The sequence below is a fragment of the Melospiza georgiana genome, chromosome 33, assembly GCF_028018845.1.
Source record: "Melospiza georgiana isolate bMelGeo1 chromosome 33, bMelGeo1.pri, whole genome shotgun sequence".
NCBI lineage: Eukaryota > Metazoa > Chordata > Aves > Passeriformes > Passerellidae > Melospiza > Melospiza georgiana.
The window spans coordinates 3,311,418-3,420,374 of NC_080462.1; the positions used below are offsets into that span (position 1 = coordinate 3,311,418).

Here is a 108,957-nt window from a genome sequence, read left to right on the forward strand (position 1 = left end):
CCATAAAATCTGACTGAACCCGCTCCTGCTCCCGGATCCACTGTGGGGAGGGAAATACAGTGAAAATCCACAAAAATCCTGATAAAATCCCGATAAAATCACAATAAAATCCCATAAAATCTGAGAGAAATGGGGCCAGCACCCGCTCCTGCTCCCAGATCCACCGTAGGGAGAGAAATCCAGTGAAAATCCCATAAAATCCCCACATAATCCCATAAAATAAAAAAAAATTCCCATTGAAATCGCAAAATATAACCCCCCCCCCCCAATAATTAAAATTCCACAAAATGCCATTAAAACCCTGTGCAAATCACAAATCCCACACGGATGTGTGTGGGGGTTCTTGAGAATTCCCTGGGAATGCTTCAGGAGTTGCCTCACCTGGAGCTGCTTGAGCACCTGGAAGGCCAGCAGCTCCTGCCGCAGGTCGTCGCCGCACTTGACGATGACGGAGAGGAGGCGCCACGAGGGCAGGTGCCCGTAGGGAGAGGCCTCCCGGATCCTCCTGGGGGCAAAAACGGGAAAAACGGGAAAAAACGGATGGGAGAGACTCCGGGAATTCCCGGGAATTGTCCTCATGCCATCCCATCCCAGTAAAATCTCACTAAATCCCATTAAATTCCATTAAAATCCCATCAAAACCACATAAAAAAAAAACCAAATCCCATTCAAATCCCATGAAATGCCATTAAAATCATAAAATTCCATGCAATTCCGTTAAAATCCATCAGAATCCCATTAAAATATCGAATCCCATTAAAATCACATAAATGCCATTAAAATCGCATAAAATTCCATGCAATTCCATTAAAATCACATAAAATGCCATTAAAATTGCATAAAATTCCATGCAATTCCATTAAAATCCCATCAGAATCCCATAAAATATCGAATCCCATTAAAATCACATAAAATGCCATTAAAATCTCCATAAAAGTCCATGAAATCCCATTAAAACTATCAAATCTCATTAAAATCCCATTACAACTATCAGACCCCATTAAAATAACATAAAATGCCATTGAAATCATAAATTTGCATTAAATTCCATTAAAATCCCATCAAAACCACATTAAAACTACCAAATCCCATTAAAATCTCGTGGAAGCCCATGAAATTCCATTAAAATCACATTTAAAAATATCAAACAGCAATAAAGTCCCATCAAATCCCATTAAAATCATAAAATCCCATGAAATTCCTTTAAAATCCCATCAAAATACCATCAAAACCATCAAATCCCATTAAAATCCCATAAAATGCCACTAAAATCCCATTAAAACTATCAAATCCCATAAAACGCCATTAAAATCTCACAGAATTCCGCGAAATTCCATTAAAACGCCATCAAAAATCCCACGAAAAAATACCAAACCCCATTAAAATGCCATAAAATTCCACTAAAGCCCCATAAAAATATCAAATCCCATTTAAAAATCCCATCAAAATCTCATTAAAATATCGAGTCCCTTTAAAATCGCATCAAATACTATCGTATCAAAACTATCAAATCCCGTTAAAATCCCATAAAATGCCACTAAAATCCCCATTAAAACTATCAAATCCCATAAAACGCCATAAAAAATCTCATTAAAAGTCCATGAAATTCCATGAAAATCCCATGAAAATCCCCGTAAAAATACCAAATCCCATTAAAATCCCGTTAGAAGCCCATCAGGACACGGACGGCAGATCCCGGCGCTCCCACGGGGGCTCCCGGGCGCGGTTTTCCCCCGGAACAATTCCCGGAACAATTCCAATTCCCCACCTGACTTTCTCCTGCCAGGGCTCCTTGAGGGCCACGGCCGAGGGGTCCTCGGGGTCCCTGCGGAAGGCGGTGGGCGTGTGCGCCAGCTGCTCCGACAGACGCCGCCTGCGGAACGACGGGGAAAATGGAAAATCCCTGCTTTTCTGCTCTGGGCAGTGCTGGAATTCTGGGCTTTCATCAGGAAAAATCCCTGCTTTTCTGCTCTGGGCAGTGCCGGAATCCCGGGGTCTCATCAGGGAAAATTCCTCCGTTTTGGCTCTGGGCAGTGCTGGAATCCCGGGGTCTCATCAGGGAAAATCCCTGCTTTTCTGCTCTGGGGAGTGCCGGAATTCCGGGGTTTCACCAGGGAAAATTCCTCAGTTTTGGCTCTGGGGAGTGCTGGAATTCTGGGCTTTCATCATGGAAAATCCCTGCTTTTCTGCTCTGGGGAGAGCCGGAATTCCGGGGTTTCATCAGGGAAAATTCCTCGGTTTTGGCTCTGGGGAGTGCCAGAATTCCGGGGTTTCATCAGGGAAATTCCTGGAGTTTGGCTCTGGGGAGTGCCGGAATTCCGGGGTTTCATCAGGAAAAATCCCTGCTTTTCTGCTCTGGGGAGTGCCGGAATCCCGGGGTCTCATCAGGGAAAATCCCTGCTTTTCTTCTCTGGGGAGTGCTGGAATTCCAGGGTTTCATCAGGGAAAATCCCTGCTTTTCTGCTCTGGGGAGTGCTGGAATTCCAGGGTTGCATTAGGGAAAATCCTGGAGTTTGGCTCTGGGCAATGTCAGAATTCCAGGGTTTTTATGAGGGGAAAGTTCCTGCATTTTTTGCTCTGGGGAATGTCAGAATTCCAGGTTTTTTATCGGGGAAAAATGCCTGCAGTTCTGCTCTGGGGAATGTCAGAACTCTGGGGTTTGATCCCGGAAAAGTCATGGATTTTTGTTTTGGGGAATGCCAGAATCCCAGGATTTTTATGAGGGAAAATGCCTGCATTATTGCTCCGGGGAGTGTAAGAATTCCAGGATTTTCATGAGGGAAAATTCCTGCGTTTTTGCTCGGGGGAATGCCAGAATGCCAGGGTTTGTATCGGGGGAAAATCCTGGATTTTTGTTTTCGAGAATGTTGGAATTCCGGGATTTTTATGAAGGAAAATTCCTGGATTTTTGCTTTGGGAGTATCAGAATTCCAGGATTTTTATGAGGAAAAACGCCTGGATTTTTGCTCTGGGGACTGTCAGAATCACAGGATTTTTATGAGGGAAAATTTCTGGAGTTTTGCTCTGGGGAATGTCAGAGTTCCGGGATTTTTATGAGGGAAAATTCCTGCATATTTTTTCTTTGGGGATGTTAGAATTCTAGTATTTTTATGAGGAAAAATGCCTGGATTTTTGCTCTGAGGACTGTCAGAATTCCAGGATTTTTACGAGGGAAAACTCCAGATTTTTGCTTTGGGGAATGTCAGAACCACAGGATTCTTATGATGGAAAATTCCTGCATTTTTGCCCTGGGGAGTCCCAGAATTCCAGAATTTTTATGAGGGAAATCTCCTGGAGTTTTGCTCTGGGCGTTGTCAGAACTCGGGGGGTTTTTTATGAGGGGAAATTCCTGCATTTTTGCTCTGGGGAGTGTCAGAGTTCCAGGGTTTTTTTTTGCGGGAGAATTCCCGTTTTTCCCGGAGCTCACCGGATGTCCCCGGCCGCGATGAAGACGGGCTCCCGGCTCTCCTGGCTGGTGATGGAATCCACGGAGAACTGGGAGATGTTGTCGCAGCTGTTGGTGTGCATCTCGGGGAGCTGCGGGAGGAACCCCGGGAAAACCCCACAGAATCCCATGAAACCCCACAGAACTCCATGAAACCCCACAGAATCCATCAAACCCCACAGAATCACGGGAAAACCCCACAGAATGCCATCAAACCCCACAGAATCCCATCAAACCCCACAGAATCCCATCAAACCCCACAGAATCCCATCAAACCCCACAGAATCCCGAGAAAACCCCACAGAATCCCATCAAACCCCACAGAATCCCATGAAACCCCACAGAACTCCATGAAACCCCACAGAATCCAATCAAACCCCACAGAATCCCATGAAACCCCACAGAACTCCATGAAACCCCACAGAATCCCATCAAACCCCACAGAATCCCAGGAAAACCCCACAGAATGCCATCAAACCCCACAGAATCCCATCAAACCCCACAGAATCCCATCAAACCCCACAGAATCCCATCAAACCCCACAGAATCCCGAGAAAACCCCACAGAATCCCATCAAACCCCACAGAATCCCATCAAACCCCACAGAATCCAATCAAACCCCACAGAATCCCATCAAACCCCACAGAATGCCATCAAACCCCACAGAATGCCATCAAACCCCACAGAATCCCATCAAACCCCACAGAATCCCAGGAAAACCCCACCAGAATCCCATGAAACCCCACAGAACTCCATGAAACCCCACAGAATCCCATGAAACCCCACAGAATCCCATGAAACCCCACAGAATCCCATCAAACCCACAGAATTCCATGAAACCCCATCAAATCCCATTAAAACCCCATCACATCCCAGTGAAACCCCATCAAATCCCACTGAGATCCCATCAAATCCCATTAAAACCCTATAAAACCCATTGAAACCCCATCAAATCCACAATGAAATCCCATAAAAATCCTATTAAAACCCTGTAACATCCCTTAAAGCCCCACTGAATTCCATAAATGCCATAAAAACCCAAAGGATCCCATAAAGTCGCAAAAACTCCCATAAAATGCCGCTAAATGCCATTAAAATCCTATCAAATCAACTGAAATCCCATAAAATCCCACAATATCTCATAAAACCCACAGAACCCCATTCAAACTCCACAAAACTCTATATAAAACCCCATGAAATCCCATTTTTAGGGGGGCCCAGAATGACAGTCCCACATGGAACCCCAGGGACACCCTGGGGACACCCTGGGGGACACCACGGTGTCCAGAACCTTCCGGAAACCCCCATTCCTGGCATTCCCACCATCCCGGTGCCACCACGGTGAGCAGAACCTTCTGGAAACCCCCATTCCCCAGCATTCCCACCACCCTGGTGCCCAGAACCTTCCGGAAAGCGCCGTTGCCGGCGCTCGCACCTCGACCTGCAGCTCGCCGATGTCGTCCACGGACCAGGCCTCGTCGTCGTTGTCGTAGTTGGGCACGGTGCTGAAGCTGCCGGCGCGGTGCTCGGGGCCCATGCCGCACTCGGGGAGGGTTCTCGGCCGAGCGCGTGCTGCGGATGCGGTTCTCGGGGATGCGCGCGGGGACGCTGGCCGTGTCGAAGTTGTCGCACTCCAGGACCTCCACGTAGATCAGGTAGGGAGCCTGGGGACAGCGGGGATGGCGGTGAGGGACGGCCCGGGGCGCTCCGCGGCTGCTCTGGGGGAAGATCCCTGGGGTTTGGTGGCAAGGGAGGAAATGGGGAGCCCTGCGCAGGTCCCAGAGGAACACGGAGGCTCTCGGGGCTTTGGGCCCAATTCCAATTCCACTGCCAGTACTGCAAGTGACAGCCCCAGTTCTTCCACCATTCCCAGGCCATCCCACAACACAATTCCCATCCACATCCCAATTCCCATCCCAAATCCCCTTTCCCACCCCAAATCCCAATTCCCATCCCAAATCCCATTTCCCACCCCAAATCTCAATTTCCATCCCAAATCCCCTTTCCTATCCCAAATCCCCTTTCCCACCCCAAATCCCCTTTCCCATCCCAAATCCCCAATTTTCCCCACCCCAAATCCCATCCCGAATCCCCAGTTTCCCACTCCCACGTCCCAGACCTTGTCCTTGGAGTTGAGCACCACGGCCTGGGAGTGCGGGCACGCGCACCACGTGGTGCTCGAAGGCGGCCGTGGGCAGCCAGGCGCGCGCGGGGCAGCTTGTGGTTGAGCAGCGACAGCTCCGAGATGAGGCGCTGCGTCTTCTGCTCCTTGGTGGGCAGCGTGGCCAGGCGCTTCCCGATGGCCATCAGGGACTTGATGAACTCCCGCTCCGGAGCCAGCCGGGCCGGCTGCGGGATCCGGGGGGAAAACGGGGGAAAAAAGGGGGGAAAAGGGGGAAAAAAAGGGGGGAAAAGGGAGGCGGTGTCACCTTCTCCACTGGGAAACGCCTCCATCCCATCCCATCCCATCCCTTTCTTTTCCTTTCCCCACAGTGAAACGCCTTCATCCCTTTCCTTTCCTTTCCTTTCCTTCCCTTCCCTTCCCTTTCCTTTCCTTTCCTTTCCTTTCCTTTCCTTTCCTTTCCTTTCCTTTCCTTTCCTTTCCTTTCCTTTCCTTTCCTTTCCTTTCCTTTCCTTTCCTTTCCTTTCCTTTCCTTTCCTTTCCTTTCCCTTTCCCTTTCCTTTCCTTTCCATGGGATCTTCCCACCCCTCTCTTTTCCCTGCTGTTCGCATCCTGGACTGGCTGGACAAGGCTTGGGATGAAAAATTAAAAGTTGGGGAAAACAGGAGGAAAATGGAGGGTGATGGCTTGTGGTGGTTTTCCAGGGAGGAAAAGGGAGGCGGTGTCACCCACTCCACAGGGAAACGCCTTCATCCCATCCCATCCCATCCCATCCCATCCCACGGGATCTTCCCACCCCTCACTTCTCCCTGTTCTTCCCATCCCAGACTGGCTGGACAAGGCTTGGGATGAAAAACCAGAAGTTGAGGAAAACAGGAGGAAATAGTGGCGGTTTTCCAGTGGGATCCTTTTCCTGCTTTTCCCTTTTCCTTCCTCCCTGCCCTTCCCTTTTCCCGCTCCAGAGCCAGCCCCGCTGGCTGAAAAAGGATCTGGATAAAAATAAAAACTTTGGGGAAAAAGGAGGAAAATGGAAGCGATGTCGGCGATGTTTCACTGGGACCAAATCCCTGCCCTTCCCTTTTCCCTCCTCCTCCCTCTTCCCGGATCCTGGAAATCTGGGAATCCCGTCCTTCCCGCAGCAGAGCAGCATCCCGGGGCCTCTTCCTTCCCCCCGGAATTCCAGAGCCAACGTTCCCAGCGGGATCTCCCAGTCCCACTGGATTCCCGGGATCTGGGAGGAATGCCCAAACTGCCCCTCCCAATCCAACAATCCCCAAGGGATTTGGGATTTCCCTCGGGATGCAGCAGCCCCCCCGCTCCCCGCATCGATCCCAAACTCCCACTCCACATTCCCACGCTCGGGAATAACCCAGGGATGATTTTCGGGATGCCCCGACCATGCTGGAAACGGCGCATGCAGAAAGCCACGGGAGCGGGGGAGCAACGGAGAACACCGGGGAAACTGGGAATTCCGCAGAGCGAGAGGGAAGGGCGGGGGAAATCAGGGAGAGGAGGACGGGGAGGGGCATTCCCGGCTGGGAACCCGCTGGGGTTGTAGTCCACGTCCAAAAATTCCCTCGGGAACTCCGGGATAACGCTCGGCCGCCCTGCCCCAACCCGGGATATCCAGGCACGGGATAAATATTCCGGAGGATCCCGAAATTCCTTCAGCTCTGCACGGAGCGAATCCCGCCCCTGCAAACCCGGGATATCCCGTGGATTCCCGCGGAATTCCGGCGGCTCTGACATTCCTGCTCCTCCCATCCCGGCTTTCCGTGGGCGCCGTCCCCTCGGAACGCCAGGAAATGCTTCACCCAGCGGAACGTCCCAAGGAATTCGGGAATCTGGGATCGGCCCGGGATCCCTGAGGATCAGCCCCACCCCGGCCCAGAGCAGCTCCTGGATTTTCCAGGACTTTCCAGGGATCCCAAAACGCTCCCCAAGGATCCCCTCCCAGCCTCAGGAACATTCCGGCCGTGCCGGATCCGTTCGGAGCCTCTGGAATTCTGGCTCCGGTGGGAACCTTGGAGATCCTGGATCTTACACACCCACGGGGGCTGGGAAATTCCATCCCATTCCAGAGGGAAAATTCCTCCTCATCCCATTCCAAAGGAGAATTTTCCTCTTCATCCCATCCCGTTCCAGAGTGGAATTCTCCTCATCCCATTCCAAAGGGAAATTCCATAGGGAATCTTCCTCATCCCATTCCAGATGGGAATTCTCCTCTTCTTCCCATTCCAAAGGGAAATCCCAGAGGGAATTTTCCTCCTCATCCCATTCCTCATCCCAGCATTCCCAAGGATCCTTCCCACTCCAGCAGAACATTCCATAGGGAAGGAGGAATTATCCCTGTTTCCCGTTGATTCCCAAAAAAACACCCTGGAGGGGAGGAGCCGATGGCAGGGCTGGGAGGAGCAGGAATGGGTGGAAATCAAGGAATTCCTGGAATTTTGGGCGGGAATTTGGGGCTTGGAGCTCATCCCAAGCATTGTGTTATCCCTAAAAACAGTGGGATTTAGGATGAGCCTGAAATTTGGGATCAAATCCCGACAGAATTCCCAAATCCAGGCGTGGGAATGATCCCTGGGAATCCCCAGCAGGATCAGAGCTGAGTTGGAATACAGGAATTCCCAGAAAAGGCCCCCCCCCCCCACCAAAAAAAATCATGGAATTCTTCCCAAACTCCCCGTGCTGGAGGAAATCATGGACTACACATTCCCACCGGGAATCCTGGTGGGAAAAGAGGGAAAGATTCCAAAAAAAAAAACAATGGAAAAAAAAAACGGGAAAAGGGTTCATTCGGGAGAGAAAAATCAGGGAAAACGCCAGGATTCGATTGGAATTTTCATGGGGAAAAAAAAAGGAATTGAGAGAATGGAATCGAGGAATGATTGGTGGGGGAAAAAAACATGGGAAAAAAAAAGCAAATCAATTCAATCCCATCCGGCCGAGAATTTTGGGAGCCAAATTCCAAGGGAAAACAAAAACAGCATTTCCTCTTCCACCTGCAGCAGAAAAGCAGGAAAAGCGGGAATTCCCTCATTCCCAGATGGATTTTGGTGGAAAAATGGGATTTCCCTGGATTTTATCCGACCAGAAGGGATTTTCCTGGAATTCCCACTCCGAGGAAACGATGCCGGGATTTTTTGGGGGTTTTTTTTTTTTGTTTTGGGAATATCTGGGCAATGCTGGGAAATTCCAGAGGGGTGGAATGGAGGAAATGCTGCGGCGGGAAGAGGGAGCCTCCGGAAAACGGGATCGGAACTTACGGGAGCCAGGGATTTATCCAGGCTTTCCGTACTCGAGGAGAATTCCTGGGAAAAGCAGGAAAAGGGGATTTGGGGCAGTTTTTTGGGGGGGAATGTTTTCCAAAGGGAAGAGGGGAAGGAGCAGGGAAAAGGGGGGAGAAAAAGCAGAGTTTAGCTCCAGGTGCACCTCCAGCGACTCCCAGGTTGTTTTGGTCCCATCCTCTCGGAATCACCAGGAGAATTCCGGGAAGGAAAGCCCCTCGGGTCTCAAGGGGGATGGGATCAAAGCGGAGCAGACCCGAGCGCTGGATTCCCGGGATTCTCCCGGATTTCCTCCTCTCCGGGAGCCCAGAAGGACCAGGACGGATCCAGCTCCGAATTCCCGGCATTTCTGATCCCTTTTCCACCACCAAATCCACGGATTTTTCCTTCCCTGGATTGCGGGTTATCCCGAATTTCAGCACATCAAACGAATCCCACGGAAACGATCCCGAAAGTTCCCAAAATCCCAATTTCTGAGGCCCTTTTTACCATGGAGAAATTCCTGATTTAACCCAAGTTTTCCTGCCATTCCCACATCTCCCTCCAAGCTCCATCCCAAGCGATTCCCATCCCAAATATCCCGAGACTCCAGCGCTTGGAGTCCCTCAATTCATGATTTTCTCCCTGAAAGGGGTCCTATGGAGCTTCATCCCGTAAAAACCAGGAATTCTGGGGCTAAAATTCCCAAAAATTCCAAAAAAAATGGACACAACCAGGTCTGGATCCCACCTGGAGGGAAAACTGGTGGGAAATGACCCCAAAGTTCACCAGGGGAGGAAAAATTTGGGATGATTTCCCGTCAACTTTCCCTTCCCTGATGAATTTCGGGACCATTTCCCATCAATTTTCCATGGAATTCCTGGATTCCAAGGGCTCTGGGATTTTTGAGGGACAGTCGGGATCCAGGGCTGGAGCCTCCCTGGGTTTGTGCCTTCCCAGCCTTTTCGGGATCGTTTCCAGGAGTTTCCTCATCCATAATTTATGGAAAGGCTCCGGTTCCCGCCTCCTCCTTTTCCATATTAAAAATTCATCCCGGCGGGAACGGCCCCGGATTTTTCCGGGGTGTTTTGATCCCGAATCCGGCCTGGAAAATTCCTTCCCCGTCCTTCCTTCCACCCTCATCCCAATTCCCAGAGCCTGGAACAATCCTTGGCTCCTTCCACGGCTTCCCAGCGGAATTCCCAGCGGAATCAAACCTTGGATTTCTGACCCATTTCCCGGGAATTCCAGGGAATTCCCAGCCATTCCCAGCTTCCCTGGGGTGCGTTCCACCCCCCGGAGGATTCGTTTTTCCCGGATTTGGGAAGCGCCGCTCCCAAAATCTGCTTCCAGCACCAGCTCGGGGGCTCCTTTCCCGTCTGGAATTCCCAGCTCATCCTGGGATCAGCCCCAGAGCACAACCCCAATCCCAGAGGAACTGTGGGATGAATCCCAAGACACAGCCACGGGATCTTCCCAACACACCAATCCTTGGAGCAGAGCCCCACAGAATTCCCTCAGGAACATCCCAGACTTTACCTCCTATTCCTCGCTCTCCACCTTGGGATGGCTGGCTGAGCCTTGCAGCTCAGTCCCAACCCCAAAGGAGCTCTGGGATGAATCCCAAGGCACTTCCACCTCCCTGGATCAGCTCTGGGATGAATCCAGGACCACGGGATTTTCTGAACAAGCTCAATCCTTGGAGCTCAACCCACCAGAATCCCCTCGGGAACATCCCAGACTTTACCTCTTATTCCTCACTCTCCACCTTGGGATGGCTGGCTGAGCCTTGCAGCTCGATCCCAACCCCACAGTGGCTCTTCCCTCAGAATTCCCTGAGGAACACCCCAGGGCTCACCTCTGACCTTGGGATGGCTGGCTGAGCCCTGCAGCTCAGTCCCAGCCCCTCAGAGTTCCCTGAGGAACACCCCAGGGCTCACCTCCTCCTCGCTCTCCACCTTGGGGTTGCTGGCCGTGCGCTTCAGGTTGCTGCTGAGGCTGATGGACACCGTGGCGTCCGACTTGGACCTCTGGTGAGTCCGTTTGGAGGGGGACAGCCCCGTGTCGGCGCCGGCCAGGGCGGCGCCCAGCTCCCTCCTCCGGCCCGCCGGCTTCAGCTCGTCGGAGAGGATGAGCCTGCGCAGCTTGGTGCCGCGCGAGTGGCGCTGCGTGGAGATGTGCATGTCCGACGAGTAGGCGCCCAGCAGCAGCGCGCACTGCAGCGAGAAGTCGATGCTCTGGCGGCAGCGGTGCACGATGTAGGGCTTGATGGCGTCGCCCACGTCCTCGTCCATGTGGATGTACATGTTGAGCAGCTGCGGCAGGTAGAAGTCCACCTCCTCGTGGCGGAAGCAGAAGAGGCGGTTGCCGATGTAGGCCTGCACGCCGGGCTCCTTGGAGTTGTACAGGTAGGAGATGGCCATGGAGATGTCGAAGAGCTTGGACTCGAAGAGGCGCAGCAGCCACGACTGCTTGGCCTGGTTCTGGTGGCGCCGCCGCGCCGTCCTGGCCGCGGCCGAGCCCTCCTCGTCCTCCTCCTCCTGGATGCGCGGCGCCTCGTCCAGGCAGCGCACGGGGCAGCTCTGCCCGTTGGGCACGGGCTGGCAGCCGTGCAGCCGCTGCACCTTCTGCAGCACCTCCTCGCACGCCCGCTGCGCCACCTCGGCGTCGATGAGCGCCAGCTCGCCCACGCCCTCCGTGATGACGCCCAGGGGGGAAGCGCCCGGCTCCGGGGGGCTCCGCGCGGCCGCCGGGTCGCCCATGGCGGAGCAGGGGCTGCGCGGCTCAGAGCTGGGGAGACACGGGGGGAAATGGGGGTTAAATCAGGGGAAAATGGGATTGGGGATGGGATTCAACAGGAGGAACGGAGCAGGGGCTGCGCGGCTCAGAGCTGGGGAGAAACGGGGGGAAAATGGGGTTAAATCGGGGGAAAAGGGGGTTAAATCGGGGGAAAAGGGGGTTAAATCGGGGGAAAATGGGATTTGGGATGGGATTGAACAGGAGGAACGGAGCAGGGGCTGCGCGGCTCAGAGCTGGGGAGACACGGGGGGAAATGGGGTTAAATCGGGGGAAAATGGGGTTAAATCGGGGGAAAAGGGGGTTAAATCGGGGGAAAAGGGGGTTAAATTGGGGAAAATGGGGTTAAATCGGGGGAAAATGGGATTGGGGATGGGATTGAACAGGAGGAACGGAGCAGGGGCTGCGCGGCTCAGAGCTGGGGAGAAACGGGGGGAAAATGGGGTTAAACTGGGAAAAATTGGGATCAGGGGTGGGATTTGGGGTGGGATTCAACAGGAGGAACGGAGCAGGGGCTGCGCGGCTCAGAGCTGGGGAAACACGGGGGGAAAAGGGGGTTAAATCGGGGGAAAATGGGGTTAAATCGGGGGAAAATGGGATTTTGGATGGGATTGAACAGGAGGAATGGAGCAGGGGCTGCGCGGCTCAGAGCTGGGGAGAAACGGGGGGAAAATGGGGTTAAACTGGGAAAAATTGGGATCAGGGGTGGGATTTGGGGTGGGATTCAACAGGAAGAGTAGTGGGGCGGCTGCAGGACTCGTGTTGGGGAAAAACAGGAAAAAAATTGGATTAAATTAGGAAAAAATTTGGATTAAGGATGGAAATCAAGAGGAGGAGCAGCAGAGGGCTCAAAATTGGGGGAAATTGGGAAAAAATGGGAAAAATTGGGGTTGGGGTGGGATTTGGGATGGAACTCAAGAGGACAAGCAGTGGAGGGGCTGCAGGACTCAATGAGGGGGAAAAACAGGGAAAAATTTGGATTAGGGATGGGATTCAAGGGGAGAAACCCAGGATACACTTGAAGGGAAGATGGACATTAATTTTTTCCCTGTTAAATAAAGGATTTTTCCCTGTTAATTTCAGATTTTTCCCTGCTATTTTAAGGATTAGTTTTATCCCTTTATTTTTCCACCTCCCAAAGAAAGGAGGGAAAAAGCCCTCAGGAATTTTCCTTAAGTATTCCAAGTGAGTCAAACCAAGGTCACCTGCCAGATACCACTTCTCTTTTTTTTTTTCCCTCTTCTTTTCCTCTTTTTTTCTCACTTCTTCTCCAAGAAATCCCAGATGCCCAAATCCTGATCAAAGCCTGAGAGTTTGGCTCTGTTCCCCCATTGCGGCACTCCAAATCCCACATTCCTGACATTTTTGAGGCTGTTAGATCCCAAAAACCCCATGAGAGACAGAAAAAATCCCTGCCGCTCCCATTTCTCAACGAATCCCAAAAAAATGGGGGTGGAAATTCGGGATTCCACACTTCCCCACAGTTCCCACCCCTGGTTTTCCTCAAATCCCAGATTTTCCTCCTCTATCCCACTCCCAAATCCTGACATCACTCCAACCCAGAAATTCCAGGGATCCCAACCCAAAAATTCCAGGGATCCCCTCCCTTCCCAACGCGCTGGGCTCATCCCAAAACAACACAACCAAAGCGTTTCCCTCTTCCCAGAAACGCCTCAGGATTCCAAAGCCTGGAGCAATCCCACAGTCCTGGAACTGCCTCCTCCCATGGATCACACTCCGTACACAAACCCCCACTTTTTGAGGTTTTCCAAGTTTTTGTTTTTCCCAAAGGTTGGGAAATAAACTGGAAAAAGGCAGGGGGCAAAAAAAGGCAGGATAAAAAAAATCAGGAATCTACATCCCCACCTGGATGCCAAGGGCGGCTCCCGGGCTGATCCCAGCATGGACCCTGAACCGTGGGACCATAAATTACCCAGGAAATCTGGAGCAGGGATGGCCCAGGAAACCGGGAACAGAAATCTGGCAGGAAATTCAGGAGCACAGCCCTGAAATCCCACTCAGAATTCCAAGGAAGAAATCCGGGACTGATTTCAGCAGATCCACGGGATCCACACCAGGAACGACTCCAAAACCTCAAAAAATTCTTCCAGCACCATGAAAATAAAAGCTGGAAAATCCCCTTTTCCACCCAGTTATTCCCTCCCGAATTCCAGGGAAGTGAAGGGAATAAAAAAAGGAGGGATTAAACGCAATTATTTCTCATTATTCAACTTCCCACCAACTCCAGCCGAAGTTTTCCAGGGACAACATTCCCGAGGGGATGAGCGACCCCCGCCAATCCAAATTTTACGCAACCCATGGAACTTCAGAGGGGATTTTGGGCAGTTCCAACGCTCCCAGCGGCCCCAGATGGCCCCGGGAGGGATGAGGGGGGAAAGGCTGGCGAATCCCCCCGAGGAACAGCGGCTGGAAACGGCTCTGGAAGGGGAATTGCGCCACTTCCCCCGCGGGGAGCGGGGCCCCGGCAGCGACTCCCGGGAAAAGGGCCGGGAAAGGGCTTCGGGAGAGGTACCTGGAGCGATCCCATCCCGCGAGGCTCCGCTCGGCCGGCCCGGCCCTGCGACCGGCGCGGGCGGCTCATCCCGGGCACCGGCGGCGGCTGCTGCGGGGAGAGAGAGGCGGAAAAGCACCGGGGATCAGCACCGAGCCGGGAAAAGGCCAAACCCGGCCCCGCTCCTGCGCCACGGAGCCGGCCGAGCAGCAGCAGCAGCAGGAGGCGGAGGAGGAGGAGGCGAGGCCGGACGCGGCCGCGGAACCGCCGGGGGGACCGGGCTGAGGGGGCGGAGGAGGCCGCGGCGGGGCCGGCGGGGCCAGACTCACCTCGGCGGAGCGGGGAGGAGCGGCGCGGCGGGGAGAGGCGCGGAGGGGCCGGCAGGGGCCGGTGGAGCGGCCGGAGCGGGGCCGGGAGCGGGGCCGGCCGGAGTGGAGCGGGGCCGGTGCAGCCTCGCCAGGCCCGGCCCGGCGCCGCCTCACGGGGCTGAGCGCCCACAGCGCCCCCTGGCGGGCCGGAGGCGCGGGAAAGGGGCGGGGGCCTGCCGCCGGGGGCGTGGTTTGGGTATTTATATGAGCGTGGGGGCGTGGTCTAAGCGCTAACATGAACAGTGGGGCGGGATCTGCCTAAGGAATAGGGGCGTGGCTTACAGCGCCAGGGGGCGTGGTCTACACGTCGGATGCGGAAGAGAGCGCGGTTTGTGTACATATATGGTTAAAGAGGCGTGGTCTCACTGTGTTTGGGGGCGTGGTCTCGGTAGGGAAGCAGCCCAAGGCGCCCCGCGGGTTCCGCGTTAACCAAAATCGGCGATTTCGGGGCAAAATCGCCTCGGATGTCGCTGTCACCACCCGGGGCGGGTGGGACGGGTTGTCCCCCCTCTTGTCAGTGTCCTTTTCCACTGCGCCGTGTCCCCTTCCTGCTCCCAGTGTCCCCTCCCCATTGCCAATGTCCCCTCCCAGTGCCAATGTCCCCTCCTCGCTCTCAATGTCCCCTCCCCACTCCCTGTGTCCCCTCCCCGCCCCCAGTGTCCCCTCCCCGTGCCAATGTCCCCTCCCGGTGCCCGGGCTCACAGACACACAGCCGCACGGCAGTGACTGGTTTTTACTGTTTTTTACTGGTTTTTACTGGTGTGACGCAGGGGACCCCGTCCCTGTGCCCGCCCCCGTGTGTCCCTGCGTGTCCCCGAGGGGGGACCCGGCCCGGCTGTGACCGCACTGTGCCAGGGCCGCCGGTGCCACCCTGGTGCCCGTCCTGCCATCCCTGATGACACTGACACGGACGGGAGGGACAGGCCTGTCCCCAGGGGTGGCACCGCCCCTGGACGGGCAGTCCCTGACAGGGATGGTGGCACTGCCACTGACCAGTGTGTCCGTGACAGGGGGACTGCCAGTGACGTGCCTGCTGTCCCCAGGGGTGGCAGTGCCCCTGGATGGGCACTCCCTGACAGGGATGGTGGCACTGCCACCCACTGACCCGGCCCCAACAGGCAGGGTGGCACTGTCACGGGATGGGCACTCCCTGATGGGGACAGTGGCACCGTCCCTGGACGGGCACTCCCTGACAGGGACGGTGGCACTGCCACAGGCCAGCGTGTCCCCGAGGGGGAGGATGGCATGGCCGGGCACCCTGGACTCCACGATGGTGGCGGTGACCCTGGGGATGGAGTCCCCAACGAGGACGGTGGCACTGACGAACACGGGCGTGTCCACGATGGTGGCAGTGCCCCGGGACAGGCTGGCCCTGACGGGGACGGTGACACTGCCCAGGATCCTCCTGTCCACCACGGTGCCACTCAGGGTCACCAGCGCGTCCACGATGGCGGCGGTGCCCCGCGACGGGCAGTCCCTGACGGGGAAGGTGGCACTGCCAGCGCCCGCGCTGTCCCCAGCGGTGCCCCAGGCCCAGAAGGGGCTGTCACCCACAGGGACGGTGGCACTGCCGGTGACAGGCGTGTCCACGATGGTGGCAGTGCCCCTGGATAGGCTGTCCCTGACGGGGACAGTGGCACTGCCAGGGACCGGCCTGTCCCCAGGAGTGCCACTGCCCCTGGAGGGACAGTCCCTGCCAGGAGGAGTGCCACTGTCACTGAGCAGCCTGTCCCCAACGGTGCCACTGTCACTGACCACCCTGTCCCCAACGGTGCCACTGTCAGTGAGCAGCCTGTCCCCAGCAGTGCCACTGTCACTGACCACCCTGTCCCCAACGGTGCCACTGTCACTGACCGGCCTGTCCCCAATGGTGCCACTGTCACTGAGCAGCCTGTCCCCAACGGTGCCACTGTCACTGACCGACCTGTCCCCGACGGTGCCACTGTCACTGAGCAGCCTGTCCCCGACGGTGCCACTGTCACTGACCACCCTGTCCCCGACGGTGCCATTGGCAGTGAGCAGCCTGTCCCCAGCAGTGCCACTGTCACTGACCACCCTGTCCCCAACGGTGCCACTGTCAGTGAGCAGCCTGTCCCCGACGGTGCCACTGTCACTGACCACCCTGTCCCCAACGCTGCCACTGGCAGTGAGCAGCCTGTCCCCAGCAGTGCCACCACCACTGACCGGCCTGTCCCCAACAGGGACAGTGGCAGTGGCAGCGACCAGCCTGTCCCCAACAGGGACAGTGGCAGTGCCCTTGGATGGGCTGTCCCTGTCCCTGTCCCTGATGGGGACAGTGGCACTGCCAGAGACTGGCATGTCCCTGACCGTGCCACTGCCCCCAGCTGGGCTGTCCCTGGCAGGGACAGTGGCACTGCTCCTGCCCGGCCTGTCCCCAGGGTCAGGGGCCCTGGGTGACCTGTCCCTCATGGGAATGGTGGCACTGTCCCTCATGGGCATGGTGGCACTGTCCCTGACCAGCCTGAGCCCGCTGCCACTGGCCCTGGGTGACCTGTCCCTGATGGGGGCACTGCCCCTGCCCGGCCTGTCCCCGCTGCCATTGTCTCTGGGTGACCTGTCACTGATGAGGACAGTGGCACTGCCCCTGCCCGGCCTGTCCCCGCTGCCACTGTCTCTGGGTGACCTGTCCCTGACAGGGATGGTGGCACTGCTCCTCACTGACCTGTCCCCAGGGGTGGCACTGCCCCTCACTGACCTGTCCCCAGTGGTGGCACTGTCCCTCACTGACCTGTCCCCAGTGGTGGCACTGCTTCTCACTGGCCTGTCCCCAGGGATGGCACTGTCCCTGCCCAGCCTGTCCCCAGGGATGGCACTGCCCCTGACTGACCTGTCCCCAGTGGTGGCACTGTCCCTGCCCAGCCTGTCCCCAGGGATGGCACTGCCCCTGACTGACCTGTCCCCAGTGGTGGCACTGTCACTGCCCAGCCTGTCCCCAGGGGTGGCACTGCTCCTCACTGACCTGTCCCCAGGGGTGGCACTGTCCCTGCCCAGCCTGTCCCCAATGGTGACACTGCCCCTGACTGACCTGTCCCCAGTGGTGGCACTGCCCCTCACTGACCTGTCCCCAGTGGTGGCACTGTCCCTCACTGACCCGTCCCCAATGGTGACACTGCCCCTGACTGACCTGTCCCCAGTGGTGGCACTGCTCCTCACTGACCTGTCCCCAGGGGTGGCACTGTCCCTGCCCAGCCTGTCCCCAATGGTGACACTGCCCCTGACTGACCTGTCCCCAGTCGTGGCACTGCTTCTCACTGGCCTGTCCCCAGGGATGGCACTGTCCCTGCCCAGCCTGTCCCCAGGGGTGGCACTGTCCCTGCCCAGCCTGTCCCCAGGGGTGGCACTGCTCCTCGCTGGCTTGTCCCCAACAGCAGTGGCCCTTGGTGAGCTGTCCCTGACAGCGATGGTGGCACTGCCAGACACTGGCTTGTCCCTGATAGGGACAGTGGCACTGCCCCTGGCTGTGCTGTCCCCAGTGGTGGCACTGCCCCTGCCCAGCCTGTCCCCAGGGGTGGCAGTGCCAGGGACTGGCCTGTCCCCAGGGCTGGCAGTGCCCCTGGCTGCGCTGTCCCTGACAGGGATGATGGCCCTGCCACTAACTGGCCTGTCCCCAATGTCACTGGTCCTGGATGAGCTGTCCTTAGCGGGGATGGTGGCACTGCCCCTGGCAGCGCTGTCCCTGACAGGGACAGTGGCACTGCTCCTGACTGACCTGTCCCCGGTGGTGCCACTGGCTCTAGCTGACCTGTCCTTGACAGGGACAGTGGCACTGCCACTGTCTGAGCTGTCCCTGATGGGGACAGTGGCACTGCCCCTGACCAGCCTGTCCCTGACGGTGCCACTGCCCCTGCCTGGCCTGTCCTCGACAGGGACGGTGGCACTGCTCCTGCCTGGCCTGTCCCCAGTGGTGGCACTGCCAGGGCCTGGCCTGTCCCCAGTGGTGGCACTGTCTCTGGGTGACCTGTCCCTGCCGGGGACACTGCCACTGCCACTGCCCCTGCCTGGCCTGTCCCTGACAGGGACGGTGCCACTGCCCCTGCCCGGCCTGTCCCCGCTGCCATTGTCTCTGGGTGACCTGTCCCTGATGGGGACAGTGGCACTGCCCCTGCCCGGCCTGTCCCCACTGCCACTGTCTCTGGGTGACCTGTCCCTGACAGGGATGGTGGCACTGCCCCTCACTGACCTGTCCCCAGTGGTGGCACTGTCCCTGCTCAGCCTGTCCCCTGCGGTGGCACTGCTCCTGGAGCTGTCCCTGACAGGGACGGTGGCACTGCCAGTCACCGGTTTGACCCCATTGCCACTGCCCCTTGGTGAGCTGTCCCTCCTAGGGACAGTGGCACTGCCACTGACTGACCTGTCCCCAGTGGTGGCACTGCTCCTCACTGGCCTGTCCCCAGTGGTGGCACTGGCCCTGGATGAGCTGTCCCTGACAGGGACGGTGGCACTGCCACCAGCTGGGCTGTCCCTGCTGGGAATGGTGGCACTCCTGGTGACCGGTCTGTCCCCAGCACTGCCACTGGCTCTGGGTGAGCTGTCCCTGACAGGGACGGTGGCACTGTCCCGGGATGAGCTGTCCCCAGTGGTGGCACTGCCCCTGGCCCGATTGTCCTTGACTGGTGTGGTGCCACTGCCACCAGCTGGGCTGTCCCTGACAGGGACGGTGGCACTCCTGGTGACCGGCCTGTCCCCAGTGGTGGCACTGGCCCTGGGTGAGCCGTCCTTGACAGGAACGGTGGCACTGCCACCAGCTGTGGGGACAGTGGCACTTCTAGTAACCGGCCTGTCCCCACTGGCACTGGCCCTGGGTGAGCTGTCCCTCCTAGGGACAGTGGCACTGCCAGGGACTGGCTTGTCCCTGACAGGGACAGTGTCACCACTGACCGGCCTGTCCCCACTGGTGGCACGGCCCCTGGCTGGGCTGTCCCTGACAGGGACGGTGGCACTGCTGGTGACAGGCCTGTCCTCCGTGGTGGCACTGACAGTGACCGGCCTGTCCCTGACAGGGCTGGTGGCACTGCCAGTGTCTGGCCCATCCCTAATAGGGACAGTGGCACTGCCAGTGACCGGCCTGTCCCCAGTGTCATCAACCCCGGCTGGGCTGTCCCTGACAGGGCTGGTGGCACTGCCAGTGACCAGCCTGTCCCCAGTGTCACTCACCCTGGCTGGGCTGTCCTCAGCAGGGCTGGTGGCACTGCCAGTGACTGGCCTGTCCTCTGTGGTGGCACTGGCAATGACCAGCCTGTCCCCACTGTCACCAACCCTGGCCGGGCTGTTCTCAGTGGGGATGGTGGCACTGCCAGTGTCTGGCCCATCCCTAATAGGGACAGTGGCACTGGCAGTGACCGGCCTGTCCCCAGTGTCACTGCCCTTGAGTGAGCTGTCCCTGACAGGGCTGGTGGCCCTGACAGTGACAGGCCTGTCCCCAGTGTCACTGGACATGGCTGGGCTGTCCTTGACAGGGACAGTGGCACTGCCAGTGACTGGCTTGTCGCTGACAGGGACAGTGGCACTGCCACCACCAGGAGAGCCACAACTGGGGGAGCTGGCACTGCCACTGAGCGGGCTGTGCCCAAGGGGGACAGTGGCACTGACTGAGCTGTCCCCAAGGGGGACGCTGGCACTGCCACTGAGCGGGCTGTCCCCAAGGTGGGTGCTAGCACTTCCCCCAGCTGGGCTGTCACTAAGGGGGACGGTGGCACTGCCACCAGCAGCAGAGCCATCACCAGGGATGCTGCCACTCACTGGGCTGTCCCCAAGGGGAGTGGTGGCACTGCCACTGACTGCGCTGTCCCCAGGGGGGACAGTGTCATTGCCACTGACCAGGATGTCACTAAGGGGGACACTGGCACTGCCATTTTCCCCAAGGGGGACAGTGGCACTGCCATTGACCGAGTTGTCCCCAAGGGGGATGGTGCCACTGACACTGAGCAGGCTGTCCCCAGGGGGTACAGTGGCACTGCCATTGACTGAGCTGTCACTAATGGGGACACTGGCACTGACACTGACTGAGCTGTCACTAACGGGGACAGTGGCACTGCCATTGACTGCGCTGTCACCAAGGGGAACAGTGTCAGTGCCATTGACCGGGCTGTCCCCATTAGGGACAGTGGCACTGCCATTGACTGCGCTGTCCCCAGGGGGGACAGTGGCACTGACACTGACCAGGCTGTCACTAACGGGGACAGTGGCACTGTCATTGACTGAGCTGTCACTAACAGGGACAGTGGCACTGCCCCCAGCCAAGCTGTCACTAACAGGGACAGTGGCACTGCCATTGACTGCGCTGTCACTAACAGGGACAGTGGCACTGCCATTGACTGAGCTGTCACTAATGGGGACACTGGCACTGACACTGACTGAGCTGTCCCCAAGGGGAACAGTGTCAGTGCCATTGACCGGGCTGTCCCCATTAGGGACAGTGGCACTGCCATTGACTGCGCTGTCCCCAGGGGTGACAGTGGCACTGACACTGACCAGGCTGCCACTAACGGGGACAGTGGCACTGTCATTGACTGAGCTGTCACTAACAGGGACAATGGCACTGCCATTGACTGCACTGTCACTGAGTAGGACGCTGGCACTGACTGAGCTGTCACTAAGGGGGACAGTGGCACTGCCATTGACTGAGCTGTCACTAAGGGGGACAGTGGCACTGCCATTGACTGAGCTGTCACTAACAGGGACAGTGGCACTGCCATTGACCAGGCTGTCACTAACAGGGACAGTGGCACTGCCATTGACTGAGCTGTCACTAAGGGGGACAGTGGCACTGCCCCCAGCCAGGCTGTCACTAACAGGGACAGTGGCACTGCCATTGACCAGGCTGTCACTAACGGGGACAGTGGCACTGCCATTGACCAGGCTGTCACTAAGGGTGGCAGTGGCACTGCCATTGTCCCCAAGGGGGACGGTGGCACTGCCACTGCCCGGGCTGTCCCCACCAGCCACCGTGTCACTGTCCACCTCCATGCTGTCCCCGGCATCCTCAGCAGCCCCGCCGGCCACGCCCCTATCCCCGCCGGGCACGGCGGCCCCGCCAGCCCCGGGTGACGCCCCCGGGGCCGAGTCCCCTCCGTCCTCGCCGCGGGCCGCCTCGGGCTCCTCGGGGGACGCGGCGCTGTCCCCCGGCCTCTTGCGGGGCCTGCCGCGCCGCCGCTTGCGCGCGTTCCCGTCCGCGGCCGCGCCCTCGGGGGCGCGCTTGGCGGCGCGGCCGCGCGGCGGCTGCTGCCCCTCGGGGTCCCGGGGCGCCTCGGCCGCGGGCACGCCCACGCCGGGCAGCAGCACGTTGAGCACGGGGATGGCGGCGGCGCCCACGGGCAGCGGCAGCGCCACCTTCACGGTGCCCGCGGGCCGCGGCACCAGCACGGGCGGCGCGGGCGCCGCGCTGGGCACGGGCGGGCGCTGCGGGGCCGGGATGCGGGGCAGCAGCAGCGGCAGCCGCGCCACCAGCGCGCTCACCTGCGGGCTGCTGCCCGCCCGCGCCGCCTCCGGCTTCTTCTTCTCGGGCCGCGGCTGCGCGGGGACCTTGGCGACAGCGTCCTTCTTGGCCTGCGGAGGGGACAGGGTGGCACCGGGCTGCGGGAGCCTCCAGCGCCCGGCCCGGCCCGGCCCGGGGAGGGCTCCCGGGGGTCTCACCTGCTCCTGGCTGCTGTCCGCGGGGTCCGGGCCGTTCTTCTTGGGGGCTGAGGGTGGCCGGGGCTCCTGGGGGGGCTTGTCCGTGTTTTCTGTGGGAGGAGGGGACGTGAGCAGGGTGGCACTGGGGATGGTGGCACTGGGGAGGGGACACGGGCAGTGGGGAGGGGACATTGGGAATGGAAGGGGACACTGACAAGGTGGAGGACAACCCATGCCACCCCCCACGGTGTCTGTCCCCAGCGGTGACACTGTTCTAGGAGACTGACTGTGTCCCCAGGGGTGACACTGTCTGTCCCCAGGGGTGGTGGCAGCCCCGGCGTCCCCGGGCTGACCTGAGAGCACCATGGCCATGAGCAGGTCGGCGTGGGCCGAGCGGGGGCTGATGATGTGCTGCTGCAGCAGGAACTGCGCCACCTCCACGATGTTGTTGAAGGAGCGCCGCAGGATCTTCTCGGCCCAGTCACACGTCAGGGCACACGCGGCCTCCGTCACCTCGGCGCTGTACGAGTGCGCCAGCTCGGCCAGCTCCGCCTGCTGGGGACGGGGACAGGGACAGGGACATCAGACAGGGACAGGGACACTGCCACTGTCACCTCAGTGCTGCTGTAGGAGTGAGCCAGCTCGGCCGGCTCCGCCTGCTGGGGACAGGGACAGGGACAGGGACATCACTGAGGGGACAGGGACACTGCCACTGTCACCCACCCCATCCCACTATCCCACCCAAACTCACCGTCTCGGTCACTTTGAGGTCCAGGCTGGGCAGGGGAGGAAGGCTGACCACGGTCTTCCTCCGGATCCCCCCGTAGCAGTATGTTGGGAAGAGTCAAGGATTTTTCCCAAGCCCAAAAAACCGGGAACCAACCCCTGAGGAACCCTCAGGAATGGGAAAAACTGGGGGAAAACCAGGAAAAAGAATAGGAAAAAATGGGGAAAAAAAGGGAAAAAAAACCAGGGAAAAAAGGGAAAAAAGAGCAGCTGGCACAGGAATTCCAGGCCAGGGAAGGATATTTGGACTGGCCGCGGCCCCCCAGGCGCCGGGCTTTGATGTTCGGGAAGATCTCGCGGATGATCTTGCCGAAGTTGGCCGTGCTCAGAGGGCGGCAGCCCAGGTTGTCACAGTAACGCCTGCGGGGACACCGGGGGTGACACGGAGCACACTGGGGACAGGGCAGGGGGACACGGGGGCACCGGGGGTGACACGGAGCAGGGACAGAGCAGGGGGACACAGAGCACATCGGGGACACCGGGGGTGACACGGAGCACATCAGGGACAGGGAAGGGGGACATGGGGACACCAGGGGTGACACGGAGCAGGGACAGGGAAGGGGGACACAGAGCACATCGGGGACACCGAGGGTGACACGGAGCACATTGGGGACAGGGCAGGGGGACACGGGGACAGAGGAGGTGACACAGAGCACATCGGGGACACCGGGGGTGACACAGAGCACATTGGGGACAGGGCAGGGAACGGCGGGGCATGGGGACACGGTGACACGGTGACGCGGTGACGCGGTGACGCGGGACAGCCCGGCTCACTTGTAGGCGTCGTAGACGTCCTGCTTGGGCAGGCAGGTGTCCGTGTGCTCCTCCAGGTGGTTGCGGATCCAGCTGCAGGCGTGCATGTGCTCGGCCGTGCCCAGCGTGCTCAGCTCCAGCGAGGAGGAGCTGCTGCTGCTGCTGCTCCAGGGGCGGACAGGCAGGGAGGGGAGCCCATCAGTCAGCACCTCCGTGCCAGCGCCTCCGGGTGAGGGACCCGCCCTGGGGCACCCCTGTGCCCGCCCTGGGTGAGGGACCCGCACTGGGGCACCCCTGTGCCAGCTCCAGCCCCATCCCACCCCATGGATCCCACCCCAAGGATCCCACCCCATGGACCCCATCCCATCCCATCCCATCCCACCCCACGGATCCCACCCCAAGGATCCCACCCCATGGATCCCATCCCATCCCACCCCAAGGATCCCACCCCACGGATCCCACCCCAAGGATCCCACCCCACGGATCCCACCCCCCAGACCCACCCCCAGGTCCCCCCTGACCTCTTCTCGCCCAGGCTGGGCCCCGAGGGCAGCTGCAGGTACAGGTAGAGTTTGTCGCTGTCCGAGAACTTCTGCACGTCCTGCTGCGCTCCGGGACGGGGACAGGGAGAGGAGGAGATGGAGATGGATCCCGTGGGGCGAGCCCCAGGACAGCCCTGCCCTGCCCCAGCATCCCCACAACACTCACCAGGATGGAGTCCACCTTGCTCTGCACGGATTTGCTGCGGGGAGAGAGGCCACGAGTGAGGAACGATCCCAAAATCCCCGGGACCACAATTCCAGCTCTGCCCAGGGCTCCCCAGGAACCCCCAGAGCCCGAGTGGGATCCAGGATGGACCCAGGAACCCAGGATGGACCCAGGATGGATCTGGGATGGATCCAGGATGGACCCAGGAGCCCTGGATGGACCCAGGATGGATCTGGGATGGATCCAGGATGGATCCCAGGATGGACCCCAGGGCTCAGGGATCCAGGATGCATCCAGGAGGGACACAGGATGGATCCGAGGTGGAATTCCCAATCCCCCACCCGTGAGCCCCCTTGGGGTGCCCTGGCAGAATTCCCAGATTTTGGGGTGCCCAATTCCCAATCCCCCACCCCGTGAGCCCCCTTGGGTTGGGGGATTGCAGGAATTCCCAGATTCTGGGGCGCTGCCCTCACGAGATGTTGCCGCGGAGCTCCTGCAGCAGCGTGCTGGACTCGGTGGCACCGCCCCGGGCACTGCCAGCTGACAGAGGGCCCCTCCGGGTGGCCCTGGTGCCCAGCTCCTCCTCCTCAGCCATGGCAGCCCTGTGTGTGTCCTGCAGGGAACAGGAAAACGGGAATTTGGGGTAAAAATGGGAATAAATCCCATTCTGGGTGCCCCTCCGGGTGGCCCTGGTGCCCAGCTCCTCCTCCTCGGCCATGGCAGCCCCGTCCTGCAGGGAACAGGGACAATTTGGGGTCAAAAGGGGAGTAAATCCCATTCTGGGCTCTAATGGGGATCGTGGGCACGGACAGGGGCCACGGAAATGCGACAGGGAGACCGGCAGTGGCCCCGGCAGGGCTGGGGACAGGGGGACAGCAGGGACAGGGGGACACCAGGAGACCAGGACAGGGGGACTGCAGGGACAGGGGGACACCAGGACATGGGGACAGAGGGACACCAGGACATGGGGTCCCAGGGACAGAGGGACACCAGGACATGGGGACAGAGGGACACCAGGACGGGGGGGGTCCCAGGGACAGAGGGACACCAGGACATGGGGACAGAGGGACACCAGGACATGGGAACACCAGGACGGGGGGGTCCCAGGGACAGAGGGACACCAGGACAGGGGGACACCAGGAAGGGACCCACAGCGCCACCGGAAGAGACGCTCAGGGACGCGGGGCCATGAGGCCACCGGAAGCGACCCCCGGGGCCGCCGCCGCCCTCCGCGCCCTCCCCGATGCACCGGGGCGCTCCCGGCGGCCCCGGCCCAGCGCGACCGCGGCGCTCCGACCGGACCGGTACCGGGGGCCGGTACCCCCCTGCCGGGGCCGAGCCCGGGGGTGTTCCGGGCTGTCCCGAGGCTGTCCGGGGTGTACCCGGGGGTGTCCGGGGGGGTCCTGGAGTGTTCCGGGGCTGTTCCGAGGGTGTCTCGGGGGTGTCCCCGCGGTGTCCCCGGGGGTGTCCCCAGGCCTGCCCCCCCTCCCCAGCCCCGCACCCACCTGGTCCCGTCCGGCTCGGGGGGCCCCGGGAGGGGGGGGGGGAGGGGAGGGGTCCCGCCACGTGCCCCGCGCCCCCCGCGCGAACCGAAAGTGGACGCGCCCCTCGCTCGCCGCGCGCGCGGCCCCTTGTTTTTTCTGATTGGCTGCAACGGCGCTGGTCTGCCCGGATACGGCAGCACTCGCGGCTGTGATTGGCTGAGCCTCCCCCCCCCCTCAGCTGGGGGTGAGCGCCCGGATGTGGCGGGGCGGGAGGGGCCGAAATCTGCCTGGCAACAGCGATCTGATTGGCCGGGGCGAGCGGCGCGAGGGGAGACGGGTGTGCGGCGAGTGTGCAAACGGGTCACGCGGGGCGGTCACGTGTGAGGGGGGTTGTGCAACGGGCGCGTGTCACGTGCGCGTGTCACGTGCGCGTGTGCAAGGGAGGGTCACGTGGGGGGGTTGTGCAACGGGTGTGTCACGTGCGTGTGTCACGTGTGCGGGGAGTGTGCAAGGCGCGTGCAAGGAGTGTGCAAGGAGAGCTCCGGAGCAGGAAAAGGAAAAGGAAAAGGAAAAATATTTTCTTTGGATTGATTTCATCCCGCGGGTCACGCACGTCCCGCAATTCCCAACTCCTGGAATTCCCAAATTTCTGAATTCCCGAATCCCGGAATTCACGAATTCCCAAATCCTGGAATTCCCAAATTTCCAACTCCGGAATTGCCAAATTCCCAAATCCCAAAATTCCCGGGGCGCGCGAGACGTGCAGGGAAGAGGATCTGGAGCTTCCCGACTTTTCCAGGGGCTCCTTTGGGATGGGGAAGGGGAAATCCCACATTCCCAGGGATTTTGGGGAAAAGGACAATCCCACATTCCCAGGGATTTTGGGGGAAGGGAACTCCCACATTCCCAAGGAATTTCGGGGAGCTTGCAGATTTTTATCGGGAAGGGGAGAACTGGAAATAGAGGTTTTAATTGCAGGGGGTGAGGCTGAGTCAGAGCTCCGCATTCGGAACCTTGCCGAGTTTGGGATTTTGGGATTGTGGGATTTTTTTGGGATTGTGGGATGGATGGGATCTCAAAGCTCATCTGGTCCAACCCCGTTGGGCGGCTCCTGCTGGCCCAGGTGCCTCCAAGAGCTGCCCGAGCTGGACTGGGGCAATTCCAGGGATGGGGAATCCATGGAAAAACCTGGGCCAGGGGAGGATTTATCCCAAATATCCACCTGGATGATCCCACTATATTTATATCCACCTGGCTCCCACTTTATTTCTGGGCAAAACCTTCTCCAGGAGCCCACAGGGATAAAACAGGGGAATAAAGGAGGGGAAAATTGATGACAAATGGGGATAAAATGCCCAGCTGGAAGCAAACCCCGGGAAAAGAGGCAGCGCCGGGAATTTCCCCCAGACCCTTCCCGCGGTCCCGGCTCCGCCCGCGGCCCCCCCCGGGATTTGTTTGTCCCGGGATTTTCCGGGAATGAGCCTCGGGAAGCGGCGGCTGATGCAGGAAACAACTTTATTGATGGCAGGGAAAGCGGGGACAGGGACAGGGACGGGGACAGGGATGGCCGGGAATGGCCCGGGACACCCCGAACCCCGAAATCACCCGAGGGGACCCCAAAGCAGGAATCCCCCGTGGGATCCTAAAGCCCAGAATCACCCGGGACACCCCGAACCCATCACCCGGGGCACCCCACAGCCCCGATCCCCCCCAGCCCCATCACCCGGGGCACCTCACAGCCCCAATTTCCCCCGGCACCCCGATCCCGCCCCGGCGCCCTTTGCCGAGCGCGGCGCTGCCGGCGCCGCTCAGGGCAGGGTCACGGATTTGGCATCGCCGCCAGGGAGGCGGATCTGGTGCGCCAGGCACGGCCCGTTGGGCTCCTTGCCGAAATCCACCAGGAAGTTCTTGTTGACGCTCAGGCCGCCCTTGTCCGTGTCCACGTCGAGCTGCAGCATCACCGAGCCCTCCCTGCGCGGGGACAGCGGCGGCTCAGGGCGACAGCGACCCCCGGGCCCGCCCCGAGCCGCCAGAGCGACCCCCGGGCCCGCCCCGAGCCCGCCCGGAGCCGCCACAGCGACCCCCGAGCCCGCCCGGAGCCGCCACAGCGACCCCCGGGCCCGCCCCGAGCCCGCCCGGAGCCGCCACAGCGACCCCCGGGCCCGGGGCCAGCGGCACGGGCTGGGATGGGGGCGGCTGGGGGTCCCCAATTCCCGATGGAGGCGACAGGATGGGCACAGGGACACCTTTGGGTCCCCAAATCCCGATGGATGGGCACAGGGACACCTTTGGGTCCCCAAATCCCGATGGATGGGCACAGGGACACCTTTGGGTCCCCAATTCCCGATGGATGGGCACAGGGACACCTTCGGGTCCCCAGCTGCCTCAGGACGGGCACGATTCCATCCAGGACGGGCTCGGCGCCGTTTCCCCTCCGCAGCTCCCCCAGGCTCGGCTCGGGCTCTGCCCGGCCAGGCCGGACCCCCTTGCGCTGAGCTCGGCCCGGGCTCTGCCCGATCCCGACCCGGCCGGCAGCGGCTCCGGGGCAGCCCCGGCGGGGTCGCGGCCCCTTCCCCGCTCCCACCGGGCCCGGGCAGCCTCGGGCAGCCGCGAGGGGCTCACTTGATCAGGCTGGGGTAGAACTGCCGGTCCCAGGTGCTGTAGAAGGAATTGGTCACGTAGAGCCGCTTCCCGTCCAGGCTCAGCTGCAGCGCGGCGGGGCCGCCGTACACGCGCTTACACTGGGACACAGGACATGGGTTACTGGGGGCACTGGGGGCACTGGGACACAGGACTGGGGTTACTAGGGGTAGTGGGGGCACTGGGACACAGGACTGGGGGCACTGGGACACAGGACATGGCTTACTGGGGGCACTGGGACACACGGACTGGGGGCACTGGGACACAGGACTGGGGGCACTGGGACACAGGACTGGGGGCACTGGGGGCTCTGGGGGCTCTGGGACACAGGACTGGGGTTACTGGGGACACTGGGAGCACTGGGACTGGATTCCAGCAGGGGCACTGAGAGCAGGTTCAGGCTCATGGTCAAGTGAGGTCACCCACACTCACACTCAGGTGAGCACACACACTCAAGCACAGTCCCACACTCACGCTCACCCGCGGTCCCGCCCCCAGCCCCGCCCAGGCGCGCCGGCCCCGCCCCCAGCCCCTCACAGACGCTCCGGCCCCGCCCCCAGCCCCGCCCGGGCGCGCCGGCCCCGCCCCGCTCACCTTGACCACCAGCGGCTCGGGCTGGCACTTGAGCTCCTCGTCCCTGCACACGGTCACGGGGCCCCCTCGCAGGATGCTGCCCCCCACGAACACCTGCAAGGGCCGCGCTGGCACACGAGCGTTCCCCGGCCCGGCCCCCCGGGCCCCCCGGCCCCGCTCGGCCCCCCGGCCCGGCCCTGCCCCTCACCTGCCCCACCAGCCGCGGCTTGCAGCTCCGCGACAGCTCGTACTGCCGGATGTCCCCGTGCAGCCAATTGCACACGTACAGGAACCGGTCGTCCTGGCTGATGACGAGGTCCACGATGAAGGCTGCGGGCAGAGCCGGGGCTCAGGGGCACGGCCAGCACCGGGGGAGCCCACACGGGCCTGGCCTGAGCTGGGCTTTGGGGCAGGGACCAGGACTTTGGGCTCGGTCAGCATTCGGGCTCAGTAATCATTTGGGGTCAGCCCTGATTTGGGGTCCGTCAGGATTCGGGGTCACCCCGCAGCATCTGGGGTCAGTCAGGATTCGGGGTCACCCCGCAGGATTCGGGGTCCCCCCGCCGGCTCTGGGGTCACCCCGCAGGCCGTGCCCGGCCGCACAGCTCGCCCAGCGAACAGGAATGCCACCCCCGAGGGCACACGCACCCGGCATCTTGGGCATGATCCAGCCCGACACGTCCTTGGCCGGGATCCGGATCACCTCCTCCACGGCCCAGTTGTCTCTCTGCACAGGGACACCGAGCCCGGCTCAGCCCGCGCTGCCCCGCCCGAGCCGAGCCGAGCCGAGCCGAGCCGGGCACGACGGGCTCGGCCCCCGCACCCTCCCCGCTCCCGCTCCCCGCCGCCCCGCACTCGCCTCGCAGGATTTGTAGAAGCGGAAAATGGCCCCGCTCAGGGCACAGCCCACGTAGCCCTCGGCGGCCTCGGGGTTGTGCAGGAAGCGCACGGTCATGGGCAGGGAATCCTCGCCCAGGTCGAAGCACTGCGTCAGGCTGCGGCACGACAGGTTCCACACGTTCAGGCGGCGGCCGAAGACCCCTGCGATACACGGGGGAGAGGCTGGGGGCGGCCGGGGAGAGACCCCGAGGGGCTCCGGGGGGGCATCGGCACGGGAAGGGCAGGAACCGGGCAGGGGGAACTGGGAAATGCGGGAACCGGCGAACTGGGAAATGCAGGAATTGGGGAGGGGGAACTGGGAAATGCAGGAATTGGGGAGGGGGAACTGGGAAATGGAGGAATTGGGGAGGGGGAACTGGGAAATGCAGGAATTGGGAAATGCGGGAACTGGGGAGATCACAGAGAAATGCAGGATTTGGGGAGAACACAGAGAAATGCAGGTTTTGGGGCAGCAGGACCCTGCCCACCCGGGGTTCCACCCGCTGCCACCCGCGTGTCCCCACCTTTCTTGAGGTCATCGGGGTTGAAGCCGCGCCCGGCCACTCTGGGCACCATCCCGGCCGAGCTGACCAGGACGTTGTGCCGGGCCTGGTACCAGAAGTCGTGCCCGGTCGGGGGAGCCTCACACTCGTTCTCCCAGTTGCCCTTCAGCTCGAAGGTCTCTCCGTCCAGCACCACGAAGCCACCTGGGACACACGAGGCGGGGACAAATCCAGGCTTCTGCATTTCCAGCAGGACCTCCGGGGTGGCAGTTCGGGCAGGGAAATGGGAATCCCGGCAGGGACATGGGAATTCGGGCAGGGAAAATTCACCTTTGCCGTGGCCAGCGGCGTCGCCCATGTTGGCCACCAGGACGTCGCCGTTGGGCAGGGGGTGGGTGACGGACAGGTAGCCCTTGTTGCACTTCCAGAACACATCCACGGGCTCGATCATCTGCACGAACCAGCGCCAATTTCAGCCTGCGCCTGCTCGGCGCCTTTCCCGGCCGTACCACAGAATCCATCCATCCATCCATCCATCCATCCATCCATCCATCCATCCATCCATCCATCCATCCATCCATCCCTCCATCCATCCATCCATCCATCCCTCCTCCCTCCCTCGCTGCCCCGACTCCCCCGGCCGTACCTTGCAGATCCGCGGCGCCCGGCACTGGGAGCCCACATCCACCACGTAGATGCGGGAGGAGATGAGGCACGGCAGCACCAGCTTGGTCCTTTTGGCCGCGGCGCCGCCGTCGAAGCAGCCGCAGGCGGGGCCCCAGCCCGCGCAGTGCAGCTCGTCCTTGAGGTTGGGCATGGGCAGCCGGTGGATCACCTGGGCACGGCCAAGGCAGCTCAGGCCGGGCCGAGCCGGGACAGCCCGCGGGGAGCGGCCCCGGGGCCGGGGGAGCCCCGGGGAGGGGCCGGGAGAGACCCCGGGATTTGGGGAGCTCTGGAGAGGGGCTGGGAGCGGTCCCGGGATTTGGGGAGCTCTGGAGAGGATTTGGGGAGCCCCGGAGAGGGGCTCGGGGGGCGGCCGGGAGTGGACGGGACAAAGTGACAAAGGCTTTCCTCGGTTCCCCGGCACAAAGAGCTGCCCGGGCGGCCCCGGAGGGCTCGGGGGGCGCAGCCCCGGCTCGGTCCCGCCCCGGGAGCCCGGCACGGCTCGGTACCTGGCCGTAGTGGCAGGAGCGCGGGTTGAGGTCCACGGTGGCCAGGAAATCGGGCTGCTCGATGCCGGTGCTCCTGTAGGTGCAGGTCACGTAGGCGACCTCCTCCCGCGGGGCTGGGGACACAAGAGCGGCTCGAACCGCGCCGAGAGCCCCGAACGGCGCCGGGAGAGCCGCGGGCAGCTCTCCGCAACGGCCGCGCTGGTTCCGGGCTGCTGCCGTGCCCTGCCGCTGCCCCCGCGCCGCTCCCGAGCCGGGAACCGGCAGGAGCGACCTCCGGCAGCCCTGGCCAAGGGGCCCGGCACCGACCCCGAGCTCGGGGGACCCCAAAGAGCCCAAACCCCCCCGGCCCAGCCCCGCCGCAGGGGCAGCACTCGCCTTTCAGCACGTCGGGGCACGACGGGTACTCGTAGCACGGAGCTCTGCATCTGTCTGGGGAGCAGAGGGGACGCCGTGAGCGCGGCCCGGGCCCGCACCGAGCCCGCTCCGGAGGGGCCCTCCCAGCGCAGGGAGCCCCGGGGCCACCGCGGGGACGGGACAGAGCCCGGACGGGACGGGACGGAGCCGGGATGGGGACAGAGCTGTCACCCGAGCGGGGACAGGACGGGAACAGAGCTGTCACCCGAGAGGGGACAGGGACAGAGCTGTCACCCGGAGCTGGCACAGGACAGGGACAGAGCTGTCACCCGGAGCCGGGGCACGCTGGCAGCTCCAGCTCGGACAATCCCTCTGGATCCCGGGGCCCCGTGGACGGGCAGGGCCCCCGGGAGCCCCCGAGGTCCCGCAGCAGCTCCGGGAGCAGCGGCGCCGCGGGCAGAGCTCGGGCCCCGCTCCCTGCCCGTGCCCGGGGCACAGAGGCGCCTGTGCCAGGCGTGCCCAGGGAATGCCCAGGGGTGCCCGGAGCCGGTCTCGGGCCGGCGCTGCGGGCCCGGGGCTCGGGGGCAGCCGCGGGGCTCCCTTACCCATGGCTGCAGCTCTGGGGGTCGCGGCGCTGGCGGCGGACGAAGGAGCCGGAGCTGAGGGGCAGCTGCTGCTGTCTCGGGGCTGGAGCGGCTGTGCCGTGCCCTGGCTGCTCCCGGGGGCCTTTTATCCCCGCCGAGGGGCGGCGGGAGCGCGGCCAAGCCCAGGGAGGGGCTGCCCAGCGCTTGGGAGGGGCCGGCCCGCCGCTGCGGCTTCTTTCCTCCTCCCCGCCGCCAATCTGCGCCCAAATCTGCTGCTCGCTGCAGCTCCCGAAGCCTCAAAGCCCGGCGCCGGCCCCGGCCGAGCCCGCCGAGCCCCGCACGGAGCGGCCGCAGCGCCCCCGGCCCGGCCCGGGCACCCCCAAACTGCTCCTGCTCCGACAGGGGCGCCCCGAGCCCAGCGCCGGCCCGGGGCTCCCGAGGGTCCCCGCCGGCCCCGCAGGGTCCCCGAGCGGGCTCTGCCGGGGACGGGAGCTTGGGAGCCCGGGGACAGCGGGATGGGCCCGGGACAGCGGGATGGGCCCGGGACAGCGGGATGGGCTCGGGACAGCGGGATGGGCTCGGGACACTGGGATGGGCCCGGGGACAGCGGGGATGGGCTCGGGGACACCGGGATGGGCCCGGGACACCGGAATGGGCTCGGGACACCGGGATGGGCTCGGGACAGCGGGATGGGCTCGGGGACAGCGGGGATGGGCTCGGGGACACCGGGATGGGCTCGGGACACCGGGATGGGCTCGGGACAGCGGGATGGGCTCGGGGCGCTGCTCAGGGGATCCCGGGGACGGGGACAGACCCCGGGGACACCGGGACCTCCGCCTGGATCAAAGGGAGATCCCGGGGAATTTGGGATCTGCCCGTAGGGATTTGGGATCTGATGCCCGGAATGGGGCCAGGACCAGAGGGAACGGCTTCGACCCGCCCCAGGGGGGGCTCAGGGTGGTAAATCTGGGGAAATTCTTCCTGGAAAAGGGAAAAGGCCTCGGCAGGGGCTGCCCGGGGAGGTTCGGAGCGGCCGCCCCTGGAGAATTCCCGGACCTTTTTCTGGGTGACCGGGGGGGATTGGTCCCAACTTGGACTGGATGATCCTGGAGGGATTTTCCAACCCCAGAAATCCTGGAATTCTCGTAAGGGTCCCTTTAACACTCGGTGCAATTTCCAAACCCAAATAATTCTGAAATTCTCCTAAAGGTCCCTTTAGCACTCAGCGCTATTTCCGAACATCAAATCCAGTTCCTTAATCCCCCCAAAATCAGCGAATCCTACAAAAACCGCAGCAAATGAGCGTTTGGGAGAGCTCGAAATTCCCGTGGTGAGCCTAGCCGGGAGGAGATAAAGCTGCGGCTGATAAGATAAAGTTGCTGATAAGGGCTGGGATTACTTCCTGCCCCTCCCTGCGCTCAGGTGAGCCGGGCTGGTTCTCCCTGTGCTCATCTGCGGCTTTTCCATGACCAGAGGTGGGGGCAGCGTCCCCCCAGCCCGGTTCGGGAAGTTTCCCGGCTTCTCCTGCTCATCCCCACTTCCCATAATCCGGGAAAATCAGATTTCTCCGTTCCTGACACTGCAGATCGCGTTCGTCTCCCCCAGTTTGGAAGGGATTCGTCTGGGATCTGTCCCGCCCATCCCGAAAGCCTCTTGGAGCTGGACATTCCTGCCCCGTGGAGCGAGGAAAGGCCACCCCGAGCCTTTCAAGTCCCTCATTCCGAGCGGATCCAGAGGAACGAGAGACGCCCTGGAATTATCTCGGGCTGCGGCGGCTCCTCGGGGGCCGCTCGCCCAAAAAGCTTCAAAGCTTTGGGAGTTTTGGGACCCGGCCCAGGGCAGCGGCGCCTCCCGGGCGGCTCTTCCGGCTGGTTCGGGGAGTCCGGGTGGCCCCTGGAACGACCCCGAGGGAGTTCGGGGTTCGGGCCCCCCGCGTGTCCCCCTCGGCACGGACAGGGACGGGGACAGGGGGACAGCGACAGTGACAGGGGGACCGGGACAGCGACAGTGACAGTGACAGGGGGACACGGGCGGGGACAGAGGGACCGGGACAGCGACAGTGACAGTGACAGGGGGACAGGGGGACAGGGGGACAGGGGGACAGGGACAGGGACAGCGACAGTGACAAGGGGACCGGGACAGGGACAGCGATAGTGACAGGGGGACAGGGGGACCGGGACAGGGACAGCGATTAATCTCCTCTCTCGGTGCCGTTCCAAGCCCGACCCGGGGGATCGCGGCCCCGCTCCCGCTGCAGCGGAGCCCCCCCGGGTTTGGAACCAAAGAAAAGCTCACAGATTCCCCCAAGTGTGATTTATTCCCTGTTTTTTTTTTCTGATGGTGGAGCGGGGAACAAACTCCCAGCGTCACCTGCCTTCCACTGGCCGGGGAATTTCGGGGTTTGTCACATTTTCCCGTGAACTCGGGAGCCAGCTCCCAAAAATCGCCCTTTTCCCACATCAGAATCATCAGAAAATCAGGGAATACGTGGCTCGGAAGGGAATTTGAGCTCGAGGTTTTCTGATGGCAGAGCCGGGAACGCTGCGGGGCCCACGGGGCCGCTCCTGGGTGGAATTGCAGCCCCCGGGGACGAACGAGCAGCGCGATTTGGGGCTCCCTGCGTGAAACAAACGTTTCCCCAAAGTCTGCCGGTGCTCAGTGCCCGGCTGAGGCCGAGGCCGGGAAGGGAGGATGGAGAATGGGACAAAAGCGCAGGAAATCGCGATTTAGGAGCGGGAGGCGCTGAAGGAGCCCCGGCCCCGCTGCGGCAGCCTCGGGGGAAGCCGAAGCCTCGCCGGGGCCGCGGCCGGAGCCGGGAGCTGTCCGAGGTGGCGGCGGAGCGGGGCCCGTCCCGGCGCGTTCCCAACCCCGGCGGGGCCGGAGGAGCCGGAGCGGCCGGCGGGGCGGGGGCAGCGCCCCGAGGGTGCCGGGCTTGTCCTGCGGCCACGCGCGCTGCGCTGCGCCCGCGCTTATCTCGCTGTTATCAGCGCCGCGGGGACGCGCGAGCGCCGAGCGGGGACAGGGAGGGACACGGCGACGTCAGCTCGGGAAGCCACCGGGAACAGCGCGGCTCCTTAATGAGGGGCGGGCTAATGAGCTGGCTAATGAGGGGCGGGCTAATGAGCTGGCTAATGAGCTGGCTAATGAGCGGGTGTGCAGCGCCAGGGGAGGGAGGCGCGGGCACGTGGGGACGCTGCCCGGCGCCCGCAGCCCTGTGCCGCTGCCCTGTGCCCGGTGCCCGCTGCCCTGTGCCCGCTGCCCTGTGCCCGGTGCCCGCTGCCCGGTGCCCTGTGCCGCTGCCCTGTGCCCTGTGCCCTGTGCCGCTGCCCTGTGCCCTGTGCCCTGTGCCGCTGCCCTGTGCCCTGTGCCGCTGCCCTGTGCCCGCTGCCCGCTGCCCTGTGCCCTGTGCCGCTGCCCTGTGCCCGGTGCCGCTGCCCTGTGCCCTGTGCCCGCTGCCCTGTGCCCTGTGCCGCTGCCCGGTGCCCGGTGCCCGCTGCCCTGTGCCCTGTGCCGCTGCCCTGTGCCCGCTGCCCGCTGCCCTGTGCCCGGTGCCCGCTGCCCGCTGCCCGGTGCCGGGGCTGTCCCGGAGCGGCCGGGGGGCAGAGCTGTCCCCGCTGCGGGGCCGTCCCCGGGCCCCGGGCCGGGCGGTGTCCCCGCGCTGCTGGCGGCAGCAATTCCGTGTCCCGGCGCCCTCCCCCGGGGCTGGAGCCGCGTTCCGGGGCGCTGAGTGTCCCTGGCTGTGGCCTCGGGAGGGGACCCTGCTGCGGGCCCTCGGGGCCTGGAGCGAGATCTCGGCTCCTTTGGGGCCGCTTCAGCGCAGTTTGGGTCAAATCCAGCCCGGCTGGTGCCACTTTTGTGCTGCTGGTGGCACCCGGGGCTGGGGTTGGGCATGGCCCAGGGCCTGGGGGACACTTGGGGGTGACCAGAGGGTTGGGGACAGTCCCGGGTGACGCTTCCAGCACCAGCCTCGAACTCCCAAATCCCCCTTGTCCCCAGCTGACCCCAGGTCCCCACCCAGAGGTGCCACCCATGGAGGCCGCCCCGTGTGCTGCCCGGGCTGAAGCTGCCCCAGGGGGACTCGGGGGGCGTTTCCTGAGGGCCCCCGGTGTCCCCGGGGTCTGTCCCCGTCCCCGGGATCCCCTGAGCAGCTCACGGAGCCCATCCCGGTGTCCCGAGCCCATCCCGGTGTCCCCGGGTCCATCCCGCTGTCCCGAGCCCATCCCGCTGTCCCGAGCCCATCCCGGTGTCCCCGAGCCCATCCCGGTGTCCCCGGGCCCATCCCGGTGTCCCCGAGCCCATCCCGCTGTCCCGAGCCCATCCCGGTGTCCCGAGCCCATCCCGCTGTCCCCGGGCCCATCCCGGTGTCCCCGGACCCATCCCGGTGTCCCGGAGCCCATCCCGGTGTCCCCGGGCCCATCCCGGTGTCCCCGGACCCATCCCGCTGTCCCGAGCCCATCCCGGTGTCCCGGAGCCCATCCCGGTGTCCCCGGGCCCATCCCGGTGTCCCCGAGCCCATCCCGCTGTCCCCGAGCCCATCCCGCTGTCCCGAGCCCATCCCGGTGTCCCCGGCCCCATCCCGCTGTCCCCGAGCCCATCCCGCTGTCCCGAGCCCATCCCGGTGTCCCCGGCCCCATCCCGCTGTCCCCGAGCCCATCCCGCTGTCCCCAGGTCCATCCCGCTGTCCCCGAGCCCATCCCCGCTGTCCCCGAGCCCATCCCGGTGTCCCCGGGCTCCCAAGCTCCCGTCCCCGGCAGAGCCCGCTCGGGGACCCTGCGGGGCCGGCGGGGACCCTCGGGAGCCCCGGGCCGGCGCTGGGCTCGGGGCGCCCCTGTCGGAGCAGGAGCAGTTTGGGGGTGCCCGGGCCGGGCCGGGGGCGCTGCGGGCGCTGCGGCCGCTCCGTGCGGGGCTCGGCGGGCTCGGCCGGGGCCGGCGCCGGGCTTTGAGGCTTCGGGAGCTGCAGCGAGCAGCAGATTTGGGCGCAGATTGGCGGCGGGGAGGAGGAAAGAAGCCGCAGCGGCGGGCCGGCCCCTCCCAAGCGCTGGGCAGCCCCTCCCTGGGCTTGGCCGCGCTCCCGCCGCCCCTCGGCGGGGATAAAAGGCCCCCGGGAGCAGCCAGGGCACGGCACAGCCGCTCCAGCCCCGAGACAGCAGCAGCTGCCCCTCAGCTCCGGCTCCTTCGTCCGCCGCCAGCGCCGCGACCCCCAGAGCTGCAGCCATGGGTAAGGGAGCCCCGCGGCTGCCCCCGAGCCCCGGGCCCGCAGCGCCGGCCCGAGACCGGCTCCGAGCACCCCTGGGCATTCCCTGGGCACGCCTGGCACAGGCGCCTCTGTGCCCCGGGCACGGGCAGGGAGCCGGGCCCGAGCTCTGCCCGCGGCGCCGCTGCTCCCGGAGCTGCTGCGGGACCTCGGGGGCTCCCGGGGGCCCTGCCCGTCCACGGGGCCCCGGGATCCAGAGGGATTGTCCGAGCTGGAGCTGCCAGCGTGCCCCGGCTCCGGGTGACAGCTCTGTCCCTGTCCTGTGCCAGCTCCGGGTGACAGCTCTGTCCCTGTCCCCTCTCGGGTGACAGCTCTGTCCCCGTCCTGTGCCAGCTCCGGGTGACAGCTCTGTCCCCATCCCGGCTCCGTCCCGTCCCGTCCGGGCTCTGTCCCGTCCCCGCGGTGGCCCCGGGGCTCCCTGCGCTGGGAGGGCCTCTCCGGAGCGGGCTCGGTGCGGGCCCGGGCCGCGCTCACGGCGTCCCCTCTGCTCCCCAGACAGATGCAGAGCTCCGTGCTACGAGTACCCGTCGTGCCCCGACGTGCTGAAAGGCGAGTGCTGCCCCTGCGGCGGGGCTGGGCCGGGGGCGTTTGGGCTCTTTGGGGTCCCCCGAGCTCGGGGTCGGTGCCGGGCCCCTTGGCCAGGGCTGCCGGAGGTCGCTCCTGCCGGTTCCCGGCTCGGGAGCGGCGCGGGGGCAGCGGCAGGGCACGGCAGCAGCCCGAACCCAGCGCGGCCGTTGCGGAGAGCTGCCCGCGGCTCTGCCGGCGCCGTTCGGGGCTCTCGGCGCGGTTCGAGCCGCTCTTGTGTCCCCAGCCCCGCGGGAGGAGGTCGCCTACGTGACCTGCACCTACAGGAGCACCGGCATCGAGCAGCCCGATTTCCTGGCCACCGTGGACCTCAACCCGCGCTCCTGCCACTACGGCCAGGTACCGAGCCGTGCCGGGCTCCCGGGGCGGGACCGAGCCGGGGCTGCGCCCCCCGAGCCCTCCGGGGCCGCCCGGGCAGCTCTTTGTGCCGGGGAACCGAGGAAAGCCTTTGTCACTTTGTCCCGTCCGCTCCCGGCCGCCCCCCGAGCCCCTCTCCGGGGCTCCCCAAATCCTCTCCAGAGCTCCCCAAATCCCGGGACCGCTCCCAGCCCCTCTCCAGAGCTCCCCAAATCCCGGGGTCTCTCCCGGCCCCTCCCCGGGGCTCCCCCGGCCCCGGGGCCGCTCCCCGCGGGCTGTCCCGGCTCGGCCCGGCCTGAGCTGCCTTGGCCGTGCCCAGGTGATCCACCGGCTGCCCATGCCCAACCTCAAGGACGAGCTGCACTGCGCGGGCTGGGGCCCCGCCTGCGGCTGCTTCGACGGCGGCGCCGCGGCCAAAAGGACCAAGCTGGTGCTGCCGTGCCTCATCTCCTCCCGCATCTACGTGGTGGATGTGGGCTCCCAGTGCCGGGCGCCGCGGATCTGCAAGGTACGGCCGGGGGAGTCGGGGCAGCGAGGGAGGGAGGAGGGATGGATGGAGGGATGGATGGATGGATGGATGGATGGATGGATGGATGGATGGATGGATGGATGGATGGATGGATGGATGGATGGAGGGATGGATGGATTCTGTGGTACGGCCGGGAAAGGCGCCGAGCAGGCGCAGGCTGAAATTGGCGCTGGTTCGTGCAGATGATCGAGCCCGTGGATGTGTTCTGGAAGTGCAACAAGGGCTACCTGTCCGTCACCCACCCCCTGCCCAACGGCGACGTCCTGGTGGCCAACATGGGCGACGCCGCTGGCCACGGCAAAGGTGAATTTTCCCTGCCCGAATTCCCATGTCCCTGCCGGGATTCCCATTTCCCTGCCCGAACTGCCACCCCGGAGGTCCTGCTGGAAATGCAGAAGCCTGGATTTGTCCCCGCCTCGTGTGTCCCAGGTGGCTTCGTGGTGCTGGACGGAGAGACCTTCGAGCTGAAGGGCAACTGGGAGAACGAGTGTGAGGCTCCCCCGACCGGGCACGACTTCTGGTACCAGGCCCGGCACAACGTCCTGGTCAGCTCGGCCGGGATGGTGCCCAGAGTGGCCGGGCGCGGCTTCAACCCCGATGACCTCAAGAAAGGTGGGGACACGCGGGTGGCAGCGGGTGGAACCCCGGGTGGGCAGGGTCCTGCTGCCCCAAAACCTGCATTTCTCTGTGTTCTCCCCAAATCCTGCATTTCTCTGTGATCTCCCCAGTTCCCGCATTTCCCAATTCCTGCATTTCCCAGTTCCCCCTCCCCAATTCCTGCGTTTCCCAGTTCCCCCTCCCCAATTCCTGCATTTCCCGGTTCCCCCTCCCCAATTCCTGCATTTCCCAGTTCGCCGGTTCCCGCATTTCCCAGTTCCCCCTGCCCGGTTCCCGCCCTTCCCGTGCCGATGCCCCCCAGGAGCCCCTCGGGGTCTCTCCCCGGCCGCCCCCAGCCTCTCCCCCGTGTATCGCAGGGGTCTTCGGCCGCCGCCTGAACGTGTGGAACCTGTCGTGCCGCAGCCTGACGCAGTGCTTCGACCTGGGCGAGGATTCCCTGCCCATGACCGTGCGCTTCCTGCACAACCCCGAGGCCGCCGAGGGCTACGTGGGCTGTGCCCTGAGCGGGGCCATTTTCCGCTTCTACAAATCCTGCGAGGCGAGTGCGGGGCGGCGGGGAGCGGGAGCGGGGAGGGTGCGGGGGCTGAGCCCGTCGTGCCCGGCTCGGCTCGGCTCGGCTCGGGCGGGGCAGCGCGGGCTGAGCCGGGCTCGGTGTCCCTGTGCAGAGAGACAACTGGGCCGTGGAGGAGGTGATCCGGATCCCGGCCAAGGACGTGTCGGGCTGGATCATGCCCAAGATGCCGGGTGCGTGTGCCCTCGGGGGTGGCATTCCTGTTCGCTGGGCGAGCTGTGCGGCCGGGCACGGCCTGCGGGGTGACCCCAGAGCCGGCGGGGGGACCCCGAATCCTGCGGGATGACCCCGAATCCTGACCGACCCCAGATCCTGCGGGGTGACCCCGAATCCTGACTGACCCCAAATCAGAGCTGACCCCAAATGATTACTGAGCCCGAATGCTGACCGAGCCCAAAGTCCTGGTCCCTGCCCCAAAGCCCAGCTCAGGCCAGGCCCGTGTGGGCTCCCCCGGTGCTGGCCGTGCCCCTGAGCCCCGGCTCTGCCCGCAGCCTTCATCGTGGACCTCGTCATCAGCCAGGACGACCGGTTCCTGTACGTGTGCAATTGGCTGCACGGGGACATCCGGCAGTACGAGCTGTCGCGGAGCTGCAAGCCGCGGCTGGTGGGGCAGGTGAGGGGCAGGGCCGGGCCGGGGGGCCGAGCGGGGCCGGGGGGCCCGGGGGGCCGGGCCGGGGAACGCTCGTGTGCCAGCGCGGCCCTTGCAGGTGTTCGTGGGCGGCAGCATCCTGCGAGGGGGCCCCGTGACCGTGTGCAGGGACGAGGAGCTCAAGTGCCAGCCCGAGCCGCTGGTGGTCAAGGTGAGCGGGGCGGGGCCGGCGCGCCCGGGCGGGGCCGGGGGCGGGGCCGGAGCGTCTGTGAGGGCTTGTGGGCGGGGCCGGCGCGCCTGGGCGGGGCTGGGGGCGGGGCCGGGGGTGAGCGTGAGTGTGGGACTGTGCTTGAGTGTGTGTGCTCACCTGAGTGTGAGTGTGTGCTCACCTGAGTGTGAGTGTGCGTGACCTCACTTGACCATGAGCCTGAACCTGCTCTCAGTGCCCCTGCTGGAATCCAGTCCCAGTGCTCCCAGTGTCCCCAGTAACCCCAGTCCTGTGTCCCAGAGCCCCCAGTCCGTGTGTCCCAGTTCCCCCAGTGCCCCCAGTCCTGTGTCCCAGTGCCCCCAGTCCGTGTGTCCCAGTGCCCCCAGTGGCCCCAGTCCTGTGTCCCAGTGCCCCCAGTCCGTGTGTCCCAGTGCCCCCAGTGGCCCCAGTCCTGTGTCCCAGTGCCCCCAGTCCGTGTGTCCCAGTGCCCCCAGTCCGTGTGTCCCAGTGCCCCCAGTGGCCCCAGTCCTGTGTCCCAGTGCCCCCAGTCCGTGTGTCCCAGTGCCCCCAGTGGCCCCAGTCCTGTGTCCCAGTGCCCCCAGTGCCCCCAGTAACCCATGTCCTGTGTCCCAGTGTAAGCGCGTGTACGGCGGCCCCGCCGCGCTGCAGCTGAGCCTGGACGGGAAGCGGCTCTACGTGACCAATTCCTTCTACAGCACCTGGGACCGGCAGTTCTACCCCAGCCTGATCAAGTGAGCCCCTCGCGGCTGCCCGAGGCTGCCCGGGCCCGGTGGGAGCGGGGAAGGGGCCGCGACCCCGCCGGGGCTGCCCCGGAGCCGCTGCCGGCCGGGTCGGGATCGGGCAGAGCCCGGGCCGAGCTCAGCGCAAGGGGGTCCGGCCTGGCCGGGCAGAGCCCGAGCCGAGCCTGGGGGAGCTGCGGAGGGGAAACGGCGCCGAGCCCGTCCTGGATGGAATCGTGCCCGTCCTGAGGCAGCTGGGGACCCGAAGGTGTCCCTGTGCCCATCCATCGGGATTGGGGACCCAAAGGTGTCCCTGTGCCCATCCATCGGGATTTGGGGACCCAAAGGTGTCCCTGTGCCCATCCATCGGGAATTGGGGACCCAAAGGTGTCCCTGTGCCCATCCTGTCGCCTCCATCGGGAATTGGGGACCCCCAGCCGCCCCCATCCCAGCCCGTGCCGCTGGCCCCGGGCCCGGGGGTCGCTGTGGCGGCTCCGGGCGGGCTCGGGGCGGGCCCGGGGGTCGCTGTGGCGGCTCGGGGCGGGCCCGGGGGTCGCTGTCGCCCTGAGCCGCCGCTGTCCCCGCGCAGGGAGGGCTCGGTGATGCTGCAGCTCGACGTGGACACGGACAAGGGCGGCCTGAGCGTCAACAAGAACTTCCTGGTGGATTTCGGCAAGGAGCCCAACGGGCCGTGCCTGGCGCACCAGATCCGCCTCCCTGGCGGCGATGCCAAATCCGTGACCCTGCCCTGAGCGGCGCCGGCAGCGCCGCGCTCGGCAAAGGGCGCCGGGGCGGGATCGGGGTGCCGGGGGGAAATTGGGGCTGTGGGGTGCCCCGGGTGATGGGGCTGGGGGGGATCGGGGCTGTGGGGTGCCCCGGGTGATGGGTTCGGGGTGTCCCGGGTGATTCTGGGCTTTAGGATCCCACGGGGGATTCCTGCTTTGGGGTCCCCTCGGGTGATTTCGGGGTTCGGGGTGTCCCGGGCCATTCCCGGCCATCCCTGTCCCCGTCCCTGTCCCTGTCCCCGCTTTCCCTGCCATCAATAAAGTTGTTTCCTGCATCAGCCGCCGCTTCCCGAGGCTCATTCCCGGAAAATCCCGGGACAAACAAATCCCGGGGGGGCCGCGGGCGGAGCCGGGACCGCGGGAAGGGTCTGGGGGAAATTCCCGGCGCTGCCTCTTTTCCCGGGGTTTGCTTCCAGCCGGGCATTTTATCCCCATTTGTCATCAATTTTCCCCTATTTTTCTCGATTTTATATTTCTATTTTCCCCCTATTTTCTCCCTAATTTTCCCTCTTTTTTATCTTTATTCTTTATTTCCCCACGATTTTATCCATATTTTACCACTATTTTATCCCTACTTAATTTGTATTTTATTCCTATTCTATCCCCATTCTATCCCCAGCTTATCTTTAGGCAACAAAAGAAGAGGGAAAAATGTCAGAAAATGACGTTTTTTTAACCAAAATTGCCAAAAGTGCCCAAAAACCCTAATAAAAGGGGAATTTGAGCTGCTGGAAAGAGAATTTTATTGTGAGTTTTGATTTTTGATCAGAAATCTCAGAGATGATTTTTAGGAGAGGCTGCTCCGTGAGCAGATGAAGCCCCAGGCACCCCAAATTCCCTGGGAAAAGGAATGGAGAGAGGAAAGGTGTGTGGAAAAAAATGGGATAAATGCTGAATTTCCGGGGATCAAAGGCAGATGGTGGAGTTGCAGTACCCACATTCCCAAATATTCCCAAATATTCTGTTGTCCAGGGAAATCAGGATATCCATGATCAGCCCTTCTCGAGGGAATTCCAGAGGAAAATCAGGGAATGGGAGCAGAGAATTCCGGCGGGCTCACAGCCAGATGTCGGAGGTGCAGTCCCACATTCCCAATCATTCCCAATCATTCCCAATCATTCCCAGATTTCCCCGGCATTCCGGCGGGCTCACAGCCAGATGTCGGAGGTGCAGTCCCCCATTCCCAATCATTCCCAATCATTCCCAATCATTCCCAGATTTCCCTGGCATTCCAGCGGGCTCACAGCCAGATGTCGGAGGTGCAGTCCCCCCCCGGGTAGCGCACCTCGTGCGCCAGGCAGGGCCCGCCCGGCTCCTTCCCGAAATCCAGCAGGAATTCGGGATTGATGGCCAGGCCCCCCCGCGCCGTGTCCACGTCCAGCTGCAGCAGCACCGAGCCCTCCCTGCAGCAATTGAACAAAAATTACGGGGGCTGCGACTAAAACCGAACTAATCATCAATTAATAACCCAAAATTCATCCCAAAATTCCCCATCAAAACCCCCCCTACATTTGGAATTACCAACCAATTAATACCAATTAATAACACATTATGAATCAATTATAAACCAATTAAAAACCAATTAGTTTAAATGCCATTTAACAATCAACTAATAATCAATTAACCAATCAATAACCAATTAATAATCAGCAACCAATAAGAATCAACAACCAGTTATAAACCAATTAATGATCAATTAATAACCAATTAATAACTGATCAATAATCAGTAACTAATAATAACCAACAACTAACTGTTAACCAATTTTAACCAATTATTACCCAATAAATACCCAGCCAATACCCAATCAGTACCCAATCAATACCCGGGCAATACCCAGCTGATAGGCTGTTATTGATCATTGTGTCTCACTTGAGCAGGCTGGGGTAGAACTGCCGGTCCCAGGCGCTGAACAGCGACGTGGTCACGTAGAGCCGGCGCCCGTCCAGGCTGAGCTGCAGCATCTGCGGCCCCCCCGGGATCCTCTTCCCCTGAATTGGGAAAAACCATCCAGGGCTCCAAAATCCCGCAGTTGGCAATGGCCAGGCCCCAGATTTGGGGAGAAAATGGAATTTTGGGGTAAAAACCATCCAGGGGCTCCGAAATCCCAGAGTTGAGAATGGCCAACCCCCAGCTTTGGGGAGAAATTTTTTTCCCCAAATTTCTTAATTCCATGACTTTTTTCTGAGGGAAAATTGGGATTTCTGGGATGAAACCCATCCCTGAGGAAGCAAAATCCAGGTGGGAACAACCTCAGGAGGTGTTATGGATGTCGGGAATTTCCAAAAATGCAGGAAGAGTTGGGGAAAAAAATTTGGGATTCATCACCTGGATCACGCACGGCTCTGGCTGATCCTGCAATTCCCGATCCTCCACTACGGTCACAGCTCCCCCTTTGGAGATGCTGCCTCCCAGAAAAACCTGGAAAACCGTTAAAATCCATGGAAAATCTGAATGAATCCCTTCAAAACCGAGGGAATTGGGTTTTTTGGGAATTTCCTCCTCACCTGCCCCACTAGTTTGGGGTTTTTGGGGTCGGAGATGTCGTACTGCCGCACATCCCCGTGCAGCCAGTTGCTGAAGTACAGGAATCTGTCGTCCAGGGAAATCAGGATATCCGTGATCAGCCCTTACCGAGCAATTCCAGAGGAAAATCAGGGAATGGGAGCAAAGAGAATCCCCAAAGTCCCCAAATTCCCACATGGAAACGCCAAAAAATGGGGTTGGGAAGGAGTTGGATCGTTCCAGAATCCCTGAGGAAATCCAGACTCAAATTCCAAGGATTTTCCTGGAAAATCCCACCCCCAGCACAGAGCAGATCCCACTCCGGGGTTCCTTTGCTCATCCCAAAACTCTCCCTCAAAAAAAACACCCATTATTTGGAATTTTTTGCCATTTAAGGATAGAATCCCGCCAAAATCCACTCTTGATCCATGAGAAAATTCCCAAATTTCTCCCACTGACCTGGCATCTCCGGGAGAAGCCATCCCTGGACTTTCTTGCTGGGCACCTCAATCACCTTCTCTGCTTCCCATTTTCCTTCCTGAGAACGGAAAACATAGAATTAATTCTCAAAATTCATGGAATATCCACTCCACCCCACAATCCCAGGGCAATAAAACCTGAGATTTCCCTAAAACCCCTGGAATTCCATGGAAAAACTCCCCAAACCCCTCATTATAACATGGGAAAAGCTCCAACTCCCAGCAGATTTCCCCCAAATCTTGAGGACTCACAGAGTTCCTGTGGAAGCTGCAGATGTCCCCGCTGAGGGCAATGAAACCATGGAAAAACCCCAGGATTCCATGGAAAATCCCCCATTATAGCATGGAAAAAGCCCCAATTCCCCGACGATTCCCCCCAAATCCCAGAGCTCACGGGGTTCCTGTAGAATCCCTGGATGTCCCCGCTGAGGGCACAGCCCACGAAGCCCTGGGCAGCGCTGGGATCGTGCAGGAATCGGATCTCCAGCGGGATGGAGCCCGTGCCCAGGTCCAGCTCCTGCACCAGGCGCCGCTCACGCCAGTCCCACACGTTGATGTGCCGCCCGTAGTGCCCTGGAAAGGGGAGATATTCCCTAAATTCCTGTTTTCTATGGAGTAGTCAGCGGTTCGGAGTGAAACTGGGGGTAAAAGCGGGATTTAAAAGAAATTGGGATTTTTTTAGAGATTCTAGAGATGGGAAATTGAATTTTTGAGCAGATTTTAAGGTCAAAATTTGGATTTTTTTAAAAGAATTTGCATGCAAAAGTTGGATTTTTTCAGAGTTTTGACTCTCAAAAACTGTTTTTTTCATGAGTTTCTGCTCTCACAAATGTAATTTCCCAGATTTCCCACTGACCTTTCTCCACATCCTTGGGATTGAATCCCTGGGCCAGGACCCTGGGGACACCCCACTCGGTGCTGAGCAGGACGTTGTGCCGGGGCTGGTACCAGAAGTCGTAGCCCAGATTTGGGACTTTTCCTCCCTTTTCCCAATTTCCTTTCACTTCAAAGGTTTCTCCATCCAGGAGGACAAAAGTGCCTGGAAAAAATTTCCCAAAAAAAGGAGTTTGGAACGATTTATAGAGCTTGAAATAAAGCAATTTTTAAAAAACTACACTTCTTTTATTGTTATTATTATTATTATTATTATTATTATTATTATTATTATTATTATTATTATTATTACTACTACTACTACTAATGATTTCTAAAATTCTTCCACATTATTTTATTATTGGTAATAAAAATAATTTCCTAGGATTTTATATTTTCCTATAATAATTCCTAAAATTATTTTGCTTTAAATAAAGCAAATTCTTTATGAATATCTACTTCCATTTTTAAATTAAATGAAACACAAAAGCAGTCTAGAAAATCAATGAAAAACCTGCAGGAATGTGCTAAAGATTCCGGGAAAATTCCACGTATTCCATGGATTTTGCAGGATTTTGCACAGAAATGAATCCCTGTGGATGTTTTTATGGAATCTGGAGGAATTCCGAACCTTTTCCGTTGCCATCAGGATCCCCCAGGCAGCTGATGAGGATTTCCCCGGAGCCCAGGCAGTGGGAAGTGTGCGGGAACGCGGCGTTGGCCTTGCGGGCCAGCTCCTCGGCTTCCACCACCTGGAACGGGGGAAAATGGGGAAAATTCCAGGAAAAATGGGGAAAATTCCTCAGCTTCCACCACCTGGAATGGGGAATATTCTGGGAAAAATGGGGAAAGTTCTTGGAAATCAGATGGCAGGGGGGGGAATGGGAATTTGCAGGCAAAGGTTTGTGGGAATGTTTGAAGGGAAAAGGGGGAAAAAATGGGAAGAAAGGGAAAAATCAGGGAATAAATAAATCAGGGAATGAAGGAAGAAATTGGGATAAATGGACGAGAAAAGGGAAAAATAAGTGGGAAAACGCAGAGAAAAAGGGGGGAATTGCAAACCTTGTGGAGCCTGGGAGCCCTGGGATCGGTGGCCACGTCCACGACGTAGACGCGGGAGGAGACGAGGCTGGGCAGGATCAGGAAGCGCCGGGACTTGCCGGGGTCCCCGTGGCAGCTGCTGCAGGCGTTCCAGCCCGAGTGGTGCAGCTCGTCCCCCACGTGCGGCATGGGCAGCCGGTGGATCACCTGTGGAACATCACATCACCTGTGGAACATCACCTGTGGAACACCACCTGGGAAATATCACTGTGAAACATCACCTGGGAGACATCACCTGTGGAACATCACTGTGAAACATCACCTGTGGAACATCACATCACCTGTGGAACACCACCTGTGGAACATCACTGTGAAACATCACCTGGGAGACACCATCTTTGGAACATCACTTGGGAAATATCACTGTGGAACATCACCTGTGGAACATCACTGTGAAACATCACCTGTGGAACATCACATCACCTGTGGAACATCACCTGTGGAACACCACCTGTGGAACACCACCTGTGAAATATCACTGTGAAACATCACCTGGGAAATACCACTGTGAAACATCACCTGTGGAACATCACCTGGGAAACATCACTGTGAAATATCGCTGTGAAATATCACCTGTGGAACATAACCTGGGAAACATCATCTGTGAGACATCACTGTGAAACATCGCCTGTGGAATATCACCTGCGAAACATCACCTGTGAAACCACGGGGATCCAGCTCCAGATCCCCCTTCCCTGAATTCCAGCATTGCTGTCCCTGCCAGGGCCGGGAAGGACTTGGGAGCCTGAATCTTCCTGGATGTGGGATGCCAGGTTCTCCTGGATCTTCCCAGATTCCCCCAGATTTTTCCAGATTCCCCCAGATTTTCTCAGATTCAGGACCCCAGGTTCTTCTGGGTTTTCCCAGATCTGGGATCCCAGATTCCCCCGGATTTTCCCAGATTCGGGATCCCAGGTTTTCCTGAATTTTTCCAGATTCAGGACCCCAGGCTCTCCAGAAGTTTCCCGGATTTGGGACCCCAGGTTCTCCCAGATTCCCCTGGATTTTCCCGGATTCAGGATCGCAGACTCCCCTGGCCTGGGGATCCCCCGGGCTCTCCCAGGCCCTACCTGGCAGTACCGAGGGGATTTGGGATCCACGTCCACGGTGGCCAGGAAGTCGGGAATGCCGATCCCGGTGTTCCGGTAGATGCAGGGCAGGTACAGCAGCTGCTCCCGGGGCCCTGCGGGAACACCTGGGGTTCAGATCCCCAATTCCAGAGCTCCCAGCAATTCCAGCATTTGGGAATGCCCAATTCCAGCACTTGCCTTTCATGGCCTCCAGAGGGCTGGCATAGCCCGGCCCGCACGCTCCGCATTTTCCTGCTGGAATAGGGCAAAATTCCATCACTTCCACATCCCAAAAATGCTGGGAATTTGGGGCCTTCCATTGGCTCCTCATTGGCAATTCCCCACTGCCATCTCCCAGCCTTAAACCCATGGAATTCCCCATTCCCACTTCCTTATTCCCAGCTCCTCATTCCCAATTCCCAGTTTTTGTGCCTTTGCTCATTCCAGGGGAAAAACCCATTGGAATTTATCCCAGCTTTGGGCTCCCTGAGTTGTCCCAAAGTGCCAGATTAGGAGGGATAAATTTGGGATTTTAGCAAGGGCTAGAAAAAAATGGGAGTTTCTGTGCAATTCCAGGGTTTAATATCAAAAATACTCCAAGTTCCAGGGAGGAAAATCCAGAGTAAATTTGGGAAAAATCAAATTCAAATTCAATTGCAAACAACAGAGGAGCCACTGGAAAAAATCCAGGAATTTCAAGAATCTTCTCCCAAAAAAACAAATTCTCAAGGGATTTAGGGAGTTCATTTTTCAGAACATTCCAGGATTTATTTCCTTCCATAATTCCCAAGTTTTTGAGCTCCCAGATCATACCAGGCGTGTCAATCATTCCCAAAGTTATTTATTGACTTCCAGGAACTTGGACCCAAAAAAATTCCTCAAAAAATTCCACTTGGGAGTGAAAAAAATTCCAGGAAATTCAGTATATCTTTGGTTAGAATATTGATATTTTTTGGCTACACATTCCTGCTACTAATTCCTCATGTTTGGCTGGGTTTGATCCCAAAATTCCTGATATTTCCCCCCTGTTTTGAACTCCCGTTTCCCATGGAAACCGCTTGCAACTTTTTGGCCCCTCCCACTTTTCCCACAGAGCCAAAAGTCAAAGTTCCTGGAAATCCGAGGTTTTATCCTCACAAAACATAATCAGGAAAACGATCCTGGAAATCAAGGATTTATCCCCATAAATACGGAATACGTCAGGGAAAAGCTCAAATCTGATCTTTAAGGATTTTTCCGAGGGTTTTTCCTGTTCCCAAGCAGCAAATCCAGGAGTTTCTCCCAGTTTTTGGAAGTTTAGGGATTATAAGTTCCCAATTAATTCGAGGGAAAATGGATTTTAATGAAGGAATTCGAGCTCTTAATTAAAACCCACGGGGTTTTTAGGGGATATTTAAATATTTAAATCCAGGGAAAAGCCGGACTTTCACACCCCCCCCCTCCAACCCCGGGAAGCCAAAAGCAGCAAATCCCGGGATTTTTGGGTTTTTTTGGGATTGTTGGGGATTTTGGGATCTCTTACCCATCCTGAACCGGGCTGAGAATGGGAATTCCAGGAGTTTCGTTGGATTTGTACGGAGAAACAGCCGGGAAAGGGTCGGAAACCCAGGGGGAAAGGGGAGGGCTGTAGGAGAGGAGGAGCCAAGGGGAGGATCACGGAAAAAAAACAAAACAAAATTCCGCCTTAAAACGCCAAAGGGAAACTTCCAAACTTCTCCCTCCGTGGAATTCCTGCTTTCCCCCCCGATTTTCTCCTTTTTATTCCAAAATTTCCTGACTTTTTTCCAGCCTGGAGAAGGAATTTGGGAATAGCGAAGGAGAGAGGAGTTTTGGTTCAAAACCTCGGGATTTTCGGAATGTTTCCCGGGAACTCTCTCCCAAGGGATTTCAGGAAATTTTAAAAATATTTTGTGGCTTTCCTGGGCGAAAAAAAAAAAATCCTCTGGAGAATCAGGATTTCACTCCTAATTCCTTCTAGAGTTGTCCCTAATGAGAATAAATTTATTAATTAATAATTATTTATTTCTTTAGTATGGAATTTTTAAGGAATCTAGGAATCTGCCCTTTTTCCCCCTCCTTCTAGGTAATGTTTATTTTGGAATTTCCAAAATATTTCCATTTTTTTACATCCCTGTTTTTTTTCACAAACCACCAGGAAAAGCAGAAAAAAGAGAGGGATTCTTCTGCTATGAATAAAGATATTTAAATGATTATTTTGGGGTAGTTCCTTTATTATTGAAGATATTTAAATTCTTAATTATTTTTCCTTTTTTTTTTGGCTGTTTTTCACTCAGTTTTTGGGCTGTTTTACGAACACCTGCCCCACGTGGGAGATTTTGCCCTCAGCTGGACAACTTTGGCCTCTGGGGTAGAATTTCTGCCCTCAGCTGGACGATTTTGGCCTCAGGGAGAGCTTTATTGCCCTCAGGTGGAGAATTTTAGCCTCAGGGGGAGAATTTCTGCCCTCAGCTGGACGATTTTGGCCTCAGGGAGAGCTTTATTGCCCTCAGGTGGAGAATTTTAGCCTCAGGGGGAGAATTTCTGCCCTCAGCTGGACGATTCTGCCCTCACGGGTACAATTTCTGCCCTCAGGCGGACGATTTTGGCCTGAGGTGTGAGATTTCGGCCCCGAGCATCCCTCAGCTGTGAGGGCTGACCGCTGCTCACGGCCCGCCCGGCCCTGAGGGGCTCTCGGGCCGCTCACAGCCCGCGCGGGACACCGGCCCGGGAGCAGCGCCGGCCGTTCTCACGCCGCTCCCCAAGCGCTCAGCGCCTCAGAGCCGCCTCGGCCCCGCAGCAGCGGCGGATCCATGAGCGGGAGAGCCGCGAGGAGCGGGCGGGGGTCGCGACCCAGCGGCGCCATTTTCCCGCCCTTCCCCTTTCCTCCCTCAGTCGCCTCAGGGTCCGGCCCCGTGACGTCACCGCGCGCAGGAGGAAGTGACGTCAACGGTATCCCTCCGCCGGCCAGGTCCCCTTTTTGTGTGTGTGGTGTGTGTGTTGTGTGTGTGGTGCGGCTGCGGGCGCCGCGCGCCTGTATCAGCCCGCCGGGCCCGACGACCTTTTTTTTCTTATCCCCCCCCCCCTTTTCCGAGAGGGGTGAAGTGGAGGAGGGGGGGAAAAAAAACCCACACGCACGCCAAGCACGGAGCCGCCCCCTGGCAGAACGTACAGAGGGCGAGCAGAGGCAGGGATAATTCCTTCTTCTTCTTCATCACCATCTTCATCCTCCTCCTCCTCCTCAGCATCCCGCCAAGTGGGGGGGGGGGGGCTCATGCCACCTGCCCCCGTGCCCTGCGGGTCGCCTCGCCCGGAGAGCGGCGGAGCCCCGTAGGAGCGAGCGGCGGCAGCGCTGAGGAAGGTGAGGCGGGGGGCGCGGGGAAGGGGGGCGATGAAGGCGGCGGGGCCCCCGGGGGTGGCGGCGGCGGCGGTGGCGGTAGTGGGAGATGGACATGGCGGGGGGGATCGGAGACGGTGGAACCGGCTCGAACCGCCCGGGAATGGGGGAGAAGGAGGGAATGAAGGAGGGGGGGCGGCAGGGCCGGAGCGCGCCGTACACAAAGCGGTGGCGGGAGGAGGAGGAGGCGAAGAGCAGGAGGAGGAGGAGGAGAAGGAGGAGGGAGGGCTCGGGGTGCTGAGGAGGGGCCGGGGAGGAGCCGCGGCGGCTCCGGCGGCCGCTCCCGCCGGGCCCGGGCGGGCGCTGAGGGACGCGGAGGGATCCGCGCGCAGCCCTCACGGCCCGGGGGGCGCGGTGAAGCGGCCGCCCTCAGGGGAGGGGGGCGGTGGTGATGCGGCCCCGCCGCCGCTCCCTCCGCGCACCCCCTCTCGCCATACTGGGGGTCCCCTCACGGTCCCATCACGGTCGCCCCCCGGTCGCCACCGCCGGGGTGAGGAAGGGGCGGTCGTGTCCGTCCTTTCCCCCGTCTCCCGGCGCTGCCGCCCCCTCCTCTCTTTGGCGGCGCTGCTTCGCTGGTGGGCGGCCATGTTGGGCACGGGGATTATTTTTCGCTCTCTTTCTTAGCCGCCACAATACGCTGAGGGTGTGCGGGGGGCTTTTCCCGGAGTTCTCGGGAGAAGCGGCCTTTTCCCGCTTTTTAGGGGAGGCTGAGGAAAAGGGGAGGGTCTGGGATCAGCGGTTTGCAGGGTGAGACCACCCCCCCATCATCCTTGGCCTGCTGGTGCTTCACCTTCGCTGAGTGAGTGCCCCTGTCCAGCGCCGTGAGGGGAGGGAGCCCCTCGGCCGCAGGGATTGGGATCCCAGCCTTCTTCCTCGGGATTTGGGATTGGGATCCCAGCCTTCTTCCTCGGGATTTGGGATTGGTGTTCCAGCCTTTTCCTGAGAGATCCAGGAGTGCCATCTCAGCATTCTTCCTCAGGGATCTCACCTGTCTCTTCAGGGATTTGGGATTTCCATCCCATCCCTTTCCTCAGGGATTTGGGGTGGGTTTTCCAACCTTCTCCTCAGGGATTTGGGATCTCCATCCCAGCCTTCTTCCTAGTTTTTCCTGTCACCCTCAGCAGCAGCTACATCCCCTCGTCCCTCCCGGATCCAAGCAGGAAAAAATGGGAAAGCTCCTCATTTTCTCCCCTGCCCAAGCCGGGATCCCAGAACTCCTGGGAGAGGCTCAGGAATTCCCTCCCTCCAGCAGGATTTGGGATTTCATCCCCAAAACCCCCCCGAGGCTGCTTCTCTGAAAATTCCTAGAGCTTGAGGTTTTGCTGGAATTCCCTGGGGCTGGGATGTGCCAGGGAGCTGGGGAGGGATGGGATCCTGCTTCCCAAAACCCGATTTTATTTGGATTCACTGGATTTTGTTGGAATTCACCTGATCCCAGCATGGGCAGAGGATGAGAGGGATTCCACCAGAAAGATTCCCAAAGATGCTGGAGAAAATAATAATAAAACAATTTTAAAAAAATCGAAATAAAGGATTTTACAGGCTTTTAATGATTAATTAGCACAAGTTAAATCTGATTAATTAACGGGATTAGGTTATTCCTTTTTTTTTTTTTTTTTTTTTTTTTTTTTTTTTTTTTTTTTTTATGGATGGGAAGGTGAAGGGTGAAGTCCCAAAGGAAATTTGCATTTTGTTTCCGAAATTCCTCAAAATTCCCAGAATTTTCCCAATTCCAGGGTGCTTTAGGGCTGCTAATTAAACAGAATTAGTAATTATTATTAACATCTAATTTACATCTCATTTGGGTGTGTTATCCACTTCAAAGCCAAGGAAAACCAACCATTCCTGATATTTTTAGGATTATTTTTCCAGCTTCTCAAGGCCTGGAGATGAGGAATTTTTTGAGAAGAGGCAGGAGAGCATTCCAAGGTTCTGCCTGTGGGATAGGAGACAACAAAATCCCTTTTTTTCCCCCCATTCCAGGAAAATTTTCCACTATTCCTCCCATCCCAGGCTGAAGCAATGGAGAGAATTCCCAGATTGGGAAGCTCTGGTTAATTTTTGGTTTTATCCCTGCAAATTTTTCCTTTGATCCCAAAATTCTTGGAATTCTCTTCCCAGTGCTTTTATTTTTATTTTATTCTCATTTTAATTAAAAGCCCCCCAAACTGAAGCTCCTGCTGCCTGTTCTAAGCTGGGAATTTCGGGATAACCAAAAATCCTTTGGGATTTTTTTAAATCTTAATTTTTTTGGATTTAAAATTTCTAAAACTATGAAATAACCTGGAATTTCATAATGGAAGAGGAAGGAAAAAATTCCAATTTTTTGTCAAATCCAGGATTTTTCCACAAATTTTCCTGGAAAAAAACCCCAGAAATAATCTGAAAATTTCTAGCTCCTTTTGTTTTTCTTGAAATTTTGGGATCTAAAACCAACCCATTCCTCCCCTTGGAAAAAAAATCCCTGCGTGTTTTTTAGTGCCAAATTCCCATTTTCCCCCCATTTTTCCAGGATGGCAGACACGGACCTTTTCATGGAATGTGAGGAGGAGGAGCTGGAGCCATGGCAGAAAATCAGCGACGTCATCGAGGACTCCGTGGTGGAGGATTACAATTCCATGGAAAAAAATCCCACAGGTCATTTCCCCCTTTTCCCACTTCATTTTCCCCAATTTTCCCCCTTTTCCAACTTCATTGTCTCCCTTTTCCTGCTGTTGTTTCCCATTTTTCTCAGTGACTTTTTCATATTTCCCACCGACTATCCCCACTTACATTTCCCCTTTCCCCACGGATTTTTTTCCCCCCATATTACCATGAATCTTCTCATGGATTATCCCTTTCTTCCCACTTAATTTTGTCCCTCTTTTCTTCACTTATTTTTCCCCGATTTCCCCATGGATTTTCCCCCTTTTGCCATGGATTTTTTCCCACTTTCTCCCTAGATTTTCCCCGTTTCCCCCTTGAGTTTTTCCCCCTTTTGCCATGGATATTTTCCCCCATATTCCCATGGCTTTTTCTCTATATTCCCCTGGATTTTCTCCCTTTTCCCCCTGGATTTTCTCCCTTTTCCCCCTGTATTTTCCCCCATATTCCCCCGCCTTTTCCCCCATATTCCCCCGCCTTTCCCCCCATATTCCCCTGCGTTTTCCCCCCCGTTTCCCCTGCCTTTTCCCCGTTTCCCCACGGCTGTGGGCTGTTTTCCAGGCGGGAACGCCGCTGTCCAGCCGGGCGGGCAGTCGCTGCTGCTGGCGCAGAGCCCCGCGCCCGGCCTGGGGGCCGTGGTGACGCAGCCGCTGCTGCGGCCGGTGCAGCTGATGCAGAACGCCAACCACGGCACCAACCCGCCCGCGGGCACCCAGCCCATCTTCATCACCACCCAGGTCAGCTCCGGGCCCAAAGCTCCACGGGGAATCCCGGGAAAACCCTGCTTTCCTGGGGAAAATTACCATTCCTCACTCCGGTTTGGGTGCTGCTTCTCCTGTCATGCCAGAATCCCCCTGGGGTTGTGGAATGTGGGTTGGACCCTGTTGAGTGTTTGGCTTAACAAAACTTCAAACCCTCCAGAGGTTTTGTTTTCCTTCAACTCCAGTCCTGAACCCCAATTTCCAGTCCTGATCCCAATCCTAAACCCCAACCTAAATCCCAATCCTAAGCCCCAAAACCCAACCCCAATCCTGGGTGATTTTTAGGTTTGTTTGGGATATTTTTTTGGGGTTGGAATTCCCTCAGGAATGGCCTGGGGGTGACGGATCCGTTGGATTCCAGGGATTATTTTTGGGTTGGTTTGGGACGGTTTTTGGGTTGGTGTAGGAGATGGTTTTGGGTTGGTTTGGGACAGTTTTTGGGCTGATGCATCCCTTGGGTTCCAGGGGTTCCCGGTGCAGAACGTCCGGCCCGTGCAGAGCCCCATGAACCAGGTGGGCATCGTGCTCAATGTCCAGCAGGGCCAGACCGTCCGGCCAATCACCCTCGTGCCAGGTAATTAATTCATTAATCAAATGAGAACCATCCAGTAATAGCTAGTAATGGGAATAATGCTAGTAATGATGATGGTGATGAGGTGTGGCCAGTGCAGAGCCCCATGAGCCCATCCTCCTTGTGCCAGGTGACAGCAGTAATAATAATAAATATTAATAATAATAATAATAATAATAAATTAATAACAACAACAACATTATTAATAGTTTACAGTAATAATAGTAGTAATAACAATGACAAGGGGCCAATGTAGAACCCCATGGGCTTGGTGGGCCCCATCGCCCTCGTGCCAGGTGATCATCATTAATAATATTAATAATAATTATCATTAATAAGAATAAAAGCTGTAAATCCCAAATAAAGGTGTAAATCCCATATTTCCTGGGATTGGGGTTGGGTCATGGCTCTCTGTTTGTCGTTGAAGCCCCAGGTACCCAGTTTGTTAAACCAGCAATTGGGATTGACTAATTCCAGATACAGATTCGTAACTCGGGGTTACTCGCACCTGGATTAAAGCTGTAAATCCCAAATTTCTCCTTTTGGGACTGGGGTGGGATGACGGCTCTCTGTTTGTGTTTGAAGCCCCAGGTACCCAGTTTGTTAAACCAGCAGTTGGCGTTCCCCAGGTGTTCTCGCCGGTGGCGCAGGTGCGGCCGGGCAGCGCCGGGCCCGGCCGGCCGGCCACCAACGCCTTCGCCACGGTCATCCCGGCCACGCTGACCCTGCGCAGCACCGTGCCCCAGGCCCAGGCGCCCCAGCAGAGTGAGTCGCCCAGTTCCTGATCCTAGCCCAAATTCCTGATTGTATCCCAAATTCTCGATCCTAGCCAAGTTCCTGCAGGAATTCTCATGGAAAAATCTGTGGGTGACGTTGGGAGTTAGGCCCGAGTTCGCTTTTGGCTCAGAGTTTATTCACATGTTAGGAAATGAGGAGAATCTGGAGCAGTTTGGGTAAAAAAGTGGTTCAATTTGGGAATTCCTGGCTGGGATTTCACAGGATTTTTGTCTAAACCATTCCTGGGGGAGACTCAAGGTGGAAGATCCAGGCCAAGTGGCAGGGGTAGAATTCCAGGCTGGAATTTCACTGGAATTTTGTCCAAACCATTTCTGGTGAAGCCCCAAGCAGGGAACCGGAGGAGGTGGCTGAGTTCCCACCCCCGTTCCCGTCGGGAATCCCACAGAACTCTCTCTCTCCCCTCCACAGTGAGCATCGCCAGCTTCGTGACCGTGAAGCGCCCAGGCGTGCCCGGCGATGGCGGCAGCGGCGGCCCCGAGGTGGCCAAGCTGGTGAACACGCTGGGCACGGTGCCCTCGCTGGCACACGGCCCCGCCGCGCTGGCCGTGCCCAACAGCAGCCCCGGCAGCGCCCAGCGCGGCCCCGCCAGCGAGGCCTCGGCCTCGGCCGCGCCCCGGAAAGGTAAATCCCCTGAAAAGGGAGTTCCGCCCCGCCGGGGGCAGGACTGGCATTGAGGGGTGCTCCGGGTTCGCGGGAGGCAGGAGTTGGTTTACGATGCTTTGTGGGATAAAGGGTAGAAAAGAGAAAAACGGGGCTTTTGGGAGGCTTTGTGGGACAAAGGCTGTGAAAATTGTGGAATTTTTTGGGATTATGAGTGTCCGGGGCAGGGGAGAAGTGGGAATGGTGGCACTGGGAGCTGATCCGTGTCTGTCCCGCTGCAGGCAGCTCCTCTCCCATTCCCAGCCTGGATTTCCAGGACGGGGGACGCAAGGTCTGTCCCAAGTGCGACTCGCAGTTCCGCGTCACCGAGGCGCTGCGGGGCCACATGTGTGTAAGTCATCATCCCGGGGCCGGGGAGCTCTAGGCCTGGCTTAACGAGTGGGGATCCATTCTAGGCCTGGCTTAACAAGTGGGGATCCATTCTAGACCTGGCTTAACGAGTGGGGATTCATTCTAGACCCAGTTTGACAAGTGGGGATTCGTTCTAGACCCAGTTCAATGTCTCCATATTCGTTGTCCCAGCCCCAGCTCACCGTCTCTCATTAATTACCCCAGCCTCAATTAGCGAGCAGCTGTTAATTACTCTGTTTCCACAGTACTGCTGCCCGGAGCTGGTGGAATTCCTGAAGAAACGCAAATCCCTGGATTCCGAGCCTGCCCCGCCCTCGGCCAAGGCCCCCTCCCCTGCCCAGGGGGCGGCCCCGGCCCCGCCCCCGACCCCGCCCAAGGCTGCACCTGAGCCAGGTGAGGGCGGGGCCGACCCCGCCCAGGCCAAGCTGATCATGCTGGTGGATGAATTCTACTACGGGCGGGACGGGGGCAAGGGGGCGGCTGTGCCACCCTGCCCCAGGGTGCCCACGTCCTTCCGCTGCCCCCACTGCACCAAGCGCCTCAAGAACAACATCCGGTGAGCTGTTATCTGTTAATTGTACGCTAATTATCCATTGATTATCTGGGAATAACCCAGGAATAACCCGGGATTGTGGGAGTTGTGTGGGAATGGGCTGGGACTGTGGGAATGACAGGCAGTTGGGGCCTGGGCACCGCTGTATCAAGAACACCCCCCAGTGAGGAATTATCCAGGAATTTGCCAGGAATAATCCATGAATAGCCCAAACCGAGCTGGGAGCGATGCACAGAGTGCATTTTCCCGGGATGGGGAACGAGAATCTCCGGGAATTCTGTCGCTGCAGGTTCATGAACCACATGAAGCACCACGTGGAACTGGACCAGCAGAACGGGGAGGTGGACGTGCACACCATCTGCCAGCACTGCTACCGCCACTTCAGCACGCCCTTCCAGCTGCAGTGCCACCTGGAGAACGTGCACAGCCCCTACGAGTCCAGCAGTCAGTGCTTTTCCTGCTTCTCTTTGGGATTCACCTGGGAATTTCCTCTGGGGTTCATCGGGGTTTTGGACAGGGAAAATTGTCCCTCCTCCCTCACCCCTTCCTTGAGGTCACCACAAAATCCACCTGAAAGTCCAGCCAAGTTTCACTTCTCCAGCCCCAATTCCACCTGGAGAACATGCACAGCTCCTAAAAGTCCACTAGGCTGTGCTTTTCCATGAATTTTTTATCTCTAAATCAGGATTTTCCTCCTGGATTTATGGAAGGAGAGTTGTCACTCTTCCCTCACCCCTTGCTCAAGGTCACCTCAAAATCCACCCCAAAACCCAGCCAAGTTTCATTTCTCCAGCCCCAGTTCCACCTTCTCCCATTTCTCTCTTCCCTTTTTTTTTTTCCCCCTTTTTTTTCCATTTGCCCTCCCTTTACCCCCTTTTCCCGCTTTTTCCCATTTCCCCCCTTTTCCTGCTTTTCTCTCTTCTTTTCCCTCTTTTTCCCCCTTCTCCCTTCCCCCCACACCTCCAACCCCCACATTTTTCCCACCTTTTGCCCGTTTTCCCCTGTTTTTTGGTGCAGCCAAGTGCAAGATCTGTGAGTGGGCGTTTGAGAGCGAGCCGCTCTTCCTGCAGCACATGAAGGACACCCACAAACCCGGGGAGATGCCCTACGTCTGCCAGGTATGGAAAACTCCCGGAATTCCCACCTGGAATTCCCAGTTCCCACCCCACAAATCCCAGAGTAATTCCCTGTGTGTGCCAGGTATAGAAAAACATGGAATTTTCCCCTGTTAATTGGGATTTTCCCACACCCTGCTGCTGAAATGCCCCAAATCCCGGGATTTTTTCCCCATTTTCTCACATCCTGTTCAAACACCCCGGCTCCCTGGATTTTCCTGCCCCCCATCCTGGTTTTCCCGGGTTTTCCCGGGTTTTCCAGGTGTGCCAGTACCGCTCATCGCTGTACTCGGAGGTGGACAGCCACTTCCGGCTGATCCACGAGGACACGCGGCACCTGCTGTGCCCCTACTGCCTCAAGGTGTTCAAGAACGGCAACGCCTTCCAGCAGCACTTCATGAGGCACCAGGTGAGCCGCAGCTCCCGGGAAAAGTTAACTGAGTTTGGGTGGGAATTGGGAAAAAACGGGATTTGGGAATTGCCTCAGGGTGTTCAAGCATGGCAGCACCTTCCAGCAGCACTTCATGAGGCACCAGGTGAGCCCCCGTTCCAGGGAATTCCTTGAGAAAAGTGCCTACTTAGTAACTAATACCTACTTAATAATTAATAATTATTAACTAATTAATAATATAATAAAAAACTATTTCCAGAAGAAGAGTACGTACCACTGCAACCAGTGCCGCCTGCAGTTCTAATACCCATTCAATACTCAATAAACAATTGATAGCTATGTAATAACTATTAAATAATTAATAAATAAAAAATAAATAATAATTGATACTAATTACTGCTTTTTCCCATAAGAGCGTGTACCACTGCTACCAGTGCAGTTTTCAGTCCTAATATCCATTCAGTACTCAGTATACAATTGATAGCTATTTAATAACAGGTATTAACTAATAAACAATCAATGCCTAACGAAACAATTAATGATTAATTAATGCTGATGGGTTTTTTCCAGAAGAAGAGCGTGTACCACTGCAACAAGTGCCGCCTGCAGTTCCTGTTTGCCAAGGACAAGATTGAGCACAAGCTGCAGCACCACAAAACCTTCCGCAAGCCCAAGCAGCTCGAGGGGCTCAAACCTGGCACCAAGGCACGCCCTGCCCGGGAGAATTCCTGGAAAAATTACTGGAATTCCTGGAAAAATTCCCGGGAAAATTAATGGAAAAATTACCCAAAAAATTCATGGAAAAATTCCCGGGAAAAACTCCTGGAAGAATCCCTGTGGCTTTTGTTGGCTGGGGGTGGTGGGGATGGGGAAAGGGGAGGGATTAAGGGGGGGATTTGGGGAGGGGTTTATGAGATTGAGTAGATTTCTTATGGAGTTTGGTGTGTGCTGGGATTCATTGGGAATTTAATGAGATTCATTGAATTTTGTGGAATTAATTGGGAATTTAAGGGGATTAATTAGGAATTTACTGGGGTTCATGGGATATTTCCTGTGATTAATTGGATATTTCCTGGAGTTAATTGTTTTTTTTATAGAGCTGTTTGGGTGTTTCATGGCAGTGACTGGGAATTCGTCCAAACCCCAGATTCCCTGTGTAAAATCCCAATTTCCCTGATGTTTTGGTGCTCCCCCAGGTGACGATCCGCGCGTCGCGGGGCCAGCCCCGCTCGCTGCCGCTGGAGCCTCCCCACGGGATGGGCCCGGACCCGGCGCCCCTGGGATCCTCCTCCGACCCCCAGCCCCTCTTCCTGTGCCACCGCAACGCCGCCCGCAGAGCCGGCAAAAAAACGTCAGCGCTTTTCCGGGGAAAAACGGGGATTTGGGGAAAAAACGGGAATTTCGGGGAAAATTTGGGGAAAAACCAGGAGTTTCGGGATTCTCCAGCCACCATGGGATCCTCAAGAGAGCCAGCAGAAAATAAAGTCAGTGCTTTTCCTGGAAAAAATAGGAGTTTTGGGGAAACTCGAGGGAAAAACAGGGAAAATACAGGAATCTGGCAAAAGAATGGGAATTTTGAGGTTCCTCAGTCAGTGAAGCATCTCCTAGAGAGCTGGCAGGAAAACATCAGTGATTTTCTGGGAAAAACAGTGGAAATTTTGGGAGAAAATTGTGTCACTTTGGGGAAAAAAACAGGAATTCTGAGGTTGGTTTGGAAAGGTGGAGCTGGAAAACAGGGAATTAAAGCTGGAATTCCGCCCTGGAATATTGGCACTATTGATAATTTAATATTAGTTCATTGATGTTGATTAGTTTTAAATAATCATTCGTTTGTAGCAAATGCCCATCCTAAATCCTGCTGTCCCCTTTCCTGCCCACCGAGGCCCTCCCAGAGTGCCGCTTTTGACGGATTTTGCCGTTTTTTGCCCCAGGAGCGGCCTGGGCCGGCAGACGTGCCTGGAGTGCAGCTTCGAGATCCCCGACTTCCCCAACCACTTCCCCACCTACGTGCACTGCTCCCTGTGCCGCTACAGCACCTGCTGCTCCCGCGCCTACGCCAACCACATGATCAAGTACGGGGTTTTGGGGAAAAAAAACGGGATTTGGGGAAAAACGGGGGGAAAACTGAGCAAAAATGGCAAAAAAAGGGTGAAAAATGGGGCAGAAACGGGGGAAAACTGGAATTCCTGCTGCTTCCATGCCTGTGCCAACCACATGATCAAGGATGGAAAAATCTGGGATTTGGGAACAATTTTGGGCTCCTGAGCAGTTTTCCAGTGTTTTATAGGGGTTTTTTATTATTTATGGGGTGTTTTCTTTGATTTTACAGCTGTTTCTCCAGCTTATCCCTCACTTTCCCACATTTTTCCCTCTCCAGCAACCACGTTCCCCGGAAAAGCCCCAAATATTTGGCTTTGTTCAAGAACTACACGGCCAGGTATGGAAAAAATTCCCAAAATCCCATTCCAGGGGAATTCCAGCCCTTGGGAATTCCTGACCTTTTTCATTCTGGGGGAAAATCCAGGGATTTTGGGATTTATGGGTCCTATTCCCATTGGGGGTGAATTTTACAATTTAATTATTAAATAATATTATTAAATGTTCAATTATCATCAATATTTTAATTATTATTAGTTTAATTACTAACAAGAAACAATTGATAATAATGATTTAGTTATTAATTAGGGCTTGGGAACATTTTTATATCTGATCATAAAGTTTATTTATTTTTCCTCCTCCTTCCATTTTCCTCCCTTTTTCTTTCCCCTTTTTTCCCCTTTGTCCCCCATTTTTCCCTCTTTTTTCCCATTTCCCAGCGGGGTGAGGCTCTCATGTTCCTCCTGCCTCTTCGTCACCTCTGAGGGCGACTCCATGGCCAAACATTTGGTGTTCAACCCCTCCCACGAGTCCAGCAACATCATTGTCCAAGGTAAAACTGGGAAAAAAACCCGGGAAAATGGGAAAAACCCGGAATTCCAGGCAAAATCCAAGAAATCTTCATATTCTGGAGCTCGGGTTGGGAATAAACTGAATTAATTTTACTTTTTTTTGATGGGATGGAAATTCAGAATTCATTCCTGAGGGAGCTTGGTTTGATTCCGGTTTTTCCAGGAATTCCCACCAATCCCAAATTCCTCTGAAATAAAATTAAATAGAAGTAAAAACCTAAAACACCTTCAATGGATCAGAATAAAAACTGGAAATATTCTGTTCTATTCCAGGGCCTTCTTGGATATCACATTCCAGGTAAGCCAGAAATTCCTGTTTATCCTCATCCCTCCCAGTCCATGGATGGGAATTTTTTCTCATCTTTTTTTCCTCCCTTTTCCATCCTTTTTTTCCCCGCCTTGTTTTTCCTTTTCCCTCCCTTTTCCCCCATTTTTCTCCCCTGTTTCCTTCCCCTTTTCCCCCTCCCTTTCTCTCCTTATTCTCCCTTTTCCCTCTCCTTTTTTCCCTTTTTGTTTCCTGTATTTTTCCTTGCCCCCCTTTTGTCCTCCTTTCCCCCCTCTTTTTTCTCTCCCTTTTCCCCCCTTTCCCATTTTTTTTCCTTTTTTCCCCTTCCCCCCCTTTTTTCTCCTTTTTTCCCTCCCCTTTCCTCTCCATCCCAAAACACCCCAAATACTTCACTTTTCCCACTCTCCCTTTTCTCCCAATCCCCAAAACACCCCAAATATTTCACTTTTCCCCCTCCCCCCTTTCTCCCAATCCCCAAACACCCCAAATATTTCACTTTCCCCACTCCCCCTTTTTCCCAATCCCCAAACACCCCAAATATTTCACTTTCCCCACTCCCCCTTTTCTCCCAATCCCCAAACACCCCAAATATTTCACTTTTCCCACTCCCCCTTTTTTCCAGGCACACCCAGGACACGCCTCAGCCCCCTCCCTGCCACACCCCATCCCCTCCTGCCCCTCCCAGACCCCAGAAGCCCCAGAGCCCCCCTCAGGACCCCGCTCAGAGCCCGAGCCCGCAGCCCCCCGGGGCCGCCCCCGCCGCGCCGCCGCCCGAGCCGCCGCAGCGGGAGCCCGAGCCGCCGCGCAAGGAGCCGCTGTCGGTGCGGAAGCTGCGCGTGGTGCTGTTCGCGCTGTGCTCCAGCCCCGAGCAGGCGGCGCGGCACTTCCGCAGCCCGCCCCGCCGCATCCGCCGCTGGCTGCGCCGCTGCCAGGCCCTGCAGGACGAGCGCCCCGAGCTGCCCGAGGGCAAGTACCTCAGCCTGGAGGCCGAGGAGAAGCTGGCCGAGTGGGTGCTGACCCAGCGCGAGCAGCAGCTGCCCGTCAACGAGGAGACGCTCTTCCAGAAGGCCACCAAGATCGGCAGGGCCCTGGAGGGGGGGTTCCAGATCTCCTACGAGTGGGCCGTGCGGTTCATGCTGCGGCACCACCTCAGCACCCACACGCGCCGCGCCGTCGCCCACCCCCTGCCCAAGGAGATCCAGGGCAACGCCGGAGCCTTCATCGAGTTCGTGCAGCGCCAGATCCAGGCGCAGGAGCTGCCCCCGGCCATGATCGCCGCCGTGGACGAGATCTCGCTGTTCCTGGACGCGGAGGTGCTGGGCAGCGACGAGCGCAAGGAGAGCGCGCTGCAGACCGTGGGCAACGGCGAGCCCTGGTGCGAGCTGGTGCTGACCCTGCTGGCCGACGGCGGCGTCCTCCCCGCCCTGGTCATCTCCAGGGGCCGCCCGCCCTGTCCCACCGCCCTGCCCAAATCCATCCTGCTGGAGTCCAAGGAGAGCGGCTGCGGCGACGACGAGATCATGGAGCTGTGGGCGGCCCGGGTGTGGAGGAAGCACACGGAGTGCCGAGGCGGCGCCTCCAAAGGGATGCTGGTGCTGGATTGCCACCGGACGCACCTGTCCGAGGAGGTGCTGGCCGTGCTCAGCGCGGCCGGGGCGCTGCCGGCCGTCATCCCCGCGGGGTGCAGCTCCCGCACCCAGCCCCTGGACGTGTGCGTCAAGAGATCCCTGAAAAATTTCCTCCACAAAAAATGGAGAGAGCGGGCGAGAGACCTGGCGGATTCCGACTCCTCCGCGCTGCTCCAGCTGCTGCTGGGGTGGCTGGGAGAAGCTTTGGAAGTGCTCGGGAATTGCCCGGAATTGATCCGGAAATCTTTCCTGGTCGCCAGCGTCCTGCCGGCGCCGGTCGGGGACTCGGGATCGCCGCGGCGCAACGGCGACGAGCAGGAGGAGCTGATCGCCGCCATGGAGGAGCGGCTGAAAATCGCCAAAACCCGGGAATCGTCCCCGGAATTCCCGGAGAACGACGACCCCGAGGCCGACCCCGAAATCCTGCACCGGCTCTTCGAGGGGGAGAGCGAGGCCGAGTCCTTCTATGGCTTCGAGGAGGCGGATTTGGAGCTGATGGAAATTTGAGAATTCCTGGAAAAAAAGGAAAAAAAAAATGGGACGGATTCATCCCAGAAATTCCTGGGTTTGGAGAGGCTGAGGAGCGCTGGGAGTGGAAGGGGTGTTCCCTGGTTTTGGGCCCGAAAATTGAAGGATATTCCAAGGTTTTGGCCGCAGAAATGGAGGGATATTCCCGGTTTCTGGCCCTCAAAACTTAAAGGATATTCCCTGTTTTTTGGAGATCCCAACACGTCCCAGAAATTGAAGGCTATTCCCAATTTTCCGCCCCAAAAATTGAAGGATATCCCCTATTTTTGGCCCCCAAAATTGAAGGAAATTCCTTGGTTTTTGCCCCAAGAATTAAAGGGTGTTCCCTGTTTTCAGAGAACCAAACCCACGCCAGAAATTAAAGGATATTCCCATTTTTTAGCCCCAAAAACCCAAGCATATTCCCAAATTTTTGGCCCCAAAACAAAGGACATTCCCAGTTTTTGGAACAAAGAGATGAGATCCCAGTTCCCAGAGGATTTCTGGGATTTTTCCGGATTTGCCATTTCCGCCAATTTTTTGGGAGGATTTTCGTGACTTTTTTTTCTTTTTTTTAAATTTAAAAAAAAAAACTGAAAAAAAAACTTGGCTTCACTGTGTTGGTATTTCCTTGGAATTCTCTCTCGTGGGTGGATATTTTTTGGGAATTTTCTTTACCTCACTTGTACCATAATTCCTGGTTTTTAGCAGTGGGAATTTGACGTCGTTTGTGCCCAGGTTTTTTTCCAAGAAGACAAAAAGTCCCTGGATTTAACTCCCCAAAAAATTGGGGGAATTTTTCGTTCTTTTTTCCTTGACTTTTGTTTGGAATTTAACCCAGAAAAGTCCCTGTTTCTTACAGAAAATTCCTTCAGATTGGCTGCGAAGATTCAGTTACTTTGGGGTTTTTTAATGGAAATTGGGAATTTGGATGGAATTTTGGTGGAATTTTAGGGAGTTTTGAGGGAATTTGGCTTGGGAATTGTGGAGCCACCATTCCCCGCCAGCAGTTTTTGGGATTGGCGCTGCTTTTCCTGCCCAGAACTCAATTTTCCCAGTTTCTCCCCAAAAACTTCCCAATGGAGGGGCATAAAACCCCAACTTCTCCTTGGATTCCCCCTTTTGGATTGTTAATTATCAACTTTATTTAAAAAATAACCATCCTGGAAAACTGCACCTTCCTTAGGGTTGAAAAATCTGGGATTTGTGGCTAAAACTGTGATGAAAAACCCGAAAAAATCAATGAAAAAAAAAAAAAATTTTGGGTTGATTTTTCACTGCCAGCTCTGACTTTTTACCAGAATTTGCATGTTTTTTGGGAAAATTTTTTTTTGTTTGTTTTTTATTTTATTTTAAAAATTCTTGGAATTCCCAAATTCCAGAGGCACCTGGCACCTGTTTTTCCATAAGATTTGTGGAGGTTTTTTTTTTTTGGGTCTTTTCCCGGAAGGAAAACAGGAAAAAAAATTGAAAAAAATATTCGAAATAAATCAAATTTAAAAATAAAAAAAAAAAAATTGATCATCTTGGAGTTGTACAGGAGTGGAAAATGTGGAATAAAAGCAGGGAAATGGATTTATAAATAAACAGTGTTTTTATTGTGGAAAAAATTCCTTCATTACCATGGGATTTGGGTGGAAAAATCCTGGATTTAATTAATTCGTTTTTTCCGTGGAGAATTCCTGGGTTCTTTTAAGGAAAAGTTGGGAAAATGCTGCCAGAGGAATTTTGGGAATGGGGAGGGGAAAAGTTCCATTTTAATTGGATTTTTGTGGCCTCAAAATCCCTCCAGGTTTGGGATTTTGAGGAAAAATCCCATGGAATGCCCCAAAATCGTGGACAGGGTTTAGGGATTCCTGGGCTCCATCCCAGAAGGGCTTTTCCCACCTCAGAAATTCCACAATTTCGGTTAACATTGGGATCTGGGGCCACAGCATCCACCCAGAATTCCAGAATTTCCTGAAATCTGTGTTTTCCAGGAGAATTCCCACAGTTTTTTGAGGATTCCCAAAGAACAAACACACAGATTGGTCTTAAACAATGGATTTTATTCCCAAAAAATGCCAGATTTGCCATTCCAGAGGGAAGGAAGGGATGGGATAAAAATGGGGATTTGACGAGGCCGGAGCAGCTCCTGGAGATCACTCGAAACCTCTGCAAAACAGAAAAAAGGGTGAAAATGGGGAAAAAAGGGGAAAATGGGGGTTAGAGGGGCAGAAAAAACACCTGGATGTTCCTCAGGGAGCAGGAATTGTCACCCTGGATCTCAGAACACCTGGATGTCCCTCTGGAATTCTCAATCCCGCTGTATCCAGGTGGGAGTTACCTGGATGTCCCCAGAACCCCCGGAATTCCAAATCCCGACATTCCGGGCGGGAATTACCTGACCACGTGGGCGATGTCCCAGTTGGCCTCCAGGGTCAGGGGTCCCTCCAGCTCCACGCCCTTCTCCGTCACTGTGGCGACCTCGTACTGTGGGAGAAGCCCGGAATCCTTCACTTCCCACCCGGAATCCCACGAGAAAAACCCCGGAATTGCTCAATCCCAGTCCCGGGATTCCGTGGCAAAAACCCTGGGATTAGGATGGGTTTGGGGTGGATCCCATGGATTTGGGGATGGATTTTGGGGTGAATTCCCAGGGTTTTGGGATGGCCTTGGGATACAAACCCTATTAAAGGAGAGAGCATCCCTGTAGTAGAGCACCCTCAGGCAGCGCTCCAGCAGCTCCCAGGGTTGGGATGGGTTTGGGGTGGATCCCACGTATCCCACAGATGTTGGGATGGGTTTTGGGGTGGATTCCTGGGATACAAACCCTGTTGAAGGAGCGAGCGTCCCTGTAGTAGAGCACCTTCAGGCAGCGCTCCAGCAGCTCCCGCGCCTCCTCCCGCGTCGGGAGCCGCTCCCGGTCCCGCTCCAGCTCCGCCCGCAGCAGCGGCTGCACACAGATTGGGAATAAAGGAAAAAACCAATTAAAATCACATCAAAAAATCAAAATATCAATTAAAAAATACGGAGCTAAAGAAGAAAAAAAATCAGTAATTTAATGATGAAATAAAGACCCGAGCCCGGGCTCACCTGGGCCAGGTAAGCCCCGAATCCCGTGGCCAACGACGGCGCCTCGTAGGCCACGCCCAGCATGTCCACATATCCCAGGAAACTGCAGAACAACGGGGGGACAGTGAGAACACCCCGGGAACCGGGAATCCCCTTGGGGCAAGAGCAGGAAGCACCCCAGGAGAAAGGAATTTCCCTGGGAAGAAGGAGAAAGCTGCGGAGCGCCGGGCGCCTCACCTCTCCCCGCCGTAGACGCCGGCAATGAGCACGGTGTTCCAGAGTGGGTTGATCTTGGAGCGCCGGTTGTACAGGACCCGTGTCAGCCACGAGTGCAGCGCCCGCGGGCTGTAGCTGTGCCCGTCCCCCAGCAGCTCCTCGTCGATCCTGAAATTCCAGGGAATTCCGGCCTTGGAGATCAGGGATTCAGGGATTGGAGAGCGGGGATTTGGGGACTGGAGCAGAGCAAAAAATGCCGCTGAATCCAGGGATGGAATGCCAGGAAATTCATGGATTTGTGCTCAAAGAATTCCAAAGAATTCAGGGATTTTGTGCCCAAGGAATTCAGAGGAATTCATGGATTTGTGTTCAAGGAATTCTGGGATTGGTGCTCAAGGAATTCCAGGATTGGAGCAGCGGAATTCTGGGGATTGGCGCACAGAAAAGATTGGGGATGGGAAATTCCCATATTCCCCTGGAATTCTGGGGTGGGGACTTTGCAGGAATCAGTCAAGGATTTGGAGATGGGAAATTCCCAAATCCCTGGGAATCAGCTGGGGATTGTGGGATGGGGAATCTCGGAATTCCCAAGACATTTTGGGCTGGGAACTCCCGGGAATCGATCTGGGATTTTGGGCTGGGGAATTCCCAAATTCCGGGGAATCTTACACCATCTGCTCCAGGAGCTGCCGCAGGTGCTGGAAATCCGCCAGGTCCCCGGAGGCTCCGAGCACGGTGGAGTCGTTGACCTTGAGGAGCCGGGAGATGCCCCGGAACCGTGCCAGGGATCCAAAGGATCCCACCGTGTCTGCGGCCAGCATCACCCCCCCGGAGAACTTCAGCCCCAGCACCGACGTCCCGGTCACCATCGGGCTCCTGGCACACCGAGATCGGGGTCACACCGGTGTGGGTCCCAGTCTCACCGCTCTGGGTCCCAGTTACACCAATCTGGGTCTCAGTCACTCCAGTTTGGGTCCCAGTTTCTCTGTCCTGCGCCCCCGGAGTCTCCCCGGCATTCCCGGATTTTCTGCCCCTTCCCTTTCCCCCTCCCCAGTACCCCCCAGTTCTGCTCCCAGTTCACCCCCCCAGCCCTCAGAGACCCTCCCCAAATGCCCCCATTTCCCCTCCCGCTCCCCAAATCCCCTGAGTCTCCCCATTTTCCTGCCCCCTGACGGACACCCCCCAGTCTCCCCAGTTCCCCCTCAGTTCCTCCCCCCATCTCCCCCGGGACCTCCCCCCCATCCCCCTCAGGACCCCCCACAGGACCCCCCCAGCCCCCCCATCCCCCTCAGCCCTTCCCGCGCCCCCGCTGCCCTCACAGCGTGCGGCCGGCGGGCAGCGCGGCGGGCCCGGTGCCGGTGCCCCGGGGAGCGATGTCGGTGTGTCCCAGAGCCCGGGGGATGTACGTTTGTCCCGGGGCCGGGCCCCCGGCCCAGAACGGCGGCGGCGCTGCCCCGACCTCCATCTTAGTCACGCCGCGATTGCGCCTGCGCCAAGGAAACGCGGTCTCTCCCCGCCACCGTAGAGTGGGCGTGGCTTCACAGCCATCTTGAACGTGGCGAAAACAGCGGCCGGTTCCCTCCTGAAGATGGCGGCACCACCACGCGACGCAGCACCGGTGCGGCGATGGGCGGGGTTTGTCGCACGGGGCCGCGCCCATTGGGCGGGGTTTGTGGTTGCGCCGGCTAATCAGTGGCGATGGGCGGGGCCTGAGCGAAGGTAACAGGTTGCGGTGGCTGCGGCGGGAGCGGGCGGTGAGTGGGGGGGGGGACACACCGGCAAACGGGGCCTGGGGACACCGGACACGGGCTGGGGACAGCGGCAGGGGCTGGGAACACCGCACGCGGCCTGGTGACACCGGACAGGGCTGTGGGAACATCGCAGAGGGATCTCGGGACATCGCACAGGGGCTGGGGACATCGGACAGGGGTGTGGGGACACCGGACAGGGGCCGGTGGCACGGGAGGGCGTCCTGCCCCCTGGGCGGGGGGCTTGGGGACACCCGGCAGGGCGCTGGTGGCACGAGAGGGAGGGCTGGTGGCACGGGACAGGGCGCCGGTGACACCGGAGAGGGCGCTGGTGGCACCGGACAGGGTCTTGTCCCACCGGGCAGGGCGCTGGTGACACCGGAGGAGGCGCCGGTGACACCGGAGACGCTCGTGGAGGCACGGGAGAGGGCACTGGTGGCACCGGGAGGGGACCTGGGGACGCGCAGAGGGCGTTGGTGGCACGGGACAGGGTCCGGGTGACACGCAGAGGGGCCTGGGGACACGGACAGGGTCCCGCTGTCCCTTTGTGGGGTCCTGTCCCCAAGGAACGAATCCTGGTGTCCTTTAATGGGGTCCTGCCCTATGGAAAGGGGTCCCAGAGTCCCTTTTTGGGTCCTGCTGTCCCTTTGTAGGGTCCCAGTGTCCCTTTTTTGGGGTCCCAGCTTCTCTTTTTGGGGTCCCAGTGTCCCTCTATGGGGTCCCAGTGTCCCTCTATGGGGTCCCGGTGTCCCTTTATGGTGTCCCAGTATCCCTTTATGGCGTCCTGCTGTCCCTTTGTAGGGTCCCAGTGTCCCTTTTTGGGGTCCCGGTGTCCCTCTATGGGGTCCTGCTGTCCCTCTATGGGGTCCCAGTGTCTCTTTTTGGGGTCCTGCTGTCCCTCTATGGGGTCCCAGTGTCCCTTTTTGGGGTCCCGGTGTCCCTTTTTGGGGTCCCGGTGTCCCTCTATGGGGTCCCGGTGTCCCTTTTTGGGGTCCCGGTGTCCCTTTATGGGGTCCCAGTGTCCCTCTATGGGGTCCCGGTGTCCCTTTTTGGCGTCCTGTCCTGTGGGATCCCCTCAGAAAACCCTTCCCAACCTTTCAGGGCAGTGCAACTTCCGCCTTTTATCCCTTCGATATTTTGGGAAAAATCCAGGGGGATTTTTGGAGCCTCTTCCCAAATCCAGAGGATCCCCAATCCAGAGGATCCCCAATCCAAGGGATCCCAAATCCAGGGGTTTTGTTCCTTTTTGTTCCGGGTTTTTGGGATCGCTCCGGGCATTCCCAGACTGGTCAGACCGGTTTGGGATCATCGGAATTCCCTTTCCCTGGGCAGGATTTGGGGTTTCACCTTTTCCCTGCGGCTTTTTGGGGCCAGGGAGGGAATTCCCGGGGGCAGTGTGTGGGATTGAACTCGGGGCGAATTCCTCGGGGCGGGAATTTCGGGGTGAAATCCGGGATGGGATTCAGGGCAAGCCCAGAGTGACCCCAAACCCCGCAGGGATTTTGGTGTCCAGGGAATGGGATCGTTCCCGGTTATCCCAGGGAATGGGATCATTCGTGGCTATCCTGAGGGTATGGGACCATTCCCTGTTATTCCGAGGGGATGGGGTCGTTCCCGGTTATCCCAAAGGAACGGGACCATTCCCAGTCCTCCCAAAGGAATGGGATAATTCCCTAGGGGATGGGATCGTTCCCGGTTATCCCGAAGGAACGGGATCATTCCCGGTTGCCCCAAAGTTATGGGATCATTCCCAATTCCCGGTTATCCTGAGGAACGCGATCATTCCCGGTTATCCCAAAGGAACGGGATCATTCCTGGTTGTCCTGAGGCTTTTCCGCTTTTCTGTGCTCGGGAATTTTATCCCGCGGGCTCTGGTTCCAAGGGCTCGATTTCCCTGGAAACCGACACCCGATCCCGCGCTGGGAGCGGGGTCGGGATTGCCCCGGGATTGCCCCGGGATTGCCCCGGGATTGCCCCGGGATTTGGGGGCGATGGTTGACCTGGGAACTTTGCCCAGGGCTGGGCTGGAATTCAGGAATTCAGCTCCTGGGGGTTGATCCCAATCCCGAACATTCCTGATCACAAATGTCCCGATCCCAAATGGGAATCCCTCTCCCAAGCCTTTTCCTAGGGGAAAGATCCCATGCCCGACCCTTTTTCCGGGTGAAAATTCCCATTTTTCCAGCTGTTATTCCCTCTCCCCCCTCGATCTCCGCCCCTGCCCGGTTTCGGGTTCCCAGGAAAACGGGAAAAACTGGAAAATCCGGAAAAGCCGCTCCCGGTTTTTGGGCGCGGCTCCAAATCCCCGGACTTTGGCCCCAAACAACGCCCGGGGGAGGAGCCGAGGGTGGAATTTTGGGAGAGATCAAAAAAAAATCCCCCTGGAGGCAAAAAAACCCTGGGATGGTTTGGGATAATTAATCTGGGATGGTTTGGGATAATTAATTTGGGATGGTTTGGGATAATTAATTTGGAATAATTTGAGATAATTTATGATCATTTAGGATCACTTGGGATAATTAATTTGGGATAATTTGAGATAATTCAGGAATTCTTTGGGATTATTTGGAACTCAATTTGGGCCCCAGGGACTCGGGAATGGGGCAGAATTTTGGGAAAATGAAGCAGAATTTTGGGAAAACCTCTCTGGGGCCATTCTAAGTATTGGGAAGATCCCAACCCAGCAATTTTGGGAATATTTTGGGAAAATTTGGGATTTGTTTCCTTTCCCACCATTGACCAGCCGGATTTTTCCCTCCCTTTCTCCATACTCAAAATCCCAAATTCCCTTTTCCTCCTTCAGGAAGAGGGGAAAAAACCCTGGAAAAGGAACTCCAGTTTCATTTTTTTCCCCAGATTTTCCGGCCACTCTGGGAATTACAAAACGGCTTTTTCTGGGTCGGAGCCACAAAGGCTCTTTGTGCTTCCCTGGATCCCGGCCAGCCAGAAAATTCCCAAAATTCCGCCCTTCCAAAGGGGCTGGGATGGCCCCTCCTGATTTTTCCAGACCCCATTCCCAGGGAAACTCCCATTTTTGGGTTTTTTTAGGCCCTAAATTCCCTTTTCTGCTTTTTTTCCCTCTGGTTTTCCAGGGAAATCCCCAAAATTCTGGTTTTTCTCAGCCCCAAAATTTGCATTTTCCTGCTTTTCCCCCATTTTTTCAGGCTCAAAATTCCCTTTTCTGCTTTTTTTTCCCTCTGGTTTTCCAGTGAAATCCTGGAAATCCTGGGAGAGCAAAGGAGCATTTCCTGCCCCAGATTTCCTCATTTTGGGAATATCCGATCCTCTCCCGAATTTCTGGAAAATCCAAATCCTCTCCCAGTTTTCCGACCCTCCCCCGTTCCCGGTTTTTCCGGAGCCATCTGGGAACATTCCCAACCCCCTCCCCCCCCATGGATTCTCCACCTGCTCCAGGATGGATCCAAGGGTTGGGGATGGATTCGGGGATTTGGGATGGATCCAAGGGTTGGGGATGGATTCGGGGATTTGGGATGGATCCGGGGATTTGGGATGGATCCGGGGATTTGGGATGGATCCAGGGATTTGGGATGGATCCAAGGGTTTGGATGGATTCGGGAATTTGGGATGGATACAAGGGTTGGGGATGGATTCGGGAATTTGGGATGGATTCGGGAATTTGGGATGGATCCAAAGGTTTGCGATGGATCCAAAGGTTTGCGATGGATTCGGGGATTTGGGATGGATCTGGGAATTTGGGATGGATCCAAAGGTTGGGGATGGATCCCGGGATCTGAGGTGGATCCCAGGCCTGGGGATGGATCCTGGGATCTGGGAAGGACCCAAGGGTTCGTGATGGATCCCAGCCCTTCCCGGCGATCCCGACCCCTCCTGGCCTTTCCAGAGCTCTTCCCTGGATCCCGGAGTTCCCATCGGGATCGCTCCCGGCCCCGCCCCGGGCCCGCCCCCGCTGCCCTTTGGCCACCTGGAAAAATTCCCGATTTTCCGCCGGCGCTGCTCCCTGCTCAGGTCGGTGCCTGGATTTCCTACATTTCCTGGATCCCGGGGGTTTGGGAATTGGGGGATTCCACTCCCAGGATCCTTCCCCTGAAATTCCAGGGATTTTGAGATTCCTGGGATTTGTGGTGATACCGAAGGGACGGCATGATTTGGGGATTTGGGGGTTCGGGAATTTAGGGACTCGGGAATTTGGGGATTTAGGGATTCGGGAATTCCGCTCCCAGGATCCTTCCCTTGCCATTTCAGGGATTTGTGGGGATTCCGGAGGGGCAGCAGGATTTGGCCCGGGATCCTTTTCCCCACTCCCATCCCACGCTCAGCTCAGTCCCTTTGGGTTTTTTAGGATTCTCCTGAGACTTCAGACCCATCCTGGCATTCCCAAATCCCCAAAATCCCAACAAACATCCTCCAAATCCCAACAAACATCCCCAAATCCCAACAAACATCCCCAAATCCCAACAAACATCCCCAAATCCTTAACAAACATCCCAAAATCCCAACAAGCATCCCCAAATCCCAACAAACATCCCCAAATCCCCTTCCCACTCTCATTCCACAGCTCCTCGCGTCATTCCCGCGAAAAAAAAACTCCCGAATTTGGGGTAGAATCGCGGCTTTTCCAACCCGAAATTTCCGATCTTTTTCCCAGCCGCGGCTGCCCCCGGGAAAAAATCCCGGGATTTGGGGCCGATTCGGGGCGGGCTCGCGGCTTCTCCGTCCCGAAATTCCCGATTTTTTTTTTCCCGGGGCTTCCAGAGGATTTCTGGGATCGAGGGCGGGGGGAGGTTCCGTCCTCGCGCTGCTCCCAAAATGCCACCGCTCGTCCGAAAAACCGGGGAAAAAACTGGGAAAAAACCCGGGAACATCAGGGGAAACGGGAAAAAAGGGGGGAGGGAAAGGGGAAGCAAGTGAAAAAAGGGGGAAAATGGGGAACGCCGAGGAAAAAAATAGGGAAATCGGAGAAAAAACAGGAAAAAACGGGGAGAAAAGGGGGAAAAGCGCATAAAAATTGGGGAAAACTGGGAAAAAATGGGAAAAAAGAGGGAAACCTGAAATAGAATGTGGAAAACTGGGAAAACCGGGGGAGGGGGGGAAAGCGGAGAAAAAGAGGAAAAGCAGGGAGGAAAAAACCGTGATAAAATGGGGGAAAACCGGCGAAAAACGGGGGCGGGGGAAGGGGAAAATGGGGGAAAAAACGTGATAAAATGGGGAAAAAACCGCGAAAAAGGGGGGGGGAAGAGGAAAACTGTGGGGAAAAACCGCAAAAAATGGGGGGAAAAGGAGGAAACCGGGGGGGGGGGGAGGGGGAAGGGCAAAAAAAGGGGGGGGGGGGAAGGGGGAAACCGGTGAGAAAATGGGGAAAAATGCCAAAAACCGGGGAAAACCGAGGGAAACCCATTTCCCCCCGCCCCCTAAGGAGCCCGAATTCGGCCCGGCTCCATGGCGGAGCAGCCGCTGGACCACGGCGTGCAGATCCGCTTCATCAGCGACCTGCGGGAGCCGCGGCGCCCCCCGCGCTCCTCCCGCGGCCGCGGCGGCTCCTACGGCGTGGCCGTGCGCGTCCAGGGCATCGCCGGGCAGCCCTTCGTGGTGCTCAACAGCGGCCAGCGCGGCGGCGACAGCTTCGGCGTGCAGATCAGAGGGGGACACCCCGAACCGCCGCCGAGCGCCCCCAAAAGCCGGCCCCACAGCGGCTCCGAGGAGGAGGAGGGGGAGGCTTGGGATGGGGGGATGCGCGGGGGGCGCGGGTTTTCGGAGCAGGAGGATTCAGGGGGGTCTCGGGGGGTCCCAAAAGTTTTGGAGGAGGAGTTGGGGGGAGTTCAGGGGGTCCCAAGATTTTCAGAGCAGGAAGGTTCAGGGGGGTCGCGGGGGGTCCCCAGATCCTGGGATGAGGAGCTGAGGAAGGTCCCCAAATCTTCGGATCAGGAAATTCCGGGGGGATCCAGGGGGGTCCCCAAATCCTGGGATGAAGAAACTTCGGGGCGGCCTCGGGGGATCCCAAAATTCTCGGATCAGGACCCGGGAAGATCCCGGGGTGCCCCAAAATCCTCGGATCAGCGCCTGAAAATCGCCAAACCCTCGGAGGAGCTGCGCCGATCCCAATCGCACGGGGACCTCAGCGCGCCTTTTCCCAAGAGCGGGGAAACACCGGGAAAAAGGGATGCGGAAATTCCCAAAATTCCCGGGGATGTGGACACGGAGCCGCTGCGCTCCGTGGATTCCCTGATCACCAAATTCGACGGGAATTTGCCCCGCGGGCGAGCGGCGCGGAGGTTCCGCGGCCCCGGGGCGGCTCCGAGGAAGCGCTCGCAGAGTTTGGATGCGCGGAGTTCCCGGGAATCCGCCCCGATCCCGCCCCAAATTCCCCAAATTCCCGGCGGGTTTGGGGGCGTGGAGGAGCAGAGCGTGGAGATGCAGGTATCTGGGGGGGGAATTCCTCAAAAAGTGTTTGTTTGTTTTTTTTTTCCCTAAAAAATGGGGGCTTTACATGAAAATTGGGGTTTTTCCTAAAAATTTTTTTCCTATAAAATTTAAGGCGTTTTCCCATTAAATTTGGGGGGGGTTTACCTGTAAAATTGGGAGCTTTTTCCCCATTAAATGTGGGTTATTTTCCTATGAAATTGTGGTTTTTCCCCCATAAAATAATGGGTTTTTTCCTGTAAAATGTGGGGGTTTTCCCCCCTCTGGAATGTGGGATTTGGGGTTTTTTGTTGGAATTGAGCGTTTTTGTTCCCTCCTGAAGCTGAAATCCACCCCGGACCTGCTGCGGGACCAGCGGGAATTGGGGGGCGGCGAAAACCCCACCGAGCTCATCTACAGCATCCTAAAGGAGGGGTGAGCCCCCGCAACACCCCAAAAATACCCTCAAATTCCCCAAAAACAGCCCCAAAAGCCCCCCAAATCCCCCTGAATTTCTCCCAAATGCCACAAAATCCCCCCGAGACCTCCCTAAAATTCACCAAAATCCCCTGAAAGTGCCCTAAAATTCCAACTCCATGACCCCAATTCCCCCAAATTCGGGATTTGGGGGGATCCAGCAGCAATTCCTGCCTTTCCATTTTCCCATGACCCCGTTCCCAATTATTTCCCCCCAAAATCCGACCCCAAATCCAGGAGTTCCGAGAGCGAAATTTCCCTGAAAAGGAAAACCTCGAGGCTGCTGGGAAAATTCCAGGAGCTGGCGGTGAGTGGGAAAACTCCAGGGGTTTTGTGGTTTGGGATTTGGGGTTTGGGGTTTGGGATTTGGCGTTTGGGATGGATTTGGCATTTGGGATGGATTTGGGATTTGGGATGGGTTTGGGGTTTGGGATAGATTTGGGATTTGGGATGGGTTTGGGGTTTGGGATTTTAGGACGGGATGTCCCCAACATCCCAAATGTTTCCATATGTCCCAGACTTCCATGGTGGCTCCAGACTCGCCGCAATCCCAAATCCTGCGGGAGGCCCTGGACCGGAAATCCCAGGAGCTGCAGCGGAGCCAGGCCCAGTAATGGGGTCACCGATGGGGGCATGGGTTTGGGGTCACCCCCATTGTCCCTTTGGGGTCACCCCCATTGTCCCTTTGGGGTCACCCCCGGGGGTTTGGGGTCACCCCCAGGGGTTTGAGGTCCCCTAAAGTGTTAGGGGCAGGTTTGGGGTGGCCTTTGGAGTTTGGGGTCACCCCTGGTGTCCCTTTGGGGTTTGCGGTCCCCTAAAGGGTCGGGGGCAGTCTTGGGTGGCACTTTGGGGTTTGACGTCACTGTGGGTCCCCCTTTGTCCCTTTTGGGGTTTGGGGCCCAAAGACCCTTTCAAGACCCTCTAGACCTCCTTTAATCCCCCCCAAACCTCCCCTAATTCCACCTAACTCCCCCCAAATCCCCCCTGAACCTTAAAAAAACTCCAGGAACCATTTATTTCCCCCAGAAAACCCCAATTAGCCTCGATTTCCCCCATTAACTCCTGATTTGCCCCGTTAACCCTTCATTGCCCAGGCTGAGCGAGCTGAGAGCCGCCAAGGAGGCGCTGGAGGCACGGCTGGGCCACCTTGAGGGGCAGCTGCTGGCCACCGATCCCAAAAGTGACCCCGACACACAGGACCTCTACCAGGTACCCCTAAAAACCTCAAAAATGGGGGAAAAAACAAACAAACAAACAAACAAAAAACAACACAAAAAAAAGCTCTAAAAAACCTCAAAATGAGAAAAATCCCAGTAAGAACCACACAAAAAAAACCCCAAAACCAAAGCCCCAAATCCCAAATTTCCCGTTCCCAGGAGCTTTTGCGGGTTTTTCCACCCCCAAATGCCGTTTTCCCCGTTGCCAGGAGGTTTTGGGGGTTTTTCCACATCCCAAATCCCAAATTTCCCATTCCCAGGAGGTTTTGGGGTTTTTCCGCATTCCAAATCCTGTATTTCCCGTTCCCAGGAGCTTTGGAGGGTTTTTCCCACCCTAAATCCCGGTTTTCCCGTTGCCAGGAGCTGCAGGAGTGCCGGGAGCAGCTGCAGGAGGTTTTGGGGTCGCGGCGGCGCCAGGAGCGGGAGCTGCAGGCGCTCAAGGGGGCCCTGAAGGCCGAGGTGGCCGCTCACGATTCCGACCTGGAGCGGCTCCGGGGGGAGATGGAGGCGATGCGGGCGGAGACGGAGCGGGTCTCGGAGGTGGGAATGCGGGACGGGAACTCAGGGCAGGAATTTGGGGTGGGAATTTGGGACTGGAATTCGGCATGGCGCTGGGAATCCCAGGCTTTTCCCCCATATTCTGAACCTCTAGAATGGGGAGAAAAAAATGGGAAAAAAACCCCCAGTGGAACGTGGGAAAAATTGGGAAAAATCCCTCTGGCATGGGGGGAAAAAATTGGGACAAAACCCCTCTGGAATTTCCACGGACTCAGCGCCGATTCCACGGATATTTTGGCTCGAATTCCCGGGGAAATTTTTTTTTTTTCCTGGGGGAATCTTGTCAATTCCTTGCAGGAGAAATCCAGCCTGGAGCAGGAACGGGAAAATTTGGGAATGCAGCTCCGGAATCTGCGGCGGGAGCTGGAGGAGAGCGCGGAGGAGACAGAGCAGTGGCGGGAAATGTTCCAGAAAAACAAGGAAGAGCTCCGGAATTCCAAGCAGGAGTGAGTCCCAGAGCCTGGGGTGGTCTGAAATTTGGGATTTTCTGGGATTTTCCGAGATTTTTCACGATTTTCATGATTTTCCACTCCAAATCCCAACAAAACAGGGTTGGAGATTTTGGGATGGAGGGAATGTTGGAATGTTGGGAATTGTTGGGATTTTCCAGGCTGCTGCAGGTGCGGCTGGAGCGGGAGGAGTTGGAGGAAGAGCTCCGGGAGCTCCAGGAGCGATTCCAGGCGGCGCGGGAGGATCGGGACCGAGCCCGGAGCGATCCCCAGGAGATGGAAAAGCTCCGGAAGGTGCGAGAAATCCGGGAAGTTTTATCCCAAAACTCAGGATTTTTCCGCCCTGATTTGTGAATTTTTTTTGGCTTAAATTTGGGATTTTTTCCCAAAAATCCATTATTTTTTCTCTAAAATTTGGGATTTTTCTCAGGAACTGGAGCAGGCCCGGAAGGATCTGGAAAAGCTCCGGGGGGAGCGGGACGAGGCTGCTCAGGTAGGGGGGAGAAATTCCAGAAATTGGAAATTTTCTGGAAACTTTTGGGACTTTTCAGAATTTGAGGTCCCAGATTTGCTTATTGTGGGCTCAGCCAAAATTATCCCAAAAAATTAAAAAGAATTCCTACAAAATCCCCCCCAAAAGCCTTCAAAATAAAAATAATTCCTCGAGAATCCCCCAAAATTAAAAAAAAAATCCCCAAAATCCCCCCTGGATCCCCCAAGGCCCAGATTTCCCTGGAATCAGCGCTGGAGGCGTCGGTGGAGGCTCGGAAAGTTCTGGAATCGCGGCTGGAGGAATCCCAAGATCAGCGGGAAAACTGGGAACGGCTCCAGGAGAAAGTGGCCGAACTGGAGGTGCTAGGAATTCCCAAAACCCCAAACCGGTGGGGCTGGGAATTCCCAAAAACCCAAAGAAAAATCCCAAAAAATCGCAAAATATCCCCCACCCAAACCTCCCCAAAAATCCCTAAATCATCCCAAAACCCCCCAAAACCCCAAAAAGCCCCAGAAGATCCCCAAAACGCGGCGGTGTCTGCGGCAGGCAGAGCGCGCGGCGCTGGCCGAGTCGCTGGGATCCGGCGCGGAGCGGGAGCGGGATTTGGGATCGCGCCTGGAGCAATCCCAGCGGGAGCTGCGGGATTTGGGATCGGCCCTGAGCGAGGAGCGGCGCCGGCGGGACCGGCTCAGCCAGGAGGTGCGGGAATTCCCGGAGTCCCGGCGCCTTTCGTGGGGTTTTGGGGTTTTTTGTGAATTACTGGGCGTTTTTGGAGGGCTTATTTCATGGAATTGTGGGGTTTCCCTGCGGGATTTGGGATCGGCTCCGGTGGGATCGGCTCAGTCAGGAGGTGTGCGAAAAGATTCCAGGGATTTTCATGGAATTTCGGGGGTTTTTCATTGAATTTCAGAGGATTTTGTGGCATTTTGGAGTGGGTTTTTTTGGGGGAATCTGAGGGGAATTTGTTTTTTTTTTTTTCATTGAATTCTGGGGGTTTTCCATGGTATTTTCAGCTTTTTTCATGGAATGCTGGGATTTCCACCCCCCCAAAATTTCCACCCAGATCCCAGTTTTGGCACCATCTCACAAAATTCCCAATCCCAAAATTCCTGTTTTCCAGCTGGAGCAGATGACGGCGGAATCCCAGAGCTCCCTGGCCTCGCTCCGATCCCAACTGGAAGAATTCCAGGAAAAATCCCGGCGGGAACTCACGGATTCCCAAAAAATCGCCCAAGACCGCGAGGCTGAGGCAGAAAAATTCCAACAGAACCTCGGGAAGCTCCAGGACGAGGTTTGTTGGGAATCAGAGCTGAGTCTTGCAGGAATTCTGCGGATTTTTTTGGAAAATCCGGCCGAGAGTTTGGGTAATGTTGGGGTTTTTCCGGCAGGTTTCCCGGCTGAAGGAGACGATCCAGGAAAACCGGGAAGAGCGGGATCGGATCCTGCTGGACAAGGAGCTGCTGCTGCAGAGGCTCCAGGAGCTGGAGCAGGACCTGGAAAATCGGAAGCGATCCCAGGAAGAGCGAGCTCGGCATTCCAAGGCGCTGGAGGTGGGGATTCCTGAAAAAAAAACCAAAAAAACCCGAAAATTATCCAAGAAATGGAAAAAAATTTCCAATATCACTCCCAGAAAATTCCTCCTAAAAAATAATGGAAAATTCCTAAAGAATTCCCAGAAGATTCCCAGAAATTTCCCCCCAAAATTTTTCCAAAATTCCCAGAAAATTCCCTAGAAATTCCATCCCAAATTCCCATCAGGAAAAATCCAAACGCCTGGAATTGGAGCTGGACGAGGAGCGGAGCTCGGTGGAGCTGCTGAGCGAGAGGGTGACCCGGAGCCGGGATCAGGTAAAATCCAGGGAATTTTGGGAATTCTTATCTTGGCAAAAATTGAATTCTCCTGGAATTCCAACCCCTCCCCCTGCCCCCAAGGACCCAGCTGAAAATTCCAACTGGGAATTGTTAGTTGGGGCGGGAATGGGGGTTTAAAGAGGTTGGGAGAAGGGGTAAAGAATTCCCAAAGGAATTCCCAATTTTTGATGTTTGGGTGGGAATGTGGGGATTAAATCCCAATGGATTCTGGGCTTTTCCCAAACTTTATTCCCTCCTTTTTCTACAAAAATTCCAGGGCATAAATGGGGCATAAAATGGGAATTTTTCCCAATTTTTCCAGCTGGGAATAATCCCAGGGATCCTTTTCCCACAATTCCTGGAGAAACCCAGCGCATCTGCTGATCCCATTCCTGAAATCCATGGGAAAGTCCATGGAAATCCATGGAACATCCTGGAAATTCGTGGCTTTTCGGGTTTGTTCCCAGATCGAGCAGCTGCGGGCGGAGCTGCTCCAGGAACGTTCGAGCCGCCAGGACCTGGAGTGTGACAAATCCTCCCTGGAGCGCCAGGTGCGGGAAATCCAGCCTCGAATCCTGGTGGGAATGGCCATGTGGGAACCCAGATTTCAGGAGGAATTCTGGGAAAAGAATCCTTGGGAATGGGGTCATGATTCCAAAGAGTTTTCCCAGTTTTTTTCCTGCTTTTTTCCTGCTTTTTCAGTTTTTTTTTCCCCCTGTTTTTTTTCCTGTTTTTTTCCAGCTTTTCCTGCTTTTCCTTTTATTCCCAGTCCCAGCTTCCGGGGTTCTCTGCCCTCTCCCAGGGTGTTTTCCCTGCAGTATTCCAACAGAATTCCCACTTTTCCTGTGCAGAATTCCCACTTTTCCTCACAGACAAGTCCCAGAATTCCCACTTTCCCCCACCTTCCTGACTCCTGGAATCCTGCAAAGAATTCCCGGAATTCCTCCCCATTGGGAAACTTGGCAAAACCGGGAAGAGCCCCGGGATCAGGGGGATTTTTGGGAATTTTTCCCAGAACAAGGAGCTGAAGAACCGGCTGGCCGCTTCCGAGGGGCAGCAGCGACCCGGGAACAGCCGCAATTCCCAGCTGGAATCGCAGCTGGAAGAGCTCCGGGAGCAGCTCCAGGCCGAGGAGAGGTGCCCGATCCCAAACCCCAAATTTTTCCAGTCCCAATTCCCACATTTTCCATAATACCAAATCCCATTTCCCAATTCCCAAGTCTCAAATCCCAATTCCCAAGTTTTTCCATAATCCCTAATCCCTTAAAAATCCCCCCAAAAAAATCCTTGAAAATTCCTTACCAGTTCCTGAAAATTGCTTTAAAATTCCTTAAAAATCCTTTACATCCCTGGAATTCCTTAAAATCCCATAAAGATCTGTCGAAATCCCACTCCCAGGACGCTCCAAAGGGCGGGGAATCCATGGAATTCCCGTTTTTCCACAGGGAGAAGAGTGTCCTGCTCTCGTCCAACCGGAAGCTGGAGCGGAAAATCAAGGAATTGTCGCTGCAGCTGGACGAGGAGCGGCAGAGCAGCAGCAACCAAAGGGACCAGGTGGGGCTGGAGTTCCTGGAATTCCATGGAAAAACCTGGGCTAGGATCCAGGATTTATCCCAGAAATCCCATCTGAGTCATGACAGGGAATCCCGAAATGGTTTGGGCTGGTAAAGATCCCAAACATCCTTAAAAAACCCATAAAAATCCGAGGCCAGTGACATTCCCACCATCTCAGGGGTGGGGAACCCTTGGAAAAAATGGAGCTTGGATCCTGAAAATCCCTAAAATCCCAACCAAGGAATTCCTGGAGTGATTTGGGATGGAAAAAAGCCCCCAAAATCCTGAAAAATTCCTTTAAAATCCCTAAAATAAGCTCTAAAATCCTTAAAATTTTGAGGCCAAGGCCAGGCCTGGGCACCCCAGGATTCTCCCATAATTCCCAAATCCCAAACCTGACCCTGAATCCCGGGAATTCCCAGCTGAGCCTGCGGGTGAAGGCCCTGAAGCGCCAGGTGGACGAATCCGAGGAGGAAATCGAGCGCTTGGAAAACGCCCGGAAAAAATCCCAGCGGGAGCTGGAGGAGCAGCAGGAGCTCAACGAGCAGCTCCAGCGGCGCCTGAAATCCATGGAAAAGGAGGCCTGGTAAGGAATTCCCAGGTGGAAAATTCCAGAATCCATGGGAAAGGTCCCTAAACCCATGGAAAGGTCCCAAGCCCATGGGAAAACCCCACATCTCAAGGAAAAAGTCCTGAATTCATGGGAAATGGTCGAAATCCACGGAAAAGGAGGCCTGGTTAGGGAACTGTGGTTTGGAAAAGGCAGGAATTCCATGGGAGAGGCCGGGAATTCCATGGAAGTGGCTGGGAATTCCACGGGAAAGGCTGGAATTTTCCCCCGCAGGCGCCGCGCCGTGGACTCGGCGCTGCAAGACGAGCGGCTGAGCTCGGACGAGGAATTCGGGTCCGCAGCCATCGCCTCCCTCCTGAGCGAGGCCAACCTGCAGGCCAGCTCCTGCTGAGCCCGGGAGGGAATGCCGGGAATGCCGGAGTCATCGTCATCGTCATCATTGTCATCATCATTGAGGCTGGGATCGGTTCCAGGATCGGTCCCATCCTGGGACCGGTTCCGGGCTCATCCCTGGGATCAGCCTCCTCCTGCTGATTCCCGGGAATTCCGGAGCTGGGATCGAGTCTGGGATCAGCCCTGGGGTCAGCCCTGCAATTCCGGCCGGGATCAGCCCCGGGCTGCGGCTGCTCCATAGGAAAAAATTCCCAAAGCGAGGACATGAAGGAAAAACAGCCGGGACCCCTGTGGGAATCCTGGGATCTCTGGGGATTTTCAGGGATTTCCCATCTCCTGAGGACACTTTATAGGAACCCTGGGATTTCCCCATTCCAGGAATTTTTGTTCCCACTTGCTCCCGAAGATATTTGGAATAAAATCCAGCGGTTTAAGGGCAGCAGGGTCTGGAATTTTTGGGAATTCTGGATGGGAATTCTAGGTGGGAATGTTCAGGAATGTTCAGGAATTCTGGGTGGGAAATTCTTGGGAATTTTGGGGAATTCTGGGTGGTATTTGGGAATTCTGGGTGGTAATTCTCAGGAATTCTCAGGTGCCACCTCTGTCCCCCGGTGTCCCCCGGTGTCCCTGTGCCACCACCCCTGCGGGGCCGTGCCCGGGGCCGTCCCGCGCCCGCACAGGTGACACCGCCATGTCCCCAGCGGGTGGCCCTGGAGCCACCCCCGTCCCCTGCGGTCACTGCGTGCCCCCCGCCCCGGAAGGGCCCCGCCCGCTGTCCCCGCAGGTGCCACCGCTGTCCCCTGCTGTCCCCACCCCGGAAGGGCCGTGCCCACGCAGGTGGCACCGGCGTGTCCCCAGCAGGTGCCACCGCTGTCCCCTGCCGTCACCGTGTGGTCACCGCCCAGGGAGGCGCCACCGCTGCCGCCCCCTCTGTCCCCCCCTCGTGTCCCCTGCTGGTGCCACCTCTGGTATCCCCTGCGGCCACCACGCGGGGAGGGCCGTGCCAGCCCCTGCAGGTGCCCCCGGTGTCCCCCGGTGTCCCCACCCCGGAAGGGCCGTGCCCGGTGCCCTCGGAGGTGCCCCCGGACCGGCCCGACCGGTCCCGCGCTGTCCCCACCCCTCCGTGCCTCAGTTTCCCCCGAGCCGTGGGGACATCCCGGGGACAGCGCGGCCGGAATTCCCAGTCCCTGAAATTTCCCGGGAATTCCCGATCTCCGCGGTTTTCTGGAATTCCCTGAAATTCCCCGCGGTTGCTCGGGATTCCGCTGTGCCACCGTCGTCGGGGATGTCCCCGGGGATGTCCCCAAGGTGTCCCCAGCTGGGGACACGCCCGGAGGACACCGGGAGGCACCGGGGGGTGGGGACAGCGCCTGGCACGGCTCTGGGGTGGCCTGGCACGGCTCTGGGGACACGCCCGGGCCGGGCTTGGCGCGGCTCCGGCCTTGGCAGAGCACGGCCAGGGCGGGGCTTTGGCACCGCTGGGGACACGCGGGTGTGACATTGGCACGGCTTGGGCACACCCGGGTGTGACACCGGCACAGCCCGGCACGGCTCGAGTCACCTTGGGCACGCCTTGGCGAAGCTTTGCCCCAGTTTCCCCCCAGTTTTATCCCAGTTTCCCCCATGTTCTGCCAACTTTTATCCCGATTTTCCCTCAATTCTATCCCAACTTTCCCAGCAGCTTTTCCCCCCCTTTTTTCCCAATTCTCCCCATTTTTTCCCAATTCTCCCCATTTTTTCCCAATTCTCCCAACTTCCCCCTTGTGGGCGCGGCCTCCACACTGTGGGCGTGCCCACATTGCCTCATTACCAAATTTAGCCGTGCCCAAACACGGGCAGGACCCGGAGGGGGCGTGGCCAAACCCCGCGAACAGCCGAACCCCGGGGGCGTGGCCGGCGTGGGCGTGGCCACCTGGCTCAGGTGAGGCGGAAGTGGCGGCGGGGCCATGAACGGACTCCCGGGCTGGGCCGCGCTCCCGGAATCCCCGGTAAGGACCCCCCCGGGACCCTTCCCCGCATTCCGAAATCCTGCCCAAAAACCCCCCCACATTCCTGCGGCATTCCCAAAAAGTTCCTGGATCTTCCGCAAAAATCCCCGGGAAAATTCCTTTCCTTTGGCTCTTCCCGGAACTCCCGGGATTTTTTTCCCCCGTTTTGGGATCCCTTTCCCAGGATCCCGCCCCAAATTCCCAGATCCTTCCCAAAATTCCTGGATCTCTTCCCTAAAATCTTCGGGACCCTTTCCCGAAATTCCCGGATCCCCTTCCCAAAATTGCCGGGCCTCTCCTTTCCCCACTCCCGGAACTCTCGGGCTCTTCCCGCCCTCCTGGGAGGAGTTTGGGGGATCCCAAATCCCTTTGTAACTCCTGGGACCTTATTCCCAAAATTCCCAAAAATCCTTCCCAAAATTCTCGAATCCCTTCTCTAAAATCCCCGGGGCCACTCCTCAAAATTCCTGGGTCCCTCGTTTTCCTCATTCCCGGAATTCCCGGAATTCTTGGAATTTTTTCCCCCCTCCTGGAACGACTTTTGGGGGATCCCAAACCCCCTTGGAATTTCCGGGACCCCTCCCAAAATTCCCAAATCCTTCCTATAATTCCCTCGGGATCCTTCCCCTAAAATCCCCGGGACCCCTCCCCAAAATTCCCCGGTCCCTCCTTTTTGTCATTCCGGGAATTTCCGGGATGATTTTTGGGCGATCCCAAATCCCTTTTTCCCACCTTCCAACCCCAAACCCATCCGGGATTTTCGGGAACTTCCCGGCTCCATTTTCCAATGGAATTCCCGGGAATCTCTCCCCAAAATCCTCTCCCGAAATCGCGATTGTTTCGGGAATTCCGAACCCCAGGGGGCGGGGCCATCCTGGAATTTTCCAGCTGGGATTTGAGGAGTTTTCCCAATTTTTTTTTTCCCGGGTTTTTTCCCGCTTTTCCTAGCCGGGCCTTGGGGCGGGGCTGGTGCATTCCCAAAAATCCAACCCCGCCCCAAATCCCAGGGAATTTGGGAATTTTGTGTCTCAAATCCCAACGATCCCAGTTTTTTTATGGATTTGGGGAACGCTGGGATTTTCCCCGGGATTCCAGACTGCTTTTCCCAATTTTCCAGAGGGAAACTCCTCATTCCCAGCCTTTTAAGGAGCACTTTGGGATTGCTGAGAATTCCCAAATTCCCGGGGTTTTTTTGGGATCTCCATTCCTGGAATTTTTGGGATTCCCCATTCCAGGATTTTTGGAGTTCCCTCCCCATCCTTCCCAGCTTTTCCCAAAAAATCCTTTGGAATGATGGAAAAAACCTTGGAAAAATGGGAAAACTTGCCTTGCGAATTCTGGGATGGGGTTGGGATTTTGGGATTCCCCATCCCAGGAGTTTTGCGATTTCCAAAATTCCCATTCCCAGTGAATTCCCCCAAAAAGTCCTCCTGGGCTTGGGCTGGAAAACTCCTTGGGAATGAAAATTCGGGAATTTGGGGAATTTTCCAGTTCAGGGCAGACTTTTCCCAGCAGGAGCTGAGCATGAGGCGTCCCACGGAATTCCCAGAATTTCCCAGCCCTGAAAACTCCCCCGGATCCCTGGAAGATTCTGGAGGGGGCCCCAAATGTGCCTGGAATCCGGAGGTGAGTCCTGGAATTTTTGGAAAATCCCCCCACCCCAAAATCCGGATCCAGTGTCTCTTTTCCTTCCCTTTCTCATTCCCGATCCCAGCAGAGAAATCTGGGAACAGTGGGATTTTTCCGGGATTTATCCTGGATTTCTTCCCTGTTTATCCCAGATTCTTTCTGGATTTATCCCAAATTTTTACTGGATTTTTACTGGATTTCCTCCCAATTTATCTTGAGCTATCCATTTGCCCAAAATGCTAATTTTTAGCCCCGATTTTAAACCGGGTTTAACCCTTAGGAGGCCGGGCCGGTGCTGAGGCTGCGCCTGCCCCGAGACCCCCCCGGGGAGCCCCGGCCCAAACAGAAGGTGCGGAAAAAGCGGGAATGGGAGGGGGGAGATTTGGGAATTTCAGGGGAAAATGAGAATTTTGGGGGGAAATCTGAGAGTTTGGGGGAAAATTTGGGTATTTGAGGGGGTAACAAGGGGAATTTTGGGGAGGAAAAATGTGAGTTTTGGGATAATTCTGGGAATTTGTTTTGGGAATTGTGGTGAAAATTCAGGATTGGGGGGAGGAATGGGAAATCTGGGATTTTTATGGGAATTTTGAGGGGAAATTCTGGCAATTTTGGGAAAAACTGTGGGTTTTGGGAGGAAAATGGGAATTTTTTGGGTAAAAGGGGAATTTTGGGGGGAATTCTGGGAGGAAATTCAGGACTTTGGGGGGAGAAAGTGAGATTTGGGATTTTTCTGGGAATTTGGGGGGGAAATCTGGAAGTTTTGGGGGAAGACTGGGGTCTTGGGGGGAAATTTGGGAGTTTGGGGGGTAAAACCAGGAATTTGGGAGAGGGAAAATGGGAATTTTGGGATAATTCTGGGATTTTGGGGATGAAAATTCAGGATTTTGGGGGAAGTCTTGGCTTTTGTGGTAAAATCCATGTTTTTTGGGATCATTTTGGGAGAGAGAATGGGATCATGGTTTTCCGAGATTTATCCACAGCAGGAAACAGCTGAAAATCCTGGGGTTTTCCATGGAAGTCCTGGAATTTTGCCTCCAAATCTGGGATTTTCGGGACAATTCCCACCTGGCCACCACCCTGAGGGTGGCAGATCCCAATTCTGGGCATTGCCTGGGAATTTTTTTCCCAAAATTGCTGTGTTTTCCCCCAAAGCCGGTGGGCAGAGCCTTTGCCATGGTGGCCAAGAGATCCGACGGGAATTCCTTGGCCTCGGAGTGCGTCAAATCCAAGGACGGCGATGAGGAGATCATTAAGGTGCCCCAAATCCTGGGATTTCCGTGTGGAATTTTAGGGATAAAAGGTGGATTTTTTTGGGATTTAGTGTATTTGAGGGACTCCAGGTGGAATTTAGGGAATTCCTTGTGGATTTCAGGGAATTCCACTCCTTGGGAACAACACAGGTGGGGAAACCCCTCCCAAAACAAATCCTGGAAAATTAAAATTTAGCAGGAAAATTCAGGGACAAAAGATTCCGGGAAATTTTGGGAAGCCTTGCCCAACCCCTCTGGATCCGTCGGAATTCCCGGAGGGATTTGGGACGTTCCCAATCCCGTTTCATTCCCGTTCTTATTCCAGGTTTACCTCAAGGCTCGCGCCAACCACGAGGAGCCGGTGACACAACTCAAGAGCGAAGTCCGGCACATCCAGGAGGTGAGATTCCCAAAATTCCACAAAATTCCCTGAAAATTCTGCAAAATTCCCACAAATTCCTGTAAAATTCCCTGATTTTCTCACAAAAGTCCCTGAGTTGACATGAAATTCCCAAAACATCCTCCCAAAATTATCCAAATCTCAGCTCAAATTTCCCCCCAAACTCCCAAAAATTATTTTCAAAATTGCCCAAAATTTACCCCAAAATTTCCACAGATTAGCCCAAAATCACTCAAAATTCCACAAAAATGTCTCAGAATTCCCCTGAAATTCCCACAAAATTCCCCCAAATTTTCCCTGAATTAGTTCCCAAAAAGTTCCCCAGATTTCCCAATTTTATTTTCATTTATTTTCCTTTCATTGGATCTTTCCCCATTTTTACTTGGACTTTTTAACCTTTTTTCCCCCCTCCCAATTCCCTCGAATTCCCACATCCCAAGAAAACCCCAACTTTTCCCTTTTTGTTCCCAGGCTGGGAGCGTCCTCAAAAAACTCCGTGAAGATTTGAGCACCAAACTCCAGACCCGGACGGAATTTCTGGAATTCCGGGAATTCCGGGAATTGCAGGAGAGCTCAGAGGTAAAAAATTAGGGTACTACAAAACCAAAAAAAAAAAAAAAGGTGGAATTTTCCCCTGGAAAAACCATTCCAGAGGTGTTTTGGGTGGAAAAAAGGGGATAATCCCATTTTTTCCGGTGGGAAAAGGGAAAATTCCCATTTTTTTCAGGGAAAAAGGGAGGAATTTCCTTTTTTGGGGGGTTGAAAGGGAAAATTTCCAATTTTTGGTAGGGAAAACAGGAAAATACAATTTTTGGGTGAAAAATGTGAAATTTGGAATTTTCTGGAGGGATTTCACAGCTCCCGGGGATGATCCTGGAATTTTGGAGTTGCTATTTTGCCAAAATTCCCAAATTTTGCCTCAAATTGGGAAGTAGGAGCAGGTCCTGGAAATAAAAAAAAGGGGGGAAAATGGGGATAAATACATAGAAATTTAGGAATAAATGGATTTAAATTGGGAATACATCCATTGAAATTTGGGAAAAGAGAATTGGGGAATTAGAAAAATTTGGGATAAATCCCAATTTTCCCCCTTTTTTCCCTGGATTCCAGGTGGTGCTGGAGAAGCGGAACCAGAGCTGCTCCTGCCGGGAGAATTCCCAGGATAATCCGGTAGGGAACGGAAAAACTTCTGGAGTTTTCCAGGACAGGATCTGGGTTAGGGTGAAAATGTTTAAGAAACCTGTTTTCCACCCAAAAATGGGGAATAGTTGGGGTTAATTTGGGAATATTTGGTGTTTTCCACCAAATTTTGACTCCTGAAATCCCAAGTTTTAATGGGGATTTGGGAGGTTCGGATTTTAGCTAAAAACCCCAAATTTTGTGAATTTTTGAGCTCTTGGAAAATTAAAAATTCAGGATTCTTGACCTGTGGGAAAACTCAAAAATGTGGGAATTTTTGACATCTTGGAAACACCAAATTTGGGGAATTTTGAAGCTCTTGAAAAACGCAAAATTTGGGAGTTTTGGGATGTATGGGGGACACTGGGGCCTTCTGGGGCCGTTCCCACAGGAGGACCCCGAGGCCCCGCGGCTCCTGTGGAGGCTCCAGGAGGCAGAAAAGCGGCACCAGCTGGAGCGGAGCGGCCTCGAGGTGAGCCTGGAATTCCCAAAAACCCGGAATTTCACCCAAATTCACCAATCTTGGAGGAGAATTTTGCCCAAACTCTGGAATTTTAGGGGCAATTCTGTCCAGATTCTGGAATCTTAGAGGAGATGCTGGGGTTTTTGAGGAACTATTCCCCTTGGGGTTTTTTGAGGGATCTCCAGGAAAATCCTCCTGCCAAGGAAAGTCCTGGAATGTGTCCTGGGATCCCGGGAGAGCCGGATTTCCCGGAATTCCCGGAATTCCTGGATTTCCCATTGCAGAGGGCGCTGCTGCGGTGCCAGGAGGACGCGGAGCGGGCGGATTCCGCCCGCAGCCGAGCGGAGACAGAGGTGGAGCAGCTCCAGAGACTCCTGGAAGGCATGGAAAAGGTGATTTGGGATCAGGATCGGTGGGTTTGGGATCAGGAACCAGCCCTGGGATCAGTGGATTTGGGATTGGGATGAGTTGGAGGCCATTCCCGATATCCTGACCCATTCCTGGTTTTCCGCTATCCCCTTATCCCTGTATCCCATTATCCCAATATTCCAATATCCCATTATTATCCTGTTATCCCAATATCCCATTATCCCATTATTATCCCGTATCCCGCTCCCCAATCCGCAGGATCACCAGGATCTGCTGGCACGGATGGAGTCTGGACAGGCGGAGCTGGAGCGGCTCCGGAAGGCGGAAGGGGAGAGAGCGGCGCAGCAGGAGCGGTGGGAATCCGAAAATGGGAATTCCGGGAGTCTGGGAATGGGAATTGCAGGAAGGGGGAATCCTGGGAATGAGAAAATCCCAGGAATGCCCAGTTCCTGATGCCCCGACTTGTTCCCGATATTTGAGGGTCTTTTGGGATGGGCAGTCCCAGTTTTTTGCACGGCTGGGCATTCCCACATTTTTTGGGACAGGCATTCCCAGGGTTTTTTTGGGGTGAGCATTCCTGGTTTTTTGTGTGGTGGACATTCCCTTTTTTTTTTCTTTGAGTGGGAATTCCAGAATTTTATGGCTGTCAACATTCCCAGTTTATTTTAGGTGAACATTCCCTTTTTTTTGGGGGGGGGATGAGCATTCCCAGGTTTTTCTGCTGTGAGCAATCTCAGTTTTTTTAGCCGAACACCCCCAATTTTTTTTGGATGTGACCATTCCCAGGCTGTTTTTGGAGGAGGAATTCTGGGTTTCTTTTGATGTGAGCATTCCCAGTTTTTTTGGAGACTGTTCCTGGAGATTTTTCCCGGTATTTTCTCAGCTCATCCCAGCTGGAGAAGGAGGTGGCAGGGCTCCGGGAGAAAATCCATCACCTGGACGACATGCTCAAGAGCCAGCAGCGCAAAGTCCGCCAGATGATCGAGCAGGTGATGGGAAAACTGGGAAAAACCTTGGAAAATCCAGGGAAAAAATGGGAAAAAACTCTGGGGAAAAAATGGGGAAAAATTCCCGGAAAAAAATGGGGAAAAGGGGGGAAAAAACAGGGGAAAACCAGAGGAAAACCCAGGAAAATTCTAGGAAAACTTAGGAAAAAAACTGGGAAATAACCTGTGAAAAATCTTGGGAAAAATCTAGGAAAAAAAAGGCGAAAAACCTGGAAAAAAACATGAAAAAATCTGGGAAAAACTGGGGGAAAATCTGGGAAAAACTGGGGAAAAAAAAACCAGGAAAAACCAGGGAAAAATCTAGGCAAAAACCATTAAAAAATCTGGGGAAAATCCAAGAAAAACTAGGAAAACAGTCTTGGGGAAAAACAGGGAAAAAAAAGAAAAAAGCAGGAAAAACCCAGGAAAAACCCGGGAATTGCCAATCCCTTGGAAATGTCCGGGTTGCAGCTGCAGAATTCCAAGAGCGTGATCCAGGCCAAGGACGCAGCGATCCAGGAGCTGAAGGAAAGAGTGTCCTACCTGGAAGCAGAGGTGGGGCCCGGAGTTCTGTGGGCTGGATCCGAGCTTGGATCTTTTTGGAATGTTGGGATCGGGGTTGGGCTCCTTGTGGGGGTGGTTGGGGAACTGGGTATGGGGGAAAAGCAGGAAAAAGGTGGGAAAAGCAGGAAAGAGGGAGGAAAAGGGGGGAAAAGGGTGGGAGGGAATCAAGACCTAGGAAGTCCCATAAGACCAAAAAAAAAAAGCTGGAAAAAGCCCCAAATTCCCAACCTGAGCCTGACCATTTCTGCCAGGATTTGGGAAATACCTGGGAAATTTCCAATCCAACAGTGAGACTGAGGATTTTGAGATGGAAAATTCCCTGATCCTCATTTTTCCTGGGACAGACCTTCCCAAATAACTCAGTAACTCCCCAGTCACATTCCTACGCTCCAAATTACCCCAAATCCCAGAAATTCCCATTCCGAGCACAGAGGGACCATCTCAAGGCAGCTCTCCATGGTTGGAAAATCCTTTCTGAATCCCAAATCCTGTTTTTTTTTCCCCAGAATCTGGAGATGCATGACCGGATTGAGCACCTGATCGAGAAACAAGTGAGCCGGGGCGGGAGCAGTGCCCGCGCACGCTCCAAGTCGGAATACGTCAGCAGGTGCGGCGGGAATTCAGGGTCAGGAATTCTGGGATCTGGGTTGGGAATGGTGGGACTCAGGTTGGGAACTCCAGGACCTCCTCTGGGTTTGGGGATTCTCCTTGCATTAGGCAATGAACTTTTGGATTCGGGGCTGCAGTTTTGGAAGTGCTGTCTGGATTTTGGGGATTGTTTTTGGGATTTTGGGATGAACTGTTGGATTTTGGGATTCTCTTCTGGATTTAGGGACTAACTTTTGGAATTTTGGGATGCTCTTCCAGATTTGGGGATAATTGAAATCTCCCATAATTTTTCCACATCTGCAGCTGATCCCAAATCCCTCCCACAGGAATTTTTAGGAATCCAGATCTCCCCGAAACCCTTTTCCCTGTTTTTTCCTACTGAAAATTCCTTTTATTTTTTTTTCCCCTTTTCCCAGCAAACGCCTCCCAGGCCCAAAGCCACTGCCCCTGATTCGAGTGGTGGAAACCTGAATTTTGGGGTCTGGGCCCAGCCGGATCCTTCCCCTTCGGAATGACCGGAATTTCCAGCTGGAGTCAGAGCCCTTCCCGAGGGAAGAGGTGTGGGATCGCCCCGGGCACGATTCCAGGTCGGAATCGGGAATTTTCCCCCTTTTCCCAGCGATTTTCCGGCTCTCGCCATTCCCGTGTGGAGTCCAGAGGTTTTTCCTAACCGGATTTGGGATTTCACCTTTTTTTTGGGAATTTCCAAATCAAAATCTTGGATTCTGCTTTTTTCCTGAAGAAAGATTCCAAAAAGCTGGGAGCCACCACACTGTCAACCTCCAGCACCACCCTTGGACTTGGAAAATGCTCTCCCAACCCTAAAAATTCTGTGTCTTTCTGCTGAATCCTGTGTTTTTCCCACGTAATTTCCTGCTTTTCCCGCAGAATTACATGCTTCCCCCCCAAATGATTATTGTTGAAATTCCCGTGATTTTGGGATTTTATTCCCTGTATTTATTTCTGTAAATTATCAGAGTCTCCGGGTGAGGTGGGGGATGGGCACAGGCCGTAATTCTTGGGAATTTTGGCCCAGGACTGCCCCAATCCCACGTTTGACCCCGGAGGCTCCAACCAGGATCCCTCGGGATTCCCTTGGAATTTTTTAATTCCTGGTTTTCGTATTAAAGATAAAAAATTCTGTCTGCTTTAAATCCCAGAAGTTGTGGTTGGTTGGAAAAGATTGGGAATTTTGGGGGGAAGGTGGGGGCTTTTTTCTGGGTTTTTTGGCTTTTTCAGTTTTCCCAGGTCCTGATTCCATGGGAATGGTGAAACTTTGGGATTGGTATTTTCCCAGTTTTCAAAACCAGGGGTGGGCTCAGGTTGGGAATTGGGGATTTTTCCAGGGTTTTTCTTTTTGGCTTTTGGGGTTTTTGCGGGTCCTGATTCCATAGGAATGGGGTAACTTTGGGATTGCAATTAGGGTTTTCTGGGTTCCCAAAAACTGGGGGACTCAGGGTGGGATTTGAGGGGTCTCGGATTCACCTCCAGATCCCAAGAAGTCCTCTTCAAAAGGTCTGGAGCCCCAGGATCCATGGATTTACGAGGAGTGGGGCCTGGGGACACCCGAGACCTTCAGGAATGACCAAGAGGGGACCCCCAGCTGTGTCCTAAGTTAGGGATGGGCCAAGTCTTGTGTCTTTGTCTCACAGAATGGTGGCTCACGTGTCCTTTAATATCATATGTGCAAATATTTCCAATCTGCATTCTGCCTTATCAGAAAGCTAATTAATGACTTTATTATACTATATTACATCTAAACTGAATCTGCCAAGTACTCAACCCTGCACACACCGCACACAACTCGTGACTGTCACCCAGCAGTCCTGACACACGCACACGCTCGGCCCTGACAGGCCAAGGAAACCAAACGCCATCACTTTGGGTAAACAATCTCCATGTTGCATTCTACTTTGGCACAAACACAGGCACAGCAAATGAGACAAGAATTGTTTTTCCTTCCTCTGAGGTTCAGAGAAGGTGAATCCCAGAAATATTCTTGGGAAGAATTGTGCCTTGCTTTTCTCTGTGAGGAGAAATGTGGTGACAGGTGCACCCTTGCCTCCAGGGCAAAGAATCACGAAACTGTTTGGGTGGGAAGGGTCCTTGAAGGTTTATCTTTGATTTATCCAACGCTTTAACAGGCAAGAGCGGGCTCATCTGCTTCAGAGCTGCTTGCCTTTTTCACACCTTTCACAAGCAAAGCCTGAAGCAAACCCTCCCTATCGACCAGGGGACCCCTCAGCACTCGGTGACGGCTGCCGGCAAAACCTCAGACTTACACAGGGACAAGGCCGTGCACTCGGTTGTAACCCAGATTCTCTTTTTCCGACAGTAGCCTCAAACTCCCTTTGTTCTCTCTGCCGGCCTTTTTGCAAGCGCACCAATTAACAGACTACACAAGTTTGACCAGCAGACTTCAGCTAAATCCAAAATTGGTTTCTACCCCAAGTAAAATTTCCACCCCCCTGTCTCACCTGTGATGTTTGGAATTTTAGGAGGTGGCAGCCCACTGGAGACCAAAGGTCCTGGGCAGAGTGCAGGCCCAGAGACACAAATGCCATCCCTTTTCCATGGGAAACAAAACTTATCATCCCAGTTTCCTTACATCATTTTGCCGAAGGTCACTCAGAGTTCTCGTTGGCTGCAGACTTGGTGTTGGAGTTATGGAGTTATGCTTCCTCCTAACACCTCCTCACCTCAGCCCCCTACTGCTGCATCCCCTTCTCCGCCCCTAACCCTACTCTATTTTCCAGCCCGCCCTTGCTCCATCCCTCACTCTGCCCTTAACCCGTCCCACCACACTTTCCGCTCCATCCATTACTTCACCCACCTCCCCCCTGTGAGTCCCCTCCAGCAGCACGCAGGAGCCTGAACCCTTGGAGGACAGCGCAGCTCTTGCAGCGGGACAACACCCAAGTAAGTCAGGCAGGGACAACGTCTGTGGGCTGCAGGGTGTCATAAGGGGCTGCGGGCTGAGGGGAGGGGGCTGGAGGGTGACACAGAGCATGAGGGGAGCTGAGAGCAGAAGGGGGCTTTAGGAGCAACTGGGGAGCTCCAGGGTGGCACAGAGATGCTGAGAGCGGGGAACTTGAGGGTGACAAGAAGAGGGTCAGGGGGAGCAGATGCCTTGAGGGGCAAAGTGGGGGCTGCTTGAGGGTGACAGGTGAACCAGCCCTCACACCACCCCTAACCTTAGCCTAAAAACCACCCCTAACCAGGTGGAGAGTGCACAGTGGAGGCCAGGGGACCAAGGGACAATATCAGAGGTTTCGGGGTGACGCACAGACATTGCGGGCTGAGGGGCAAGGAGGGGAGGCTTGACAGACGGAGAGCTCACACTGAGGGTTAGGGGTACAAAGGACACAGGGTACCAGGTCGGGTTAGGGTACAGGTGCAGCAGCCCTCAACCCAACCACAAGGTCACCCTAAACAGCACCCCTAGGACCCCAGTTTTCCCCAACAGCAGCACAAGGCAGTAAGCCCAGTGCTGGGGCAGCCCCAGAACTCTCCCATCAGCTGCCGGCGGCAACCCTAATAAAAAGGTAGCAATGATGTTTGTGGTCTAGAGAGTGACAGGTAGGAGTTGGGGGCAGTTTTTAAGGGGTTTTTTAGGGTTTTCTCATGGCTTTAAAAGGATATTTGAGCGCTTTTTCAGAGGAATTTTTCAGGGATTTGCTGGGAACATTTAGGATACTTTTAGGGGTTTTTCAGGACTTTCTTAGTACTTTGAAGAATTGTTTGGGGGAGTGGGTTTGGGTGTTCTTGGGGTTTTTTTCTGACTATTGAGGGTATGTGGAGGACTTTTTAGGGCTAGGGTATTTTTAGGGTTTTTGAGGGAATTTTTAGGTTTTTTAATGTCTTATCAGGGCATTTTAAGGATTTTGGGGGTAGTTTTAGAGCTCTTTTTGGACTATTTAGGGTATATTTAGGGATTTTTAAAGGTTCTTTGGGGATTTTTATGAGGTGTTTTAGGGGTTTTATAAAAGTAGGGTATTTTCAGTGTATTCTAACAGCATTCTGAGTCTATTTCTAGGTTTTCATGGGTTTTTTAGGACATTTTGAAGATTAGGGTGTTTTCAGGGAATTTTTAGGTTTTTTTAGGGTCTTTTCATGGCACAACACATGGAGGCTGAGGGGCAGCTTGAGGGGCACTGTGGGGGCTTGAGGGTGACAGAGGCTGGGAGCTGAGGGAGGAACAGAGGGAGGGGACAGCAGGTGACACACAGAGATGCCGAGGGTGGCAGGGGCAGCTGTAGGATGACACAGGGAAGCTGGGGGCTGAGGGGCAAAGGAGAGGGGTTAAGGGTGACACACAGGAGCTGAGGGCTGGGGGGCAGAGGGACGGGTTGAGGGGTAAAGGGAGAGGGCCTGAGGGCTGGACAGTCCAGTGGAGATCAGGGGTACAGGGTACAGCTGTACCTCCCCTCACCCCAGCCCTAACCTCAGCCTGACCAGCCCCCCCTAAAAACAGCCTTTTCCCCCAACAGCAGCACAACACAGCAACCCTAGCAGCGAGACCAGACGGCAACCCTCACACAGCAGGACAATGACAGAACCCTCAGAGGACAACAGACCCACAGCAAAAAGGTAGGGGTGACGTCTATGGGCTAGACAGCAAGAGGTGGAGTTCGGAGACTGAGCACGTCTTTTTGAGTTTTTTTTCTAGGACTTTTAAAGGTATTTAAGAGATTTTGGAAGGGACTTTTCTGGGACTTTTCAGGGTATTGTTGGGGCTTTTTCAAAGCCATTCTATGAGTCTTTAGCATATTTTGAAGATTATGGTCAGGGTCAGAGGAAACACCCTCTGAAAAGGCAGAGTTTTAGGACTGCAGTGGAATGCTTTAGAAAGGGGCCAGCGGTGGCACAGCGGGTCGGGTCCCACACTGCCAGTCCAAAGGTTGTAAGTTTTAGACCCAGCTAAGTTGTTGTGGTTAGGGTTAGATGCTCTCAGGTTTGGTCTGGGAGAATTTCTGCGCAGAAAAACTCACCCCCTGAGTTTCCTGATGCCAGTTTGCACTAGGAGGTGCTTGGCACTGCCAGGGCAGCCCGAGTTCTCGGTGGGGGCAGCTTTGCTCCTGGTGAAATCCTGCACCACCACCACCACCCTGTAAAACCAAACTCACCCCTGCTGCGTGTCGACGTCCGTCCGCAGGAGGCACGTGGCACTCCGAGGGCAGCGAGAGTTCTTGGTGTTGGCAGCTGCGGGCTGTGAGAAATTGTTCTCTGCAGTTTTGGAGGCCGAATCGCAGTTTCAGCCATGGGCACACAGAGAGGAAAGGCTGTTAATTTCCTTCGAAAGGAAAGTCTGGCACCCCATGGTTTAAGGGGCAGACGAAGGGCTGTGTAGGGGAAGGAGCTCCTCACAGGACCTTTCTTCACCTCCACCCCCAGTCCAAGGTCTAGCAGCGCCCCGTGTGACCAGCTGCTTTCAGAGGGTTACCCGGGCACAGCTGCACAGGGAGCTGCTAGGCCAGAGGGGCTAACAGGGGTATCCCAAGTGTCTCTCCAGGAACTATGGTCGGAGCATCCAGCACGGACTAGGGAGCAGCCGGACCCACCCGGGCACAGAGCATCGCTTTGAGAAAACGCCAAGGGAAGAGCCCTTTTGCCAAGGGGCAGCATCTGAGCAGGCCAGGCAGCGTGTGGGGTTCCAGGAGAGGGCTTGCAACTTTCCCCTTTTACTGTGTCAGTCCCTCTCCAAAGCCCCAGACCCTCCAGAGCACTCCCAGAAAGGAGAAGGGTTATTAGGAGAAAAACGGTTTAGAAAAAAGGGAAAAAGCTTCCTTTTCCATTATTTTTTGTGTTCAGACTGGTAGGGACTTGGATTCCCCTGCAATTTTAATGGTCGCAGTTGAAAGAATCCCTGCCTTTTCTATGCTGTTAGGGGTGTTAATTGACAGGGAGTCCCCATTCTCTATTATTTGGCAGTTTAAAAAGAAGGGAAAACCTTGACAATGTTTCTTATGGGTTTGAATTAAGGGTAGCCACCCCCTTTTTGTTGTCCTGAGGCCCAAACTGAGGGAGAAACCCAGCTATCCCTCCATCCTAAGGGTTTGAACTGAGGGAAAAATCCTTCTTTTTTCATCACTAGAGAGATTTAAAGTGTGGAAAACCCCTCTTTTCCCAATACTTAAGGAGAGCAAATTAAATAGCAGAAACTATTTATTTGTCATTGTATTACCCTCAGTAGAGGTAACTGCCCCATTTCCTCTTTTTAAGGAGTTCACTGGAAGGAAGCTCTGCCTTTTTCAGCATTTTAAGGGTTTAAAACTACATTTCAGAGCACTTCTTTCTGTGCTGTAGGACCAAGTATCTCAGAGAAGGATGAGCCTGGCATGCATTTAACCCTAACACTGCCTGGGAGGCTTTTATTTTTCTTATTTTTACTTATAATATAGATAGCCAAAATTAGAGGTCCCAAGGAGACTTAGACTATTCATATCATTAGTATTCTTCTCCACCCAGCTTAATCACATGGGAAGTACTACTTAGTAGCTACTAAGGAATAATTATGTTAGTTAACAGTAAATTACCCAATTTATCTAGTTATGCCGCCTAAACAGAAAGTTTTATTTCTTTTGCTCCAAGCAGTTGCTGCAAAAAAGAAAGTGCTGTTATTTTTGTGAAGAATTTTCTTCTATAACAAGCCATTTACTCCCCTTGAATTCAAGTCAGAGGGCCCAAACAGCTGTAGCTGCTCTGAGGGCTTGGTGGGATTAGCCCCCTCCCTTTTCCTGGGTGCCATGGGAACGAGAGGCGGGCACCATCAGGGGTATATTAACCCCAGCCGTGGCTGAGGGGCTTCATTCCCTCTCTGGGATGTGTTGGGGTAGGAGCTCTCCTCTCATTTCAGCGAAGAGGCTCTTTCAGCTCGTCTCAGCTTATTTTCAGCAGGTGTTTCTGGGCATCTAAAGCGCAGAGGCTTGGAAGATTCTGTGAAGAAAATAGCATGGAATACAGGAAGTATTTAGGTTCATGATCTTGGGTTTTGTGTTTAGGGGTGGTAAAGTGCATTTGTAATTTCTGGTTTTGTTCTTGTTTTGTTTTGTATTTTTTTTAGGAGGAGTGCAGCTTCCAGAGATTCCTGGTTGTGTCAAGTACAACACTTTTTTCAGCAGATTCATCATGTCATAAGAGGGATCTGCCCAATGTCAAGGATGATGTTTGAGATTGAGGCTTCAGGTGAGTTGAGGATTGTGAGTAGGAGAGGGAGGGTGAGCAGGTATACAGTTAGGAATTATTGTGGGTAGCAGGAGGTTTGCAGGCAGCAGGGTGAGAAAGGGTGTTTATTTGAGAACCCCCCCACACAAGGCTTCTCAGAAGCCTAGCAGAGGCATTCCCATGTCTTGCAGCACACAAGGTCCTCCACTGCACTCACAGCAATGGCATTTAGCTTTGCCTTTCTCTAACCCAGGTGCCACTCCTAATAAAGGCCACAGCCTTGCAATCAGAATGAAGCTGGAGCCTGAGGGAGCCAGGCACACCCAGGAGAGGGCAAGTAGCTGCCTTGCAGGGATTTGGCCCACATTTGGCTGGACTCATCCTTTGGTTTTGGTTTTCTTTATTGTAGCTAACCAAGAGGCTCACAGGCCATCACGGGGCCCTCGGAGGCAGACTCATTTCAGGTGCAATGTGGATCCACATCACCAATCAACCAAAAGATAAGTTGGGGGCCATGGCCTGGAGATGGGTTGATGGGGGAGCAGCCGGTTGGGAGTTCTTGGGACAGATTTAAAATTTAGCAGAGAGAAAAGCAATCTTCTCCAAGGGCCTCTTAGGGCAGCTAAAGGGAGAGGCTCTACTTTTGATGGCAGCTTTCAGGCGGGCAGTGCAGAACAGCTCTGGTCTGTGTCTTGTTGTCCGGTGTGCTGTGCTCCCTAGTGTGTCTTTGGGGTCCCTTTTGCCTTCTCCCCTCGAGGCCCTCACCACAAGCATGATGTTTAATGTCCCCCTGTTTGTCACGTTCTGTGTCACGGGCGTCTGCACATATTTGTGCCAGAGCTGTTCTGCCCTGCCGCATGGCCTGCTGCAATAGGACAAGCCTGGGGACTTGCAGTTTGTGGGGTGTCACTGGACTCTAGATGATATTCCTAGATAGATGCAAGATGTTTGGAGCTGTGAAGTCATCCTGCAGCCCTTTGACTTTTGTCCTCACTTTCAGATGCAGAGGATAAAATCCAGGGCAAAATCCATCCACCCATGCCAGGTAAGGAGGTGCCCCCGAGTAGGTCAGTCCCTGTTTGTCTCTGCAGGGGGAGTGGAAAATGTGACTCAGTTACAGCACTGTTCTTTTTCTTTTTAGGAAGTAAAGCAGGATGTCAGCAGTCAAGGTGAGATGGGCAAGGTGAGCATTGAGTAGCTTACAGAAGCAGTTGTTATTGCTCAAGTCTCTCTGCTACAACTGTAAGCATCTGTTCCTATTTCTGTGCCGGGCATTCTTAGGACAATGGTGAGTAGCAGAATTGTTGGGTTTAGGCCAGTGTGCTGCTGAGGTCATGCATTGATATTTGGTTTTCTTTAATGTAGCTGGCTAAGAAACACCAGGTGATTGTTGAACAACAGTGCCAGCAGGAACTTCCCAGATGTAGAGGCCATCATCTTTTTACATGACATGGACCTGCATCCTGAGATGTCTGAGAGATAAGTAGAGGGCTAAGTCCCACAGAGGGGATGAAGGCATGGTGCTGGTTTGGGAATTACTGGGAGGGGTTTCTGAGTCTGCTTTGGAGGTGGGGGGTGTTCGTGAAGTGGCCCCTTAGGCACCATAAAAGCAAAGTCTCACTTTTGGTCACAGTGCTGAGGTGTGCAGCAGGGCAGAGCAGTCCCGGTGTGTCTCATGTCACTTGTCTTTTGTGTATTTTGTGTTGTTTGGGTATCTCATGTCTTTTACCTTAGGCCTTTGAGGGGCCTGTCAGAAACCCTGGCATCATTGTTAGCATCTGTGATCTCTGCATTCCTTGGCCTGGCACCCAGGCCATAGATGCGATTCTGATACCTGTCTGAGCTCCCCAGTCAAAAGTTCTCTCTTTGGAAGCATCCAGTCAGATGTCTTGTCAGGTCTTGTTCTGAGCTGTATGGATAACCATGCCCCACAATGATCCGTTATAGCAGATTAGGACTTGTAAGAATGTGAGGGTAGGTAGAGGCTTCTGACAGTAGGATTCCTAGGCATCCATCTTTGCAGTTCTTGGAAGAGATTATTCGGTTAACATCTTCTTGCCCCAGGGTTCTCTGAGCCTCATCAGCTCACCATCGGTCTCAGCTCGGTCATCTCCTTTTGCATTCTCTCAGTCCTTGCAGCCATTTTCCTTGCCAAGAGGTTTCTGTTCCTGTTGTGTCCCCATTGTCTGTCCTGTCCTATGTCACGGCTCTCTGCACACATTTGTGCCGGGGCTGCTCTGCCCTGCCGCACAGCCTGGTGCGATAGGAGAGGGCCCGGGGACTTGGAATGTGTAATGTGGGGTGTAGTTGGACTCTAGGTGGGATTTGTAGATGGACACAGGATCTCTGGAGCTCTTAAGTTATCCTGCAACAGTGTGACTCTTGTCCTACCTTTTTTTTCAGATTCAGATGGATTAAATCTGTGCCAGAGAGCCCCGTCCCGGGTGAGGGGATTGCCCCGAGCAGTTGAGGCCCCATTTGTCTCTGCAGCAAAAGTGTGTATGGTGACTGTGTTACAGCTCTGTTCTTTGTCTTTCTTTTAGGAAGTCAATCTGGATGCCAGCAGTCAAGGTGAACAGCGGAGAGAAGTGGTTGTTATTGCTCAGCTCTCAAGCACAACAATTTTTCAGCAGATTCATCGTGTCACTAGAGGCATCTGCCCATTGTCAAGGATGATGTTTGAGATTGAGGCTTCAGGTGATTGAGGATTGTGACTGGGAGAGGGAGGGTGATCAGGTATCCAGTTAGGAGTTCTTGGGAGGGGGTTTCCAAGCAGCAGGGTGAGAAAGGGTGTTTATTTGTTTATTTGAGGCCTCCCCCACACAAGGCTGTTCAGAAGCCTAGCAGAGGCATTCCCATGTCTCAGAGCACACAAGGTCCTCCACTGCACTCACAGGAATGCCATTTAACTTTGCCTTTCTCTTACCCAGGTGCCACTCCTAATAAAGGCCACAGCCTTGGAATCAGGATGAAGCTGGAGCCTGAGGGAGCCAGGCACACTCAGGAGAGGGCAAGCAGCTGACTTTCTGGGATTTGGCCCACATAACTCTGGACTCACACTTTGGTTTTGGTTTTCTTTATTGTAGCTGACCAAGAGGCTCACAGGCCATCACGGGGCCCTCCGAGGCAGACTCATTTCAGGTGCAACGTGGATTCCCATCACCGATCATCCAAAAGATAAGTTGGGGGCCTTGGCCTGGAGATGAGAGAATAGTGGGTTGGGAGTTCTTGGGGCAGATTTAAAAATTGGCAGCAGGAAAAGCAGTCTTCTCCAAGGGCCTCTTAGGACGGCTAAAGGGAGAGGCTCTACTTTTGATGGCAGCTTTCAGGCGGGCAGTGCAGAACAGCTCTGGTCTGTGTCGTGTTGTCCGGTGTGCCGTGTTCCCTAGTGTGTCTTTGGGGTCCCTTTTGCCTTCTCCCCTCAATCCCCTCACCACAAGCATGATGTGTCGTGTTTCTTGTCCCCCCTGTTTGTCACGTTCTGTGTCACGGGTGTGTGCACACGTTTGTGCTGGAGCTGTTCTGCCCTGCTGCATGGCCTGTTGCAGTAGGACAAACCATGGGGAGTTGAAATTTGTAATGTGGGGTGTACTTGGGCTCTGGATGCTATTCCTAGGTTGACATAAGGTGTTTGCAGCTTGTGAGTTACCCTGGTGGTGTTTGACATATGTTCTAACTTTCTTTCAGGTGCAGATGCATTCCACGTGTGGCAGAGGGTCAGGGTTAGGAGGTGCCGGGCCTTCTTAGGAGCGCGGTGAGTAGCAGAGTGGTGGGGTTTTGGCCGATGCGGTGCCAAGGTCAGGCACTGATGTTTGGTTCTCTTTAATCTAGCTGTCTGAGAGACACCAGCCCAGTGCCAGCAGGACCTTCCCAGCTGACGAGGTGGCCTTTCTATGCACCTGAGACAGACTGGCATCCCCTGATGTCTGAGAGATAAGTAGAGAGCTGTGGCCCACAGGGGGGATGAATGCATGGTGCTGGTTTGGGAATTACTGGGAGGGGTTTTTGAGTCCAATTGGGAGGTGGGGGGTGTTCATGAAGTGGCCCCTTAGGCCCCATAAAAGCCAAGTCTCACTTTTGATCCCAGTGCTGAGGTGTGCAGGGCAGAGCAGTCCCGGTGTGTCTCGTGTCACTTGTCTGTTGTGCATTATGTGTTGTTTGTGTATGCCATATCTTTATCTTAGGGGGGCCTGTCAGAAACCCTGGCATCCTTGTTAGCATCTGTGATCTCTGTATTCCTTGGCCAGGTGCCCAGGCCGCAGAACTTTTGACTCGGGAGCTCAGACAGGCATCAGACTCTCTTCTGTCTTTGGAGGCATCCAGTCAGGTGTCTTGTCAGGTCTTCTTCTGAGCTGTCCGGACAGCTATGCCCCACCTGGATCCATTATGGTGGATTAGGACTTGTAATATTACGAGGTTAGGTAGAGGGTTTTGACTGTAGGATTCCTAGGCATCCATCTTTGATTTATTCTAACTACTGCATTCAGTTAGCATCTTCTTCCTCCAGGGCTCCCTGAGCCTCATCAGCTCACCATCGGTCTCAGCTCGGTCATCTCCTTTTGCATTCTCTCAGTCCTTGCAGCCATTTTCCTTGCCAAGAGGTTTCTGTTCCTGTTGTGTCCCCATTGTCTGTCCTGTCCTATGTCACGGCTCTCAGCACACATTTGTGCCGGGGCTGCTCTGCCCTGCCGCACAGCCTGGTGCGATAGGAGAGGGCCCGGGGACTTGGAATGTGTAATGTGGGGTGTAGTTGGACTCTAGATGGGATTTGTAGATGGACACATCATATCTGGAGCTCTTCAGTTATCCTGCAGCAGTTTGACTCTTGTCCTAACTTTTTTTTCAGATTCAGATGGATTAAATCTGTGCCAGAGGGCCCATCCCAGGTGTGGGGATTCTCCCAAGCAGTTGAGGCCCCATTTGCCTCTGCAGCAGAAGTGTTACACCTCTCAATTGACTCTCTTACACCTCTGTTCTTTGTCTTTCTTTTAGGAAGTCAATCTGGATGCCAGCAGTCAAGGTGGGCAGCGGGGAGAAGTGGTTGTTATTGCTCAGCTCTCAAGCACAACAATTTTTCAGCAGATTCATCGTGTCACAAGAGGGATCTGCCCAGTGTCAAGGATGATGTTTGAGATTGAGGCTTCAGGTGAGTTGAGAATGGTGACTGGGAGAGAGAGGGTGATCAGGTATCCAGTTAGGAGTTCTTGGGAGGGGGTTTGCAGGCAGCAGGGTGAGAAAGGGTGTTTGTTTGTTTATTTGAGGGCCCCCCCCCACAAGGCTGTTCAGAAGCCTAGCAGAGGCATTGCCATGTCTCAGAGCACACAAGGTCCTCCACTGCACTCACAGGAATGCCATTTAACTTTGCCTTTCTCTTACCCAGGTGCCACCCCTAATAAAGGCCACAGCCTTGGAATCAGGATGAAGCTGGAGCCTGAAGGAGCCAGGCACGCTCAGGAGAGGACAAGTAGCTGCCTTGCAGGGATTTGGCCCACATAACTCTGGACTCACACTTTGGTTTTGGTTTCTTTATTGTAGCTGACCAGAGACTAACAGGCGATCACGGGGCCCTCCAAGGCAGACTCATTTCAGGTGCAGCGTGGATTCCCATCACCGATCATCCAAAAGATAAGTCGGGGGCCACGGCCTGGAGATGGGAGAGTAGCAGGTTGGGAATCCCTGGGTCAGATTTAAAAATTGGCAGCGGGAAAAGCAATCTTCTCCAAGGGCCTCTTAGGACGGCTAAAGGGAGAGGCTCTACTTTTGATGGCAGCTTTCAGGCGGGCAGTGCAGAACAGCTCTGGTCTGTGTCGTGTTGTCCGGTGTGCCGTGTTCCCTAGTGTGTCTTTGGGGTCCCTTTTGCCTTCTCCCCTCAATCCCCTCACCACAAGCATGATGTGTCGTGTTTCTTGTCCCCCTGTTTGTCACGTTCTGTGTCACGGGTGTGTGCACACATTTGTGCTGGAGCTGTTCTGCCCTGCCACATAGCCTGCTGCCGTAGTAAAAATTCCAGAAGTAAAAATCTTGACGCAGAAATATTTAATCAAATATAAAAAAATATGAAAAAAAAGATGTAAAAAATATGAAAAACTACTTGCATCAGATCTATTATAGAATGTAAATTTAGTTTTAAATTGATATTGGTAAAGAGAAATGTGTAAGTAAGCAATATACATTAATATACATTATAAATACAAATATGTATATAAAAATTGAACATTAAGATAAAACCTATTTAAATTTTGTTTTAAATAAAGGGTTGGGGTTTTTTTTATTCTTATTGTGTTGGAGGCAGGTTTTTTTTTTAAATAATATGAATGTAGATATTATTGTCATATATATTTCTAAATATTTAGATATACAAACAAGATATAAATATATATAAACACAAAATACAAAGAAACACAAATAATTGGAAGAGATGTAATGAAGAATACAAATAACAGTATACATAAGTATACATTTTAAATGTACATGTGGATATGAACCTGAAAAATAGAATTTTAAAAAATTTTTAAATACACTTAGGAAAAAGGGGTTCTTTTTGGCTTTATTTTGGATGGAGGTAAAGGTTTTATTTTAAATCATCCAAGTGTTACAGAAGTAAAAATCGTAACAGAAATATATACTTACTATGTAAAAATATGTATAAAAATACAGAAATAAATTTAAGTTTTAGGGATATATGCAATATGGAATAGAAATGTATTTATAAAAAGAAATGTATAAATGGACAGTGTACATCAATATACATTGTAAATAGAAATGTGAATATTAATATGAAAAATTCTTAAAAAAAGATTTAAACATTTTTAAAATAAATTGATGTCTTTTTGGTTTTTTTTTGGTTTTTTTTTGTTTTTTTGTGTAGTGTTTTGTTTTGTCTTTTATCCTATTAGATTAGAGGCAGACGGTTTTTTTTCCCTCTTCCCGGTTGTTTTGGGGCATTTATTTCAGAGCAGTTTTCGGCGGGGATCGCCCCGTTCTTTTTTGCCGCCTTCGCTGCCGCAGCCCCGAGGCGCGCTGCGCCCCCGGCTGGGGCGGGCGGCAGTGCTGCCATCTCGTGGGCAGAGCGCGGTACTGCAGCCGTGCACCGAGAGGCTGCCACCTTGGGAGTGGCGCGTGGGCGATGTCGCGGAGTTTTGGTTGACCTTCTCAAGATGGCGGCGAAAAGAGCGGGGAAGTGGAGGACCAGGGTGGGTGTAACTGGACTGCCTGCAGGGAATACCGACGTCATGGCGGCCCCGACAGATTTTTCTGTGGCGTTTCATGTGTACTCGAGACATGCTGTGGGCTCAGGGGCGCCGCGGGCGGGCGTATTTCGGCGGGTTTGTGACAGGCATCTGGGTAAATGCCTCGCTGTGCCGGGGTCCTCTCGCGTCCACTTTCCCGCCCTGAGGGAGCCGAGCCGGGCCGAATTGTTCCAAAGAGCCGAGTGTGGCCGGAAAGAGCCAAGTTTTGCCGAAGAGCCGAGTGTGGCCGAAAATAGCCGAGTTTCACCAAAGAGCTGAGTGTGGCCGGAAACAGCCGAGTTTCACCGAAGAGCCGAGTGTGGCCGGAAACAGCCAACTTGAACCGAAGAGCCCAGTGCGGCCGAAAATAGCCGAGTTTACACCAAGAGCCGATGATAGCCGACTGGAACCAATAGCCGAGTGTAGCCGACTTGAGCCGCATTTAGACAACGTGCTGAATACGACCGAGTTTAGCCGAAGAGCCGAACTGAAACGAGTTTTGCCGAAGAGCCGAACTGAAACGAGTTTAGACCAAGAGCTGAACCAAGCCGAATTCAGCCGAGTTTAATTAAACAGAACCGAACGACGCCGCAGCGCTCTACCTGCAGTGCGCCGGTGCCTATGGCAGGGGGCGCTGTATAAAGTATAAAATATCAACTATCTATACAAAGGAATAAAAGCTCTATGTCATGTGCAGCAGTAGAAAATTTCAGGCTCC

The 108,957-nt window shown here is 55.9% G+C and overlaps 9 protein-coding genes across 9 annotated transcripts in view; 4 read left to right on the forward strand and 5 right to left on the reverse strand.

Moving 5' to 3' along the window:
• Positions 1-14,219, reverse strand: part of PI4KB (phosphatidylinositol 4-kinase beta) — a 17,610-nt gene extending 3,391 nt beyond the window's left edge. The window contains 11 exon segments of the mRNA XM_058043031.1: positions 382-505; positions 1,769-1,873; positions 3,428-3,537; positions 4,881-4,997; positions 4,999-5,109; positions 5,565-5,603; positions 5,605-5,658; positions 5,660-5,794; positions 8,837-8,881; positions 10,777-11,626; positions 14,166-14,219. Coding sequence (XP_057899014.1) covers positions 382-505; positions 1,769-1,873; positions 3,428-3,537; positions 4,881-4,997; positions 4,999-5,109; positions 5,565-5,603; positions 5,605-5,658; positions 5,660-5,794; positions 8,837-8,881; positions 10,777-11,598 — 1,662 coding nt within the window. The 5' untranslated portion in view covers positions 11,599-11,626; positions 14,166-14,219.
• A 1,035-nt stretch (positions 14,220-15,254) lies between these two features.
• On the reverse strand, positions 15,255-25,087 carry RFX5 (regulatory factor X5). The gene is made up of 11 exons (XM_058042677.1): positions 24,865-25,087; positions 24,392-24,425; positions 24,205-24,287; positions 23,705-23,845; positions 23,174-23,290; positions 22,896-22,977; positions 22,498-22,699; positions 22,166-22,254; positions 19,737-22,078; positions 17,427-17,525; positions 15,255-16,700 (listed from the first exon to the last, which is right to left on the reverse strand). Exons 1-11 carry the CDS (start codon positions 24,984-24,986, stop codon positions 15,266-15,268), a joined length of 4,746 nt encoding a protein of 1,581 aa, XP_057898660.1. The 5' UTR covers positions 24,987-25,087; the 3' UTR covers positions 15,255-15,265.
• A 2,596-nt stretch (positions 25,088-27,683) lies between these two features.
• LOC131095108 (methanethiol oxidase-like) lies at positions 27,684-32,605 on the reverse strand. The gene is made up of 12 exons (XM_058042678.1): positions 32,602-32,605; positions 32,018-32,071; positions 31,643-31,755; positions 31,117-31,305; positions 30,801-30,921; positions 30,492-30,674; positions 29,948-30,129; positions 29,737-29,815; positions 29,297-29,418; positions 29,110-29,202; positions 28,498-28,616; positions 27,684-27,846 (listed from the first exon to the last, which is right to left on the reverse strand). The coding sequence occupies exons 1-12, from the start codon at positions 32,603-32,605 to the stop codon at positions 27,684-27,686; spliced, it is 1,422 nt and encodes a 473-aa protein (XP_057898661.1).
• Positions 32,606-33,348: 743 nt separating this feature from the next.
• On the forward strand, positions 33,349-42,783 carry LOC131095109 (uncharacterized). The gene is made up of 14 exons (XM_058042679.1): positions 33,349-33,540; positions 35,311-35,618; positions 37,249-38,096; positions 38,330-38,383; positions 38,646-38,758; positions 39,096-39,284; positions 39,488-39,608; positions 39,735-39,917; positions 40,280-40,461; positions 40,589-40,667; positions 40,986-41,107; positions 41,202-41,294; positions 41,925-42,043; positions 42,621-42,783. Exons 1-14 carry the CDS (start codon positions 33,349-33,351, stop codon positions 42,781-42,783), a joined length of 2,766 nt encoding a protein of 921 aa, XP_057898662.1.
• Positions 42,784-44,010: 1,227 nt separating this feature from the next.
• Positions 44,011-50,457, reverse strand: LOC131095316 (methanethiol oxidase-like). Its single transcript, XM_058042993.1, has 12 exons — positions 50,367-50,457; positions 49,043-49,099; positions 48,845-48,957; positions 47,736-47,921; positions 47,305-47,425; positions 46,657-46,839; positions 46,195-46,373; positions 45,781-45,859; positions 45,324-45,445; positions 45,145-45,237; positions 44,689-44,807; positions 44,011-44,219 (listed from the first exon to the last, which is right to left on the reverse strand). The coding sequence occupies exons 1-12, from the start codon at positions 50,368-50,370 to the stop codon at positions 44,057-44,059; spliced, it is 1,419 nt and encodes a 472-aa protein (XP_057898976.1). The 5' UTR covers positions 50,371-50,457; the 3' UTR covers positions 44,011-44,056.
• A 1,361-nt stretch (positions 50,458-51,818) lies between these two features.
• On the forward strand, positions 51,819-67,017 carry POGZ (pogo transposable element derived with ZNF domain). The gene is made up of 18 exons (XM_058043026.1): positions 51,819-52,202; positions 54,751-54,875; positions 55,443-55,618; positions 56,108-56,216; positions 56,799-56,978; positions 57,420-57,632; positions 57,893-58,002; positions 58,268-58,578; positions 58,865-59,019; positions 59,593-59,693; positions 59,953-60,099; positions 60,652-60,786; positions 61,278-61,432; positions 62,013-62,153; positions 62,459-62,518; positions 62,898-63,010; positions 63,303-63,327; positions 63,938-67,017. The coding sequence occupies exons 2-18, from the start codon at positions 54,752-54,754 to the stop codon at positions 65,448-65,450; spliced, it is 3,768 nt and encodes a 1,255-aa protein (XP_057899009.1). The 5' UTR covers positions 51,819-52,202; position 54,751; the 3' UTR covers positions 65,451-67,017.
• A 460-nt stretch (positions 67,018-67,477) lies between these two features.
• Positions 67,478-70,224, reverse strand: PSMB4 (proteasome 20S subunit beta 4). The gene is made up of 7 exons (XM_058043005.1): positions 70,040-70,224; positions 69,390-69,596; positions 68,742-68,888; positions 68,526-68,607; positions 68,263-68,385; positions 67,834-67,922; positions 67,478-67,604 (listed from the first exon to the last, which is right to left on the reverse strand). Exons 1-7 carry the CDS (start codon positions 70,183-70,185, stop codon positions 67,592-67,594), a joined length of 807 nt encoding a protein of 268 aa, XP_057898988.1. The 5' UTR covers positions 70,186-70,224; the 3' UTR covers positions 67,478-67,591.
• Positions 70,225-70,428: 204 nt separating this feature from the next.
• Positions 70,429-84,665, forward strand: CGN (cingulin). The gene is made up of 23 exons (XM_058043043.1): positions 70,429-70,474; positions 74,331-74,455; positions 75,864-76,221; positions 76,282-76,367; positions 76,527-76,864; positions 77,190-77,281; positions 77,561-77,630; positions 77,842-77,933; positions 78,418-78,532; positions 78,901-79,080; positions 79,396-79,544; positions 79,709-79,841; positions 79,978-80,040; positions 80,268-80,399; positions 80,587-80,739; positions 81,161-81,331; positions 81,429-81,590; positions 81,799-81,888; positions 82,359-82,442; positions 82,907-83,028; positions 83,337-83,445; positions 83,868-84,031; positions 84,290-84,665. Exons 3-23 carry the CDS (start codon positions 75,887-75,889, stop codon positions 84,405-84,407), a joined length of 2,958 nt encoding a protein of 985 aa, XP_057899026.1. The 5' UTR covers positions 70,429-70,474; positions 74,331-74,455; positions 75,864-75,886; the 3' UTR covers positions 84,408-84,665.
• Positions 84,666-87,687: 3,022 nt separating this feature from the next.
• Positions 87,688-94,317, forward strand: TUFT1 (tuftelin 1). Its single transcript, XM_058043036.1, has 13 exons — positions 87,688-88,023; positions 88,307-88,375; positions 89,179-89,280; positions 89,602-89,676; positions 90,148-90,255; positions 90,787-90,846; positions 91,247-91,327; positions 91,603-91,710; positions 91,946-92,040; positions 92,571-92,676; positions 93,145-93,228; positions 93,744-93,844; positions 94,263-94,317. The coding sequence occupies exons 1-13, from the start codon at positions 87,688-87,690 to the stop codon at positions 94,315-94,317; spliced, it is 1,380 nt and encodes a 459-aa protein (XP_057899019.1).
• Positions 94,318-108,957: the final 14,640 nt, after the last annotated feature.

Coding starts and splice junctions, on each gene's coding strand:
- POGZ (XM_058043026.1), top strand. CDS start 54,752: ATGGCAGACACGGACCTTTTCATGGAATGTGAGGAGGAGGAGCTGGAG. Junction 54,876..55,442: donor CATGGAAAAAAATCCCACAG/GTCATTTCCCCC, acceptor GCTGTTTTCCAG/GCGGGAACGCCGCTGTCCAG. Junction 59,020..59,592: donor CAGCCCCTACGAGTCCAGCA/GTCAGTGCTTTT, acceptor TTTTTGGTGCAG/CCAAGTGCAAGATCTGTGAG.
- LOC131095109 (XM_058042679.1), top strand. CDS start 33,349: ATGGGCTCGGGGCGCTGCTCAGGGGATCCCGGGGACGGGGACAGACCC. Junction 33,541..35,310: donor CCCAGGGGGGGCTCAGGGTG/GTAAATCTGGGG, acceptor ATCGCGATTTAG/GAGCGGGAGGCGCTGAAGGA. Junction 41,295..41,924: donor CCGAGCCGCTGGTGGTCAAG/GTGAGCGGGGCG, acceptor CCTGTGTCCCAG/TGTAAGCGCGTGTACGGCGG.
- RFX5 (XM_058042677.1), bottom strand. CDS start 24,986: ATGGCTGAGGAGGAGGAGCTGGGCACCAGGGCCACCCGGAGGGGCCCT. Junction 23,846..24,204: donor CCCAGCCTGGGCGAGAAGAG/GTCAGGGGGGAC, acceptor CCCCTGGAGCAG/CAGCAGCAGCAGCTCCTCCT. Junction 22,255..22,497: donor CATGGCCATGGTGCTCTCAG/GTCAGCCCGGGG, acceptor CTCCTCCCACAG/AAAACACGGACAAGCCCCCC.
- LOC131095108 (XM_058042678.1), bottom strand. Junction 31,756..32,017: donor GTGCCCCGACGTGCTGAAAG/GCGAGTGCTGCC, acceptor TTGTGTCCCCAG/CCCCGCGGGAGGAGGTCGCC. Junction 30,130..30,491: donor CCCCGATGACCTCAAGAAAG/GTGGGGACACGC, acceptor CGTGTATCGCAG/GGGTCTTCGGCCGCCGCCTG.
- CGN (XM_058043043.1), top strand. CDS start 75,887: ATGGCGGAGCAGCCGCTGGACCACGGCGTGCAGATCCGCTTCATCAGC. Junction 76,368..76,526: donor GAAGGTCCCCAAATCTTCGG/ATCAGGAAATTC, acceptor TCGCCAAACCCT/CGGAGGAGCTGCGCCGATCC. Junction 77,282..77,560: donor TACAGCATCCTAAAGGAGGG/GTGAGCCCCCGC, acceptor CCCCAAATCCAG/GAGTTCCGAGAGCGAAATTT.
- LOC131095316 (XM_058042993.1), bottom strand. Junction 45,860..46,194: donor AGGGATTCTACAGGAACCCC/GTGAGCTCTGGG, acceptor TTCCGTTCTCAG/GAAGGAAAATGGGAAGCAGA. Junction 45,238..45,323: donor ACCCCAAACTAGTGGGGCAG/GTGAGGAGGAAA, acceptor ACGGTTTTCCAG/GTTTTTCTGGGAGGCAGCAT.
- PSMB4 (XM_058043005.1), bottom strand. CDS start 70,185: ATGGAGGTCGGGGCAGCGCCGCCGCCGTTCTGGGCCGGGGGCCCGGCC. Junction 68,608..68,741: donor GGCGTCTACGGCGGGGAGAG/GTGAGGCGCCCG, acceptor GTTGTTCTGCAG/TTTCCTGGGATATGTGGACA. Junction 68,386..68,525: donor TCGGGGCTTACCTGGCCCAG/GTGAGCCCGGGC, acceptor ATCTGTGTGCAG/CCGCTGCTGCGGGCGGAGCT.
- TUFT1 (XM_058043036.1), top strand. CDS start 87,688: ATGATGGAAAAAACCTTGGAAAAATGGGAAAACTTGCCTTGCGAATTC. Junction 88,376..89,178: donor AGCCCCGGCCCAAACAGAAG/GTGCGGAAAAAG, acceptor TTTCCCCCAAAG/CCGGTGGGCAGAGCCTTTGC. Junction 92,041..92,570: donor AGAGCGGCGCAGCAGGAGCG/GTGGGAATCCGA, acceptor GTATTTTCTCAG/CTCATCCCAGCTGGAGAAGG.